Source organism: Triticum urartu, chromosome 3A, assembly GCF_056163025.1.
Source record: "Triticum urartu cultivar PI428250 chromosome 3A, HENAU_Tu73, whole genome shotgun sequence".
Classification (NCBI taxonomy): Eukaryota; Viridiplantae; Streptophyta; class Magnoliopsida; order Poales; family Poaceae; genus Triticum; species Triticum urartu.
The window spans coordinates 733,408,078-733,552,256 of NC_141875.1; the positions used below are offsets into that span (position 1 = coordinate 733,408,078).

Below are 144,179 nucleotides of genomic sequence, written 5' to 3' on the forward strand. Positions count from 1 at the left end.
GCTTGGTGGTAATGACTTCGGAGAAACATCACTATCTTATCTGGAAGATCAACTCCCACTTGATTCAAATGATTGTTGTACTCAGACAATCTGAGCACAAGCTCAACAATTGATCTTTTCTCCCTTAGTTTGCAGGCTAAGAAAATCGTCGGAGGTCTTATACCTCTTGACGTGGGCACGAGCCTGAAATCCCAATTTCAGTCCTCAAAACATCTCATATGTTTTTCGACGTTTCAAAACCGTCTTCGGTGCCTCAACTCTAAACCGTTTAACCAAACTATCACGTAGTTATCAAAATGTGTATGTCAGATGTTCTCAACATCCACAGACAACGTTCGAGGTTCAGCACACTGAGCAGTGCATTAAGGACATAAGCCTTCTAAGAAGCAATGAGGACAATCCTCAGTCTACGGACCTAGTCCGCATAATTGCTACTATCAACTTTCAACCAATTTTCTCTAGGAACATATCTAAACAGTAGAACTATAGCGTGAGCTACGACATAATTTGCAAAATCCTTTTGACTATGTTCAGGATAATTAAGTTCATCTTATGAACTCCCACTCAGATAGACATCCCTCTAGTCATCTAAGTGATTACATGATCCGAGTCAACTAGGCCGTGTCCGATCATCACGTGAGACGGACTAGTCAACTTCGGTGAACATCTTCATGTTGATCGTATCTTCTATACGACTCATGCTCGACCTTTCGGTCTTCTGTGTTCCGAGGCCATGTCTATACATGCTAGGCTCGTCAAGTTAACCCTAAGTGTTTTGCATGTGTTCCGAGGCCATGTCTGTACATGCTAGGCTCGTCAACACCCGTTGTATGCTAACGTAAGGATCCATCACACCCGATCATCATGGCATGCTTAGAAACGACGAACTTTAGGAACCGTGCACAGTTAGGGGAGAACACTTCTTGAAATTGTTATGAGGGATCATCTTATTTACTACCGTCGTTCTAAGCAAATAAGATGTATAATCATGATAAACATCACATGCAATCAAATAGTGACATGATATGGCCAATATCATATTGCTCCTTTTGATCTCCATCTTCGGGGCTCCATGATCATCATCATCACCGGCATGACACCATGATCTCCATCATCATGATCTCCATCATCGTGTCTTCTTGAAGTTGCCACGTCATCTATTACTTCTACTACTACAGCTAACGGTTAGCAATAAAGTAAAGTAATTACATGACGTTTATGTTGACACGCAGGTCATGAATAAATAAAGACAACTCCTATGGCTCCTGCCGGTTGTCATACTCATCGACATGCAAGTCGTGATTCCTATTACAAGAACATGATCAATCTCATACATCACATATATCATTCATCACATCCTTTGGCCATATCACATCACATAGCATACCCTGCAAAAACAAGTTAGACGTCCTCTAATTGTTGTTGCATGTTTTACGTGGCTGCTATGGGTTTCTAGCAAGAACGTTTCTTACCTACGCAAAGACCACAACGTGATATGCCAATTGCTATTTACCCTTCATAAGGACCCTGTTCATCGAATCCGATCCGACTAAAGTGGGAGAGACAGACACCCGCCAGCCACCTTATGCAACTAGTGCATGTTTGTCGGTGGAACCGGTCTCACGTAAGTGTACGTGTAAGGTTGGTCCGGGCCGCTTCATCCCACGATGCTGCCGAATCAAGATAAGACTAGTAACGGCAAGCATATTGAACAAAATCAACGCCCACAACTACTTTGTGTTCTACTCGTGCATAGAATCTACGCAATAGACCTAGCTCATGATGCCACTGTTGGGGAACGTAGCATAAATTCAAAATTTTCCTACGTGTCACCAAGATCTATCTATGGAGAGACTAGCAACGAGGGGAAGGAGAGTGCATCTACATACCCTTGTAGATCGCGCGCGGAAGCGTTCAAGAGAACGGGGTTGATGGAGTCGTACTCGTCGTGATTCAAATCACCGATGATCCTAGCGCCGAACGGACGGCACCTCCGCGTTCAACACACGTACGGAGCAGCGACGTCTCCTCCTTCTTGATCCAGCAAGGGGAGAGGAGAGGTTAATGGAGATCCAACAACACGACGGCGTGGTGGTGGAAGTAGCGGGATTCCAACAGGGCTTCGCTAAGCGCTGCGGGAGGAGGGAGATGTGTCACGGGAGGGAGAGGGAGGCGCCAGGCCTTAGGTTGGTTTGCTCCTCCTTTTTCCCCACTATATATAGGGCCAAGGGAGAGGGGGAGGCGCAGCCCTTGCCCCATCCTCCAAGGAAGGGTGCGGCCAAGGGTGGGGAGGAGTCCATCCTCCCCAAGGCACCTCGGAGGTGCCTTCCCCTTTTAGGACTCTCCACTTTTTCCCATCTCTTGGTGCATGGGCCTCTTGGGGCTGGTGCCCTTGGCCCATATAGGCCAAGGCACACCCCCTACAGCCCATGTGGCCCCCCGGGGCAGGTGGCCCCACCCGGTGGACCCCCGGGACCCTTCCGGTGGTCCCAGTACAATACCGATGACCCCGAAACTTGTCCCGATGGCCGAAATAGCACTTCCTATATATAATTCTTTACCTCCGGACCATTCCGGAACTCCTCGTGATGTCCGGGATCTCATCCGGGACTCCGAACAACTTTCGGGTTACCGCATACTAATATCTCTATAACCCTAGCGTCACCGAACCTTAAGTGTGTAGACCCTACGGGTTCGAGAGACATGCAGACATGACCGAGACGTTCTCCGGTCAATAACCAACAGCGGGATATGGATACCCATGTTGGCTCCCACATGTTCCACGATGATCTCATCGGATGAACCACGATGTCAAGGACTTAATCAATCCCGTATACAATTCCCTTTGTCTAGCGGTACGATACTTGCCCGAGATTCGATCGTCGGTATCCCGATACCTTGTTCAATCTCGTTACCGGCAAGTCTCTTTACTCGTTCCGTAACACATCATCCCGTGATCAACTCCTTGATCACATTGTGCACATTATGATGATGTCCTACCGAGTGGGCCCAGAGATACCTCTCCGCTTACACGGAGTGACAAATCCCAGTCTCGATTCGTGCCAACCCAACAGACACTTTCGGAGATACCCGTAGTGTACCTTTATAGCCACCCAGTTACGTTGTGACGTTTGGCACACCCAAAGCATTCCTACGGTATCCGGGAGTTGCACAATCTCATGGTCTAAGGAAATGATACTTGACATTAGAAAAGCTTTAGCATACGAACTACACGATCTTTGTGCTATGCTTAGGATTGGGTCTTGTCCATCACATCATTCTCCTAATGATGTGATTCCGTTATCAACGACATCCAATGTCCATGGTTAAGAAACCGTAACCATCTATTGATCAACGAGCTAGTCAACTAGAGGCTTACTAGGGACATGGTGTTGTCTATGTATCCACACATGTATCTGAGTTTCCTATCAATACAATTATAGCATGGATAATAAACGATTATCATGAACAAGGAAATATTATAATAACCAATTTATTATTGCCTCTAGGGCATATTTCCAACACGGACCTGCCTCGCCGAAACAACGTTGTACCATCAACGCCACCCGGGCATTATTCCAACCCGTTGGACAACATTGTGGCCGTTGCGTCACTCCTGGCGGCCCTCCCAACCGACGGCGAGTCACCAGTGGTAGTGGAACCACGTCGGGCCAGGGATCTCCTTCAAACAGCACTAAATCAACAACAAGCATATTCACACAGCCGTGAGAGGATTCACTCCACTCCCCGCCCAAGCCGGAGTTATAGCAGACACGTGGAAGACGAACCGGCCGTGTCCAGTAGTGCACGCCGCCGAAATTCGCCACGAGGGAACAACCCGGCTGGGGGAGGTGCTAATGTGCAAGATGTTGTGGATCATGGCCGCGCACGTCGAGAGGCCGAGTTAACAGCTCGACACGAGGCACGACAGCACACTCCGGATCACCCCACTGCCTTCGTGGAGCCAGGGCGATGTTCAGTTCCTTAGGGGTACCGTGTTTATCTCCTGCTTTGCGTAATGCGCGACTACCCAAGGATTTCAAGGGACCTCGTAAGGTACCAAATTATACCGCCGATTTGCAGCGAGAGGCGTGGGTGGAGAGCTATGAGATGGCAATGGATATGTTAGATGTGGACGAGGCGGTGTGTGCTAAATATTTCACCATGATGTTGGAAGGAATAGCTCGCTCTTGGTTGAAGAGCTTGCTGATCAACTCTATTGGATCATGGGCCGAATTGAAGCACCGGTTTATCCAGAACTTCAAGGATACGTGTAAGCAGCCGATGTCAATTGTAGATCTGGCCGCTTGTGTCCAAGAGGAAGGGGAGTCCATGACCCATTGGGTCAAGCGGGTCTCGGCGATTTTGCATTCGTCAGATCGTATCAATGCAGACACCGCAGTGTTAACGTTAGAGGGTAATTGTGGTTTCAAACCGTTGAAACAGAAGTTGGGAAGGCTCAAACGTCACTGCAACGACATGTCAACACTCATGGCTGCTTTGGTTAAATACGCCGATTCAGATAATACCAAGGATCCGGATTCAGAGGAGGACAAACCGGAGAAGGGTAAGAAGACCGGCAATGCCAAAGGCCAACAACACAATCTGGCAGGCCATGGAAACGCTGGTAAGCGCAAGGCCGACAGTGGTTTGGACTTTGTCGCAAATACCAACGCGCAGGAGAATGGCCAGCGCCGTAAAGGCAAGCAGCCCCAGAGGGGTGGAGGTCCAGGCAACAATTTGGAGCGTTTGTTAAATCAGCCCTGTCCAAAGCATGGATCAAAGGATAAACCGGCATCACATCTCTGGAAAGATTGTTATATCATGCGGGATTTCAAGAATTCCAATATGTTCCAATATGACAACGGCCCGCCCGGTGGTTCAGGAGGAGGTTTCCACGGGCCGGGTTACGGAGGCGGTGGTTCCGGTTCAAGGTTTCCAGGCAATCAAACCGAACACGTCAATCAAGGACACCAAGGCAACCAGGGAGGTTACAACCGTCAGGGGAATCAGCAGCAGCAGCAGTCGGGTTATCAGAGCAATCCCAAACAGCTGAACAGCGGGCAATATCATGTCTTCACCACTAGTTTGTGCAAACATGATCAGAAGCTTCACAAAAGGGTAGTCAACTCTGTTGAGCCGGCAGTACCTCAGTATTTACGCTGGTCGGAGCAACCTATTTTGTGGAGCAGAGAGGACCACCCGCCCCAGGTTGATAATCCAGGTCATTTGGCCTTGGTGGTAGCCCCTCAAGTTGGGGATACAAGTTCACTAAAGTGCTCATGGATGGGGGAAGTAGTATCAATATTTTGTATTATGATACATTCCGCCGTATGGGGTTGACAGATAAGGATCTTAAACCGTCGAACACGGTATTTCATGGTGTGGTGCCTGGTAAGTCTGCATATCCTGTTGGTAAGATAGCTTTGGAGGTAGCTTTTGGAGATGACTACGATTCAAGGTCAGAAACAGTGACGTTTGAGGTGGTGAAGATCAAAAGTCCGTATCACACTCTGTTTGGGCGGCCGGTTTATTCTAAGTTTATGGCAAGGCCATGTTATGTTTATCTGCAGCTTAAAATGCCAGGTCATAAGGGGACTATCACAGTACATGGAAGTAGAAAGATTGCTTTGGAGTGTGAAGAAGGTGATGCGGCTTATGCTGAGTCGGTTTGTGCCACGGAGGAGTCAACATTCTATAAGGAGCAAGTTGATCCGGCAGACATGACTTCCTTAAAAAAGCCAACCACGGAACATGATCCAGCATTGAAGTTCAAATCAGTTACAGATACTAAGATGGTTGGCTTTGTCCCTGGCGATTCATCCAAATAGTTCAGCATCAGCGCTAACCTGGATCCCAAATAGGAAAGCGTGCTCATCGAGTTCATCCGTGAGAATCGGGACATCTTTGCATGGAAACCTTCTGACATGCCAAGTGTACCGAGAGAACTCGCTGAGCACACACTCAACATTGATCCGAAATTCAAACCGGTCCAACAGTTCCTCCGCCGCTTCAACGAGGAAACGCGCAAGGCTATAGGTGAAGAGGTCGCTCGTTTGTTGGCTGTTGGGTTTATTGTTGAAGTTTTTCATCCAGAGTGGTTAGCCAATCCGGTGCTGGTTCTTAAGAAAAACGGCACTTGGCGCATGTGTGTGGACTACACAGATTTAAACAAGGCTTGCCCTGCAGACCCCTTTGCTCTCCCTCGCATTGATCAGATAATTGATGCTACGGCGGGTTGTGACCGTTTGTGTTTTTTGGATGCTTACTCTGGTTATCATCAGATCAAAATGGCAGTTAAGGACCAGGAGAAGACAACCTTTATAAGTCCCTTTGGAGCCTTCTGCTATGTTTCCATGCCCTTTGGACTCAAGAGTGCCCAGGCAACTTACCAGCGATGTGTTCAGAATTGCCTTCATAAGAAAATTGGGCGCAATGTCCATGCGTATGTAGATGATATTGTGGTCAAATCCAGAAAGGAGGAGACGTTGATAGATGATCTACGGGAAACTTTTGACAATCTCCGGGTCTACAAGATGATGCTCAATCCGGAGAAGTGTGTTTTCGGTGTCCCGGCAGGCAAGCTCTTATGCTTTCTGGTTTCAAACAGAGGCATTGAGGCTAATCCGGAAAAGATTGCAGCGATTACGTCCTTGGCTAAACCGGCGTGTATTAACGATGTGCAACGTCTGGCCGGCCGGATTACAGCCTTGAGCCGGTTTATCAGCCGCCTTGGAGAGAAGGCCATTCCCTTATATCAGATGCTCAAGAAAACGGATAACTTTGTCTGGAGTGAAGCAGCTGATAAGGCGTTTGAAGATTTGAAGAAACAGCTCGTGCAACCGCCCGTACTGGCAGCACCGATTGATAAAGAGCCCTTATTATTATATGTGGCTGCTAATGCCGGGGCTGTCAGCGTAGCCATTGTGGTAGAGCACAAAGAGCCTGACAAAGAGTATCCGGTTCAACGGCCGGTTTATTATATCAGTGAGGTGTTCATTGAATCAAAGCAGAGGTATCCGCATTGGCAGAAACTGGTGTATGGGGTGTTTATGGCAAGCCGGAAGCTCAAACACTATTTTCAGGGCCATCCTATCACAGTAGTCAATTCAGCTCCTCTGGGTGACATCATTCAAAACAGAGAGGCAACCGGCCGGATTGCTAAGTGGGCCATTGAGCTTGGACCCCACGGGCTCAGATATATACCCCGCACGGCGATCAAGTCCCAGGCACTCATAGATTTCATCAACGATTGGACGGAGCTACAGGCACCTGAGGAGAAACCAGATAATACATATTGGACTATTCATTTTGATGGGTCCAGACAGCTAGAGGGTTCGGGGGCTGGAGTCGTATTAACCTCCCCACAAGGTGACAAGTTTTGTTATGTCCTCCGTTTAATGTTTCCTTGTACTAACAATGCAGCTGAATATGAGGCTTTACTCCACGGTCTTTGGATGGCTAAAGAGATGAATTTGAGCCGGGTTAAGTGCTTTGGCGATTCAGATCTAGTGGCTCAGCAAGTATCTGGCACTTGGGATTCTAAGGACCCGCTCATGGCTGCATATTGGCGAGCAGTGGACACAATGGCTGGTCACTTTAAAGGTTATCTGGTGGACCATATAGACCGGTGGAAGAATGAAGCGGCAGACGCTTTAAGTCGTCTTGGTTCCCAAAGTAAACCGGTTCCGCCCAATGTCTTTCTTGATGTGTTGCACAATCCGTCAGTCAAAATACCAACCGAAGAAGATTTGGATGTTCCTGATCCGGAGGCTCAATTGGTGGCAGCTTTGCATGCCATACCGGATTGGACGATCCCATATCTGGATTACATGAACCGAGGCGAGTTACCAGCTGAGGAAACGTTGGCCCGACAGATAATCCGGCGTTCCAAGTCCATAACCATACTCAATGGGGAGTTACATCGTTACAGTGTTTCAGGAGCGATTCAACGATGCGTTTCTCCTCAAGGAGGTTGTGAGATTTTGCGAGAAATTCATGAAGGGGATTGCGGTCATCACGCCGGTTCAAAGTCGTTGGTTGCTAAAGCTTTTCGCCACGGTTTTTACTGGTTGACGGCGCATGCTGATGCGGAGGATTTGGTCAAAAGATGTGATGGATGTCAGAAGTTTGCCTGCCGTGCGCACGTTCCGGCTCAAGAGTCGCGGATGATTCCAATTACGTGGCCGTTTGCCACTTGGGGGCTGGATATGGTTGGACCCTTCAAGCGCTCCAAGGACAAGAAGACCCATCTGTTAGTAGCAGTTGATAAATTCACTAAATGGGTAGAGGCAGAGCCAGTCAGCAAGTGTGATGCAGCCACAGCGGTTCAATTCATCAAAAAGGTGATATTCTAGTTTGGCTTTCCACATAGCATTATAACAGATAATGGCACTAACTTGTCAAAAGGAGAGATGGAAGAATTCTGTCAACGTGAGAACATCCGGCCTGATCTAGCATCAGTGGCTCACCCCCAATCTAATGGTCAAGCGGAAAGGGCAAATCAAGAAATTCTGCGGGGTATCAAACCAAGGCTTATGGTTCCCTTGAAGCGGATGCCGGGTTGTTGGGTCGAGGAGCTACCTTCTGTGTTATGGAGCATCAATACCACACCCAATAGGTCTACGGGTTACACGCCTTTCTTCATGGTTTATGGAGCAGAGGCGGTTCTTCCTAGTGACATCCGTCACGATTCACCCCGTGTGGTAGCTTATGTTGAAGCTGATAATGAGAAGGCACGTCAGGATTCTCTGGACCTGTTGGATGAAGAGCGGGATCTTGCAGCAGCGCATTCGGCAATTTATCAACAAGATCTTCGGTGTTATCACAGCTGCCGGGTTAAAACTAGAACCTTTCAAGAAGGTGATTTGGTGCTCCGGCTCATCCAGGATCAGACTGATATGCATAAGTTATCCCCCCCTTGGGAAGGAACCTTTGTGGTCAGCAAAAATCTGCACAACGGATCCTACTACCTCATTGATGTTCGAGAGCATGAAGACTCACGTCAATCAGAGGAGGAGACAAAGCGACCATGGAACATAGCTCTCCTTCGGCCTTACTATACTTAAAGCCATAGGCTTTTTCACCTGTACATATTTATGACAGTGTATATACCATATAATAAACCGGAGCCTCCGTTATAAGCGGGGTATCTGTTCTTTCTTATATCATATGTGTGCTTTTACAAGTTAATGGTCAAAGCGGGGTCTTTGTTAAACCGGATTTAGCAACTGCATAAAGATAAAGAAAATCACTAGGGGGCTTGGTCATGTTTGAACCACAGCTACACCTCTTGATAGGCATTTCAGCCACGCAAGGAAAAATTTGTGGAGCCAAAGAGGGTATTGTGCACTGTACAAACTCAAACATAGGCACACGCTGAGCATCGCTCACAAAGTTACTTGGGGGCTCTTTTTTGCAAAGCAACAAAGAGTTTGAAAGGACCCTCGTAATTGGCTATCAAGCCACGGCTTGGAAGCCTGGTGTATTCACCTAAAACCCCGGGTTAACCTGCCTTCATCAAGTAAGCCACTCCTATCCAGGTAATCCTGGCATGACCCATCGAACGCTTGACAAGTCAATCTTTTACAGACCCTGAACTTGTCATAGTTAAAACGGTGATTGGTTAATTGGAGGCCCATCTTAAAAGGCTTTGTTAAATGGTTTAACTCAGAGGCCTGGCAGCCCATGAAAAGCCTCGATTTGGAGCCTGGCAGCTCGTAAAAAGCCTCACATATTTTCCTATTTGAATTTTGTTTGTTGACAATCATAAGTATTTTTTGTTAAACCGGCATCCTTGATCCGGCTTGCTTTCCAACCACCGGCTGTTGGCTCATGATCAGTTATAAACCGGTGGTCACTGACCCGGTATGGTTTGACTAGATCACCAGTATTATGACGAAAATCCGGTAGGTATACCGGTCCAGTTTAATAGATAGACCGGCATTATGAAAGATGAGATTATCAAATGTATCGGGTTGGTGTTAAACACCTTTGCTGTATACACGTTTTCTCACTCAAGGAGGTGTGTTCTGTACATTATTTTTTGTACAAACACTTGATTATTCAGCTCAAGTACTATATACTTCTTGGATATTATGACATGTTTAGCGGTAAACCGCTAGAAACTTTTAAGTTTTTTGTACCCAGGAAGGCAAGTCATCATAGATTATGCATAAAATATATCCTGAAGGGTGGCACAGATTGTCACAAAGGGCTATGAAGCATGCTCGATGGCATGGCAGATAAACAAAATTTCAGCTATCCTATTACATGAAGCTTTAAAGCGGCTCAACAGTGCCATTGTTTTTCACGGTAGCCATATAAACCGGCGACTAGATCAAGACTCTTCCTCACGATGGTTTGACGGTTGCGGATCAGTTGGTGCACACACTTCTTCATCCCTCCCCAGCCGCTGGAAATCAGCCATTGACCAATCGATTCCGGTTAAGGCTCGGAATACTGCTTCTTCATGGATAAGATCAGAAGGGTTAATATCAGGGGCATAAGTGTGCTTACGAATCGGAGGCACAAGTTCTTCGACTTCATGGATCTCGGTCGGCTGTCTTTTCCCTTCTGCATCATAAAACGGTTGAAAATGGGACAAATCAGTGTCTTCAGCTAATTTGCTAGCCGCTGGCCGCATCTGTTTGGTCAACCGCCGAAGATCATCATTGTCAAAGTTTGAACCGTCTTATTTAACGCCTGGATACCCTTTAATGATATCCTCCGCTTCAAGATCTGGAATCGAGGCCTTGGCTCGAATAAGGGCAGTTAATGCTCCGGCTCTTGCAGCGGCTCTCTTCAACTCGGCAATACGCGTCGGTAACATGCCCAGCTTCTCAAGGGTTTCTTTAATTAATGTTGGCGCCGGTTTGTTATAGGTTGTTGTACTAATGGCTCGTGAGATCCAGACTATAGCTGCTCAACCAATGTGTATGCCGCTTTGAGCTTCATCCGCATATCTGCACCAAGATGAGTGATCCGAGTTCCTGCCAAAGATTTTGTCAACATCGTGGTCAGTTTTAAGATTCATTGTCTGATGCAACATACATAAGCGGATACTTACCAAAGATAGCAGAGGTCATAGCGTTGATTTGGCGCTTCAAAACGGCTACTTCTTCAGCCACCGGTTTTAGGGCTTCCTCGGCATCTACGGCTCTTTTGGTCAAACCGGCTTTTTCGGTTTCCCATGCAGCACGCTCTTGATTGAAGGATTCTTTCAATTTTTCCATTCCGGCCAGGGCCTGGGTCAGCTCCTCTTTGGCTTTTGCAGCTTCGGCTTGTTGCGACTTCACATTTTCTTGCAAGTCAGAGTTTTTGGCATCTTTGCTTCTCAGTTCAGCCTGCAACATTGAAGGTATCTTCAACAAAACAACATATATATGCACTAAGTATAAAGCATATAACAAGTTATCCACTTCATACTTGGGGGCTAATGCTTATTTGCTCTCAAATACTACCTTCTATGCAAGTCTCCAGAACAATGCAAGCATTATCCTTGACACTTGGGGGCTAATGTACGTTTGTTGTTAACTGGCGGTATGGATTAAAAACCGGATTAACTTGCCAAGTTAAACTGGCCTTTGGGGGCTATGCTACAGAATGTTATCTCATTTTTCAGACATGAGTTTTATCTATGATTGAAGACACACCTTGGCAATGATTAATGATGGGATGCTTAAAGTGTTACAAAGACCCGGTTTGTGATTGATAATCAGAAAACGGCTCTTAGGGGCTACTTGGAATAGTATTTCAGCTATAAATCAATGTGCAAGGGAGAAGAATTTACCTCATATCGTTCTTTCATCAAATTCACCAAACCGGCTTCATAATCCCGGTTTGAGTGCAGACGGTTCAAGAAGCCGGAATGAAGCTCATCAGCGTTAAGATGAGCATAGTTTGATAAGTCGCTGCTCCATTTACCTTTATCCCTGGCAATTTGCTCTTCTTTGGCACTATGCTGAGCCAAAATGACGGGATGACCAGTTGAACTGTGGCCGGCTCCGGTAATAATAACATGATCGCCTTGGCCTTCAAGATTTTGGGCGGATGATGATGGAATTTCAGTGTCTTTCATTGGATTAGCCCGGTTTGGTTCTGCCGGTTCAGCATCAAGGGCGGCAGGCTCAACATCTGTGGGTTCGTCAGTATGCTGGCCATCAAGGGGCGGATCATCAAAAGTTGTTTCAGGATGGAGGCCTTCTGGTTCACCTGTTTGCTCCGGTTCAACTCTTGGTTCTTCTTCTTCGGCAACAGGGTCTTCTGGCGGATTGGTGACCTGAGCTTTCTTGCTAGGTCTAGCTTTGGCCCTACAAACAGAATAAAAAGGGTTAACATCCTGTTCAAAAGATATAGGGCACATTCAAAGGAAAGGTTTTTCGTAACTCACCCAGCCATAGTTTTGAAAGGGGGGAGTTGAGTTGCTATCGATTCACCAGAAGAAGTAGGAGGTGTCACCTGATAATTTGAATCGGACGGATTAAGAGGCTGTCTGAAATAACCTTTCTTGGGGTAAGAATGGTCAGAAGTAGGAAAGACCTCAGACCGACGCTTCCGAACCGAAGTATCAAGTAAACCGGTAGAGGTGACCTGTTGGCCACTGTGCCGAGTTGTCCGGTGAGCCTCATGCTGTTGAGTCTTCAAAATAAATGTTGGATCCAAGTGAGCAAGAGGATGAGAAAAGCTTACTTTCCGGATTGTTTGGCGAGGTTTTTGTGTTGGCATAGAGTCTGAACCGAAGGAAAGGGTAATTACCTCTACGTCCTCAGCCTGACTAGCTTCGGCCTCCTCCTGAGGAAGATCATTGTTAACAAGATGCATAAAAAGAGAGCCAAGTGAGTCAAGTTCTACCTCAGCTTCTGGGTCATCAGTATCATCATCAAGCTCCATATTAATCTGGTCAGCCGTTTTTCGCTTTGATGTCCGTTTTACGGCTTTGGTCTTCGGGCGGGTTGGCTTGGCCACTTTGTCTCCAGTTGGCTTTGCCGCTTTCTCTATGGATTTCCGTTTCCAGAAGGGGTCATCACCCTATACATATAAAGAAGAAGGATTACAGCTTGTATAAGTCAAAGATATTAGAGATGAAGAGGAAGTGTAATGCTTACAGCAGGCGGTTTGTTCTTAGTGTAGAAGGGACTCAGGCCGGTTTGACTACAGACCAGTTCCGTTTCATTCAGAATCTTCTTTACACCTTCAGTAACTTCTTCCTCAGATAATTGGATGTTGTAGTGGCGTTGAGGATCGTCAACCTCACCGGTATATTCGCACATTAAACCGGGGCGCCGGCTTAGCGGCAAGATACTCCAGGATATCCAACAGCGTACAAAATCCACACCTGTTAAACCGTTTGCCATAAAGGCTCGGAGCTTGGCGATTTGAGGAGCATATTTTGCCCTTTCTGAGGAGCTCAGGCGTTGTGGCATTGGGTGAGTATTGGATAATCTATGATCTTGGAAGCCGGGGAGGGGATTCTCATCCTCAGGCGAAGTGTCTCTGCAATAGAACCATGTTTGGTTCCATTCCTTTGGGTGGCTATGGTGTTTGGCATGAGGAAATTCCACTTCTTTCCGCTTCTGAATCGAAACACCACCAAGCTCTGTATTCGGGCCATTCAAAAACTCTGTGCGTCGGTTTAAGTGAAAGAAATCCCGGAACAATTCAGCAGTTGGTTCTTCCTGTAAATAGGCTTCACAGAAGACTTGGAAATTGCATAAGTTGGAAACAGAATTGGGACCAATATCTTGTGGATGTAGTTGGAAGCTGGCAAGCACATCTCGATAAAATTTTGACCCTGGCGGTTTGAAACCACGGCTTATATGGTCAACAAAGATTACCACTTCGCCTTGTCTTGGGGTTGGAGGATTCTCAGTTCCTGGGGCTCGCCATTTAATCTCAGTTTTCTTAGGCAGAGAGCCGATGCTAACCATCTCATCCAGTTGAGCTTCAGTAACCCGGGAACGAGCCCAGTTGCAGGCAGTGAATTGTTTGGCCATTGCAAAGCGAACAAACTGAAAATAAAAGGCCGGTTTATAAATTATGCATGATCATACACAAGAGACAAGGGAGTAAGAAACGTATTGATATAATAAATGGTACAACCCGGAGACTAGTATAATGAGAAAGAAGATAATGCTAGCGCAGGATTGATCAGACACTGTTGAACCGAAGTATATTTGTGAAGGTAACATGCTCTTCCGGTTTATCAGAGAGCTAATGGCATAGACTATTTATCCAATGTCAAATCGCTTATATTGGCGTGAGGAGAAATAGATCTCATAGTGATGTATAATACTTTCGGATCTAGAGATAAGACAGAAAAGCAAAAATAATTGGATCTTGAAGGGGTACAGAACTGAAGCAGTTTTTGACAGACAGATCAGTTGTTTGCACATAAAGATTTGTGATGATCATGGTAGGTAAGCTACAGTAAGAGATGTATCAAGCATGAAGTGTCCATCTATTAAAGGAAGAACATGGAAGAACAGCACTAATGAACTTCGGAAGAACTGCGAGGAATATCGAAACCCTAGAACAGATCTATGGTGAAAAAAGCAGAGCTTACCGGAGCTAGTGAAGAAGCGGAAGGGCGCCGCAGTTCTCTGGTGCGTTCAGGGCGATGCAGCGGCCGAGGTCGGAGCAAAAACGACGGTCGACGGTGGCGGCGGAGTTCCAGAGGTTGAGCGGTGCGAGGAAGACGATGCGAAGAGGCACGGGGGGGACGGTGAAAATGACCCCTCGGTCCTATTTATAAGGCGAAGTGAAAAATGGCAAGTGTGGGAATCGAGGAGTCCAAAAAATGGATAAGTTAATAAAGGTGTCGCCTCGATAGCTGGATATATATTAAATGAAGGAAATCTCCGATATCAATGGATGGATGATGTTAGGACGGTTTATCGTAATTTTGAAGTATGACGTCACGATGGTTCCACAACTAAGTCCTTTCACGAGGACATCTTCCGTGACAAACCCACGACAGGGCCCGCATGTTCGAGACCTGCTTCGCAAGAAGACGACTAGCGACAGAGCTGCTTCTAGAGAGGAGGCCAAACTGGCGCAACTGGAGGTAGACTCGATGACTCCTTTGTATGATGGTTGCAATAATCCCGAGGTGACCCGCTTGAGTTTCACACTAGAACTTCTAAAGATGAAGGCAAAAAACAAATGGACAGATACAAGCCTGGATGAGCTTCTGAAGTACCTAAAGAAGGTTCTTCCCGCAGGAAGCCTGTGTCCTACTAGTGTCGAGGAGGCAAAGAAAATCGTGTGCCCTCTTGATCTTCCACATATTAGATATCACGCATGCATCAATGATTGCATCATATATCGGAACGAGCACGCTGAAAAAACCATCTGTCCAAAGTGCAATGCTTCACGATATAAAAAGGCCGGAAAGAAAGCTCCACAGAAAGTTGTATGGTACTTTCCAATCACTCCACGTCTACAGCGGTATTTCGTAGATCCTAAGGAAGCAAAGCTTATGCGCTGGCACGCGGAGAGGGTGAAGCCAGATGACGGAGATGAGCCAAAGCTGAGACACCTCGTAGATGCTAGCCAGTGGAGAGCATTAAATGCTGAATTTGATTTTTTCGCAAATGATCCAAGGAACATCGTGCTTGGCGCTAGTAGTGATGGCATGAATCCATTTGGCAACCAGAACACCAATCATAGCACATGGCCCGTGTTTGTATGGATGTATAGCCTCCCCCTGGTTGTGCATGAAGGAAAAATACATACACATGGCTATGCTTATTCAAGGGCCGAGACAACTGGGAAATGATATAAATCTGTATCTCGGGTTACTGAAAGAGGAGTTACAGACCTTATGGACAACGCCGGCCAAGCCATGGGATGCAAGCAAAGGAGAGTATTTCTACATGAGAGCCGCGCTGATCATGACGGTGCAGGACTATCTCGGTTACGGCTATCTCTCCGGCCAGGTGTGCCACGGATATTGCGGATGCATGAGGTGCATGGATGATACAACTTCTCTACAGCTATCGAAAGATGGCGGGTCTTCGAAAATCATGTACATGGGGCATCGAAGATGGCTCGAGAAGGATGACCCATGGAGAAAGCGTGGAGATCTATTCAATGGTAAGGCTGAGCATCGAGGTCCTCCACGTAAGCGTAGCGGTGCAGAAATATATGAGTTATTGAAGAACTGGAAAGAGTGCCCCTCGCCAGGAAAGACGAAGAAAAAGGCGCCGGAGCCCCTGCTGAAGGTATGGAAGATGAGATCTGTTTTCTGGGACTTGGACTACTGGCCCATACTCGACACGCCTCATAGCCTTGATCAAATGCATATCACAAAAAATATCCTTAAGAGTTTGCTTGGAACATTGATGAACATGCCGGAGAGGACCAAGGATGGGCCGAAGGCAAGAAAGGACTTGGAATTTTTGAAAATCAGGAAAGATCTCCAAATGCCCGGTAAAAGGTCGTCAGAGGAGACCGAGACGGAGACGGAGACGGAGACAGAAGATAGGGGCAAAAAAGTAAACAAGAAGGAAGAACAATATTGCCCCCCCCCTCTTGCTTCACCTTAGATCCGAAGGAGGTCGATCAATTGTTCAAGTGCCTTGCCGGAATCAAAGTTAGTTCCGGATACTATGGGAAGATAAGCAGATATCTGGACACTAAGAAAAAAGGTTCAGTGGGATGAAGTCTCACGACTGTCATGTGATGATGACGCAGTTACTCCCGGTTGCACTTAGAGGGATTATGGACACACATGTGCGTGAGATGCTTACTGACCTATGCCACTTTTTGATGCTATCTCTTGAAAGTCGATCAGTGTGAAGCAACTCCATAGGCTACATGAAGAGATCGTTGTCATACTGAATGAGCTAGAGATGTACTTCCCGCCCGCGTTCTTTGATGTCATGGTGCATCTATGTGTCCACATCGTGGACGACATCATCGACCTAGGGCCGACATTCCTGCATAGCATGATGCTGTTCGAGAGTATGAATGGGGTCATCAAAGGATTCGTTCGTAACATGTCCCATCCAGATGGAAGCATAGCCCAGGGATATCTGACCAAAGAGTGCATCTCTTTCTGTGAGAGTTATCTGAGCAAAGACCGTGTTGTTGGTTTGCCCGTCAACAAGCACCGTGGAAGGCTCGAAGGCGAGGGTCACACCAACGGTCATAGGGATTTGAATGTGTTACGCTCGGGCCGACAAAACGACATTGACAGGGAAAACTTAGTAGTGCTACAACACCTAGATGTGCTAGAAGATTTCGTGACACTGCACAAAGAGACCATCGCAAAGAAATACCGTGACCGTGGGGTGCACAGGACGGACGCTAAAGTTATTAGAGAGCACAACTCCACTTTCGTGTGTTGGTTCAAAGAGCGAGTTTTGGCTAATCCCCCAGAAGAGGGTTGTCCGAACGAAACACTCATATACGCCTTAGCACATGGCCCCTCGACCAACCTCGCGACTTATCAAGCATATGATATCAACGGATACACGTTCTACACGGAGGAGAAAGATATAAACAGTGATGACCAAAACTCAGGGGTGACGATGGAAGCCATGACCGGGAATGTAATTGAAAGATATTACGGAAGGGTCGAAGAGATATGGGAGCTTAACTACTCTGGATTGCATAGCGCGATGATGTTCCGTGTCAGATGGGCTAAAAATGTACACAGAGAAAACCGACATTTCACTACCATGTGTATACCCGACTCTGATGATAGCGGTGCCGTCAACGCCATCGCCGAAAATGAGCCATGGGTACACGCTAAACACGTGACACAATGTTTCTTCATAACTGGTCCGATCAATCTCAGTCGTGTTGTCGTGAGGAGAAGCAAAAGGAGCATCGCCGGAATGGATGGAGTCGCCAACGAGGAAGACTATGACCAGTACGGTGATCCGATGAGGGAAGATGATGCTAATGACGACGAAACATATGTCAAAAGAAGAATGAAGACTACATTACTTATGAAAGATCGTAATCCCTGGAGAAGAAAAAGTCACGACCATGGGCTCAATTATTCGACAATGAACAAAAGATGGAAGAAAATCAGTCTAAAGCGTCGTCGTCGCCCAAGCTGACAAACTAATCCCCAAAGTTTTTGTGTGTCTTTTTTGTATACCGGTGTTAGCGGTCAAATCATGTAATATATATTATACTAACTATTATCCGGAGGGTAACAGTGGTATTGCTCTAACGACAGACCAAATTAAAGGAAGGAAAGTGCAAAAGAAAGATAAGAAAAAGAAAAGTGCAAATGAAAGAAAAAGAAGAAGAAGAAGAAAAAGAAAAAGAAAGGAAGTTTTGCAAAATGAAATGAAAAAAAAGAAAAAAGAACTAATAAGTTGTGGAAACTGAAATGAAAGAAAAATAAAAAAGAAAAAGGAAGGAAGTTTGTGGAATATGAAAAAGAAAAACTAAAAGTAAAAGTAAAAGAATAATAAATATAAAAAGAGAAATATAAATAAAATAAAAAGGAAGAAAGTTTGTGGAATATGAAAAATAAAAAGAAAAAAAGAAAAAAATTAGCAGTAGCGCGTTTTGGCCTGGGCAGCGCTATGGCTAAGAAAAAAAATACCAGTAGCATGTTTTGGCTTGGGCAGCGCTATAGCTAACTTAGCTATAGCGCGTTTTGCCAACACGCGCTATAGCTAAGTTGCCTACAGCACCGTCCGCTAGATCCTATCTCTTTCCTCTCTCTCTCACTCTCGCTCGAATCCCCTTTCTCTCGCCAGCGCCGACGCCCGCACCCGCCCAGGCCGCTGATGGCCGCCCGCCCATGCCACCGCCGACGCCCGCAACCGCCCACGCCACCGACGCCCGCAACTGCCCATGCCGCCGTCAACGCGCGCCGCACCCGACCTCGACGCAGGCCACTGGCCACCCTGACGCTCCCTCCCCCCATGTTGCCCCCTGCCCTAGGTGCACCCCTGGCCCGACCTCTCCCCCCGTGCCGCCCCTGCTCTCTCTCTCTCTCTGACCAAATTTGGTCTCTCTGCAGATCGACGAGGAGGAGAAGGACCCCGGCCCCTCTGCCCCTGTGACCCCGGCCCTGATCCCAACCCCGGCCGAGGTGTGCCACCCCCTCTTCCCTCCCTTTTCATATGCTTGTTTTGTTCAAATGCTTGTTGTCCAAATGTTGAATGCTGTTAAAATGCATGTTGTTAGAGTGTTAAATGTCTGTTTGTTAGAGTGTTCAAATGTGTGTTGTTAGAGTGTTCAATTGCTGTTAAAATGCCTATTGTTAGAGTGTTCAAATGCTTGTTGTTAAAATGCATGCTGTTCAAATGCTTTCTGTTAAAATGCCTATTGTTAGAATGCTGTTAATATGCTTGTTTTCGATTTTGTCGCTAGAGTAAATGAAAATGAGTGTTTAGTTTGTTTATAGAGTAAATAAAATGAAAATGAACATTTTATTAGGCAGATTGTAGGTCCACAATTGATCTTGTGTGTCTACAATAATTTATCTTGTGTGTCTATAATAATTTATCTTGTGTGTCTACAATAATTTATCTTGTGAATGCTTGACGCACAGGTAGATCACCGATGTGCTGCTCGACGACGCCGCTCGAAGATCATCGACACCACACCCTCATCCTCGACAGGCAGATAGTGAGCATCCCAAAACCCACACTATATAGAGCTCTATCCATGCAGATGCTAGAGGAGAGTACATGTGCATGTGGTTGTTGTGCAGCTATAGTGAGCATCCTATATTGTTGTGCTGCTGTAGTTCTACCGGACTTTGGTTGTTGATTCATTTCCCGATTGCGAGTGACCTATGTTTTGCCGGAAATGTTGATTCATTTCCATTCCGGCAAATTTCAGGCCCTCTATATGTGCACTTTCTAGCAAAGGTCATGCCGAAATTTTCCATGAATTTCGGCATGACTTGTTCTAGAAAGTTGGACATATCGAGTGCTTGAGATTTGTCGCGACGGGAATGAAACAACATTTCTGGCAAAACAAAGGTCACTTTTTTCATTATTCACTTTATATTAAACCACTACGACATTGAACCCTAGGAAACATGACCGACACCGATGAGGCCGGAGGTTCTCAGTCCCAATTAGGTCAAGCACACGCCTACCTCGACTTTCTGGCGGATCAGGAGGGACAGCAAGCTGGGTGTACGGACCGCCTTGTCATGACGGATGACGATGGTGGTGGCGCCGGCACCGACACTGATGCCACCAACGACACCGGCACTGAGACTGGCGATGATGATGTTCCTAAATGCAGCACGGAAGGTGGGACCTCCCAAGCCAGTGAGGGACAGAAGGAAAAGAGGACACGACGCCCAAATGAGCTCAGCACCGGAAGAATGGTGGTCACGGCGGTGCACCCTGGCGAGTTCGAGCCAATAGAGCCGCGAGAAGTGGCAGCATGTTACGGCAACCAACTAGGATGCATCCTATGGGATACCTCTAACATCAACGACACAAAAATACGGAGGAATGAATATTTGAAGAAGCTGCTTCTAACTAGGTTGCACGCAAGATTCCAGTTCCCCGGTCGGAAAGACGATGTCGACCCATGGGATGATAAGGGCATGAAAAAAAAACAAAGCCCTAGGGAAGTTCAGTAACGCATTGAGCGCTTGGAAAACTAGGGTGAAAAGGGCGATTCAAGAGAATGAAACCTACGCCGAGATTGTTGCAGACAATCCGAAAATTACGATAGAAGACTTTGAAAGGTTCAAGGAGACTTGCAATGAAGAAGCTGCCAAGGCCAGGTCGGAGAGAGGCAAGTAGCTGCAGGCGAAGAACATGGGGAACCACTGCCTTGGAAGTCGTGGTTACACGGGAAAGAGGCCCGTGTGGGCTAAGGAGGACGCAGAACATGAACGTCAGGGGATCCCAGACCCATTGGCTAAGTTCACCGACCAGCAGAAGCACGACTTCATCAGGGCCCGATTCTCGTGGGACCCCAAGAAAAAGATTTTTTTTCATCGACAGGCCGACTAGGCAATTCATGAGATTACTGGTAATTATCCTTTTTACCACCTTACATATTAGGTTTTGATCAACGAAGTCTACTACATTCTAGTCGCATTCGTAAATGATTCACGGTCCATTTTGCAGAGAGAGCAACACAAGCTTGCAGCCGAGAGCGACTCGTCGACTCAGTCGTCGGCGAAGTACAAGTGGGACACTCCTTTCAACCGGGCCATGAACACAATGATGGGACACCCGCCCGGCCAGCGACCGCAATATGGACGTGTGCATGGCGCCGGGGATGGGGCCACTTGGAAGTACTATTATAAAGAGGACCCCGAGGCCAAGAGACAGAGAAAGAAGTTTAGTCAAGTGACTATCGATAAGAAGGTGGCGCGGGTGATGGAGAAAGCAAAAGCTCAGACCAAAGCTGAGATAATCGCTGCCTGTAGAGATGATATGGTGGCTGCCTTTACAAGCTTGATTCCAACAGTGGCCACATGGGTGCAACAAAATCCAAACGCGCCACCAAGTGATTCTCCCATGCCCAGCTTCAGCGGGAGCAACTCAATGAACACCGCACCCATACCCGTACCTAGTATGGCAACCGGCGCACCTCCTCCAGCGGCACCTGCTCCTCCGCCTGGCCAGCTCTCACAGCGGCCCTAGCTCCGTCTCTGGCTTGAATGTCGGGCCGTCGACATTGGCTGAGCTCGACGCCCTCACGGTAAATACGCGTCGTCGCACCTTCATCAACTCAACTAATTAATTAATCTTCAGTTGCCGTTCTTTTTGGATCTCTGACGCCGCACATATATGTCTTTGTAGGCCGACTCCACTCCGTGCACCCTCCTTTACAACATGAAGGGAGGGTTGGTGTATGTGGGGAAGGGTACTATAGTAAAGCCTAAGGATCGATTGTTTCACCGCCGGCAGATGCTTGATAACGCCTTAAGGGTCTCCGTGGCGAGTGTGAAAGCGGGCTACGAGGGTCTCCCTCGTCCGATACAAACCGATGGAGAGGATGACGAGACCCCCACGCAGCTTGGGCAATGCAAAAATTGGTCGATCCCGTGGCCGAAAAATCTTCTTCGTGTCGAGGTGGCCGGGAGCACACCAACGGGACCTCAGAAAGGTATGACCACAACACCACCTACACAAGTACAACCATCGTCTGTGCTGCTTGCTGAGATCGAGAGACATGAGGAAGGAGGGCCTACCGTTCCGCCGGCAAATGATGCCATCTGCCCCATGGAAGAGGATAGGGATCATGACATGGAGGAGGCCGACGATGACCCTAACCAGTATTTCAATACTGCCTTTGGCAACGATGTAACAATGAATCAACCATATGAATATGAGATGCATGTACCAGAGCCGGAACGTCCTCGGGAGTGCAATAAGTCTTTGTTCATGCAATCCTCGCAGGACACGCCTCTAGATGCCGGCTCCACCCAAGCTCAACTGATTAGCCAGAGTCGTCCAAAGCTGAGCCCGACAACACTAGGGCTGGTGCTCAAGGAGGGTCTAACAGACCCACCAACACCTGAGCCCAAGAAGAAGCAGAGGAAGAGACCGGCGGCGAGAAAATCCAATAAAGCTGGCAATGTTGGTTCTAGTAGCCAGCCGCCTTCGACCAAGGTTGACCGTGTACCGATGAAACATGCGCCATTAATCCATGTCGCCGGACAGCTAATGGTACCGGCGAATGCACTAGCTGCCATAGAAGGGGATCTCAGGAGACTCCATGACCATGTGCTTTCGACAGAGAGAAGCCTCCTCGCCTCGGATGATCCAGGATACCCACTTTATACGGTTCATGTGCCAAGCAGTTGCAAGATGTATGTCCACACATGCCCCGCAGACCTCTTCTTCCTGAGGTTTGATTACATCTTCCAGATGTTTCAAATGAGGACACTCGATTTTACCTTCGTCCGCCTGTATGCGATGCACATGAACTACATCGTCAGGAGAGAGCAAGTCACCGGTCTTGCGGTCGCGAACCCATACTACATGCATGAGGGCTTCTTGTCAATCAACGACGCCAACCGTCAATATGTGAGTCAGTACATCGAAGAATTCTTGGTCAGCAATAAGGACAAAGAAACGATTCTCCTACCTTATCATCCCAGGTAAGACATCCGCGGATAGCACACATACATCCTTTCGTGCATTTCAATAGTTACTTTGCACGCATAGAGGCTAAACTTGATCGTGTATTTTGTGCAGTGGGGGGTGTCGTGCTGTTCTCATTGTTCTTTACCCGCGTTACTCCGCGCTCTATATTTGGACTCATCGAAGAACATACAGAAGAAAGATTACACACACATTAAGTATGTTCTGGACAGAGCTATACTGGGCTTCAGCATGCGGGGTGGCTACATCCAATGCAAAAAAACAAATAAGGCTGGGCTTTGTTTCAGCCACAAGACTGACTTCTGTTGCATCCAGCAACCGGCAAGAAGTGAGAATGATGGATTCTACGTCATCCATCTAATGATGGAGTATAGAAGGGATGTGCAATCACTTTGCATGACATCTTCATCCGATACCCATATCCAGAGATGGGTCGAAGCCTTTGGAGCCGTGCCGGATAATTGACTTCGAAATGATTTCTACCGGATCCAACAGGAAATTGCGTCCATCATCATCAAAGATGTCCTCGAAGAGAATGGGATGTTCTACGACGGCCCAATATCGCGAGCTGATGTCCGAACCCGCATTGCCCTACAGCGTCAGGACATGAGGCCTTTCACTAAGCTTGGTGACACCCTTCCGGATATGGACAGATGGGAAGAGTGCACTGCTTAAAAACAATGTGTCTGTTTAGTTACTTGTTACTTTATGTACGACGAAACTTCGAATCTCTCAGTACGACGAAACTATTAGATGTATGGTGCCGCGCTCTAGTTAATTACTTTCGGTACGATGAAATTTGTTAACTATGTTTACTATATATGTTGCTTCTATTTCATAACTGTTTTGTTGAATTCGCTTCATGGTATATACATACATACATATATATATATATATGTGTGTGTGTGTGTGTGTGTGTGTGTGTGTGTGTGTGTGCATCTCTGATAGGTATATAGATCAACAATGGCGAGGAAGTGGTATGCCGTGTATGTAGGGCATGTTCCGGGTGTGTATGATGAGTGGCCAGAGTGTCAGGCCCAAGTCTCTGGCTTCTCCGGCGGAAGCCGGAAAGGGTTTGATAGCAGAGCGGAAGCCGAAGCTAGTTACTTGAGATTCATAGCACAACAGGGGATTCAGAACCAGCGCCGCCGCAAAAACTACTATATCATACCGCTTTTGATCATCGTGATCGCTCTTATCATTTATGTCTTAGTTTAGGTAGATGATGAAACATGTGTCTATGATGACAATGTAAGAGACATGTGATCATTAACTTGTATCGCTATTTTGAGATGATGAGATCGACATCATTTGTGTTGAGACTATGTTGATATGATGAGACTATGTTGTACCACTTCGATGATGATGATGAGACATTCCTTTTTTATATAGTTCCAATGTATGTGTATGTTGTAACTGTATAAAACCTGTAAAAATACGAATACAACAACATAAAAAAAAGAAAATACTAGCAGTAGCATGGGGTATTGGAGTAGTAGCAGCGCTGCTTACCAGTAGCGTTTTTTTGAAGCCCACGCTACTAGTATTAGCAGTAGCGATGGACAGAGGCGCGCTACTGCTAGATACAGATAGCAGTAGCGCTGGTTTAAACAAGCGCTACTGCTACAAAATAGCTGTAGCGCCGCAGCAGTAGCGATGGTGCCCGCGCTACTGGTAGCTCAAAAACCAGCGCTACTGGTAAGGGTTTTCCTAGTAGTGGTAGGAGGTCGTGCAGGCACCTCCCGTCGTCCAGCCCGCCCCCGTCTACCACGCACCGCCGGCCCATCTCTGGACGTCGCCGGCCTACGTGGACCTCGTCAGCGACGACGACGACGCCGGCGGCCACTGAAGACGGCGACGGCGACGACATCGACGGGCACGGGCAGGAACGCGCTGGCGGCGGCCATTTTTTATTTTCTTTTTTATGTTTAATTATGTCGAGTTGGACATGAAACTGGGCCGTTTTGTGGCCATGAACCCTAACTCAAGTTTTAAGTTTTTTAGACTGCATTTATTTACTTTTTAAGTCATTTTATTTAATTTTTTATGTTTTTCTAAACACATCCAACGCGGACAAGATTTGAGGTGCGGCCGCGCGGTGGGCGCATCCATGATCCATCGGACAGACGCGGACATGGGCGAACCCATTGCCGCTTCAAAGGGACAAAATCCGGTCAAACCGAACATCTGTTTGAGGTCGTGCGGTGGAGTTGGCCTGACATCTTGTTGAGTGCAAAAAAGACTTGAGCGCAAAGCTGATGCGCTATGTCACATCACCATGCAGGCATGCACCGCGCGTACGAGCATGTCACGGGTGCCAACGTTCGGTTTCCCACCGTCGGTGTTTGCTTAAGCTGCAATCACATACAGACACATTGATCAAGTAAAAATTCTGAACACCTGCCGATAAACTACATACAGACACATTTCTTGGCTGCTTGCTCCAACTTGGACATGAATCGGAGGTGGGGGTGGAGAGGGCGAGCACCGGCAGGGTGGGCCACCTCCATGGAGCGAGATTACGGGTAGGAGCGAGGCACGAAATCCGGGGACAGGGTGGGTGGCTGCGTGGGGCTGTGAGGTGGAGGAGGAAGAGAAAAGAAGAAGAAGCCTGCTGCCGCGCATTGGGTTGTGCCCCTCATCTTAGGGCCGAGTGTTGACCAAAGCCCATGGTCGAGCGTTGTTGTTGTGCTGCTCGGCCGGCCTGGGACCCTAGGGAACTCCTATGTGCCGCATTCTGCGGCAGAATGTCGAGCTATCGCATAGGTTATTCCCTCAACTGGGCCGGCCCACGAAGGCAACGAGCGGTGCAAAAATGGAACGATTAACACAACAGCGCTTCAACTACGATTCAAACCCGCGACCGCGAGCCTATAGACGGGGGTTGTTAGCCACTGGGCCTGATTCAGTCTGATAGTCAAAGGGCAATGCGAACACTTTAGACCTAGTCACACCGGCAGATAGGATTATTTTTCTTTTTTCCAATCTTCTATTGTAAATTCTGATTACATTTTTACAAGTAGGAACGTTTTTGACAGAACCCACACGAGTTTTAAAAAAATGTTAGCAATTTTTCGAATTTGCAACCAAATTTGAAAAACAGGAACAATTTTGAAGTTGTGGACAAATATTGAAAAACAGGAACATTTTTTTAATTACAATCAATTTTCAGTAAACACAAAAAAGTTTTTCAAAAATGTGAACAAGTTTCTGAATAGTGATTTTTTCAAAAACACGAACATTTTTGAAAGGAGAACAATTTTTGAATTGTGAACAATTTTTTTTGTAAACATGAACTTTTTTGTAAACATAAAGATTTTTAGAATTTTCGATTTTTTTTTGAAATGGGAACAATTTCTAAAATATCGAACAAACTTTGAATTTTTGAACAAATTTCAAAATGGCGAACAATTTTGAAAATCACAAACAAATTTGAAATTTGAACAAAAATTTGAAAAATAAGATTTTTTTGTGAAATTTGTGAACAATTTTTTGAAATCCATGTCATTATTTACATATTTCTCATAAAATGAACAAAAATAATTAGAACAAGTTTTGAAAAAACAGGAACATTTTTTGAAAAATCACAACACAATTTTTGAAACCGGGAACATTTTGTGAATTTGTGAGAAAATTTTGAAAAACATGAACATTTTTGAAATTTGTGAACAAAATCTGAAAATAGGAACATTTTTTTGAAATTTGGAAACAAAATTTGAAATAAAAAACTTGAAAAGAAAAAAAGAAAGAAACAGAAAAAAGAAAAAATGAAAAAGAAGAGAGCTAGAAAAAAGGAAAACGAAAAAGAAACTGAATAAGAAAAGTCTGGTTCAGGAGAAAAACTGGAAAAAAACCGGCTGGAAACATCATAGAAGGTTCCCAAAAACCGGTGTCTGCTGAAATGCTAAAACGGGCCGGCCCACTTGGTCGCTCGCTCGCACCTCCTCCTGTGCGAAGCATTGACACCTTGACGCAACAAGCGGTGAGTAGGATTTTCCTGGACCCTGTCCTCACTTCCTAAAAAAACTTTCTCAATAGAGAAAAAATGGATTCCCACTGTTTTTTACTAGGACTCCTCACTTTGATTCTAGAAAAGAAGAACTTTTGTTCACTAGTTCTGGATGAGGGCAGGCGGAAGGGGAGAAGAAATCCATGGACCGCCGTGGACGTGGAGGAAGAAGAGAGAAGAAAGACCGACTGGTGGCCGCACATTGGGTTGGACCCTCGTCACTACTTGGCCCTGTAGTACCATACTTCGGCCCATGCTTGACCGTCCTTGTTTAGACCACCAGTCTTCGGGCCCATGACCGACCTCGAAAACCATATACATATATTCTGAACCATCGGCGTATTTGATTTTGTTTAACTCGCTCTAGTTTATTTTTGTCTGAACCGATAGCCCAAGGGAAATGTTTATACCCGGCCGACCGACTGAGTTTTGAGCTGGCCGCGCGTTGGTCATTCGTTTCTGATACGATCAACGTCTCATGTTACACCATGTATCGCGCTAACTACAAGCTCCCGCCATGCATGTGTCCATGGGGACCCATCTCGCTCTTACCTCCTTCCCTCAATCTAATGCACCTCCTCTCTGCTCTCTCTCGCATCCAACCATGGCAGTATGGCACGCACCATCGCACGGCGAGGTCGCCACTGCGGGAACAAATTCGAGCCTAGTTGCTGCTAGTACCTCCACCCCTCCCTGCAACTCAGTCGACCCCCCCCCCCCCCCCCCCCTCTCCCTCCTCCAACAAGAGTTGACCCTCCCCTAGCTTCAATTAAATCTCTTGTGTTGCCAGTGGAAGATCTACCCCATCTTCGTTTACCAAACCGCTGGTAGTAGCTTTCCGCTTAAGCGGTGTCATGTTTTTTTTTTTTTGCATCAATTCTAGTTCCAGGTTTTGTTCAAATCGATGGGATTTTGCATCTTGTTCTCGAAATCACTGGTTCCAGCTTCCCAAATCAATGGTTGTAGTTTCTTATTCAATGGGTTGTAACTTTTTTGAATTGCCAATATCAGTTCAAATCAATGGTTGTAGCTTTTTTATCAGCGGTTTGCATCTTTTCTAATCGCCGGTTCCAACTTTTTGAATTGTTGGTTCCACCCTTTGTTCAGCTCGTTCCATCTCTTTTGATCGATGGCAGCAACTTTTCGAATCACCGGGTACAACTTTTGTTTTAGCTAGTTGCATCATTTTAAATCACGGATTCTAGCTTTTGAAAAACCGTCGGTTGCAACTCGCCGGCCACCGTTTTTTCTGCTACACCGGTGACCGCCGGTGCTAGAACAGCATTCCACGTCGGTCCCTTTTTTTGCTGCATCCGCTTTAGTGCTAAGCTACAACCAGCCTACATGGTGATGGGGCTCCGGCGTTGCTTGTTGCCGCCAGCGAAGCGAGCCGCGAGCAACATCGGGGGGCACAGAGCTCGCCGGAGCACACACACAACTATAGGAGGAGGAAGATTGGCTGCGAGGAGGTGGCAAGGGCGTTTTCCCTATAAGCATTGACAAGAGGAAGAAGAATGAGTCGGGTTGGAGATGCCAGATCGGGCGACTGCGAGAGGTCACATCCAACGGCTGGGGGCCGACGGGTGCCTAGCACCGGCCATATAGCCAAATCAATTTCCAATCACCACAATCGTTCGGCGGCGAGCGATCGCGCAATCCCATGGCACATGTAATTGGACCGGACGTTGGGTTTACTTCCAACACCAACATCTGAAACTTTAGCTATATAGCCAACACCACTGCAGGAACACCCTTCTGAGTTGAGGCGACAGTGATGGAAGGGTAGAGCCTGTCACTAATCACTACTGACGAACACCCCAAAAATCGATTTACATGAGTATACGCGCATGCAAAGGGTATATCTAGATGTGTTCTAAGTATTGCATATTTATATTTTATGTCATTGACTTTATGCTAGATCCGTGCAAGCATTTTATTTGGTCTTTTTTCTTTTTTTTTTTTGTTTGAGTCATGTAGATGTGCAATAAGTAGTGAAAGCTTACATTGTTTACAGGGAGTTTGGCTATAAATCGCGGCTAGGCTGCCTATTACATGACGAATTAGTACAGTGTACTAATCCTACACGGTAACTAATTCATGTACCAGTTGGACACGTATACGCACTCCCGCCGAAGGGTTCCACTAGTAGGCAGCTACGAGCAACCGGCGAGGCGACCAGACCACCACCAAACATCGTATTCGTATATGGCGGTGGAGGCGTTGAACTCGGGGCAGCGGAGGGCCGCCGATTGGGCGGGCAGACCCACCCTGGCGGCGGCGGTCGACCTAGTACAAGAGGAAGAAAAGCTGCGGTGGAGAATCAAAGCAACCCTGCTAACCTTCCCCGAGTCGAAGGCGTTGACTGCGGAACAGTTGGAAGTGGCAATCGACAGGATCGTGGAGGAGTCCAAGCCGGAGACGGCATCCGTCGCCGCCCCAGGCATGGTTCGGATGAGCGACTTCAGCATCCGCTTCTTCTTGTCCCTCCCGATGGTTCCCACCGTCGACGAAATCCTCGGCGCCGGCGCCGGCGGGGTGTTCCCTCCAGGGTGGATCCATGGAAGGAAGAAGTTCCTTGATGAGCATTGTCAGGTCAAGAACAGGAGGGATGGAGACAAGATCGGGCTGATGGACAAGATCCGCGTAGATTTGCTCACTAGGGGCTTCGTTGAGGTGCAGAAGGAGTATGTGGAGTTGAGCTCTGATGATGAGAAGGACTCGGACGATGATGATTGTCCCTACGAACCATATGATGAGAACAACCCCGGAGGTGTGGTCCTGCTGATCTGAGATTGAAGCAATATCCACGTATCTAAACAAAGTGGTGAAACTGCATCCAAGAAGTTTGCCGACTATCTGATCAGTTTAAGTTACCGCTACTGTTTTATCTTCGACTCTATTCTAGCTATGTTGATCTGTTTATTGACTTATTGTATGACCGATGGTCGACTCTGTTGTTCGTATGCTGCAACTAATGTTATTGGTTGCTAGGATGTTGGATTTGGACCTCATTTGATTTTAGTCTAGCCAGGACAGTGCCCTGGTATATTTTTTACAATTTCAATTTGGCACTTGCCTACAAATTGGTCATTCGCTCTCTTTTTTTCCCGCACAATGCTTAAATAGTTGCCTTTCGAAACTGAATTTTCGTACCCCAAACTGAATATTTTTTTATTGACAAGAAGCGGCAAGACAACACGATAACATACAAAGGCAACCACTTAATACAAAATGAAATAAAATTCCGGGGGCAAGAATTTAGCTAAGCCTGTTGCTGAATGAAAGAACATGGTGCAGCATGGTTATGGATGCTCAAAATCATTACACGCTAATACAATCGACAACATATCTCATAAACATCTTATCTGCATATGCCAGTAACTAATTCACTCCACATCTCAAAGAAATCACAATAATCAGTTTTCATAAACGAGCACAATGCCAATCAAAAAACTCATGCAATTATCTGCGAATAAAGCTAGTTACAAAACTAACCTATGTAGCATTGTTTCCCTTTAATACATTGGCAGGCGCAGTTTACAAAAGTGGAACCATAGTAATCCATTATTGCATCAGTTTACAGAAGCGAAACAAAATCATCCATTATTATGAGCTCAACATACACATCTAGCGTGGAAGGCTAGCACATGCCATGAACTCTACCTCCAAGCTATAACAGCCTCCTGACTGTACGTTGGCTCCCTCCTCCAATCCCGTCGCAGAAGATTGATGACCAGCCCTAGATCTTTGAGTTAGTGAACTTGGTTGTATTTGCTCTTCATTTCTTAGGTTTGCTTTACATGAGTTCACCCACTTTGTTCGTTGGGTCTGAAGTTCCGTCTCCACTTGTTTCATGGTGGGTCTTTCTTCACCACGCAATCTTAAGCACCGCTCCGCAAAAGAGGCAACAGCGTTGATATCTTCCTCGGTTGCCTCCTCAAGGACCTGGGAACTAACAATACCTGTGATTCTCCCCTCACCGAACTCCTCGAGAAAATAGCTTGCCAAGCCCTTGATTATGCCTGATTCACTTGTAAAGACAGGCTTCATTCTAAGAAGCAGCTGCAACAGCACCACACCAAAACTGTACACGTCACTCTTTTCGTTTAGCTGTCTGGTGTGGAAATACACTGGATCTAAGTGCCCAAATGTACCTTGCACGTTCGTCACAATGTGTGTTTGATCAACTGGAACCAATCTGGATGCACCGAAATCTGATACTTTAGCTGTGTAGTTCCCATCCAAGAGTATATTTGAGGACTTCACGTCACGATGGAAGATTGATATTGAAGCTGAAGAATGGAGATAAGATAGAGCTCCTGCTGCTTCCATGGCAATCTTCAAGTAATCACCCCAAGACAAGGAAAAACCATCACTTGAATTGGCATGAAGAACTTGAGACAGTGAGCCACTGGATACGTAGTCATAGACCAACAGTGGAACCTCAGTTTGGAGACAACATCCGAAGAGCTTCACAATATTTCTATGATTTATCTAAGAGAGGAATGCAACCTCATTGATGAATTGACTGATCTCACACTGCTCAATGATCTTAGACTTTTTTATTGCAACGACACGCTGATCAGATAATATTCCTTTGTAAACCATGCCATGCCCCCCATGGCCGATGATGCGTTTAGGATCAAAGTTGTTTGTTGCCTTCTCCAGCTCTTCTATCGAGAAAATATTGGTATTCTCATTTGCAGTTTCATCGGATGATAACAACGTTTCGAGGATAAGACCTTGGTTCTTCCGGAAATAGCTCTTCGTAGTTTCTTCTGAACATTTCTTTTCCATCTGCGAATGAGAAAGGTTGCACAGAAGCACAAAAGTAGAATGCCGAAACCACAACACAGCCCAATAAGTATACCTGCAGGCAATAAGTTGTTTTAAGTTTCTCTTCTGGCTTGTCCATAGTACAAATGTAACAATGATATAGTCTTACCTAAGAGTAGATGTTGTTTTGTCCTGCCACAACTGAAGCTTCCTTTGGTATTATGGCAGATCCCATTACATATGTTCGGTTGAAGGCATTCATCAACATCTGAAATTAACAAAAATTTAATAAGATGCACCGGCAAAATCTACAACATGGAAGTCGGAAGATTATACATCATTCAATTGGCATGAAACAGTGTGTCGTTTAATTAAATGAAGCTTACATGAATGATAAAACAAACTAGAAGTGGTAACAAAAAATCACTATCTACGAGTAACATGCAACTTTTTAAAATAACACATGCTTCGGGTGTAACAGATAGCTAGTAGTACATTTTTCTACAGCGTGATAGGTAGTTCAGCCAGTTCGTACAGTACAAGTTTTTTGAACATTTCAAGTTTAGAGGGAAGGGAGTTGCATTTGTAATGAAAGGTACCTTGGCAACCATCTTGGATATATGGATTTCCTTGGAAGCCATCTGAGCATTTGCAGCGGCAACCAGCATAGACTCCATCACGAGAATCGAGGTCTTTAACACTTACTTTCACACACTTTCTGTTGATACTGAGGCAAGCATATCCAGACCTGTTATATTGGGCCTCTGCACAACTTAGATTAGCAACAATCCATTCCACAGAGGAGAATGACCCAGTAGCAGGAAAAAGAAAATGTTGAATGTATGTTATATCGCCCTTGTTGGCCAGGATTGCTGACATTAAAGGTCCCTTCGTCAATATTTATGTCGAAGACCTGCTCCCTCCCCAACATGAGGGCAGCTGATGACGTCATATTTGTGCAGTCGAGGTGGAACTGTTTCGTTGCAAAGCAACCGTCTTCTAAGCCGAATGGGAATGGCACACTAGTGTTTCCACACAAACGGGTGCAATCAGCCCTGCTCGGAATTGGATTATATCCTAATTGATCAGTGAGAAGTTAGCATGTATCAATGTCCACAATAGACCTAAAAACAGTTCTACGTTAGTCGCTTGATCAGGGAAAAATGTTATCATTGTTACCGCTTGAGCAGCCATGTGGAAGTTAGGGGTTGCCTGAATAGCCATTGCTGCAAATGCAACTGTAGCCATAGCTTTCGTCAATGCACTCAGCATCTTCGACGTCACAGGAACTGGTTGTAGTGTCGATGCACTCGGCATTCTCGCTGATGCAGGCATAGTCTGCCCTGTTTTGTTTGGCAGCAACGCAGGTGGATTGATCAACTATCTGCCACAATAGCAGAAAGCCACTCGGCCCATCACTAGTAATGGTGATTCTATCCCATAGGTGAGAGCTCCAGTTGGAGCGTGCATCAATGCTGCTTTTGCTGTGGTTGTAGACAAATTTGAGCTGAAAACTCCCGTTACCATCCACATCAACGCGACAACATCCGGAGGTATTTCTACAGTTGTGCATAGCTGCTATCTCTGGGATTTCTAGACCCAAACACACAGTACTGCATATCAACATGGTGGCATAGTTTCCGACAGAGCATATCTCCAGGTCACAGCCAGTAATGTTTAGATTAGTGGAAGCAAGAGAGAAAGATTTCCCAGGCGGTTCCAGAGAAAAGTTGTATATACTGACACCAGTTTGCATGGGGATGGTATGTGAGAAGGATGCAGTGATGAAGTTATTAATATTGAAAACAAGATCATGAATCTGGATCACCTCGGTGTTGCCGTCACGCAAGAACAGTCTGGGGGAATGAGCGGTGTTGTTGCAGGTGAGGTGGAAGTCAGGCCCCCGGGAACACCTAGATCCGATGCCAAAGGGATAGCCGAAGCTCACATTGCGGTGTTTGGAAAAACTCAAAGCAATACTACTCCCCCTCCCCCCCGCGTCGTCTCCTCCGAGGCGACTCGGGGGTTACCCTAGCCGCCGCCGCCGCCCTCCTCCCCCCCTTCCCTACCCTCCGCCGCCACCAGAGGTGTCCTCCGGCTCGCGCGCGCGACACCAATGAAGGTGGCGGCGGGGATCTGGCGGCTCCACCTTGAGTGGAGGGCCTCGGCAGCCGGGGCGCGGCCCTGGGAGGTGTGCGCGGTGTGGCCTCGTCGGCGGGTCACGCCCGCAGGTGCTGGTGAGCCGGCTCCCCTCGGTCGTGTGGGCAACGAGGCGACGACGGCCGTCGGTTGCTAGTGCAGCAGTGTCCCCCGCAGGCCTGCCGGCATCCATGTGAAGCTGCTCCTCCCTCTCGCCCCGATCTGCTCCTTCCCTCGCCGGATTCGGGCTTTGGTGGCGCTAGCCACTGATTCCGGGTGCTGGTTGCGGGATGCTTGTGGGTGTGTGTGGATCTAGGGGAAACCCTTGACCGACGCGGCGGCCACATCAAAGTCGACGCCTTGGGCGCCGATCTCCTCCATGGAGGCTCTGGTGAGGATCCACACCCTCCCATCCCCTCCCCTGCGTCGTGGTGAAAGCCAAGGTCCCCTGTTTCGGGCGGTGACGGCGCAATGTGTCGTGTTCCTTCTTGGAGGCTTCGTCCGGGGATCGCAGGGGTGGCGAGTGAGCGGTGGTGGGTGTGGGGGCGGCGGGCGCCAGCTTGATCTTTCTTGTCGGCATCTTTTCATGGGTTGCTAGTATGGAGGGTCCCTGCCAAGGGCGCCGGTGGATCGACGCCCTCGTTCCTGGGCGAGAGGGGATCAAGTTCCCCTCTGCGGCGACAACGGTACGCCAGTTTGGTGGGAGCTGTGTGCTCCGGCGAGTCCTGCTATTGGCCCCTGTTTGGTGCTATCTCTTATTGCAGGTCCCAAATGCTTCTGCAACTTCGGCCGACAGCTCTCGTCCGAGGGTGTGACTGAGCCGGAGACGACGAGGGTGCTCCTGAGTAGTGTGGTCTGGGCTTGAAGATTCTGTTTCAGTTTCGCCTCATTAGCAACGAGGGTGCCAGCTATCTGGGTTCTAGGGAGAACCGATCTGTCGTCCGCCGGTGCGACACCCTTCAAACCAGGGTGAGAGGGTAGGGGCCTTCTGCGGCGACGGATCCAGATGGTGGTCATGTCCATGTTTGGTCATTCGAGGGTGGTTGCGACATCAATCCAAGCGCGGCGATGCATTCCTCGGTAGTCCTTAGTCTGTTTGCTGGTGTAGATTGTACCATAGGGCGATGGCCATGGCGTAACGATGCTCCTGATCGCTTATGCCAGGGCCTTCGAGCTGTTTCATCTGTGCATCTTGTATCAGCCGTGTGGTTTTTTCTTTTTTTGTTTCGTTCTTGTAAGGCGTTGGCAGTTTGTAATCCTGGCCCGGTTGTTGTCTTTTTATTTTTTTAGAAAAGGAGGATGACCCCCGGCCTCTGTATCTGGAAGATGCATACGGCCATTTTATTGATTATTCTCGAGGACCTTACAAAGTAGTACAACAATATGCCTGAATCCGCCATCTTGGCAACATCTGCCACTACTCCTATCCATAGGATGAAGGGGGTGCAAGCTGGGCCAAATACCCAGACCTCTCACCTAAGCCTAACATCTAAAGCCGGAGGCCCCAACCGAGCCACATACCGGGTCCGGGGCACAATCCGGTCTGACGCACTCACATTTGTCGTCGCCGCCATCTTCCACTAGTCCATCTTCAGAGCAGATTGAGGTGCCAACCTTGGCAGGATCCTCCGCCATCGACGCCATCAAGACGCCAAACGATGACCACCATCTACGCTAGTCCATCTCCAAGCAGAAGGAGCGCTACCACAGGACGAAGACTGGCCGAGAATAGGTGAAACGCTGCACACAATGCCGCCGCCAAACACCTCACACGCACCGCAAAGCGCCCACCATGCTTCCGGGAACCCCAGGCGACGCCTTCAAGAAGGAGCGCGATGAGGGTACGACGCCGTCGCCCGCAAGGGGAACTAGAGCTTTCGCCCAAAGGAAGATCACGATGAAAGACGGGAGAGGACCTCGACAAGGCCTCCAAGAAGGGGACCGACGCCCAGCAAAGACGCCGCCATTGTCGTGGCCTCCGCCGACGGCCAAGGGTTTCCCCCGGTCCCGCCCCCATCCCATCCACCCAGCCAAAGACCTGGCCAGGGGAGCGCACGCAGCCGGAGAAAGCGTTGGACTTCATCGAAGCAGGCACGCCGGGTGACGGGGCACCCCGGCCCACTGTAGTAGACGTCCACCGAGACCTCGCCGCCCGCACGGCCGAAGTCGCGGACCACCAGCACCCACGACCGTCGCCCGCCGAAGAGGCAACGTCGTCCACACCGCCCGAGGCCGCCGCCCCGGCATCCACCCACCGCACACATCCCGTCAAAACATGGGGAACGACCCACACCACCGCTACCAGGGAGCACCACACCGCGAACATCCAAGCCGGGCAGGACGAGGCAAGGCCACGCCAGCCAGATCCGGGCGGATCCGGCGAACCCCGGCCCACCAGCTGCCAGATCGGAGCAAGGCGGCCGGATTTGATGGGCAGAGCTGTCCCCGGCGACAGGCGCGGGGCGACAACACCGGCGGCAGCCGCCGCAGAGGGACGGCCTCGGCGGCCACCAGGGAAAAGCGGGCGGCGGCGCCCGATGCGGGGTGGGGGGCCGGCTCTCCAGAGGTCAAGGCGGGTGCGCGGGGAAGCCCCCGCCGCCGCCTACCGCCGCGCGGGCAAGCCCGGCGACGGCGGGGAAGGAGGAGAAGGGGAGGCGGGGGACCGGCGGCGCCTAGGGTTTCGCCCCCGGGTCGCCCGAGAGCGGACAACGCGGGGGGGGGGGGGGGGGGGGCGTGCCTTGGAGACGAGGTCATTAATTAACCACACACATCCTGGCCGGTTGATGGCTTTGTTAATTCAAAGCCGGGCTCAACTTGAGCCTTCGTTCTAAAAAAAAAAGCTCACATTGCCACAGCTCTTTGGGTAACCATCAAGAATGGCAAGTGATGGATGTTCCCAATTCCCTTTGGGGTTCTGGCTTGTTACAACTCCGGATGATAGCGCAGTTAGCTTTCCTAGTGACTCAAGTACCAACAAAGGGAGTAGCGCATAGATCACCGACAAGATGCCCATGATCTACAGGCAGGCCCTGCACTGCTTCCAACTTCGTTCAAGAAATTCAGGTTAGGCAGCAGTGCAATTTTGCAAGTATATATATGTGCATTTTTCTAGCGGATATTTTCTATCAAGTCATGACAACTTTGATTCTGCATATTAATAGGTGTATACAGTTGCGATGTGAAAGTGAGATCGCCATGGCCACAATAAATTATGCTTCTACTTTTCTTGTGGCTATGCTGCAGCGTGATCTTGTAAGTCAGTCAATAACATTTGGCTTTTGGTGCAGGTAATTCTAACACATCGAAGGGGGTTCGAAGAAGTCTTTGCTAGCTGACTGATAGCTTTCACCGATGCATCATATTACTACATGTTTTTGTAGGATGCTCGAAAACTCATGCCAAATTTGTGCAAATTGATGGGAACAAGTGAATAAGCGAAATTGCAGCATATGAAGGCAGACAAAACTACACCAGAAACTCACCAGCATTGGACATGGCCTTTGTCAAACATTTTTAGCTAATTCATAGTGATCAAAGTGGTGTAATTTACAAATTTGCAGCACGCCATTGGCCACTTGTTACAAGTTTAGATATGAACCAGTCAAGTTTGTGACAGGACTATATATGGGGATTTGACAGTGATACATATGCGGTGACCGTCCCAGCTGGGAGGGCTTCTCTTGTATGTACCACTTTCATGGCTGGTTTGGTGCTGCAAATTAATGGTTACCCTTGACCCATGTAAGTAATAGGACATGGACAAAGAACAAGAAAAGTAAGCACCTGGACTACAGAGGCGCGTTGATGTGGTTGATTTGGCCACATTATAATGCACTGCTACTTTCTTGTGGTCTTGCCGCCGCAAAGCGACCTCTCAAGTCAGTCAACGCCTGCCCATCAAAGGGGGTGTTGACAAGTCTTTGCCAAATGGCTCATTTCAGCTAAGAATAAACCTGTTTGCATTATTAGCTTGTGGTTCGTGCTGAAGAGATAGACATTGAATCCCCTCGACAGTGAGAGCCGGCTGCCAAATCTTCAGTGCCACCTAGTGAAGATAAGCAAACTGGTTGCTTCCATCGGAGCTAGCTACGGTAACTGAACTCCATTCCCAATTTAAGCTGGTGCTTGCTTAAAGCTGCAACTGAAGGCAGAGTAAAGTGAGTGTTCTGCACAGAGTAAATCAACCATGTCCATATATATATGAGAACTGATGGGTACACATGACATGAGCACCCAAAATCACCGCATGATAATCTGCACAGAATCTCAACAGCGGGGTAGCATCAGAAAAATTCAGAACCCTGCTCCAACAACTACGGCCAATCTTCAGTAGCCCCACGTGGTGGAGCTGGAAGATAAGCTAACTGATGGCTTCCAGCTGAGCTAACTAACAGTAAGTGATTGCATCCCCAATTTTATCTGTTAATTGCCGAAGCTGCAACCAAGATCGAGCGCAATGTGATTATTCTGAACACTGGATATGAACTAGAGACACAGAATCAAGGAAATGAGCACCTGTACATGTATTCCACAGGTTTTTGGTGGACAATGGATGGATTCATCGGAAGACCCGGACTGAAGAGAATTAAATGGCTGGAAGAGATTGCTTCGGCGCCGCTCAATCTCTTCTCGGAACAGACGGCCTCCGCTGCCTGGTCCACGGACGTTGGAAGGGGAGCACCGGACCAGTGGCCTGAGCACCCACCAGGGAGGGCGTGCGTCCTCTTCGACGGCATGCGGCGAGCTGGGGTAACCGGAGAAATAGAGGAGGGTTTTCGCTTGCTCCTGTCTGTGAAGTTAGGTCGGGTGGGGGAACAAGGAGGCGGAGGTGTTGGCCGGCGGCGGGCGGAGGGGGAGGAGGAGGCCATGGACCGCCACGTGGAGCAGGAACAAGAAAGAAAGAAAAATTCATGTCTTCGGGCCATGGACCAAAGCTCATACTACAGCCCATGGTTGATCTTCTTTGTGCTGCTCGGTCCATCATGTCCAATGCCCGGCATCTTTCTTTCTACCCTCTCAAAAAAAAAAAAAACTAACTGTATGGTGCAATCGGTACGGTTGTGGATGCCATCCTACTCATCAACAGCGACAAACGGCTGGCGATCTTCAGTCCCATCCGGTGAAAGACAAGCTAACTGACTGAGATCACCAACAGCAACTGAATCCATCCTCAGAAGGCTAACTATTAGGTCAAGATAAAGTGGAGACATCAAAGTAAAAAACCTCACTGCTGGAGATAAAGTAGATTCTTATAGAGAATCAACTAAACTGATAACAGAAATGAGCATCCGTACATTTTTCTGGAACAGATGGGTTTAGGGTTAGAACTGGATATATAGTGCATTCTCCTTCTGTTTCCCAAACATGTATCCGAATGCCTGGCATATTTGCGCCGAGAGAAAAAACTTGAACCATATATTTGTATTAAAAGAAGCGCCCAGAAAACACAGCAATGTACTAATAGTGGCAACGACAAGACAGCATGAGTGCCAAAATCATTGCTAACATAATCCACTACATCTCTTCTAGGGTAACAAAATTCAGTCTACATATATCAGCAAGCATAATTCCAACCGAGAAACTGATACAATCATGATGACTGAAATCATGACTTATTACAGTCCCAACCTAACTAACCTGTAATACAGGTTCTAGCAACAGTTCATAAAAGAGGGAAGCAAATTATCCATTATTATAAGCTCAATAGCCTCATCTAACGTGGTAGGCTAGCAGATGACAAGAACTCTGCTTCCAAGCTATAGCGTCGTTGGCTACCTCTTGGCTGTGTGGACAATTGCCGAGAAGATCTACTCCTTCGAGTCAACGGCCTTGCTTGCATCTGTTCTCCATTTCGCGGATCAGGCTGAGATGAGTTCATCCGTTTTGTCCGTAGAGTCTGCAGTTCCGCCTCCACTTGTTTCATGGTGGGTCTTTCTTCACCACGCAGACTTAAGCACCGCTCTGCAAGAGAGGCGACACCGTTGATCTCTTCCTCAGTTGCCTCCTCTAGGACCTGGGAACTAACAATACCCATGATTCTCCCCTCACTGAACTCCTGGAGAAAATAGCTTGACAAGCCCTTGATGGTGCCTGATTCACTTGTAAAAACAGGCTTCTTTCTGAGAAGCAACTCCACTAGTACCACACCAAAACTGTAGACGTCGCTCTTCCCGTTCAGCTGCCTAGTATGGAAATACTCTGGATCTAAGTACCCAAATGTACCTTGCACATTCGTGACAATGTGTGTCTGATCAATCGGAACCAATCTGGACGCGCCAAAATCTGAAACTTTGGCTGTGTAGTTCACATCTAAGAGTATATTTGAGGACTTCACATCACGATGGAAGATTGATATCGAAGCTGAAGAGTGGAGATAAGATAGAGCTCCTGCTGTTTCGATTGCAATCCTTAAGCAATCGCCCCAGGATAAAGAAAAACCATCACTTGCATCTGCATGAAGAACTCCAGACAGTGAGCCGTTGGATACATAATCATACACCAGTAGTGGAACCTCGGTTTCAAGGCAACATCCAAAGAGCTTCACAATATTTCTGTGATTTATCTGTGAGAGGACTGCGACCTCATTAATGAATTGACTGATCTCACACTGCTCAATTATCTTAGACTTTTTTATTGCAACAACACGCTGATCAGACAATATGCCTTTGTAAACCATGCCATGACCCCCATGGCCGATGATACGTGTAGAATCAAATTTATTTGTTGCCTTCTCCAGCGCTTCTAACGAGAAAATCTTTGTATTCTCATTTGCACTTTCATCCGATGATATTAGTGTTTCTAGGAGAAGACCTTGGTTCTTCCGGAAATAGTTCTTCCGTAGATTCTTTTGAACATTTCTTCTCCACCTACGAGTGATAAGTACTGCACTGAAGCTCAGAAGTAGAATGCCGAAGCCACAGGACAGCCCAATAGTTATACCTGTAGGAATTAAGCTCTTTTATGTTTTTGTTCTATCCTTTCTAACATAAATATGACAATGATTCAGTCTTACCTAAGAGCAAAGGTTGTTGTTTTGTCTTTATACACTGCATCTTCAATGGATCGTACTCAGTATGGTGAGGACATTCACTACAATAGAAACTTCCTACAACGTTATAGCATATCTCTTTACAACCACCCCGTTCACTGCCGCATTCATCGAAATCTAAAATGAAAAAAAATATTAATAAGATGTGTCAACAAAATCTAATTAACATGAAACAATATGTTAGTTAATAAAATGAAGCTTACATGCATGAATGATAAAACAAACTAGAAGTAGCCAAAAAAAATTGTCCAATAGCAACAAGCAACTTTTTAAAATAATCCGTGCTATTTTATACCCCTCCGTTCCTTTATATAAGGTGTATTTATTTTTTCAAAAGTCAAACGAGTGCATGTTTGATCATGTTTTTAGAAAAAAATATACCAGTATCTAAAATATGAAATTTATATCATTTGATCTATCATGAAAAGTAGTTGAGAGAGAGAGAGAGAGAGAGAGAGAGAGAGAGAGAGAGAGAGAGAAGGGAGTGGGGCGGCAGATACCTGCGCAACCATCTAGGATATATGGATTTCCTTCGAAGCCAACATTGCATTTGCAGCGGTAACCAGCATAGACTTTACCAACACTTACGTCTACACACTCACTGTTGATACTTAGACAAGCATATTCACATCTATTCCGTTGGGCGTCTGCACAATTTAGATTAGAAATAACCCATTGCACAGAGGAGATTGGCCCAGAAGGAATAGGAAACATAAAATTTCCAGAAATGACAGATCTCCCTTGTTGGTTGGAATTGGTGACGCTAATGGTCCCTTCTTCAATATATATATCGAAGACCTGGGCATTCCCCAACATGAGAGTAGGTGATGACGTCATATTTGTGCACTTGAGGTGGAACTGTTCGCTTGCAGAGCAACCCTCATTTAAGCCGAATGGGAATGGCACACTAGTGTTACCACACCAACGGGTGCAATTAGCCTTATTCGAAATTGGATTATACCCTAGTTTGATCAGCCAAATAAGTTAGCATGTACCAATGCACATAATAAATACTTAATAGTTGTATATATTTGGTCGCTAGATTATGAAATGGGCAGATACCTCTGTCGTTGGGCTTGGAGCAACCATCTGGAATGTAGGGGTTGCCTGTATAGTCAGTCCTGCACATGCAGCTGTAGCCATGGCTTCCGTCAATGCACGCGGCATGCTCACCGATGCAGGCATAGTCTCTCCTGTTTTGCTTGGCTGCAACACAGCTGGATTGGTCAACCATCTGCCACAATAGCAGAAAGCCACTCGGCCCATCACTAGTGATGTTGATTCTATCCCACAGATGAGAGCTCTGGTTAGAGCGTGCATCAATGTTGCTTTTGCTGTGGTTGTAAACTAATTTGAGCTGAAAACTCCCGTTACTGTCCACATCAACACGGCAGCATCCGGAGGTATTTTTACAGTTGCGCATAGCCCCCATCTCTGGGATTCCATGATCCAAACACACAGTGCTGCATATCAACGTGGTGGCATCGTCTCTGACAGAGTATATCTCCAGATCACAGCCGGTAATGTTTAGAACAGTTGACACAAGAGAGAAGGACCGCCCAGGCGGTTCCAAAGACAAGTTGTAAACACTGACGCCAGACTTCATGGGAATGGTATGCGAGAAGGAGGCCTGGATGACGTTTAAATACGAGAATGGATTATTAAAGCCGATCACCTGGGTGATGCCGTCGTGCAGGAACAGTCTTGGGGGCTGAGAGGTGTCGTTGCAAATGAGGTTGAAGTCTGGATCCCGAGAGCACCTTGATCCAATGCCAAAAGGGTAGTTGAAACTCAGATCGCCACAGCTCTTCGAGCAACCATCGAGCATGGCAACTGATGAATTTTCCCTATTCCCTTCAGGGTTGTGGCTGGTTAACTTTCCTAGTGACCCGAGTACCAACAGAGAAAGTGATAAATATATCATCAGCAAGATGCCCATGATACACACACCTTTTCACAGCTCCCAATTGCACTTGAGAAATTCAGTTCAGGCAGCAGTGCATGTACGTATTTGGGGATTTAACAGTGTTGTGCAGTGAACGTCTCAGCTGGGAGGCCTTCTCTTGTATGTACCAATTTCATGACTAGGCTGATGCTGCAAATTTGTGGTGAGACTTGACACAAGTAAGAAAAAATGTCAGAGAACAAGAAAAGTAAGCACATAGACTCCAGAGGACGTTGATGTGGTTGATTTGGCCGCACTCGACTACTTTCTTGTGGTCCGTGTTGCCGGTCGCACAGCAGCGACCTAACAAGTCAGTCAATGCCCGCCTTCTTGTGCAGGTTTGTCTAGCCCATCAAAGGGGGCATTGACAAGTCTTTGAAAGCCGGCTGATTTCTGTCCAGAAAAAATTGCATCGCATTGTTTGGCTTGTTGTTCGTGCTGTAGAGAGAAAACTATTATCAACATTAATTTCGAAGCAGCCATGTTTTTCAGGTCTACATATCTTCTAGATTAATTTTCAAGTTCAGGGATATGCCTACAGGCCTGTCATGCTAAATTAATGTCTTTGTGGAAAGTCAGAATATGCCCAACAGGTACAAAGTTTTAGAGAGAGAATGTGATATTGCGTATATATGGGTTTCCTTCGAAGCCATCTCAGCATTTGCAGCCGTATCCAACATAACTGTATACAGTGTTTACTGCTACACACTTGCTGTTGATACTCACACAAGCATACCCAGATCTGTTCTTTTGGGCCTCTACGCAACTTAAATTAGTAGCAACTCAGTGCAGAGATTCCTCAAAACCAACAAATAAAGAGGCCTTCTCCTATGAGGTAAGAAGCTCCGTTAATGGTGACCTTTATAGCCCCTTCATCAACATTCATGCCGATTACAGGGGAGATTCCAGTGCATGACTAGTGGGAACAGACATAGTCACACACAATTCTGCTGAGGGAGATGGCACGCGACACGCCCGACGTGCGATGGCACGTCTCCTTCGCCGCCGATCTACAGACGTGTTCTCTCTCGTTCCACGACGGCGTGCTGGTGCTACGGCGAGATGCTCTCCGGATCGTCCTGATCGATGGGCGCGGGATCACGGTCGACGCACGATTCCTGCGCGCGGGGGAGCACATCGACATTGGTGACATCATCTCGCTGCCGTGCCACTTCGCGAAGATTCGGGAGCGGCTACCGGCGACGTGTTCGTCGTCAGCAGCAGCGGCGCACGGTCCGGTGCGAGGCACGGTTCACGGGAGAAGTGCGGTCCACCGGGCGAGCGAGCTAAACCGTGACGGGGCAGATTCGAGCCCCACCCACCGCCCGCCAATGGGGGAAGGGCGGCACGTGAACACCGACTGCCAGGAGGGTCCCAGCCGCGCCCAGGGCGTTGAGTTTTCTAGAGCATGCGAGGAGAGGGGAACCACATCTCCTCCCCCACCTACCGCGGCGAGCGCACGAGACGTACACCTCACCCCTCTTTTCGGGCACTTGTGGGAGAGAGCTAGGGTTTGTCCTCCTATCCATTCCCCACGCTATTCCTTCGGCTGGTGGCGCGGCAAGGTCGACGGCGACGGTCGCTCCTTCGCTCAAGTTGTTGTGGCGGAGCGGGCAGGTGGTACGTCGAGCGCGGCGATGGGAGATCGAGGTGGGGGGAGATCCGGAGGATGGCGCGACAACACGGCGCGAGGTGGCTTCAACGGAGGGCACAAGGCACCGCTGCCAAATCAAACTCGCAATATGGTTTGGCAGCGGCCAGATCCACCATTGGCGGCGTCCGGGGGGCTGAGATCTGGAGGAGGTGAAGTCGGGGACAGATGGGAGGCGGCTGCGCGCGCGATGAGCGGGGCGGCCAAGGAGACGATGGTGACCACCAAAGCGGCGCCGCCACCCCCGCCATCTGCACCAACGTCGACCACCAGCGAGCTCTGCATCAACTGCAACTTCCCAGGTCACTTCGCTCCTCGTTGTCCTACCATTCGGTGCGAAAAATGCAACAAATTAGGTCATATGGCTCAATTATGTCAAACTTTGAGGCCCTGGGAGTGTGTTCCATCTATGTGCGGGTTTCAATCTCCGGGACAGGGCTTTTTCTATATCCCTGACCTGTGTGCATCTAAAAAAAATACTGAGAAAACGAACAATGTGGTGATTACTGTTGTGGAAGGATGTGCTTCTGTAAAAGAGATAGAACAAGAATTTAATGCCATCTTTGCCCGGAAACCTGGAAAGAAAAAATGGCGTTGCACGGCTCGCTCCATTAGCCCTACTCAGTTTGTCATGCGCTTTCCCAATGCTAGCGAAGTGGAGAGAGCTTGCTGCTATGGGAAGCGTATGCCTCTGAAGGAGGGGGTTGTTGTGGTATGCATAACTCCTTGGTCTGCTTCGATAGGGGCCAAAGGGGTTATGGAAAAGGCTTGGGTGAAGATTCGTAACATTCCCATTGAAAAAAGATGTGCTGAACATATTGCCTATGTTGGAGGGCTGGTGGGGATAACATTGGAAGTGGATGAGGCCACAATCCATAAACCTGAATATGCTAGGATCTTGCTTGGGTGCATGGAGGTGAAGAAAATACCTCCCTCAGCTGAAGGGATGTTGGATGAGCAATATTATGACTTCTTTTATGAAGTTGAAAAAATTGTGACAGTGGGGGCCGATAAGAGCCAATCTTCCATTGCTGTAGACAGTAGTGCATCCCCTTCTTTTCCCAAGAAAGCAAGGATAGACCTATATCCTTCTTCTTCTGTTGGGCAAGGAGAAACCAGTGCATCTATGGTTGGTAATTATTCATCTCAAAATTATGAAAAAGGGACACAGCGACTTGCTGTTGTTGCTGAGAGTGAAGAAGAGGAGGACAGTGATGAGGGAAATCACACTGAATTGCTGATTGAGACCATGACTAGAGAGCATGAAGATGGGGAAAAATTAAACTATGGTTCTCAGACTGGCAATACATTCTATGGGGAAAATTTCGAGGTGCTGGAGGTGGAGAGAACGGGTGGGTCTCCCACTTCTGAGAATAACAGTCAGAAAGGTGCATGGGGGATTATTACTCCTATCCCTCCCTCACCATTATACCTCTGTCTTGATGAAAACACTCACGGGAATATGTTTCCTTCCTTGTCAGACTATGTGGTTTGGCCCTCCCTGCCTCATATTGTACCCCTTGAAGAGGGTTCCACAGAAGAGGGAGAGAAATGCAACACCTATACTGTTGAATCTCCATCGGGGTCTCCTATTCATGACACTATGGTCCATGAGGGAAAAGCTCCACGCAGGCAAATGCATAAATTGGGACGAGTGGAGGAAGTGGCTATCAACAGGAAGAAACGAGACTCTGAAGGTATGAAAATACCAAACTCTAAAAACCAATTTTCTGCTCTATCTGATAATGCCATTATTCTACGTGCTGCTCTTATGGGGGTTAAAATTCCTGACGATGATTTCTCTACTATAGATGTTCTTCGAGAGCTAGAACATTCTAGAAATCTGTTAAATGATAAAAACAATGATGCAAAAAAATACTAGTATCACTATTAATGACGGTTTGGGTAATGATATCCCTCTATCTCTAACCTGGGATGATGATAATAAAAATGAGGAGGAACCATTTATCCTTGTTCAATCAAAACAAAGGAAAAAGAAAGAAAAGCGCAGACGATCAGGGGTAATTATATCCCCAAAAAGATCTGCTAGACCTATGACAAGAAGTCAAAAGAAAATGGGAGAGGGCACGGCTGCTATGGACCCTGGCAGACCCCCCTGAGTGAAAAATAAGCCTGAACGATATAAATGAAAGGCATCTTTTGGAATTGTAGGGGGGCAGGTAAGAAAGGCATGTCTACTTGCCTCACGGATATGATTTGTGCCAATGAGGTAGATTTTATTGGTCTACAAGAAACTATGAAGGGATCTTATAAACATTCCTTTTTTAGGAAGATAGACCCATATCAGAAATTCCATTGGAATGGGTTCCCTCGAGGGGGAAGTCGGAAGGTATTCTTTGTGGCCTCAATAAAGATAAATTTGATGTTCTCGGCTCTAAACAGGGAAAATATATCCTGCAAATGGACTTGTTTGATAAAAACAAGAATTGTAGTTGGTCTCTCCTTATCGTATATGGTGCTGCTCACGATGAGCATAAGCCTGAATTCATCGCAGAATTATCTTCCGTGTGTCATAGTATCAAGAGGCCATATTTGGTGGTGGTGGGGGGGGGACTTCAATATTATTCGCCACAATGGTGAGAAAAACAAAAAAACACCCCTATCTCATTTTTCAGTGGTCTTTAACTCTGTTATCCACCTGCTTGGTTTAAGAGAGATTCATATGACTGGGGGATGCTATACGTGGTCCAATAAGCAGGAAAACCCAACCCTTGAAAAATTGGATAGAGTGCTGATGTCTCTTGAGTGGGAAGACTTATTTCCCCTCGTTTTGGTGAGCAAGCTGGTTAAAGAATTATCAGACCACAATCCTCTACTATTGGATGGTGGGGTCGCCTCATCTAGAGCACCAGGGAATAGGTGCTTTAAATTTGATAATGCTTGGCTTAATAATCCAGAGTTTCTTCCCTTAGTGGCTGATATTTGGTCAAGGCCAGTATATACTATTAACCCCATTGATATCCTAAACATTAAACTGAAGAGGTGTAAGAAATTCTTCAAAGGTTGGGGGTCCAATGTGTTTGGGCATAATAAGATTAAGAAGAGACTTATCAAACTTGAGTTACAGGAGTTGGAGACGATTGAGGAGTCCACTGGGCTTTGCGGGGAGGCTTATACTAGGAAGCTCGATATCCTAGTAGAGCTCAATAATATGTATACAGAAGAAGAGCTTCATTGGCACCAGTTCTCTAACGAGAGGTGGTTGTTGAAAGGAGATAATAACACTGACTTCTTTCATAAAGTAGCTAATGGGCGTCGCAGGAAAAACTCCATGCAATCCCTTGAGTACGGATCTGTGACTATGGAAGGGACCAAAAACTTGCTATCTCATGCCACAGAATATTATAGAAACCTTTTTGGGCCGGCTCTGGGTAACCTTTGCCATATTGATGCAGACTTGTGGTCTCAGGAGGAGAGAATTACTCATGCTGATAATGAAGACTTAACTCGACCTTTTTCTCTCGAGGAGATTAAAAAATCTCTTTTTGATATTAAATCCGACCCTGCTCCTGGTCCGGATGACATCCCTGTTGAGTTCTATCAACATTGCTGGGAGGTGGTTGCCCATGACCTTTTCTGTCTATTTGAGTGGTTCTATGAAGGCAAGTTGGACGTACAACGTCTAAACTATGGCATTATAACTCTTTTGCCCAAATCTGCAGATGCTACAAAAATCCAGCAATATAGACCCATTTGCTTGCTTTGTTGTCCCTATAAACTTATGACCAAAGCTATGGATATTAGAGTGAGCAAATACGCCCATAAGCTGTTTAGTGTCCAGCAAAATGCTTTTATTAAGGGGAGACATATTGTTGATGGTATTCTCTCCTTGCAAGAAGTGTTGCATTATACCCATATCAAAAAGCAAGTGGGGGTGATCCTTAAACTTGATTTTGAAAAAGCCTGCGACAAAGTTAATTGGGAATTTTTTCTTGACTGCCATGAGAAACGTGGGTTTAAATCTAAGTGGTGTGGGTGGGTATCTCAAATCCTAAAGAATGGCACGGTAAGTGTCAAGATTAACGATGAGATTGACCCTTATATACAAAGTGCTAAGGGCGTGCGGCAGGGTGACCCTCATCCCCCCTTTCTATTTAACATTGCAGCAGAATGCCTGACTAAAATGGTGCTTTCTGTTGGGTAACGTAGCAATAATTCAAAATTTTCCTAGGTGTCACCAAGATCAATCTATGGAGTCAACTAGCAACGAGGGAGGAGTGGATCTACATACCCTTGTAGATCGCGCGCGGAAGCATTCAAGAGAACGGGGTTGATGGAGTCGTACTCGTCGTGATCCAAATCACCGATGATCCTAGCGCCGAACGGACGGCACCTCCGCGTTCAACACACGTACGGAGCAGCGACGTCTCCTTCTTCTTGATCCAGCAAGGGGGGAGGAGAGGTTGATGGAGATCCAGCAGCACGACGGCGTGGTGGTGGAAGTAGCGGGACTCCAACAGGGCTTCGCCAAGCGCTGCGGGAGGAGGGAGATGTGTCACGGGAGGGAGAGGGAGGCGCCAGGGCTTAGATGGGGCTGCCCTCCCTTTCCCCCACTATATATAGGGCCAAGGGAGAGGGGGGGGTGCAGCCTTGGCCCTTCCTCCAAGGAAGGGTGCGGCTAGGGAGGAGTCCCTCCTCCCCAAGGCACCTAGGAGGTGCCTTCCCCCTTTAGGACTCTTCCTTTCCTTATCTCTTGGCGCATGGGCCTCTTGGGGCTAGTGCCCTTGGCCCATATAGGCCAAGGCGCACACCCCTACAGCCCATGTGCCCCCCCGGGGCAGGTGGCCCCACCCGGTGGACCCCCGTGACCCTTCCGGTGGTCCCGGTACAATACCGGTGACCCCGAAACTTATCCCGATGGCCGAAATAGCACTTCCTATATATAATTCTTTACCTCCGGACCATTCCGGAACTCCTCGTGACGTCCGGGATCTCATCTGGGACTCCGAACAACATTCGTGTTACCGCATACTAATATCTCTATAACCCTAGCGTCACTGAACCTTAAGTGTGTAGACCCTACGGGTTCGGGAAGCATGCAGACATGACCGAGACGTTCTCCGGTCAATAACCAACAGCGGGATCTGGATACCCATGTTGGTTCCCACATGTTCCACGATGATCTCATCGGATGAACCATGATGTCGAGGATTCGATCAATCCCGTATACAATTCCCTTTGTCTATCGGTACGATACTTGCCCGAGATTCGATCGTCGGTATCCCGATACCTTGTTCAATCTCGTTACCGGCAAGTCTCTTTACTCGTTCCGTAACACATCATCCCGTGATCAACTCCTTGGTCACATTGTGCACATTATGATGATGTCCTACTGAGTGGGCCCAGAGATACCTCTCCGTTTACACGGAGTGACAAATCCCAGTCTCGATTCGTGCCAACCCAACAGACACTTTCGGAGATACCTGTAGTGTACCTTTATAGCCACCCAGTTACGTTGTGACGTTTGGCACACCCAAAGTATTCCTACGGTATCCGGGAGTTGCACAATCTCATGGTCTAAGGAAATGATACTTGACATTAGAAAAGCTTTAGCATACGAACTACATGATCTTGTGCGAGGCTTAGGATTGGGTCTTGTCCATCACATCATTCTCCTAATGATATGATCTCGTTATCAACGACATCCAATGTCCATGGTCAGGAAACCGTGACCATCTATTGATCAACGATCTAGTCAACTAGAGGCTTACTAGGGACATGGTGTTGTCTATGTATCCACACATGTATCTGAGTTTCCTATCAATACAATTCTAGCATGGGTAATAAACGATTATCATGAACAAGGAAATATAATAATAACCAATTTATTATTGCCTCTAGGGCATATTTCCAACAGTCTCCCACTTGCACTAGAGTCAATAATCTAGTTCACATCGCCATGTGATTAACACTCACAGGTCACATCCCCATGTGACTAATACCCAAAGAGTTCTGGGTTTGATCATGTTATGCTTGTGAGAGAGGTTATAGTCAACGGGTCTGAAACATTTAGATCCGTATGTACTTCGCAAATTTCTATGTCATCTTGTAAATGCAACTACTACGCTACATTTGGAGCTATTCCAAATAACTATTCTACTATACGAATCCAGTTTATTACTCAGAATAATCTGGATTAGTGTCAAGTTTGCATCGGCGTAACCCTTTACGACGAACTCTTTTACCACCTCCATAATCGAGAAAATTCCTTAGTCCACTAGTTACTAAGGATAACTTTGACCGCTGTCCTGTGATCCATTCTTGGATCACTCTTGTACCCCTTGACTGACTCATGGCAAGGCACACTTCAGGTGCGGTACACAGCATAGCATACTGTAGAGCCTATGTCTTAAGCATAGGGGACGACCTTCGTCTTTTCTCTCTATTCTGCCGTGGTCGAGCTTTAAGTCTTAACTTCATACCTTACAACTCAGGCAAGAACTCCTTCTTTGACTGATCCATCTTGAACACCTTCAAGATCACGTCAAGGTATGTGCTCATTTGAAAGTACCATTAAGCGTTTTGATCTATCCTTATAGATCTTGATGCTCAATGTTCAAGTAGCTTAATCCAGGATTTCCATTGAAAAACACTTTCCAAATAACCCTATATGCTTTCCAGAAATTCTACGTCATTTCTGATCAACAATATGTCAACAACATATATTCATCAGAAATTCTATAGTGCTCCCACTCACTTCTTTGGAAATACAAGTTTCTAATAAACTTTTATAAACCCAAAATCTTTGATCATCTCATCAAAGCGTACATTCCAACTCCGAGATGCTTACTCCAGTCCTTAGAAGGATCGCTGGAGCTTTGCATACTTATTAGCATCTTTCAGGATTGACAAAACCTTCCGGTTGTATCACATACAACCTTCCCTCAAAAAATCATCAAGGAAACAATGTTTTGACATCCTATCTGCAAGATTTCATAAATAATGCAGTAATCGCTAATATAATTCCAACAGACTCTTAGCATCGCTACGAGTGAGAAAGTCTCATCGTAGTCAACTTCTTGAACTTGTCGGGAAACATCTTAACGACAAGTCGAGCTTTCTTAATGGTGATACTTGCCATCATTGTCCGTCTTCCTTTTAAAATCCATCTGTACTCAACAGCCTTACGACCGTCGAGCCGTTCTACCAAAGTCTACACTTTGTTTTCAAATATGGATCCTTTCTCGGATTATATGGCCTCGAGCCATTTTGGAATCTAGGCCCACCATCGCTTCTCCATAGCTCGTAGGTTCATTGTTGTCTAGAAACATGACTTCCAAGACAGGATTACGTACCACTCTGAAGTAGTACGGACCCTTGTCATCCCACAAGGTTTGGGAGTGACTTGATCCGAAGTCTCATGATCACTATCATAAGCTTCCACTTCAATTGGTGTAGGTGCCACAGGAACAACTTCCTGTGCCCTGCCACACACTAGTTGAAGAGACGGTTTAATAACCTCATCAAGTCTCCACCATCCTCCCACTCAATTCTTTCGAGAGAAACTTTTCCTCGAGAAAGGACCCGATTCTAGAAACAATCCCTTATTGCTTTCGGATCTGAGACAGGAGGTATACCCAACTGTTTTGGGTGTCCTATGAAGATGCATTTATCCGCTTTGGGTTCGAGCTTATCAGCCTGAAACTTTTCCACATAAGCGTCGCAGCCCCAAACTTTTAAGAAATGACAGCTTAGGTTTCTCTAAACCATAGTTCATACGGTGTCATCTCATCGGAATTACGTGGTGCCCTATTTAAAGTGAATGTGGTTGTCTCTAATGCCTAACCCATAAACTATCGTGGTAATTCGATAAGAGACATCATGGTATGCATTATATCCAATAGGGTGCAGTTATGATGTTCGGACACACCATCACACTATGGTGTTCCAGGCTGTATTAGTTGTGAAACAATTTCCACAATGTCTTAATTTTGTGCCGAACTCGTAATTCAGATATTCATCTCTATGATCATATCATAGATCTTTTTATCCTCTTGTCACGACGATATTTCAACTTCACCCTGAAATTACTTGAACCTTTCAATAATTCAGACTCATGATTCATCAAGTAAATATACTCAACATCTACTCAAATCATCTGTGAAGTAAGAACATAACGATATCCACTACACGCCTCAGCACTCATTGGACTGCACACATCAAAATGTATTACTTCCAGCAAGTTGCTTTCTAGTTTCATTTTACTGAAAACGAGGCTTTCAGTCATCTTGCCCATGTGGTAAGATTTGCATATCTCAAGTGATTCAAAATCAAGTGAGTCCAAACGATCCATCTGCATGGAGTTTCTTCATGCATATACACCAATAGACACGGTTCACATGTCTCAAACTTTTCAAAAATGAGTGAGTCCAAAGATCCATCAACATGGAGCCTCTTCATGCGTTTTATACCGATATGACTTACGTGGCAGTGCCACAAGTAGGTGGTACTATCTGTCGGTGTACTAGAGTAGGGGTACCCTAGTATCCCGAACTTGTGCACGGGCAGTCGCAGCATCCCGCGGCAAGGCTTGCCGGGTGACCGCCAAGGTCCTCCGTGGTTCCTTTGGAGCCGTTCAAGAACAAAGTATCCAAGTCAAGACCCCGGCAAGAGGAGCTTTCCGGGAAGGCCAACTAAGGCACCTCAAGACCCCGGCAAGAGGAGCTTGCCGGGAAGGCCGCCCAAGGCATCTTAAGGAACTTGCTGTGGCGCGCCATGCGTCCCGGCAAGGCCCGGTGAGCGACAAGCTCCCGGACGCGACAAGACAACGACCGCGGCAAGGCGCTTGCTGCGGGCAAGCCACCACTCCGTGCCCGCGCTCCAGCACATCCACCAACGTGTCGCTCTGGGACCCTTCCCAGCGTACGTGGCGGGAGGCTGTGCAGCCAGCGGTGAGCGGTGGCAAGCGGCGCTGACAAGATTGCCGCCGTGGCGAGCGGTGGCGTCCCTGACGGTCCCTTTTACACTGTTTAGGCGACGCAGACGGGCATTTAAGGCCCTTGTCCCCTGCCGTCAGGGTTAGGTATGATACGCTGTAGCAGGTAGCTGTACCAACCGCAGCACCTTTCCCTTTTTTGCCCTTTTCTACGTTGCCACCTGTCGGTGACCCCTTGAGCATATAAAAGGAGGCCCATGCGCAACATAGGAGGGGGTTAGCTGGTTGGAACACTCACGCTCGGTCTCGTTAGCTGCTGGTGTGTACTGTAGCACTCCGCGCTCCCGAGCAAGAAATCAATACAAACCACAAAGCAGGAGTAGGGTTTTACGCATCCGTGCGGCCCGAACCTGGGTAAACTGCTCGTGTGCTTCGCCTCGATCTGCTCTTTGCACGACCTCCGCCCCCGCTGAACCGAAAGGGACTCGGCCCGCCGGTCCCATAGGTGCCCGTGGATCAGTACCCCAGCATCTTTGGCGCGCCAGGTAGGGGGCGTCGAGGTTGTGTGAACCAGATCCGGCGTGCATGCGAGCTAGATCTCCATCATCTTCATCGACATGCCGCCGAAGAAGAAGGCTTCGGAGGCGGCTGCTCCGTCCGCCCCGCTACCACCGGAGCAAACGGCTGATGGGGCGGACGCCGGCGGAAGAACGGGCATCGACGAGGGAGCTCACGGTGCTGCCAGGTCCAAGGACAAGGCTGCGCTGCCCATCGGCGGCGTAGCCGGCTCCCACAATGACCGGGCGCACTCCAAGACCTCGGCGTCCGTATATGCACCACGCCCACCTCATGAGGCGCGGGACCGGCAGCGTCACGGTGCTCATAGTACCATGCGTTTGCTGGACCAAGATCGAGCTGGTGGGTCTCGGAGTGCTCCAGACCAGCATGCACACCAACATGCTGGCACGAGCGAGGCACGGTCGCCTGGACGAGATACTGCTCCTTCTAACATAGTTAGAAGTCCGAGCATATCCCGCTCCTCGCACCGTTCGCCACCACCACCCGCCACTCCAGCAGAAGCTTTGGCGCGAGCACAACTGCTCCTAGACTACCCTCCAACAGTAGACAAGATCGACGACTGGAGGGCTACCATCCAGAGTCTCATCGGCTTCACCAACGGCGACACTCAGCAGCAGCCGAGCACATCGCAGCCGCGGCAAGTTAGCCAGGCACGAGCCGGTGGCGACAAGACCGGTGGGGGTGCAACCTCTGTGCACTCTCCGCCCCGAAGGCCAAGATCGCCGACTCGCCGGATCCACCTCGACAGCGACTCCACCGCGTCATCAGATCCGCGAGCTCGCCGCGATCAGCGCCAAGTTCTTCACGAACGACAGCAAGAAGACGCTCGTACTCGCATCGAGCGCCGAAGAGAAGCGCGACGTCAATCAGACCAGCGCGCTGGGCCCTCTGTCGACATGCATGCGCCAGGGGAACCAGGCGACTTGCCGTACGCGGTAGGTTGCCCTGCGTTCACCCGTGAGCTGCGGCAAGTCCAGTGGCCCAGTATGAAGAATTTTAAACCAGACGTACCGGAGAAGTACGACGGCAAGTCGCATCCGTCAGAGTTCCTCAGCATCTACACCATCGCGGTGCATGCTGCCGGGGGACGGGACGACAAGATCCTTGCCAACAACGTCCCGCTGGTGCTCAAACCCAACGTCAGGTCCTGGCTCATGCACTTGTCGGACAACTCCATATCCTCCTGGGCAGACCCATGCCATCAGTTTGTCAGCGCCTTTACAGGCGGCCAGAAACCTCATGGCCAAGAGAGCGACCTTCATCTGTTAGCCCAGAAGGAAGGAGAGCCCCTGCGCAAGTACATTCAGAGATTCAGCCGTGTACAGCACAACATCCCAGATGTCCACCCTGCCGCGGTCATCAGCGCGTTCCATCAGAACGTGCGTAACCGCAGGATGCGGGAGGAGATGGCGATGTGCAAGATCAGAGACGTTAGTGAGCTGTATGCCCTGGCCGACAAGTGTGCACGTGCTGAAGAAGGGAGGAAACTCCCCGGAGAGAATATAGGAGCAGGAGGATCTGACAGTGAGGATGCTGCCCCGGCAAAGAAAAACCGACGGCGGAACAGGAAGAAGAAAGGTAAAGATGTGCTAGTCATTGAGCAGTCCGGCAACGAAGGTGGCGCCAAGAAAGCCAAAGTTGGTAGCTCCGGCAAGGAGATTGCCGCATGCACCAACTGCCAGGCTGTGGCGGTCGCCGACAAGCAGGACGGCACCGACAAGCAGTACTGCAAGATTCACCGCACCAAGGGCCACGACCTCCAGAGCTGCAAGAAGGTCGAGCAGCTTGTCCAGCAGCAAAAGGCTGAATACGAGTGACGCAACAAGGAGAGGGCCCAAGGAGGCGCTGGAGAATCTGGCAAGAAGCGCGCCGGCCGGGGAGGACGCCGCGGCAAGGCCAAGCAGCGGCAAGGAGACAGACCTCCCCGCGGCCGCGACAAGGATGAAGACGACGACGACGAAGACATGGATGATGTTGAGACCAGTGAGCAGGAGTTCCAGAAAGCCACAGATGTTTTGTGTGTTGACGGCGGTGCTTCTCTGCATACTTCGCACCGCCAACTCAAGCAGTGGGTGCGGGAAGTCAATGCAGCAGAACCACTTGTCGAGTCACGCAAGCTTCTGAAATGGTCCAGCACGCCTATCATCTTTGATATTGAGGACCACCCTGACCGCACAACTGCGGTCGGGTGCTTGCCGATGTTGGTTTCACCAACTATCCGCAACCTCAAGGTCACTAAGATGTTAGTTGACGGCGGGGCCGGCTTGAACCTGATCTCCTCCGCTGTACTCCAGAAACTCCAGATCCCTGACAGCGAGCTTGAAGAGACCGGCACATTCCAAGGAATTAACCCGGGAAGGAGCAAGCCGAAGGGGAAGGTCACGTTGCTAGTAACATTTGGCAGCGAGCTGAACTTCAGGACTGAGAGGGTCACTTTTGACGTTGCCGATATTCCATTGCCTTACAATGGGATACTTGGGCGTCCAGCATTCGCCAAGTTCATGGCAGCCTCTCACTACGCATACAACATGCTGAAGATGCCAGGTCCGATAAGCGTCATCTCTGTCCCTGGCGACAAGAAGGATGCTCTTATCTGCGCCGACAAGATCTACCGGGAAGCCGCAGCCGCAACGGACCGCAAGTCACTTGCCGCTGAAGCTCCCGGGGAGAAGAAGACCAAGTCCGGCGAGAGTTCTGATGCCCACTCCGGCAAGCGCACCTCCTCGGAGTGCTGCACTGCCGTCGAGGAGGCACCATCAAGCTCCACTGGCAAGTGTAAGAAGGCAATGGCAGCTCCACCAGAGACGAAGAAGGTGTCCGCCAAGGAGGACGGCACTGGTGGTACTTTCACCATCAGTGCCACTCTCGACCCTAAATAGGAAAACGCGCTCATTGCTTTCCTGTGGGCGAATGTCGAGGTGTTTGCATGGCAACCGTCTGACATCCCCGGTGTTCCCAGGAAAGTAATTGAGCACCACCTTGCCGTTTGTCCTCATGCGCGGCCCGTCAAGCAGAAGGTCAGGAAGCAAGCAGTGGAGAGCCAAGAATTTATTGAAGAAGAGATCAAGAAGTTGGAAGCAGCAGGCCTTGTCAGAGGAGTGCTCCATCCTACGTGGTTGGCCAATCCTGTAGTCGTGCGCAAGGCAAACGGGAAATGGAGACTTTGTATCGATTTTACCGATGTTAACAAAGCTTGTCCCAAAGACCCATTTCCTTTGTCGCGCATTGACCAGATTGTTGACTCCACGGCCGGATGTGACTTGCTTTCATTTCTTGACGCATACTCAGGATACCATCAGATCTTCATGGCAGAAGAGGATGAGGAGAAGACCGCATTCATTACTCCATGTGGCACGTACTGTTTCATACGGATGCCTTTCGGATTAAAAAATGCTGGCTCAACATTTGCAAGAGTAGTCCATGTCGCTCTGGAGCCACAAATACACAGAAATGTGGAAGCCTACATGGATGACATAGTGGTCAAGAGCAAGGACAAGGCGACTCTTTTAGACGAAACCTTTGCAAATCTGCGCAAGATTAGCCTCAAGCTCAACCCCGAGAAGTGCGTGTTTGGAGTCCCCTCCGGCAAGCTTCTCGGGTTCTTTGTGTCTCAACGGGGAATTGAAGCCAATCCCGACAAGATCAAGGCCATTGAGCAGATTGAAGCACCAAAGCGCGTCAAGGATGTACAAAGACTTGCCGGTTGCGTGGCTGCTCTCAGTAGGTTTATCTCTAGGTCTGCTGAGCGCGCCCTGCCATTTTTCAAATTATTGAAAAAGGAAGGTCCAATGAAATGGACTCCGGAAGCGGAGGCTGCGCTGCAAGACTTAAAGAGATACCTGTCCTCCCCTCCAATACTTGTCGCACCTAAGCCACAAGAGAAGTTGCTGCTGTACATAGCGGCAACCAATCAAGTGGTTAGTGTTGCGTTAGTAGTAGAGAGGGAGGCAGATGATGAGCCAGCAACCATGGCAAGTGCATCCAGCGACAAGCAAGGGGCTTCCCCGGCAAGCTCTGGTCCCGACAAAGATGGATCTGCGCAGATGCACGAGGAGACACAGAAGAAAATGGTGCAGCGCCCAGTTTACTTTGTTAGTTCCCTTCTGCAGGGGGCTAGGTCAAGGTACTCTGGCGTGCAGAAATTGCTTTTCGGCCTTCTCATGGCCTCGAGAAAGCTGCGCCATTACTTCCAAGCACATGAGATCACAGTTGTCACTCGCTTTCCGCTGAAGAGGATACTGCAGAATCCAGAAGCGACAGGCAGGATTGTTGAGTGGGCACTGGAACTGTCAAGCTTTGGCCTCAAGTTTGAGAGTACTTCAACTATCCAGAGCAGAGTTGGCAGAATTCATAGCAGAATGGACGCCAACACCAGATGAAGAAATTCCAGAAACGAGCATCCCCATCGACGAAGCAAGCAAAGAGTGGCTGATGTACTTTGATGGTGCCTTTTCGCTGCAAGGCGCCGGCGCTGGCGTTCTGCTTGTCGCACCCACCGGAGAGCACCTCAAGTACGTAGTCCAGATGCACTTTCCCAAGGAGCAAGCAACAAACAATACTGCAGAGTATGAAGGCTTGCTTGCCGGTCTCAGGATCGCGGCAGACCTTGGGATCAAGAAGCTCATTGTCAGGGGTGATTCACAGCTTGTCGTCTGCCAAGTGAACAAGAGCTATCAGAGTCCATTGATGGAAGCCTACGTCGACGAAGTGAGAAAGCTAGAAGAGCACTTTGACGGCCCACAAATGGAGCATGTTCCAAGAGCTCAGAACGCCATTGCCGACGGCCTGTCAAAGTGCGCCGCACTTAAGTTACCTGTGGAACCAGGGATCTTTGTGCTCAAGCTGACTCAACCGTCCGTAACGCCATCAACTGGACAGAGCAAGAAGAGGAAGTTGATTTCTGGTGACTATTTTCCGGCAGAGCTTCCCGAAGCCACCGCCAAGAAGGTCCCCAAGATCAACGCCAAGAGTGCTGAGGAGCAGTCTGCTCCGGCAAGCCCTAGGGCTTGTTCCATTGAAGCAGAAGCTCCCGATAAGTTTTGCTCCGGCAAGCTTGTCGGGGAACGTCAAGCTCCGGCAGAGCCGCAGGTTCTCGCCGTAGAAGCGGATGTTCCCGCAGCAGCTAGGATCAACGCCAAGAGTGCTGAGGAGCAATATGCTCCGGCAAGCCCTAGGGTTTGTTCCGTTGAAGCAGAAACTCCCGACAAGTTTTGCTCCGGCAAGCTTGCCGGGGAACGTCAAGCTCTGGCAGAGTCGCAAGTTCTCACCATAGAAGCAGATGTTCCCGCAGCAGCAGATTTGCCTTTAGTCCTTGTTGTCGAGCCACAAGCTCCAGCATGGGCGCAGCAGATTGTCCGTTTCCTTCAGATAGGAGAACTTCCCGAAGAGCAAGAAGAAGCGGAAAGAGTAGCCCGGCAGTCAAGTATGTACCAGTTTGTCGACAAGACACTATACAGAAGAAGACTCAACGGTGTGAAATTGAAGTGTATTCACCGGGAAGACGGACAAAAGCTGTTGGCAGAGATACATGGAGGCATATGTGGTCACCACATTGGCGCAAGAGCACTTGTCGGCAAAGCGTTTCGGCAAGGTTTCTTTTGGCCGACAGCCCTCTAGGATGCAACTGCACAAGTAACCAAGTGTGAAGCGTGCCAGTTCCATTCCAAGCAGATACACCAACCAGCTCAAGCTCTCCAGACGATCCCTTTATCCTGGCCATTTTCGGTCTGGGGGCTCGACATCCTCGGCCCCTTTCCCCGAGTAGTCGGGGGCTTTGAGTACTTGTACGTTGCAATCGACAAGTTCACAAAGTGGCCGGAAGTGGAACCAGTGAGGAAGGTGACAGCACAGTCAGCAGTCAAGTTCTTCAGGTCGATTGTTTGCCGCTTCGGGATCCCTAACAGGATAATCACCGACAACGGTACACAATTCACGAGTCGCACCTTCATGCAGTACGTCCAAGATCTTGGCGCCAAGGTCTGCTTCGCTTCTGTTGCTCACCCGAGAAGCAACGGTCAAGCGGAGAGGGCAAATGCTGAAGTGCTGCGCGGGCTCAAGACCAGGACTTTCGACAGGCTGCACAAGTGCGGAAGAAACTGGATCGAGGAGCTGCCGGTGGTTCTTTGGTCGATCAGAACGACGCCAAATCGAGCCACTGGACAGACACCTTTCGCTCTAGTCTATGGAGCAGAGGCAGTTATCCCCACGGAACTCGTATACGGGTCACCTCGAGTGCTCGCTTATGATGAGCTCGAGCAAGAGCATATGCGACAAGATGACGCGCTGCTCCTTGAGGAAGACCGTCTTCAGGCTGTTGTGCGAGCTGCTCGCTACCAGCAAGCTTTGCGCCGCTACCATAGCCGCAAAGTTAACGCCAGAAGTCTCGAGGAAGGTGACCTTGTTCTTCGGCGTGTTCAGTCCGCCAAGAATTCCAACAAGTTGACGCCGAAGTGGGAAGGCCCTTACCGGGTGAAACGAGTCACTAGGCCTGGCGCTGTCCACCTTGAGACCGAAGATGTCATTCCGGTGAGCAACTCCTGGAATATTGAGCATCTTCGTAAGTTTTACCTGTAAGGCGCGGTTGCCGGAACCTGTTCCAGCAACCACCTTTTGTACAAGTCTTGCCGCTGTTGCATGTAATCCTTTGTACAAAGCCGGGCGCAGACCCCGTGCATAAGTAAAGCTCATGTGCTCCGCACATCTTGTCAATTTCATGCTTTCTATTTTTTGCATGTGTTATCTGACACTTTGTGCAGCACCTACTCCCCGGTAAGCAATAACGAGCCGCAAGGCTCCATATCTTTATTTTCTCTTCTTTCTTTTTTCGCAATGAAAGGAAGGTTCCCTCGCCCACAAGTTTGCCGGGGGAAAGGAGAAGATAATGGTATGGACCAGGCGTCGTTCAAGAAAATTTCGCCTTGCCGGGAAGCCAACAACAGAAAAGCTAAGTTGCCAAAGTTTGAGCAATCAGTTTTTTTAAATTTTAAGTTATCTCCCTTGAACGACCGCACTTTGTATGGAAAACCTGTGCGCGGAGGAACCAACTCGTAGCTAGTTGCGCCCTTACTTTGTTTCGAGTCCGCTCAACAACTTAAGTGAGCTGCAACTAGTTGCGACAAGGTTTCTTGTCGGTAGCGGCACCGCCAGCAGGCTGCTGACGTTCCGCACTCAGCGCTCGCGGCTCAGGTGCCTGCACCGGCAAGTTCCCTAAAAGCGTAGGGCGAAGACATACAAAGGGAGGAATCAAGTAAAGGGAATAACATTGCAATCATTACCCAGAATAAAAGTTATATTACAAAGATAGCTTGTCGCAGCTCTAACAGATTGTTTTCATAACATGACAAACAGCGACAAGGAAAGAAGAAATGGGCGGCCTAATCTACGCGATCGCCTTCGATCCTCTTGATCCCGCTCACCTTGTCCACAATGGGTGCGACAAGGGCCTTGAGCGCCTCCAGATCAGCATCCGGAGGCAGGGTCTTGAGGACGTTGGTGAGGTTGAGGCCCGGATTGCGGAAGGCCACCTTCACCAACACTTTCTGAAGAGCTCCCGCGCAGATCTTGCGCGACTCGTCGGCCAGCTGCTTCAGGATCCTCTCCCGGAGTCGCTGGAGGGCCGTCGCCACGCGCTTGAAGAACAAGACGAGCTTGGCGCCGGGTTGGAGGTTCTCGTCGGAGGGATACCCGAGATCTTCCATCCCCAGCTGCGCCAGCTCCCTGTCAATATCTGTGGCGGCAACCACAAGACTCTCCGTCCAATGCTCCACAGTCTCCCTGAAGGCGTTTTGGGTGGCGGCAACACTCTCTAGCAGCGCCTTGTCGGCCTTGATCTCCTCCTTCAAGGCCGCCTCCTGCTTCTTGGAGCCATCCAGCGTCCTGGTCAAAGTGGTCAGCTTCGACTCAAGATCCGCGTTGGAGTCCTTGGCGGCGCTAAGCTCTTTGCCCTTCTCGGCAAGATCGGCTTCTAGCTGCGCCACCTTCGTTTCCAGCTCCTTCTTGGCGGCCTCGGCAGCGGCGGCAGCGTCCTCTGCTTGCTTGAGGGCTCCGCCAAGTCTTTCCTCACGCGCGGCAAGCTCCTCCTCGTGGGCATCAAGATTGACCTTTCGCTGCGCCAGCTCGCCCTCCTCCGCGGCTAGCTTCACAGCAGCAAGTCGCTGCCGCTCTTCGACTTCAGCCTTCTCGAGGAGGAAAGCCTTCTACGCTTCAGCGAGCTGCTCCCGCTCCTCCGCCAGGGACCGGAGGGCTTCCCGATGGAAACCCCAGAGCTCTTCCGCGTGCTTCTCGATATCTGCTCCCGCCTTCGCGACTAGCGCCTCGCGGGATTCCAGCTTGGCTTGCCGCGCGCGGTAGAGCGACATCAACTTCTGCGGCAGCCGCTCTTCTTCGGGCTCGTTGCTGCTGCTGCTTGGCGCGTCAACCAGCGTCAGCCCGGCGGAGGTGAGCACTTCCCCGTCGAAGATCTCTCCCTCGACTAGCGCCATAGAGCTCGACGCCCAGGGGAGGTTTATGAAGACGCCTTCACCGGCCTTCAAGTATACGCCTGGCTGGGGCTCTTCAGAGCCTGGCGCTGCGGCAGCGGCGGACGGGTCGGCGGTCGGTGCAGCGCCTGGCGCTCCTGCGGCCTCAGGGCCGTCAGTGCGATCGCTAGATCCCTCGCAAGTTGCCACGGCGGCAGCCTTGGCGGCCTCTGCGCCGGCGGCATTGCCACCACCGGCTGCTTCGTCGACGGCGACCTCGGTCTCCATCTGCTCTGCAGCGGATGGGTCTGACAGCCGGAAAGGGGAGAAGAGTCAAGCGAAACCCAAGAAGATCAAGAGAAGAAAAACCCAAGGGAAGTTTTGAAGCAAGAGGAGTACCTGTGCCGGGGTCTGCAGTCATGGTCTCCACCGTTGGGGGGCCGCTGGCGCTCTCCCTTGCCGGAGACTTCTCCCTTACCGGGAAGCTCTCCCTTGCCGGAGAATTCTCCCTTGTCGGGGGATTCTCCCTTGGCTCCTGGTGGGGCTGCTCTGCTCCTACACAAATCAGCAATCAAATATCAGCAAAAACAGAGTATCCATGCGCACCTCACAAGCGGAAAGTAAACCATATACTTACGCTGGGGGCTGCTCTGGAAAAAGTTGCCGGGTCCGGCAAGGTTGTCTCGGGCGCACCTCCTGCTGTCGCAGTAGGTTCGTCCTCGATGACAATCACCGGGACCTTGGCCCTCTTTGCTGCTCTCTGGGCCAGAGTCCTAAAGAGGAACAAGTTCAGAGTAAAGCAAATGAGATACAAGACAAACGGCAAGAATTGAAGAACAGCAAGTATAGCAAGAGAAGCTTACTCTTCTTCTTCTTCCTTGTCGGAGCTGAACGCGAAGAAGTCGAAGTCCGGCGCGCGCCCGGCGCGAGGAGGCGGAGGAGAAGCTTCCCTTGGCCGCTTGGCAGGAGCAGTGGCGGCGGTCTGAGACGACCCCGCTCCAGCTGTCGTCGCGGCATGAGAAGCGGCAGGAGCAGAAGCGGTGGTCCGGGAGGACCCCGCTCCAGTTGTCGTCGCAGCATGAGGCGCTCCCGCGGCAACGGTGTTTGCCGCGGTGGAGCGTGTCACGCGGCGCGGCGACTGTTGACCCGCTTGCCGCTCCACTACGTCACCGGCCTTGCGGAGATGCCTTCTTGGTGGGGATGGAGGCTCTGCTTGCGGCGAGCTGCCCGAAGACGAAGTGGAAGACGAGTTGATCTCCAGCGAGCCGCTCGTATCCTTGGCGGGCTCGCTCGGCTCAACGTTCTGCTTGGCAAGCTCTTTCTCGCCGGCAGGCTCCCTTCGCTCGGCACGGCTTGCCGCCTCTGCTGCATCTGCCTCCTCCACGGTGAATCCAAACTCGCCCGCGGCTGCGGCTGCCGCCGCCTCTTCCAGCCTGGTGGCGATGAGTGCCATCTCCGCATCGGTGGTGTCGCGGGTGAGGTCGTCCTTCTCGTCGGCGCGGATCGCCACTTCTACCAAGTCATCAAAGAACTGCTGCACGACGTCGTCCGCAGGCTCCTGCCAAGTTGGCACAATTCCATGCGAGTCGCACTCCGGCATCATTGCACGGATGCGGTCGAGCGAGGAGTTGTTGCACAACGGAACGACGCCCCCCGGCAACCTGAACACTTCGGGATGTTGGGGGTCATACTTGAAGAGCTCCTGGAGCATCGCGTTGAGCTCCAGAACTGTGAAGTTGTAGTTGAGGCCCGGCCGCAGTCTCATGATATCCGCCGCATTCTTGAACTCCCAAGTGGGTCTCCCCCGTTCCTGCAGGGGGGCGATGCGGCGGTGAAGAAAATCTGCGCCAACGGCGCCTACAGTGAGCCCGGCAAGCCTGAGGCGCAAGATCCGGGTGACAGCAATCTTCAGCCTGTCGTCTTCCGGGGCCACGTCACTCCAATCACTTCCGCGTGCTACTGGGGTTTGGCGCCGGGCGGTGAATGGCTGCGGGTTCTCCTCATCAATCCAGCACCAATCTGCCCTCCACTCCTCCCACTTGCCGCAGAATTCTCCCTCCAGATAGGTTTCCTTCTTGCCAGCCCTTGAGATCCAGGCGATTCCGCCGGATAGAGGCTCTCCTCTCTCTACTCGGGGTATGAAGAAGTGGCGAAAGAGGGCTACGTTGGGATGGACTCCGACAAAGTTTTCGCAGAGATGTGCGAAAACTGCCATGGTCAGAACGGCATTGGGGGTGAAGTCAAGGAGGTGGAATCCATAGGTATTCATGATGTCGCAGAAGAATTCAGAGAAAGGCGGGCAGAGCCCGCAGTAGAAGAACAGAGCGAAGAAGGGGTATCCATTTGGGGCCTTCTTCCAAGCGGCAGCGGGGAGTACCTTCGTGCGCGGATGCGCTCGTGTCTCCGCCGACCAGAAGAGGTAGTAGTTCTCCCTCAGCTCCTTTGCGGCAAGCTTTGGGGGAAAAACTGTGCGCTCCTTCTGCAGCACCGCGAGCCGCTGCGCCTCGGTCGACTTCACGACCTTCCCCTTGTCGGCTTTTGGAGCCATGGCGGAAGTAGTGGAGGAGATTGATGGCGTTGGTGGCGCTGGTGGCGATGGGGGGCGGAGCGCTGCTCTCTTTCGGCTTTGGGAAGACAAGGGAGTGGCGGAGATTTCTGAGATTGGAAGCAGCAACGGGCGAATGTGCGAACTGCCCCTGTTTCCCCTGCTTATAAAGAGGGAGGGGGCGGACGTTCCGCATTTCCGAATAAAATAACCACCCACGATCTCTCCCACGACGCCGCATTCAACGCGTGCCGTTCGGGGAGGGCGCGGTGGATACGGAGAAAGATACGGCGTAACCTAGGCCGCGCGTGCCCGTGCCCTGTTTTGGGCCTGGCCCAACAGCGCTCGGCACCGTGTATGGCCCAGGCCCGGGGGCTCCTGTCGGTGTACTAGAGTAGGGGTACCCTAGTATCCCGAACTTGTGCACGGGCAGTCGCAGCATCCCGCGGCAAGGCTTGCCGGGTGACCACCAAGGTCCTCCGTGGTTCCTTTGGAGCCGTTCAAGAACAAAGTATCCAAGTCAAGACCCCGGCAAGAGGAGCTTGCCGGGAAGGCCAACTAAGGCACCTCAAGACCCCAGCAAGAGGAGCTTGCCGGGAAGGCCGCTCAAGGCATCTTAAGGAACTTGCTGTGGCGCGCCATGCGTCCCGGCAAGGCCCGGTGAGCGACAAGCTCCCGGACGCGACAAGACAACGACCGCGGAAAGGCGCTTGCCGCGGGCAAGCCACCACTCCGTGCCCGCGCTCCAGCACATCCACCAACGTGTCGCTCTGGGACCCTTCCCAGCGTACGTGGCGGGAGGCTGTGCAGCCAGCGGTGAGCGGTGGCAAGCGGCGCTGACAAGATTGCCGCCGTGGCGAGCGGTGGCGTCCCTGACGGTCCCTTTTACACTGTTTAGGCGACGCAGACGGGCATTTAAGGCCCTTGTCCCCTGCCGTCAGGGTTAGGTATGATACGCTGTAGCAGGTAGCTGTACCAACCGCAACACCTTTCCCTTTTTTGCCCTTTTCTACGTTGCCACCTGTCGGTGACCCCTTGAGCATATAAAAGGAGGCCCATGCGCAACATAGGAGGGGGTTAGCTGGTTGGAACACTCACGCTCGGTCTCGTTAGTTGCTGGTGTGTACTGTAGCACTCCGCGCTCCCGAGCAAGAAATCAATACAAACCACAAAGCAGGAGTAGGGTTTTACGCATCCGTGCGGCCCGAACCTGGGTAAACTGCTCGTGTGCTTCGCCTCGATCCGCTCTTTGCACGACCTCCGCCCCCGCCGAACCGAAAGGGACTCGGCCCGCCGGTCCCATAGGTGCCCGTGGATCAGTACCCCGGCACTACCATTACTATCTTTTGGCATGAACATGTGTATCACTACGATCGAGATTCAACAAACAATTCATTTTAGGTGTAAGACCATTGAAGGTATTATTCAAATAAACAGAGTAACCATTATTCTCCTTAAATGAATAACCGTATTGCGATAGACATAATCCAATCATGTCTATGCTCAACGCAAACACCAATCTCGATGGTAGAGGGAGCTTGCGATGCTTGATCATATCAACCTTGGAAACACTTCCAACACATATCGTCAGCTCACCTTTAGCTAGTCTCCGTTTATTCCGTAGCTTTTATTTCGAGTTACTAACACTTAGCAACTGAACCGGTATCTAATACCCATCAACACAATGTATATCCAACATACTTCTATCGACCTTGCCCGCCTTCTCATCTACCAAGTATCTAGGGTAATTCTGCTCCAGTGGCTGTTCCCCTTATTACAGAAGCACTTAGTCTCGGGTTTGGGTTCAACCTTGGGTTTCTTCACTAGAGCAGCAGCTGAATTGCCGTTTCATGAAGTATCCCTTCTTTCCCTTGCCCTTCTTGAAACTAGTGGTTATACCAACCATCAAGAATTGATGCTCCTTCTTGATTTCTACTTTTGTGGTGTCAAACATCGCGAATATCTCAAGGATCATCATATATGTCCCTGATATATTATAGTTCATCACGAAGCTCTAGCAGCTTGGTGGTAATGACTTTGGAGAAACATCACTATCTCATCTGGAAGATCAACTCCCACTCGATTCAAATGATTGTTGTACTCAGACAATCTAAGCACAAGCTCAACAATTGAGCTTTTCTCCCTTAGTTTGTAGGCTAAGAAAATCGTCGGAGGTCTTATACCTCTTGACGTGGGCACGAGCCTGAAATCCCGATTTCAGCCCTCAAAACATCTCATATGTTTCGCGACGTTTCAAAACGTCTTTGGTGCCTCAATCTAAACCATTTAGCATTACGCACTGAACTATCATGTAGTCATCAAAACGTGTATGTCAGATGTTCGAAACATCCACAGACGACGTTCGAGGTTCAGCACACTGAGTTGTGCATTAAGGACATAAGCCTTCTACTGTCTGCATAATTGCTACTATCAACTTTCAACTAATTTTTTCTCTAGGAACATATCTAAACAGTAGAACTAAAGCGCGAGCTACGACATAATTTGCGAAGACATTTTGACTATGTTCAGGATAATTAAGTTCATCTTATGAACTCCCACTCAAATAGACATCCCTCCAGTCATCTAAGTGATTACATGATCCGAGTCGACTAGGCCGTGTCCGATCATCACGTGAGACAGACTAGTCAACATCGGTGAACATCTTCATGTTGATCGTATCTACCATACGACTCATGCTCGACCTTTCGGTCTCTTGTGTTCCGAGGCCATGTCTGTACATGCTAGGCTCGTCAAGTCAACCTAAGTGTTTCGCGTGTGTTCCGAGGCCATGTCTGTACATGCTAGGCTCGTCAACACCCGTTGAATTGAACGTAAGAATCTATCACACCCGATCATCACGTGGTGCTTCGAAACAACGAATTGTCGCAACGGTGCACGGTTAGGGGGAACACTTTCTTGAAATTATTATGAGGGATCATCTTATTTACTACCGTCGTTCTAAGAAAATAAGATGTATAAACATGATAAACATCACATGCAATCAAATAGTGACATGATATGGCCAATATCATATTGCTCCTTTTGATCTCCATCTTCGGGGCTCCATGATCATCATCGTCACCGGCATGACACCATGATCTCCATCATCATGATCTCCATCATTGTGTCTCCATGAAGTTGTCTCGCCAACTTATTACTTCTACTACTATCGCTACCGGTTAGCAATAAAGTAAAGTAATTACATGGCATTGTTCAATGACAGCAGGTCATACAATAAATAAAGACAACTCCTATGGCTCCTGCCGGTTGTCATACTCATCGACATGCAAGTCATGATTCCTATTACAAGAACATGATCATCTCATACATCACATATATCATTCATCACATCCTTTGGCCATATCACATAACATAGCATACCCTGCAAAAACAAGTTAGACGTCCTCTAATTGTTGTTTGCATGTTTTACGTGGCTGCTATGGGTTTCTAGCAAGAACATTTCTTACCTACGCAAAGACCACAACGTGATATGCCAATTGCTATTTACCCTTCATAAGGACCCTGTTCATCGAATCTGATCCGACTAAAGTGGGAGAGACAGGCACCCGCTAGCCACCTTATGCAACTAGTGCATGTCAGTCGGTGGAACCAGTCTCACGTAAGAGTACGTGTAAGGCGGTCCGGGCCGCTTCATCCCACGATGCCGCCGAATCAAGATTGGACTAGTAACGGTAAGCATATTGAACAAAATCAACGCCCACAACTACTTTGTGTTCTACTCGTGCATAGAAACTACGCATAGACCTAGCTCATGATGCCACTGTTGGTTAACGTAGCAATAATTCAAAATTTTCCTACATGTCACCAAGATCAATCTATGGAGTCAACTAGCAACGAGGGAGGAGTGGATCTACATACCCTTGTAGATCGCGCGCGGAAGCATTCAAGAGAACGGGGTTGATGGAGTCGTACTCGTCGTGATCCAAATCACCGATGATCCTAGCACCGAACGGACGGCACCTCCGCGTTCAACACACGTACGGAGCAGCGACGTCTCATCCTTCTTGATCCAGCAAGGGGGGAGGAGAGGTTGATGGAGACCCAGCAGCACGACGGCGTGGTGGTGGAAGTAGCGGGACTCCAACAGGGCTTCACCAAGCGCTGCGGGAGGAGGGAGATGTGTCACGGGAGGGAGAGGGAGGCGCCAGGGCTTAGATGGGTCTGCCCTCCCTTTCCCCCACTATATATAGGGCCAAGGGAGAGGGGGGGGCGCAGCCTTGGCCCTTCCTCCAAGGAAGGGTGCGGCTAGGGAGGAGTCCCTCCTCCCCAAGGCACCTAGGAGGTGCCTTCCCCCTTTAGGACTCTTCCTTTCCTTATCTCTTGGCGCAAGGGCCTCTTGGGGCTGGTGCCCTTGGCCCATATAGGCCAAGGCGCACACCCCTACAGCCCATGTGGCCCCCCGGGGCAGGTGGCCCCACCCGGTGGACCCCCGGGACCCTTCCGGTGGTCCCGGTACAATACCGGTGACCCCGAAACTTGTCCCGATGGCCGAAATAGCACTTCCTATATATAATTCTTTACCTCTGGACCATTCCGGAACTCCTCGTGACGTCCGGGATCTCATCTAGGACTCCGAACAACATTCGGGTTACCGCATACTAATATCTCTATAACCCTAGCGTCACCGAACCTTAAGTGTGTAGACCCTACGGGTTCGGGAAGCATGCAGACATGACCGAGACGTTCTCCGGTCAATAACCAACAGCGGGATCTGGATACCCATGTTGGTTCCCACATGTTCCACGATGATCTCATCGGATGAACCACGATGTCAAGGATTTGATCAATCCCGTATACAATTCCCTTTGTCTATCGGTACGATACTTGCCCGAGATTCGATCGTCGGTATCCCGATACCTTGTTCAATCTCGTTACCGGCAAGTCTCTTTACTCGTTCCGTAACACATCATCCCGTGATCAACTCCTTGGTCACATTGTGCACATTATGATGATGTCCTACTGAGTGGGCCCAGAGATACCTCTCCGTTTACACGGAGTGACAAATCCCAGTCTCGATTTGTGCCAACCCAACAGACACTTTCGGAGATACCTGTAGTGTACCTTTATAGCTACCCAGTTACGTTGTGACGTTTGGCACACCCAAAGTATTCCTACGGTATCCGGGAGTTGCACAATCTCATGGTCTAAGGAAATGATACTTGACATTAGAAAAGCTTTAGCATACGAACTACATGATCTTGTGCTAGGCTTAGGATTGGGTCTTGTCCATCACATCATTCTCCTAATGATGTGATCTCGTTATCAATGACATCCAATGTCCATGGTTAGGAAACCGTGACCATCTATTGATCAACGAGCTAGTCAACTAGAGGCTTACTAGGGACATGGTGTTGTCTATGTATCCACACATGTATCTGAGTTTCCTATCAATACAATTCTAGCATGGATAATAAACGATTATCATGAACAAGGAAATATAATAATAACCAATTTATTATTGCCTCTAGGGAATATTTCCAACACTTTCAGCACAAAAAAACGGTCTCATTAAAGGTTTAGCTGTTGATCTTATTAAAGGAGGAGTTGGTATCCTCCAATATGCGGATGATACGGTTGTATGTTTTGAACACGATATTGATAAAGCTATCAATGTCAAACTTTTTGCTTTACCTCTTTGAACTCGTGTTAGGATTGAAAATCAATTTTGACAAAAGTGAGGTTTTCACTATCGGAGGGGATAACGAAGCTGACTTAGTATATGCGGACATGTTTAACTGTCAAGTGGGCACCCTGCCCATGAGATATTTGGGTGTTCCTGTTACATACTCTACTCTTAAAAACTGTAAGTGCATCTAGTGCCCCTTAGTGATTCTGGTGTATTGAAGACTTATAGGTTAAGGAACTAATGTGTTTATGTGTGTACACAGGTTTATAAGTCTATGAGGAGTTTGATATTTACAGAGAAAGTCGACCCCTAAAAATTAAGTTCTTCGACTGAAGACTTTGGTATTCTGAAGACTTTGAAAGTGAAGAAATTGGTGTAACCTTGAAGACTTGGTATTCATTCGAGGAACATGAAGCGTGAAGACTTTTGTTTTCGTAGTTTCATTTTCTCTTTCTTGAGTCATAGGAAACACCGTACTGTTAAAGGGGGTTGAGGAAATACTAAGGAAAAATTTCCATGTGATGCTCAACTCAAAATCCTACACCTACCAATCCCTTCGAGTGAAGCCATTGGAAATCTCATACAGTTCAGTCATATTCTTCAGTGACAGAGACGAAGTTCTTCTGGTCTCTGAGGAATTTGTTCTAACTGAGGAGTTAGGAATTCGCCAGTGCGGATTGCCTACACAGCGAGGAACATGATAGCCCTAAGGAATTTGTACCTCACATTTCCGACCGTTGCTGTGTTATGCGCCAACTGTCCCAAAATATCTTATCCACCTAACGGTCATATCATTGAAGGGCATTTATGTCTTATCATGTAGGGCTGCTCCGAGAGAAACTGACACTTGTCAATTGAGAGCATCCCATCCTCCGAGGACTTTGAGCAAAAATCATCGAGTGAGGAAAACCCAAACCCAAACACCTACAAACCCAAAGTGATTGAGCATCACTGAAGAGATTGATCCTGCGTGGATCCGACGCTTGTTACCTTTGAAGACTGTGCTTCTTCCAGATGATTAGGCGTCATGGTCTAGAGCATCCAATAGGAATTGTGGATCGCCAAGTGACCGAGTTTGTGAAGGTTCAGAAGTCACCTGAAGACTTACCACGAGTGATTGGGCGAGGACTGTGTGTCCTTAGCTCAAGGAGAATACAGTGAGGATTGTGTGTCCTCGGGTTTTAAATACCTAGCCGCTCCAACCAGATGTACAACTGAGACAGCAGTTGGAACTGGTCTACCAAATCATTGTCTTCACCAAGCCAACTGGTTCTATTTCCTCAACACTTTCATTTCCTCATCACTGTGTTGTGTGTTTATTCATATCTGTGTTTGAAGACTTTGACTGAAGACTTTCTCAATTTCCTCAGTTCAATTTCTTTAGTCTGTTTTTCTTCATCTTGTGCCATCCTGTGATTACGCTTTCTGTACTCTGTACTTGTCTTCATTTCATCATGGTGACTATGCTTGTCTTATGTTATGTTTACTTCTGAGTACTTATGCCGCTGCAAGTAGTTCTTCGCTGAGGAATTTCCTCACTAGCAAATTCCTCAGTGAAGAATTTCATAAAAATCGCCTATTCACCCCCCCTCTAGTTGATATAACGCACTTTCAATTGGTATCACAACAAGGTACTCCCTTGTTCTGTGTGATTTTGGTTTAACCGCCTGGAGTTTTAGTTATGTCGACCGCAGGTATGATCAAGGTCTCTGCTGGGTGTCCTACCTTTGACGGGATAGACTACCCCTACTGGAAGAACAAGATGCCAATGCATCTTGAGGCAATTGATAACGATCTCTGGTATGTTGTGGAAAATGGAGTTCCCTCTGTCTCACCCTCACTGAATGCTACCGATGTGAAGAGATTCAAGCAACTCGATTCTCAAGAAAAGAATATCATATGTGGCCATCTGAGCAAAGGACATTATGGAAGAGTGAGTGCTTTGGAAACAGCTAAGCTTATCTGGGATAGGCTGTCCAAAGTGAATGAAGGAGTCTCAACTCAGCATGACTCTCGAGTTGATGTTCTTCGCAATCTCTTCAACCGCTTCAAAAGACTCGACAATGAAAATGTTCAACAAACCTTCAATCACCTCACTGACATCTCAAACAAGCTTCAAGCGCTTGGTGCCACTGACATCACTGATCATGAGGTGGTGAAGAAATTGTTGAGATAGCTTGATTCCTCATTTGATACTCTGGCTTTGATGATACAAGAACGTGCTGATTACAAGTCACTTGACCCCGCTGATATCCTCGAGAGGCTAAACACTCATGAGTTCCAGCTTGCTGAAAAGAAAGATCTCTATGGTTTGAGATATGGCAGATCACGTGCACTGAAGGCCAAGGTAGTATCTGAGTCAGAAGATGAAGACTCTGGTAGCAGCTTGGGTGACCCTGAAGAACTGAGTCATGAGGTAGCACTGCTCGTGAAGAAATTCCAGAAGTTCTCAAGACGTGGTCGCTTTGGAAAACCCTCAAGGAGCAATGATTCCTCATCCAGTGACTACAAGAAGAGGCTTTGTCACAAGTGCAAGAAACCTGGACACTACATTCAAGATTGTCCTCAATGGGAAAAGGAATCAAAGAAGAAGAAATACAAGGATTACAGTTCTGATGATGCGAAGAAAAAGAAGAAATCCTCAAAATCTTCATCATCAAAATCCTCAAAGTCTTCATCTCACAAGAAGAGCAGCTCCAAGAAGGCTCGGGCATTCATTGGCAAGGAAATGGACTCTGAAGCTGAATCTGAGGAACAAGAGGAAGAGAAGGCATCTGAGAACTCCGAGTCTGGTGTGGCGAGCCTAGCCCTCGCTACTGCATTCGTCAGCAAGTCTATCTTCAACTTTGAAGAAAATGACCTCACCAACAAGGCTGATGAATGCAATGATGACTACGCTCCCACCTATTGCTTCATGGCAAAGGGTGCCAAGGTACTTAAATATACGTCCTTTAAATCTAGTGAAGATGAATCTGATGAAAATCTTAAGCCCAACTACTGTAAACTTGCTAAAATTGCTGCAAAACAACAAAGGGCTTTTGAAAAGGTTTAAAACATGCTATACAAAAGTGATGATATGTTGGGTGAAGAAATGGATCACGCTAAACCTTGACTGAAAATCTTCAGAGACTTCAGACCAGGTTTGACAACCTTCAAGGTCATCATAACACTCTCTTATCTGATCATGAGAAGCTTTCTTATGAATTTCTTCAAAGAAAGCAAGATCTTGAGAAGCTAAGAGTGAGTTATGAAGATCTTCAGAAGGAGTGTGATTCATTACTTGCTCAACAAATCAGCGCTGCTCAGGAAGAATTTGTTCCTCCATGTTTGAAATCCATTGAACGTGAATCTGCTAATTCTTCACCTGAATGTTCAAATGCTTCTAATGTTACAAATTCTTCACCTGCCTCTGCTATCACTAATTCCTCATCTGAGAACATTGCTAGTATCACTGATGATGCAGGGCTGAAAGAATTGTACATGACAGGCATGTACAAAAGCCTCAAAGGGCATCAGACTCTTTGTGATGTGCTTAAAAAGCAGATCCTCAACAAGAACCCTAGGAAAGAGGGTATTGCCTTTGAGAGGGAACTCAATGCTGATGGTACATATTGGAAGCCTGAGCAGTACCCCAAAACCTCATGGATTGCTGCAAAGGGACCTCCAGTTGATCCATCTAATTTATCTGGCTTTACCTGTGAATCTTCTCATTCTTCTGATGAGTCATTTGACTCCAACTATAAACTGTTCAAAAATCAGAATGGTGAAGTATTTGCTAGATATGTTGGCACTAACTGCAGGAACGGTTCCCCTATGAAGAAAATCTGGGTTCCCAAAAGGTGCCTTGAAAGTCTTCAAGTGAATGTCCTCATGACACTACCTATGAAGAATAGGAACCCCAGATCAAATTCTTCATATGGATCCAAATTCTTCATATGGATCCAAGTCCTCATACGGACCAAATTCCTCACGTGGATCAAATTCCTCAAAAGGATCAAAGTCCTCATATGAACATCATCGTGCTAACAACTCTGTTTCGCAGGGAAGAGCCAAGGGCTATGAATATGAGCATTATTCTTCTAATCATTATGTTCATAAGTCCTCGAATAATTTCTCTGCTTATTCATATGCTTACCCTAACTCCTCTTATATGAAACGAAATGGATTGGCCTCTATGCCACCACTCTCATATGGAGCTCGCAGAGTGATGAATTCTTTGCCACCCCTTCAGATCTGGCTGGTGGAGAAAAAGAACTAATCTCTTATGTAGGGTTAGGTCTCCAGACGTGCTCAAACGTCTGAAGAATTTGCCGGAGACCTGAAAAGTGCCTGAAAGGGCGCAAGCTAATCATTAAGAAATGAACTTTCATTTCTCACGTCCTCACACTGCTTTATTCGTCTTACTGCTTGATGAAATTCATCTGATGAATTTGATATCATATTCTTCACTGATGAAGTATATGAGTTCGTAAGCTGCACTAATTCATCTGCAGGATGATCAACCCAAAGCAACTAAGTGGGTCCTCGATAGTGGATGTACAAATCACATGACTGGTGACAAGAATCTATTGATGGATGCTCCCTTATCACCATCGCATCTGAAGCATATCATCTTCGCTAAGAAAGGCAAAAGTCAGGTATTGGGTCTAGGTAAGGTTGCGATCACAAAGGATCGACACATGGACAAAGTCATGCTTGTTGAGTCCTTAGGATACAACCTTATGTCTGTCTCAATGCTTTGTGATCTTGATATGGTTGTTGTCTTTGGCAAGTATCGTTGTGTTGTGGATATGGAAGCTGACAATTCCAAAGTCTTCAAAGGCTTTAGGAGAGGAGACTTGTATATTGTTGATTTCTCTACAGGACCTCAACCATCCATGTGCCTACTTGCAAAAGCTTCAGAAGGCTGGCTATGGCATCGATGACTTGGTCACGCAGGCATGAGGAATTTGCACACGCTGGCGAAGAAGAAGCATGTCATTGGCATTGAGAATGTCAAATTCCTCAAGGATCACTTATGCGGAGCTTGTGAAGCTGGAAAGATGACCAAGGCCAAGCATCCTGCGAAGACTATCATGACCACTACTCGTCCATTTGAATTGCTTCACATGGATCTCTTCGGTCCTAATCATTATTCTTCTGTTTCAAATGAAGCATCTCAATATGGCTTTGTTATTGTTGATGATTACTCTCGTTACACATGGGTACACCTTGTTACTTACAAACACAAAGTGTAGGAAGTCTTCAAACAATTTTCCTCGAGGGCTTCAACCAACTTTGGTGTGAAGATCAGGCACATCAGAAGTGACAATGGCACTGAGTTCAAGAATTCTAGTCTTTATGACTATCTTGATGAACTTGGTATTTGTCGGTTTCAAAACCGGCGGATCTCGGGTAGGGGGTCCCGAACTGTGCGTCAAGGCCGGATGGTAACAGGAGACAAGGGACACGATGTTTTTACCCAGGTTCGGGCCCTCTCAATGGAGGTAATACCCTACTCCTGCTTGATTAATATTGATGATATGGGTAGTACAAGAGTAGATCTACCACGAGATCAAGGAGGCTAAACCCTAGAAGCTAGCCTATGGTATGATTGTTGTGTATGGAGATGATTGTCCTACGGACTACAACCCTCCGGTTTATATAGACACCGGATAGGGTTAGGGTTACACAGAGTCAGTTACAATGGTAGGAGATCTTGAATATCTGCACCGCCAAGCTTGCCTTCCACGCCAAGGAAAGTCCCATCCGGACACAGGACGAAGTCTTCAATCTTGTATCTTCATAGTCCAGGAGTCCGGCGAAGGTATAGTCCGGCTACCCGACCACCCCCTAATCCAGGACTCCCTCAGTAGCCCCTGAACCATGCTTCAATGACGATGAGTCCGGTGCGCAGATTGTCTTCAGCATTGCAAGGCGGGTTCCTCCTCCAAGTCCTTCATAGAAGATGGTAAACACCAAGAATAGTGTCCGGTTCTGCAATATAAGTTTCCACATATTGCCATAGAGAGAATAATATTAACACAAATCAAATCTGCTGACGTATTCCGCAGTGCGTCATCACACCACGGCCAAGTTCTTTTACGAATCGTTTTTATTTTTCCACCTCAGCACGTTTTGCGAGGCGGTTTCCTTGGCACGTCCTGTCAAAGCAGAGATCGTGTCCCCCTTTTTACGGGATTCTCATCAATACGGACGTGGGTAACCCAATCGTGCCCGTTAGCACGTTTCCTCGATTAAAGGCGAGTCCAAAACGGTTACGGGGAGGGCTCTTGGTATTCGACCTCTTATAAAGAGACCAAGGCCTCGCTTCTTTTCTCAATCTTAAACGAGTTCGCCCGTCGCCTCGAGTTCCAACACCCCAGGCTCCAGATTCCGGGTGCTTCGGACCTTAGACAATGTCCGGTTCTGACCTTCAAGGCCAATGGACGCCCTCCTCCGTCACGGAGGAGGACGTACTAAGGTTGAGGGAGGCTAAGTTCCTGACCGGCGAGATTTTGCATAGGTTGCCTGCTCAAGGGCAGGTCATTCCCAGTCCCCAGCCCGGTGAGAGCATGGTGTTCATGTCTCACTTCCTTCGGGGGTTAGGCTTCCCAATGGACCCCTTTGTGAGGGGACTGCTATTTTATTACGGGCTAGAATTCCATGACTTAGCTCCGGAGTCTATCCTCCATATCTCCTCGTTTATTGTCGTGTGTGAAGCGTTCCTCCGTGTTACCCCTCACTTCGAATTATGGCTCAAGACCTTCAAAGTGGAGCCGAAGATGATCAAGGGTCGGCACGCGGAGTGCGGAGGCGCTGTCATAAGCAAAAATGCTGATGCTCCATGGCCCGAAGGCTCTTTCCAAGAGGAGCTAGGTTTGTGGCAACGAGAGTGGTTTTATATCACCGCTCCCCGGGGCACCAAGTGGGTGGCGCCTCCTGCCTTTCGCTCGGGTCCCCCACCACGGCTAGCGTCATGGGTCAACAGAGGGTTAGATTGGGGTCTGCCCAAAGACGTGCCTTTGCTGCAGGGCCGCATTAAGGATCTCTTGAAAGGAGACCTCGGCCTGGTCAAGGTGACTCAGGTCATGCTGATTCGTTGAATACTGCCCGGCAAACGCCGCTCCCTTCGCCTGTGGGAATTTAATCCAGAGGGACAATGAGCTCAACGGAATTTTATGGGCGCAACGCCCGCGGAGATGTATAAACTGTTCTTCGGATCACAAGAGATGTGTCCGGATTTGACCGAGGACGCAGGCCTAAGCTGCAATCGCCCGGATACTCAAGTAAGTAACCTTGTGCCCGGACCTCCTATCCCTATAATTGTCATAAACTTGCCCCTAAAAGAGCCGTCCTTTTAAATAGGAGTGGATAGCGAAGGCAAAGCTGATCAGGTGTCCGGCTCCCCTTCCCGAAACCAGGCCGGATCCCGTGCTGGTCAGGATGCTGGCGACAGTGCCTTTGGAGGGAAACAAGGGGGAGGACAAGGAAACTATGGCCTCCTCGAAGGAGGCTACTCCGAAGGGAGGAACCGACAATTCCTCTCCTAAGGGGAAGAAGAGGGCCACCTCTGACGACCCGGAGACCATGGCCTCGAAGCGGGGGAAGAGATCCTCGTCAGAGGGTCCGGCGCCGGGGAGTTCCCCGGCCGAACTACGACCTCAAAGGGATAAGCCCTCTAGCGAGCCGTACATAGAGAAAAGATTTTCTTTTGAGGGATGAGAGAAATCCTTGATTTTATATCTAAGAAGATTAATCGAATTTTTACCTTGTAGCTCGGACCTCAGCCCTTCTCGGCAGAGTTCGTCTTCGGGGGATCTTCTTCCAGAGATGATGGAGAGCGGGACGCCTCCCCCTGCCGTGCCGCCTAGTGAGGCGGGCGATCCTGAGGTGTCGTCGCGGAGGGCTTCTCCGAATCCGGTAGGGGCGGAAGATAGCTATATGGCCCCCCGAGGTTCTCCGCGTCCGGCCTTCGAAAGAGGTCATGGGACAAGTCCGGCACCGTCTGGCGCTCGGTCGGAGGAGCTAAAGATTCTGCTGGGGCAAGCTTCTATTTCGGAGGAGCACCATGCACTGATGGGCACGGTGATTGAAAGGATCTCATCTGCAGAGAGCGGATTGCATGAGGCCGTCAAGAGTTTACTGACGGGTTTTGAGGTACATTAGATAATGTACGCTTTTGTCAGTTGCGCATAAATAAGATGCGCCCTGTGTAGATAGTAGCCCCTGAGACTCTGCGCGTCGTCAAGAAATGACGGCACACAGAGTATCATAGTCCCAGGTCTAAGATGTCGCCTTTGAATGCAGGCGGTGGGGTGTCCGGAATCAAGCCGGACTAAGGATTTTGCCAAACTAAAGCGGCAACTAGACGTGGCAGATGCCGACATCGCGTTGGTCAACAAGCGGCTTCATGAGGCTCAGGGTATGTAATTCCTCGGGCGACATTAGGTAAGAAGAGCATTATGCCAGTGTCTTACGATGTATGTGCTTGAAATAGATGGTGCGGCCGCCGTGGAGAGTCTTAGGGCAGAACTTGCCCGAGCTAAGGAACAAGCGAGAAGAAGCGATGCGGCTGCCGAGAAAGCCCGTGAAGAGCTGAAAGCCGAACAGGCTGCTCACTGCCGAAGCAGGGAGGAGATGGCCGTGAAGTTAAAGGGCGCTGCTGAACGTTGCGAGCTTCTTGAAGAAGAAGACCGGGCGAGGCGGGCAGACTTAGATAAGGCCATTACGGATGCCAAAGACGCTCGCTCTGCGATGAGAGCTGCGAAGGAGGAGCTGCGCCAAGCCGGACAGATTGCGGCTGGAAGGCCGTTTATGCTGCGGAGGAAGTTTTGCGATCCAAGGTTTGCTCCGTTGGACCAGATGTGGAGTGTGGAGGACACCTATCTGGATTTGGCAGCTAGTGCTGCTGATGCGACCGAACACTTTCGAGATCAAAAAGATGACGAAGTGGAAAAGCTTTTCTGGTCGCAGTTTCACAATCCAGAGCGTCCACTTGCGGTGGACGATCGTTTGGCCCAATGGGCCGAACTGAATAGGTTGTCCGGACTCGCCATGAAGTACATCATGGGTTATCTGTGGCCGGGGAGATCGGGACCGAAGAGTTATTTCAGCTTGGTGCAGCAATTCCTTGATGCGGTGCCGCGTATTCATGCAATGAAGAGATCAGCTTGCATAGAGGGCGCAAGGATGGCTCTTGCCCGTGTCAAGACATACTGGGCAGAGATGGAGGCCACCGTTGTTGCGTCCCAAGATTCGGATAAAAGCCGAGTACCCTCCGAGCACTACTTTCAGGAAGTCCTTGAAGGCGCTCGTATAATAGAGACGCAGTGCTCGAAAGATGCTATGTTATGATAGCATATGTAATTATAAAGTAATATTTTGATAAACTATAGTGGCCTTTTTATACTTGTGCCTTCAAGTATTAAGAACACCTCCTGTGCAGCCGTTTTAAGATATATATATACAAAATCTGAAAGATGGCAGTCGTTGGCTTCAGCCCCCACGCACATAGTGCGAGGGTGCTCGCAGAAGACGCATGTTCACACTTAAACCAACGTCTTGGTCCTACAAAGGAGGTGATAGCTCAGCGGGCCAGGCAACCGGACTATAATGCTTTAACACTTTCACTTAGCCATAGGAGCTTGACAGTGGGACTATTTAGGTAGCCTCTTGGTGGCGACTGCGCTCGCCCGAGTTCGGGGCGCGTATGTGCCTGACCAGGAAGCGGCCCTTCGTTAAAGCGGAGGAATCTGATAGATTCCAATAGGTCATCGAGTGGCTGACCAGTCTCACGCTACATCATGACAGTCAGTTTTCGGCTTTCTCTACTGAGGTGCTCGCCCGGCCGAACCGGGGCACAATCGCAGTAGTTCTCCTGGTGCTACCTTAGCCGATAGAGCGGAACGTAAGGTAGCCGAACTCAGGAGCCGGGCAACCCAACATTTGACCAAAGACATGATTCGGAGCTGATGCATATAATGCCAAAACTCGCGATGCCGAGCACTCCCTAAGGTGTTCGGTCTTTATAAGTGCGGGCAAAACAACACTTTTCATCAAAAAGAAAGCCCCTAGTGTCCAGGTACGTGCAAGAATTCTGACGTGGCCACATGCCAAGACGCCAGCCTCCTCCTTGGTTATATCAGAAAAAACGAGGGGATGTGTATCAACAAGAGACAGTAAAAAAGGTTTACGCAGGGTCTTAATCTAAAAAGAATCCTTTATCACGGGTCCCTACTGCACGTCTCTGCCTGTGTCTCCGTTGTGCCGTATCCTGGACGGGCGCCGCACGACGTTCATCTGTAAAGGAGAGGAACTGAGTTGAAAACGGGTCGTGCCAAACAAAAGTTTAAAATGGACAAAATATAAAGTAAATTATATGAAATTGAGCTTTATTGTCTCTGCATGTAGCCCCTAGTACGTGGGTATATGGCCACTAAGCCTGCATTAATGATGAATTTGTACCGAACTCGTCTATCCGCGTTCGTGGTCTTTAATGACCTATGTTGAAATTTTTTGGCCGGTGAGGCCATTTTATTGTGCGGCTGTCAGAGCGGCCGCACAGTCCTCCGCTTAGGGGAGGCACACTTTAGTGCTTCCCCTTCAAAGAGATGATGCCTCGTGGACCGGGCATCTTAAGTGTGAGGGATGCATAGTGCGGAATTGCATTAAAGCGAGCGAAAGCTTCGCGTCCCAGTAGTGCTTGATAGCGACTTGAGAACGGGACGATATGGAAGGTCAGCTTTTCACTGCGGAAGTTATCGGCAGAGCCGAATATAACTTCGAGTCGGAGAAAACCCATACAGTGGGTGTCCGGACCAGGTGTTACCCCTTGAAAGGAGGTTTTGCTGCGGCGGATTCGTGCTGGGTTTATTCCCATGTGATGGATTGTATCCTGATATATCAGGTTTAGTCCACTGCCGCCGTCCATAAGGACATTTGAAAACCGGAGTCCGCCAATTATTGGATTGAGTATCAAGGTAGTCCAGCCTGCATTCTTGACATTTCTAGAATAATCTAGCTGATCGAAGATGATTGGTTTTAACAACCAGTGGCGGGACCCTTTGGGGATAGGTCGTGTGGTGCGTGCCTTTATGGGCGCCACACGTTTTGTTATGTGAAGTAAGTTCACTGTTTTTACTTCTTGTGGGAAGTTCTTTTGTTTCCTGGTGCTCTGCTTCTGGGGTTCGTCCTCATCTTCGCTTGGTGTGTTGAGCCCCTTGTGTTCGGCGTTGAGTCTGCCGGATTGTTTGAAAACCCAACAATCTATGCGGGTATGGTTAGCAGGCTTCCCAGGAGTACTATGTATCTGACATATCCTGTCCAGGATTTTATTTAAGTGGGACGGATCATCCCTGTTGTCCTGGAGGGGTGGTTTTGTCTGATTTTGTCGTGAGCCTTTGAATCCAGCATTAACTGCCGTGCTCTTCGGAGTTTTTTCTTTAGTCTGGCGACGATCCTTGTTGCGTCGCGGTTTTCCGTTTCCATCCCTAGTTTCGGATGTACTTGGGTCGCTGGGGCTGCACCTTGCCAACCAGCTGTCCTCTCCTGCGCAAAAGCGGGTCACGAGGCTTGTTAGAGCGGCCATTGTTCTTGGCTTTTCCTGGCTGAGGTGTCTGGCGAGCCATTCGTCTCGGACATTATGCCTGAAAGCTGCTAAGGCTTCGGCGTCCGGACAGTCGACTATGTGATTCTTTTTAGTGAGGAATCTATTCCAGAACTGCCGAGCTGATTCTCCGGGCTGTTGGGTTATGTGACTAAGATCGTCTGCATCTGGAGGGCGGACATAGGTCCCTTGAAAATTTGCTCGGAAAGCATCCTCGAGCTCTTCCAACTTCCAATTGTGTTTTCGGGAAGGCTCTTAAGCCAATGTCGGGCTGGCCCTTTGAGCTTGAGGGGTAAATATTTAATGGCGTGGAGATCATCTCCTCTGGCCATATGTATGTGGAGGATATAGTCCTCGATCCAGACTCTGGGGTCTGTTGTTCATATGCCTCTATGTTGACGGGTTTGAATCCCTCTGGAAATTCATAGTCCAGAACCTCATCGGTGAAACATAGGGGATGTGCGGCGCCCCTGTATTTGGGTGTGCCGGATTCTGATGATGGCTGTTTTGCATTGCTGACGAGAGCTTGCTTTCTTGGCCCATAAATGGACCTAGCTGGGCATTGCTGACGAGAGCCTTTGAATCCTTAGGTGGGTCGCGTGCCGTTTTGAGTGAGGCGCCACTTGCCGTTTTGTGGGGTCGTCTATCCGACCGTGTGGCTTTCTTATTTTTTGAATGCGAGGGCTCTAGGGCCTCTTCGTCGAATTCAGGCAGTAGCTTTCTTTTCGGATAGCTTTTAGTGCGGCGACTGTCGCCGTACTTATCGGCGGTATTGATTACTTTGCTCCATCTAATCCGGAGTGCATCTTCCGCTGTTTTTAGCTTCCGCTTCTGCTTTTTCAGGCAGCGGACAGTTGCAACGAGCCTCTTGTGGAGACTCTTCTGCTCTATGGGTTTATCCGGCGTAAGGTCGTCCGGAATGCCGTTTTCGCCGGTGGAGGGATGTTCGGTTTCTCTATCCGTGTTACCCTGTTCGGACGGCTGCTCTGAGGCCTGCTCGTCGTCTACCGGCTCGTCCTGCTCTATGGCTGGGTTTTTATCGAGGCGGGGCTTGGGTCGGCGTTTACGTCGACGCTTTGATTGCTTTCCGGGGGGTCGATCTCCCGTTCCATCCCCTTTTTCCTCGTTGTCGCTTCCTTTAGGGGTATCCACCATGTACACATCGTGAGATGAGGTGGCTGTCCAATGCCCTATGGGCGTTGGTTCATCGGTATCTCCTGCATCGTCATCCATGCTGTCGATGTCTGCGGAGTCGAAGTTGAGCACGTCGTTTAAATTGTCGACAGTGGCTACAAAGTGGGTGGTGGGTGGGCTTTGAATTTCTTCATCGTCCGTATCCCATCCTCGCTGACCGTAATCCGGCCAGGGCTCTCCTGATAAAGAGAGAGACTTGAGAGAGTTCAGGATGTCGCCGAAAGGCGAGTGCTAAAAGACGTCTGCGGCGGTGAACTCCATTATCGGCGCCCAATCAGATTCGATTGGCAGGGGCGCGGGGGTTTCGGAGTTCGGGGAGGAGTCCGGACCCTCGGAGTCATGGGTCATGCGGAGTGCGGGGCTGGCGTTCGGCTCGATCGCCTCTGAGATCGCCGCCCCCGAGGTGACGCCCAACCGCTCATCCTCGATTGGTGCAATAGGCTCCGAGTTAAGGGTCGGAACCGGTGCGTGTGCGGCCTCCAGGACACTGTTCGGAGGCAGAGCTAGATCATGCCCCTCGAGGTAGTGCGGCGCGCTTGGCTGTGGCTCGAACCCGTCAAAGATCAAGTCTCCGCGGATATTAGCCGTGTAGTTTAAGCTTCCAAACCTGACTTGATGGCCAGGGGCGTAGCTTTCGATCTGCTCTAGGTGACCAAGCGAATTTGCCCGCAGAGCGAAGCCGCCGAAGACGAAGATCTATCCGGGGAGAAAAGTCTCACCCTGGACCTCATCGTTGTTGATGATCAAAGGAACCATCGGACCCAAACGGCGACGGCACAGAGGTACTCTCAATGAAAGCACCAATGTCGGTGTCAAAACCGGCGGATCTCGGGTAGGGGGTCCCGAACTGTGCGTCAAGGCTGGATGGTAACAGGAGACAAGGGACACGATGTTTTTACCCAGGTTCGGGCCCTCTCGATGGAGGTAATACCCTACTCCTGCTTGATTAATATTGATGATATGGGTAGTACAAGAGTAGATCTACCACGAGATCAAGGAGGCTAAACCCTAGAAGCTAGCCTATGGTATGATTGTTGTGTATGGAGATGATTGTCCTACGGACTACAACCCTCCGGTTTATATAGACACCGGATAGGGTTAGGGTTACACGGAGTTGGTTACAATGGTAGGATATCTTGAATATCCGCACCACCAAGCTTGCCTTCCACGCCAAGGAAAGTCCCATCCGAACACGGGACGAAGTCTTCAATCTTGTATCTTCATAGTCCAGGAGTCCGGCGAAGGTATAGTCCGGCTACCCGAACACCCCCTAATCCAGGACTCCCTCAGTATTACTCATGAGTTATCTGATCCTTATACTCCTCAACAGAATGGCGTCGTGGAGCGCAAGAACAGGACTCTTGCTGAGATAGCTCGCACTATGCTTGATGAATACAAAACGCCTCGTCGTTTTTGGATTGATGCAATTGATACTGCGTGCCACATCATCAATAGAGTATATCTTCACAAATTCTTCAAGAAGACTGCTTATGAACTCCTCACTGACAAGAAACCCAATGTGAGTTATTTCAAAGTCTTCGGTGCTAAATGCTGGATTAGAGATCCTCATCACAACTCTAAATTTGCACCGAAAGCACATGAAGGTTTTATGCTTGGTTACGGAAAGGACTCGCACACCTACAGAGTCTTCAACAACGTTCTTCACAAGGTTGTTGAAACTGTAGATGTGCGGTTCGATGAAACTAATGGCTCGCAAAGAGAGCACCTACCTTCTATGATAGATGAACCAGCACCTGAGGATTCTATCAAGTTCAAGGCTACTGAGGATGTCATTCCTATTGAAGAATCTGCTGAAGAATTCATTCCAGAACGTGAAGAACGTCGAGCTGATGCACCTGAGGAAAATGCTGAAGAAAATGGTGCTGAAGAAAATGCGGAGCAAATTCCTCAACGACAACCAGCTCATCCTCGCGTTGCAAAAGAAGTGCAAGTGGAGAAGATCATCGATGACATTAGAGCACCAGGTTCTCTCACACGCTCAAAAGCTTCACACTTATATAACTTTTGTGGGAACTATGCTTTTGTCTCTATCACAGAGCCCACTAAGGTAGATGAAGCATTTCTGGAGCCTGAGTGGATTCAGGCCATGCAAGAAGAATTACATCAATTCGAGCTCAACAACGTCTGGGAACTGGTCAAACGTCCAGATCCTCGCAAGCATAATATCATTGGCACAAAATGGATCTACCACAACAAGCAAGATGAAAATGGCCTTGTGGTGAGGAATAAGGCACGACTTGTAGCTCAAGGCAACACACAGGTTGAAGGAATTGATTTCGATGAAACTTTTGCACCTGTTGCTAGACTTGAGGCTATTCGCATATTACTTGCTTATGCTAACCATCATAATATCATCTTATATCAAATGGATGTGAAAAGTGCATTCCTCAATGGTAAGCTTGAGGAAGAAGTATATGTTGCTCAACCCCCAGGTTTTGAAGATCCAAAGAATCCCGACAAAGTCTTCAGACTCAATAAGGCCCTCTATGGCCTCAAGCAGGCCCCTCGGGCGTGGTATGATACTTTGAAGGAATTCCTCATGAAGAATGGCTTCACACCCGGTTCACTCGACCCTACTCTCTTTACTAAATCTTATGATGGTGAACTATTTGTGTGCCAAATATATGTTGATGATATTATCTTCGGCTGTACTGACCAACGTTATAGTAATGAATTTGCTTATATGATGAGTGAAGAATATCAAATGTCTATGCTGGGAGAGTTGAAATTCTTCTTAGGTCTTCAAATTCGTCAACAGCGCAATGGCATATTCATATCTCAGGAGAAATACCTCAAGGATGTACTGAGGAAATTCGGCATGCAAGATTGCAAAGGCATCAAAATTCCTATGCCCACAAATGGCCATCTATGCACTGATGAAAATGGTATTGACTTTGACCACAAGGTATACTCCATGATTGGTTCTTTATTGTACTTATGTGCATCTAGGCTAGATATAATGCTTAGTGTTTGCATGTGTGCCCGATTTCAAGCTGCACCGAGGGAATCACACCATAAGGCTGTGAAGCATATTCTTCGATATCTAGCTCACACACCAACACTAGGATTATGGTATCCCAAGGGCTCGGATTTTGATCTCATTGGATATTCTGACTCTGACTATGCTGGTGATCGTGTGGACTGCAAGTCAACATCTGGTACATGTCATTTCCTCGGACGATCTTTGGTCTGTTGGTCCTCGAAGAAATAGAACTGCGTATCACTGTCTACTGCTGAAGCTGAGTACATTGCTGCTGGTTCTTGCTGTGCTCAACTGCTATGGATGAAGCAAACTCTCAAGTACTATGGCGTCAACGTGAAGAATGTGCCTCTCCTCTGTGACAATGAGAGTGCCATCAAGATTGCTCACAACCTAGTTCAGCAATTGAAGACAAAGCACATTCAAATTCGTCATCATTTTCTTCGTGATCATGTGTTGAAGGGCGACATTTCTATTGAGCATGTGAAGACTGAAGAACAGCTAGCCAATATCTTCACAAAGCCCTTGGATGAGAAGAGATTTAGCAAGTTGCGGTGTGAGCTAAATATCTTAGAGTCTTCGAATGTACTTTGAAAAGGACACTCATCCTAACACTTATGCAAAATTGATGACTTAGATGTGCAACAGATGAAGAAACGTTTTTCTTCAATCAATGAAGAATAACACTCTAAGTGTGAAGAAATTAATGAAGCATTTGATTCTCAGAACCCTACGACAATTGTACGCGGTGTCTGAAATCATCATTCTTATACGGTGGGTCACGCCACCACAAAAAGTTGAAAACCTTCAATTTCAGTTTTTCCTCAGTTTTTGAAATTCCTCAGTTGTTCAAAATTTTCAAATTTTCAAAATCTTCACTGTTTCCGTCGTCTTTCTTCATTGGCTATATATATATATATATATATATATATATATATATATATATATGAGTTTATGTCCTCTGCAACATTCACTTATGGCTATTTCTTCAAGTTGGTTTTTCTGCTAAGTGAATGTGATCGGACCCTTCCCCCTCTATGCTATACTCAATCCAATCTATTCACAAATTCTTCATGTGCATTCTATTTGAAACTTGTTCGAAATCTTCACTGTGTCCTTGTCAGGTGAAGAAATTGCGAACGAAACTTTAAAACTAATCTTATCCAAATTTTCGGTTTTGCCGCTCAAACCGTTCCGCATCCCACGATGCATTTTTCTATTCACCCACGATCTAACACGATCTCCACCTCTCAGTACGTGGGTGACACATGTCATTCAAATGTGAAGGGTCAGGGGCACGTTCGTCCCAAATCTTCGGGCGAACAGTTTTTCACCGTGGCTATAAATACCCCCGTCCCCTTCCTCACTTCCTTTACTCCGCTCGAACTCTCTCTCCCGCTCGAGCTTCCCAAACCCTAGCGCCGTCGCTACTCCATCATCGCCGGTGAGGAAGAGCTTCACTGCCTCGACCTCGTCGTCGTCGTACTCGCGCCGGCCACGGAAATCTTCACTCCATCTCCGCCGTAGCCGTCTTCCTCCGCCGAGTTAGGGCGTGGAAGATCTACACCGACGAACTTCACTTCTCCACCTCACTGTTCGTCGTGTTCTTCATTCAGGATAATTAAAAGTTACTTTTACTGCCCTCCTTGTTTCGAAAGTTTTCTACAAAATCTTCAAAGGTGTTTTTCTTCAAATCCTCACACACTAAAACACCTCACAAGCCATCTGTTCTTGATTCGTTTCTCTAAGCATCATTTTTCTTCAAGATTCCTCAATTGTGTGGATCTTTGATCTATACAACTCTGTTACCTAAGACAAAGAACGCTTACTGAAATTCTTGAAGACTCATCTGGTCAAATTCCTCAAACTTGTTTTATTTAAAACCTTCTAAGAACGCATATGACCTCTCCAAATTCCTCGCAACTATACTCTGTTCACAGGTACTCATGTCTGCTGCTGAATCACTAGGTTCTCATCAACTTAACTCATTTGCATCGTTCCTCGAAGAAAAATTGCATACTTCTTCAGAAAATTCGATTGTTCAAATTCCTCAACTGAAGAATATGGCAGAGGGAAAGAAGCCGCAGAAAGGAGGAAAGAGGCATGAGGTCATGACTGCTTTTGAAATCCTTGAGGACATTTACAAAGAATACTGCACACCTGATGAGGCCAAGTTTGGCAAAGAAAACAAAAATCAGCGCAAGGTGCGCATACAGAGGATTGAAAGGAGATGGGCACGAGAATGGAGGGAATACAGATATGTAACTCCAAAGTATATGAAGAAATTCACACTCAATCCTCCATGCCCAAGAGCCCCATTGGCACCTGGCCAAGTGGTAGATCCCACTAGCATCAAACGCGGTGAGGACTTTCCTGAAGAATGGGCCAAGCGCCAAGCCAAGTTGGCCAAGCAAGCAAAAGAAGCTGTGAGGAAATTCAACGAAGACTCTACTGCTGCTACTGCCACTGAGGCCTCTGTCAAGCCAAAGAGATCTATGGCAAAGAAGCCTGCGCGCAAGCCAAGTGCTTCACCAACAGTGCCCTCACGGCCAAGTTCCTCAGGTGTGCCCTCATGGCCAGAATCTTCAAAGTCCTCAAGACCAATTCCTCATGCTGCTCCTGCTCCTCCAAAATCCTCAGCTCCTCCTCCAAAGTCCTCAGCTGCTCCGGCAAAGTCCTCAGCACCTGTGCATCTGGCCACGTGCCAAAGGACTGTAGGCATCTCCATTGCCTCTGGTGTCTCAGCAAGTTCCTCAACTGCACCAAATTCTTCATCAGGCCCCACTCTGCTGAAGACCAAGGCAACTGCTGGACGAGGTCCTCGCCCAAGTCCTAAGAAGAAGCAAGTCACCTTCCAAATGCCGACTGAAGAAGATGAAGCTGATGATGATGAACTTGCAGAAATCATCAGAGACAGGCAAGTTAGGGCCGCTAGAGCCAAAGGCACATCTGTGCCACTGCTTTTGGATCCAAGGGCGATCCTAGATTACATTGATGTTGGAAATATGCCCTAGAGGCAATAATAAATAAGTTATTATTATATTTCCTTGTTCATGATAATCGTTTATTATCCATGCTATAATTGTATTGATAGGAAACTCAGATACATGTGTGGATACATAGACAACACCATGTCCCTAGTAAGCCTCTAGTTGACTAGCTCGTTGATCAATAGATGGTCACGGTTTCCTGACCATGGACATTGGATGTCGTTGATAATGAGATCACATCATTAGGAGAATGATGTGATGGACAAGACCCAATCCTAAGCATAGCACTAGATCGTGTAGTTCGTATGCTAAAGCTTTTCTAATGTCAAGTATCATTTCCTTAGACCATGAGATTGTGCAACTCCCGGATACTGTAGGAATACTTTGGGTGTGCCAAACGTCACAACGTAACTGGGTGGCTATAAAGGTACACTACAAGTATCTCCGAAAGTGTCTGTTGGGTTGGCACGAATCGAGACTGGGATTTGTCACTCCGTGTGACGGAGAGGTATCTCTGGGCCCACTCGGTAGGACATCATCATAATGTGCACAATGTGATCAAGGAGTTGATCACGGGATGATGTGTTACGGAACGAGTAAAGAGACTTGCCGGTAACGAGATTGAACAAGGTATCGGGATACCGACGATCGAATCTCGGGCAAGTATCGTACCGATAGACAAAGGGAATTGTATACGGGATTGATCGAATCCTCGACATCATGGTTCATCCGATGAGATCATCGTGGAACATGTGGGAACCAACATGGGTATCCAGATCCCGCTATTGGTTATTGACCGGAGAACGTCTCGGTCATGTCTGCATGGTTCCCGAACCCGTAGGGTCTACACACTTAAGGTTCGGTGACGCTAGGGTTATAGAGATATTAGTATGCGGTAACACGAATGTTGTTCGGAGTCCCGGATGAGATCCCGGACGTCACGAGGAGTTCCGGAATGGTCCGGAGGTAAAGAATTATATAGAGGAAGTGCTATTTCGGCCATCGGGACAAGTTTCGGGGTCACCGGTATTGTACCGGGACCACCGGAAGGGTCCCGGGGGTCCACCGGGTGGGGCCACCTGCCCCGGGGGGCCACATGGGCTGTAGGGGTGTGCGCCTTGGCCTATATGGGCCAAGGGCACCAGCCCCAAGAGGCCCATGCGCCAAGGGATAAGGAAAGGAAGAGTCCTAAAGGGGGAAGGCACCTCCTAGGTGCCTTGGGGAGGAGGGACTCCTCCCTAGCCGCACCCTTCCTTGGAGGAAGGGCCAAGGCTGCGCCCCCCCTCTCCCTTGGCCCTATATATAGTGGGGGGAAGGGAGGGAAGCCACATCTAAGCCCTGGCGCCTCCCTCTCCCTCCCGTGACACATCTCCCTCCTCCCGCAGCGCTTGGCGAAGCCCTGTTGGAATCCCGCTACTTCCACCACCACGCCGTCGTGCTGCTGGATCTCCATCAACCTCTCCTTCCCCCTTGCTGGATCAAGAAGGAGGAGACGTCGCTGCTCTGTACGTGTGTTGAACGCGGAGGTGCCGTCCGTTCGGCGCTAGGATCATCGGTGATTTGGATCACGACGAGTACGACTCCATCAACCCCGTTCTCTTGAACGCTTCCGCGCGCGATCTACAAGGGTATGTAGATCCACTCCTCCCTCGTTGCTAGATGACTCCATAGATTGATCTTGGTGACACGTAGGAAAATTTTGAATTATTGCTACGTTCCCCAACAATTGATTTCTGGCACAAGGACCCAAACACTCCTATGTCTGACTTCAAGTTGACACCTGGTCAAAATCATATGCTGACTCATTTCATCCAAGAAGAGAAATGGAAGTATGAGCAGGCCAGGTAGATCAAGAAGGCCCAGTACAAGAAGGAGAAGTATCTGAAGACCAACGTTGTCAGAATGACAACTGATGAACTTATCAACATCCATTCTGAAATCAAAACCCTCAGCGACAACTTCAACGCCTACTATGCTGATTGGCAGGGAGCCAAAGTCAGGTTTGTCAAACTGACTGAGAAGTTCACCAATGTTGCAGTCCCATCGCAACAAGAAGTTCCTCAAGCTGAAGCTTCTGCTCAGCCAACTGAAGAACATGCCAGCACTGCTGATGACTTTAAGACTGCTGAAGAAAATGCTAGTTCCAGGGCTGATGACTCCATTCCAGCCGCTGAAGAAATTTCCAGGGCATCCACTAGCGGTGCGCCTGAAGAAACTGAAGAAGTCAGGGCAACTGCATCAGCTGGGCCTGAAGAAAATCAAACAGATTCCTCAGCTCCTCCCGCGCCTACACCAACTCCTATCCTTCCATCTGCATCAGATGTGAAGAAGACCAATGCTGCAGAGCGAGCTGCAGTGAAGAAAAGGAAAGCATCAGCTGCTTCAGAATCTTCAGCTCCAAAGAAGATGAAGCCTATGACCAGTTCATTTGCAAACCCAATTGATGCTGTTCCAATCTCAACCAAGCCATCAAAGGACCTTGTTCCTTTTGGTGAACAATATGAGATCCCTAGCGGATCGGATGAAGAAGATCATTCTGCTGCTTCGTCAGAGCAGATTGATGAAGAAATTGAAGTGGATACAATCCCTTCAACTCCTGTTGTTTCCTCGCCAAATGCCTCAGTTCACAGCTGAAGAGGCTGGCGTTGAAGAATTGGAAGATGAAGACGTGGATATTGGGTGTACTACACCTGTGATGAATGATGACTTTTGGGAAAGTCAGCACCCCAACTCTCCACTCTTCACCCCTTTACAACAAATACCTCAGTCCCCTGCACCAACAGGTCAAATGGGCTCTGAAGAAACTCAACCCACCTCGTATGTCCGTGAAGAAATTCCAGCCACTAGTGCTGAAGAAACTGCTGCTGCTGATCATGTGACAACGCAGACTGCAACTGAAGAGGAACCAGAAATTCCTCAGCCTGAAGAACCTGAGATTGTGATTCCTGAGGTAGTGATGCAACTCACTGACACTCCTCTGCCAAAACCAAAGGATCCATTTTCGCGCAAGCAAAAGTTCAAGGCTGAAGACTTCTTTGGCGAGCATGTGTTCTTCACTGATTACAACCCGTATGATTCTGCTCGCATAAGGAAGAGGCGTTTCTGGACTGCTAGTCAAGCCAATTTCTATTCATCAGTGCTATTCAACAAAGACAAAGTCTTCGATCATGCACATATTCCTCACGTGGACATGGAATCTCTGCCATGCTTCGAGCCAGTCCTCAGTGTTCTTCACGACGCTGGGCTACTAAACTTCTGCACTGATATCTGTGATTGGAATGAAGAACTCATTCTTCAATTCTATGCGACGCTGCACATCGCAGGCGATTCTGAAGATGTGAATTCATGGGTGCTAGACTGGATGTCAGAAAATACTCACTACAAGGCACCAGCAACTGAATTGCTTAGTGCCCTATCACTCAGTCCTCCCCTTGAAGGTGCTCGTTGCGTCTACAGTGAGCCTGAGCTTACAAACTATTACATGCAAGTTCTGATGAAGCCTTTGAAGCCAGGGCAGGCCCCTCGAACCAAATTCCTCGTCAAGGAATTACTCTATGTGCCTCGGACTGTCTATTGTATCTTGACGAAGACATTGAGTCCAATCAAGGGCCACAGCTCAAATGAAGAAGAAGTCGTTGGCATCATGAAGAATCTGCTTTTCAATATCATTCATGGCGTTCCTGTCAACTTCCATGATTTCTTCATGAGGACTCTGGCCAATGTCGCTATGTCACCTTTTGAGCTGAAGACTTATGCACCTTGGATCATGAGATTCATCAGAACAAGGTCTTCACTCAATTACAAAGCTGACACTCTAAACCTCTGCAGCTACTTGCCTCCAATTGAAGTCCTCAAACGGACTTATTCCTCAGCTGATGACAAAGGCAAGGCCGCCGCTGTGATAGATGAAGGCATTCGTCCATTGGATGGTCAATTTCGCTAAGCTGCATCCTACTCCACCAATGATGACTCTGCCACACATGACTCTGCCGCCAACACTCACTACTAGGAAAAAGGCTACTAGCAGCGCGGGTAAAATGGCTACTAGCAGCGCGGGTACCCGCGCTACTAGTATCGCGCTACAGCTAATAGTTAGTAGTAGCGCGGGTGAAACCCACGCTACTACTAACATTTTAGTAGTAGCGCGGGCGCAACCCGCGCTACTAGTAATGAAATAGTAGTAGCGCCTCAGATGTTTTCCCACCCTACTACTAACTAATTACGATTTGAAAAAATAAAATCCACCAATTCCATTCTATACATACAATTCCAACTAAAACAAACACATTAAGGACAGTATAACCGCATCTAAACCGAGCCCTTACAGCGATTTGTGTTTTCGGCCGTCCGTTTTTCGATCTGAGACTTCCTGGCCGTTTGATTTCGTGCGTGTGGCGATCTATGCTAACTGGCCTGGCTGTCTTTTGGGCTGCTGCTCCAGAGCCCGAAACCAAGGCTTCTCGTGCATTGGGCCGTCGAGCCATCGGCCCATTAAGGACAGTAAAAACTGAGGTCCACTGCTGGGCTTGGGGCATACGAGCGACCGCGTGAGCTCCATCCTCTCGACCCTGAACCCTCCTAATCCGATCCCGATCGAGGCGCAGCGGAGCGAATCCATCCACTCCTGAAGTCCCGATTCGAGCCGCAGATAGGAGCGACCGCTGCTGCCGATTCCTTCCAGTGAAGATGGCCGGTGTGCGTCGGTCCATAGATCCCTCGATGCGACCGACGCGGGGATCGACTGAGAGGGATCAGATCCGGCCGACGCGGGAAACACGGGAGGAGCGGGAATCGCTTGATGGCGAGCGACCGGTCTGCGAGGAGGAAAGAGGGGATCCAGCCGACGCCTCACCTTACGGAAACTGCTCTGCTCAAGTTTGAAGGGCACAATTATTCTTCAGTTTCTGCCCATGGATTCATGGCGGGTAATGTGCCCGTCCTTCCGGCTGCCTCGGATACGTGTACGTGTATATATTCTTTCTCCCTGCAATTCTTTACTCAACCTTTCCACCCGGCGGCACAATATCCATCACCATGATACTCTGCTAGGTTTGGCTATATTTTTCTCAGTTTATGAATGGCTCATTCTTCCAGCAAGCAATTACATTGTCCTGACGTCCTTTCATTCCAAGAAATGCATGTAGGTGATGTTCATGTTGGCTATGATCGACTGATTACTTCCATTTGTTCTATAAATGCCTTTTGTTGAGTATTTTCTCCATTCATGTCATGCTGCACGGATCATCCTCACTGGCGATTTATCTTTCAGCATCATACTGCTATCCGCTAGGGGTGCCTTTAGTTCACTTTTGTGTTACCGTGTTCAAGTGCCTACAGGTTTGACAGATTTTCATGTTTTGTTATTTCCATTGTGTTTGCAGAGTCCCTTCGATCACCTTAAATAAGTCGAAGTGCCCCAGCAAGTTCAGTGGTTTGGATCATTTTCGATTGGTTGCATGTGTAGTTCTTGCTTGCTTCTTGGTACACCTCTACTTTGCCAGAAATTTGGTACGATTCTCCTGATGCGCATTTACTTTAACGTATCCTAGAATAGCCATTTTTAAGAAGATTTTTTATTATATTTCTATGCATATCACAAGCTTGTGACCATGAACAGTGGGAGTTTTAGATTGTTGATCCAACTATACGTATAATCATGGGTTTCATATGAGCATATATATTGTTATGCAGACTGCTTTTACTCAAAGTTGCTCATGTAATGCTTGATTTGACTTTATGTCTAGGCAAAACCATATAGTATAACAGAGTATTTTTATTTTGTACTCAAGATCACATTTTGGAGATAGCAGCATGGGAAGAAGAATCCTATCTTTCATATTTGTGCACTTCAGAAAAGAAATACTATTCAATCCATGAAATGAATGCCAGTTTATCATTTTCCATGTGTTTTTAGCAGGTGAAGCAGCAGCCCATCTCTAGCTTTAGCATACCATCAGGGATGTGCAACTTTATTATCTTTTGAGTGATGTCCCAACTTTTTTTTCAAACAATGGCATGGCTCAAATCCTACTTGTTTAATTTAGAGAAACATGGGAGCTATGTTTGAGAAATGCTTTCAGCCCTTGCTTGCTACTGTAAGGAGGGTATCTTGTCACTTTTTTGTTACATCAAAAAGATTCAAGGATGATGAGGTGGGGTTGAGACATGTCCTCTACACTCCCCTATCATATTCCTAATCTTTGTTCATCTTATCTTTGATTCAGATTGCTTCTTTTAAAAGAAAATCTAATTATATTGCAGTTTACAAATAGAGATTGACAAGATTATAAGCTTATGGAACAATCTGCCAACCGCCAAGCCCCTCTGGGACAGATCTATTCCTGTAACACTGTATGAGGAATTATTTCTATCTCACAACTGATGATGAATACTAGATTAGTGAGGCTTTGTGATGCATTTTGCCATGACAGTTTTGGGTAGAATTGAATAAATAGAAATATTCTCACTCATCCAATTTAGATGGGTATGGTTGATGTTCATTGCCATTCACTAATAGTGTACTAATTCTTGAGAACACTAATGATTGTTATGTCTACCGCATCTTAGATGGTCAACACAGATGCACTTTCAAATCACTACTTGCATTGTGGAGTTCTCAGTTTTCCTTCAGTTACCAAATAATGCTTGGATGTGACGAATAACAGCATGTGTTTTGCAGTGCAATTTAGCTCACTTTCTAGATGTCCATTGGATGAGGAAAATAAGAAATGTAAACAAATTAGATGCTTCCATCTAGATCTGCTTTACAGTATAATCATTAATTGATATTTTATTATACAATGAGATGATTTCATATAAATTGTATCTCTTAAGTGAAATATATCAACCGAACTATGTCTAAGTTATCTAACTATATATTTATCAACGTCTAATTGAATATTTAATTTGTTCCTTTGAATTGACAAACCGTGCAGCTAGCTGCGTGGCTCTATCTCTATTTCTCCCTATAGAAAAAATGCATCTATTGTTTACCATGGTGTGCCACATCGTTGTAGAGCTTCTACAAGTGCTCTCAGAAATGCTCATTCTCTGCTGAAGTATGTCTGGTGCACAATTATTTGTTGCAACAAAACCAGGGCTTCTAGGTCAAAATTGTCGCAAGTGAACGCAATTCAATTCATTCTTGGAACATATGACTACTATAACTTGTATCCTTTTCCGTGTCATTTTATTATGAACCAGGATGAGAAAAGGCAGGATGCTGTTCTTTGTGTAGTGTGACCGGGCTGTTAGATGGAGTATCACAACTTTGCTTTTTGCGGCATCCAAAAAAACAGAAGGAATGGTCAATTTCAAATCAAGGCACCAAGCATGACCAGTTAACCTTGTGTAGTTACTGTTAACTTATTTGTTAGTTGCAGCAATATGGAGGGTATTTTCTTCTGTTATGGTATACTGTTAGCATATTTACATCTTGAGCCAATTTTAAATTTTAAAAGAAAAATGTTGTGCAACTTATAAATTCTATATCAATTTGTACATGTTTGAGGCAACCTCGTCTCGACTCAATAAAAAGCTACCGATTTATGTTTATCTACTAAAATTATGTTTATCATTGTTCTAAAAAAAATCATAGTTTTAAATAGCCGGCTATAGCCCTGCTATAGCTGTTTGAGCATGTTGCCGCTAAATGATTTCATGTACAATTTGCCGACATAGCCGTGCTATAGCCCGCTATAGCCTAGCTATAGCTGTTTTTAAGAATCGCCGCTATATGCCATAGCCCGCTATTTAAAACATTGCAAAAAATAGACGGGCGATTGAGACACAAACTCAAACTAAGTACAAGTCCATTAGGCCTAAGAAAAAACCTGCTCGACGCTCTACTTTCTTACAATCAAATTATATTCCTCTCTTCAATTATGTGCCAATAGTTTGAATATCAGAGACAAGCATAAACACAAGAAAGCACAATATTAAAAAGCTGTAAACAAACTATCAAATTACTTAATTCCCATAATAATTATTAGAGCCAAAATAGACGGGCGCGGCAACGCGCGCCTTCAACGATCTAGTTTAGGACAGTATAACTGAGCCTAATCCCAGCCCTCTCACGCCTTCTTCATTTCTGGCCGTCGGATCTCACACCAGAGTCAGTTTTGGTCGTTGGATTGTGCTGTTATTCCACGTTTTACTGCTAAATGGGCCGACTGTCCTGAAGGGCATCTACTCCGGTGGAAAAATCGCTGCATTCTGGTTAACTGGGCCGGCCACCAGGCGAAACCCACGTACCCCTTCGACCCATCTCTCACGGTGCCTCGTCAACCCTAATGGAAAAGGCACCCACGCAGTCTACCGAGGGGATGGCAAAAGCGCATGGCGCGGCGGCGGCCTTATCCCCCGACGGCGGGTACACGTCGGACACGCACGACGAGGGCCGACCGCAAGAAGAAGGAGATGGTGGACGATTCGCCGCCACCTACCCAGGTCCCAAATCAGTTGGTCGCCACAACTCCCTGAGCGACCGCATCAGCGAGTGGGTTAGTAGCATCGACGGCGAGAGCCTCTGCATCGCCGAGGACGAGGACGTCGCTGTCGACGACCAGCGCAAGGACCTCACCGACTACCTGCCCACCCAAGCTCCATCGAGGCCGGGGAGGCGTCAGGTAATAAGGGCCAGGGAGTACAGAAAAGGGCGAGCGGCCATGTCGGTCATGCCAAGAAGCGAGAGGCCATGCAGGTACGATGATTCACTACTCCTATTCTTCTGCAACTCGCTAACTTGCAATTCCTGATTCCTTTGTCCGTTGCCTCTGAATCTGATGTGCCGATTGGATTGCCGCAGGAGGCCAGGAAGGCCACAAGTGAGACATCCAGGTTGACTTCGCCATGCGGGTCGCGCTGCATATTCGTCCCATTGCCGGCAAATCATTCGTCAGCTGGGAAGGTCAGCAACCAGGTAATGCCTTATGCTTTCTGTTGTTCATTTTCCATTTCATTTCTTGATCAGCGTTCGCGTCACCACTTCAGAATGCTGTTCTCTGAAGCTTATCTTGTCTTCTTTGTACTCAAATATTTTTTTTGAGTATGCCACTATATTATTTCTTAGATGTTTGATCGACCGAGTAGATACTTTTGGAGAAAAAACTGACTCGTCCGAGACTTATTATCTCCCCGGTGTACTTAAATTTTGGTAACATGTGCACTTCACAATTATATTAGTAGAAGCATCGCTCATATTAGTACTTTATAAGTACATACTCTCCAATTCACCACGCCTGAACATTTTGATCGGTGTATCCTGATAATTTCTTAGCTTTGTGATCGATCAACATATAGTTTAGAAGCCAAATGTACTGTTATCTGAAGCTTATTATCTCATTGGTGTAATTAGCATGCTGATGATTGTACTCTCCAGCTCTCCAGGCTTGAACATTTTGGTCAGTGTAACCTGATCATTTCTTAGCTTCTTCATAGTTGATTAGACCATCAGATGCTACATCACCGATTTTCATCAATGGTTTGATCGGAGCTAAAATGGTTTGCTTTTTTGTTCCCAGGTTCAACAGCTCGATGGTCAATGCCGATCATTGGGATTCCATGGATGCCATGCAATACATGTACATATTTGATCATATCTCCTGGAACTGATCAACCTCCGTAGAAGAAGCCAACAATGTGGAGCAGTGCCCCTGTAGCCAGTACGGTAATTAGCCAAATACACTCGAATATAAATCCTAAAACACATGGTAAAATACTTAGCAAACAAAGTTATTTATTTTTCCGGTAAACTACTACAGTGTCATTTTCCAATTTCAGGTATGAATATTGTATTATTGCATGAAATCAATGAGAAGCGATTAAATTTCACAAATAATCCCAAATATGATTAAATTTCACAAAATAATCCCACATATGATTAAATTTGACAATTTGTGCTTACCCCTTTGTTGGGGCTTGTAGGATTATTGTGATAGACTAAATGTAGAATTCTCTTGCGGGTGAAAATATGTGTTGTACAAATGTTATCAAGTATTTGTAGTGCCTATTTTTATTGTTTGAAATATATTATTTTTTCCACGATATTTCTATTTTTGAGATTTTGTGACAGGGGCCTTTGCGAGAGAACTTCTTCTAGGAACCAAAAATGGTCACGATCAATCACAACATGTATCCAACTATCCATCAACCAGCCTAGAGACTCGTGCACTTGAGACCCAAACATGAACCAGCTACAGGTCCATCAGACCTAAGAAAAAAGATCAACACACTGCTTTCTTGCAATCCAATAGGATTCCTCTCTTCAATTACATACCATGATATGTAAAATGAAGGAAACAAGCACAAGAGGCAAGAAAGCACAACACCACTCCAAAACATTGTACACAATTATATACTACATATTACTTCTATACCTGAAAATTATAGAGCCAAATTAGACGGGCGCCACAACGCGCGCCATCAATGATCTAGTATTTGCAATAAACCAGCAGCATTACACATCATTACTAATCCAAGAATTATAATAAACCAGCGGCATTAGAGCACATCCTGTAAGAGCATACATATTGTCATGGCTTTTCATGCCTTCAATTAAAACACCTACACTTCTTGCCAAGTCACTTACTCCCAGCTAGTGCAAACACATTTACAAGCAAACCAAAATGCATAAAAACACCAAACAGTTGCATCCTATCTCTCCATAAAAACACCAATCAACGCTACCTCCAATCCTCAGCTCACCGGCCCGGCCTCCAGCATCTGCAGCTATGTGCTCTTCAGCTCGCAGTGCCTCCATGCCTTGGTCCAGCATCTCCTTGGCACCTTCCTGAGTGCCTGCAAATTTATCAAAATTATGCATATTCAGATCATAGATATTCAGGAAATTGGGAGCGAATAGGAACATATAAATGACATACGCATTACTATTGGAGAAGACTTGGTAAACTGCTTATACAAGAAATGACATTCATATAATTTTGACCTCAATAAAATTTGAGACATGTAACAACTCAGACTCAGTTTTATGTGTTTACAGTGTACTTTGCAATACAAGTTGGAAACCTGGAATACATAGCCAGAAAAAGATTGGTACACATAAGAAATTGATCTTAAAAGAATTTAAGAACCACAGGGTTCTACAGGTTTACTTAGCCTACAAGTTTACCTAGCTAGTTTAACGGATTTCTAACTTAAGAAACACAGGGGTCTCAGTAGCAGCGTTCAACAAACCGATTGCTTTGCATTTGGCATGCAGAGTGAGATAGAGGTGGATAATAAGTTCAAAATGTCTAAAAAGCATGGTTGTTCTGCCTCTAATTTATCTTCAGAAGATCAAATCAAAGAGTTTATGAGCACAAACTATTCTTGCTACTTAAGTCCTCCGTCCAACAATATAGGATCGTTTTGCAAGATAAACACTGAGGGAGTATATGGCAACTCCATTAAGGAATTTTTTGGTGAATACTCCCTTGAGAAATTAATCAAGATCACTCAATTTTGCTTTTCTGATTACCACTTCAAAATGGCAACGAAAACAGACAAACAAATGAATCATTGTTATGTTCTTGAGCTTGGTTAGCTTCGCCATGAGCACATAAAAAGTAGCAACTACAAAATAGTGTAACAACAACTACCAATCAAAATAATGAACTAGTCCCTCCGTATCAAAATATACGACGTTTTTTAGGCTAAACTAGCCTACAAAAATGTCTTATATTTTGGTACAGAGGTAGTATCTAGCATGAGACAAGCAGTGTGATAATTATGAAAGCTGGGAGATAACTAGGACGCAACAGAAAGTTTGCCACTTGATACCGTCGGCGTAGATAACAACGATGGTGGGAAGTTGCTATATGCGTGAGTACAATCGACACCGTGTTGAAATGTTCACTCCCTCAAACTGGAATCTCTGGAGGTCCAGGGTGAAATAGCCTGCATCATGACAGCCTCCATACTTATATAGGAGCAAGTACCTCCCTGTTGAACCAATGAAGAAGTATTGATAGTCCAGTAAAATTCTCTTCTCTCTCTGCCACTGGCTGGAACTCCCTCCACTGTTTTCCCTAATGGTATATTTGATGTAAGATGTGTTAAATGCACGCACAAACATCCCAGGCCTGCCTTCCCCTCCCTCCACAATGGCTAGTCTGAAGGCACATATAAGAACAAACAAATTTGTATGACGAAATGATGCAGTGGATTACAGAACTCCTCACTTGTCCACTAGCACATATAAAAAATTAACTTCCTACTTACAGTGGCGAGAAAATCTTATATGAATGTGTTATAATAAATAATGCTAACCATGAAGTCTTCTTCCATATAACAAAGGAGTGACGAAGACAAAAAAACCTGTAATTCAAGTACGACATGCAGTTAGTTAATTATTTGCATGTCAACAGTTCTAATGTCTAGCTACAAATCTTCAAAGTAAAGATTGTGAACTCTATTAGACATGATTATATCAATTAGACCAAATAGAAAATAATTCAATATGTTGTATATCCATTAAACGAAGTTCAATCTATCTTCTGATTATTAGTGTTTCAGTTAGGTGATTAGTCCTTCTACGGCCGCCGGTTAATAGGTGAGCCATGACTTTTTATAGTAAAAAATCCAAAGGAAATAACAGGTTACTCCATTGATCTAACTAGTAGTGAATGAGCTAGTGTAGGTTACTCCATTGAATGAACCCAGCTGGTGTATATATATGGACGCAGCCACCACCAGTGGATACAGGTTCTAGTCAAATCAGACTCAACTATTAACCGACTTGGACTACAAATTCCTAATCCTGGTATTATACTCCTACCAACGCAGCTAGATAGCTAGGACAAGTCCTAGTCGGACTCAAGTTAGTATTTTTCCTAATCTAATTATACGGCCACGTTGATCACACCTTACTAATTCTGGCCGGACACTAGTAACACAAGAAAAGCAAATCGACTCAAGCTAGTTTTCCTAGACTACTACACCGATGTAGATTTGTAGACTAATAAGTTTGGATTAAGCTAACAATGTTTATTGCTACTGTACACAGCCAGGGTAATGACCAGACTTCATGCATGAGTACTTCACAAATAAGCAAGCAAGCATATGTGTACATAGACACAGAACAGGAGTAACCACCACTTGATTTGCTGATCCATTACCAACAGTTAGTTTACTCTGTTCTGTCAGGTGAGGCTCCTGGTTGCAGATGTATTATTGCTCTAGTACTAAACTACTAATCAGCAGCAGCAGCAATAGACAAATCAAGCATGTTTGTGTCAAATTTTGCAGGTTGACATGTTATTACATAAAAAAACTCTGAAACTTTTATAGCATACCACATCACATCCATGACCTCTTCTAAGAAGTTCATATTTTTCAAAACAGAATGACAACATATATATGATCCTAGGAGCAAACAATAATATGATTTGGAGCTATTAATATCAACATAATACAACAAATCACTATGCAGGCAGAGTATTAGGGCATGTCCAGCCGCGCCCCCAACAGGCCCCCCCCCCCCCCCAGGCCACTTTTTCGGCGCCGGCGCCGAAAAAACGGCCCAGTCGCGCCCCCAGGACGCCGAAAATCGCCGGTTCGGACCTTTTTTCCGCCCGGCGGTCACAGGCCGAACCCGGCGCGCTGGGGAGCCGTTGGGGGCTCCGGCGCTAGGGAAAAGCACGCCTGGCCCACACCGACAGGGGAAAAGTCAAGGTTTTCTTCCCCCGACTCGCCTCGCACCCCCCGCGCCCTCGGCCACCACTAGCTATATCCCGGCGATGGCCGCCGCCCTACTCCGCTAGATAGCCATTCCCCGCCAGAAAATAGTAGCACTTCGCCGCGGCAGCCCCTCCCGTAGCAGCTGGGCGTTTCCGGCCGCGGAGGCGCGGTTTAACGGCGGGTACACACCCACCGAGCGCAAGGTGTTCGGCGTTTTGCCTGCCTCGGCGATGGACTCGGACGAGGAGGAAGAGCTCGCCGCGCTGCTGGAGGAGGAAGCCGCGGCCGACGTCCAGGAAGAAGAGCATCTCATGGTGCTCGCCGCCCTCGCCCAGCTGCTGGCGAGCAGTGAAAAGCCGCGGCGAGGTGGCTCGGCGCCGGGGCGGGTGAAAGCAAAGAACCGGCATCGTCTGCAAGGCTACTGCATGCTCTACTCCGACTACTTCGCCGATGCTCCACTTCATGGCGAGAGAACATTTCGGCGCCGTTATCGGATGAGCCGAAAGCTCTTCCTCAGGATTGTGAATTCCATCCGGGAGTTCGACAACTACTTCAAGTGCAAGATGGATTGCACTGGCGCTCTTGGATTCACCTCCATCCAGAAGTGCACGACAGCGATGAGGATGCTTGCATATGGAGCTCCAAGTGATTCACTCGACGACTATGGGCGCATGGCCGAGTCCACCAGCATAGAGTGTTTCTACAAGTTCTGTCGGGCAGTGGTGGCAGTGTTTGGGCCACAATACTTGAGAACACCCAATGCGGAAGACACTGCTCGGATCCTAGCCCAGAATGCAGCAAGAGGATTTCCTGGGATGCTTGGAAGCATCGACTGCATGCATTGGAAATGGAAGAACTGCCCATTTGGTTGGCAGGGGATGTACAAAGGCGCCAAAGGCGGTTGCAGTGTGGTGCTTTAGGCGGTAGCCACACAGGACCTCTGGATTTGGCACTCCTTCTTTGGTATGCCAGGAACTCACAATGACATCAACGTGCTGCAGTGCTCTCCTGTTTTTGCCAAGCTCGTTGAGGGCCATTCTCCTCCGGTGAACTTCGAGATCAATGGGCACCAATACAACAAGGGGTACTATCTAGCTGACGGCATCTATCCGAGATGGTCGACATTTGTGAAGACGATCTCAAACCCTGTGCCAGGAGGCAAGAACGCCTGGTTTGCGAAAGTTCAGGAGGCTTGCCGGAAGGATGTCGAGCGGGCATTTGGTGTGCTCCAATCTCGATTCGCTATTGTTCGGTACCCCGCTCAGACCTGGTCGAAAGATCAAATGTGGGAGATCATGACTTGCTGTGTCATCTTGCACAACATGATCATCGAGAGCAAGCAAGAAGACCCAGTGATTGACACTGAACCATACTACAGGCAGGGTCCTCTAGCCGAAGTTGATCACCAGCTACCGGCAACTTGGACTGCCTATCTCAGTATGCGTCAGGAGATCCGAGACCCACAGGTGCATAATCAACTGCAGAAAGATCTGATTGAGCACCTATGGAGGCTCAAGGGGGACGCCTTGTGATGAAATACGAGTTTTTATTTGTTGAACAATATAATTTGTATTGAATTATTTGTTGTTGTAGTATTTTGTTGAAGTATTTGATTTTTCTGTGATGAAATATGTGATAAGAAATAATTGTGTTGATAATTGAACGCCTAGACACGGCGAAACCACGCCGAATATGGGCCTATTCTCGCCCATATGGGCCGTTTATTCGTCGAAATTGGGATGCAAAGTGGGCCAATTTTGGCGCCTGGGGGCGAGCTGGGGGCGACGACTGGGCGCAAACCCGCCCCCAGCGCCGAGTGCATCGCCGGCTCGCCCCCAGGGGGCGATTTTTATGCGTCCCGGGGGGGCCAACGGCTGGAGATGCCCTTAGTCACGCTTTTCTGTGATGCGTGAGTGTTCCTACTACTAGCAGCAATGGAGGCCGGAGCTTATGCAACAGCGGAGACAAGGATGAAGCCACAGGGAAGGAAGGAACCAAGTAAGTAGCAGCAGCATAGTGCAGATTGGAGTACTAGAGTTGACACTAGAGTTGACTTCCTTATATATCACCAGGACCCAATTTTTTTTCTGAGTTGACAGCTTTAATTTAACATGGCTTGGCAGAGTTCACAAACAATCTCACATGGATGTTTTCGTCGTCGCGTTTGACAATGGTTGTCCTGAAGCTATCCAACGACAGCCCGGTCTTCTCGGCCTCGGCGACCAATGCCCCCCGACCTGCAGTTATCTGAAAACCTCAACAACTGTATCTGATTCTGAAGGTTTTGCGTATCATTTGGAACATCGCTAACACTGATAAATACATGTACTGTTGTGGACATTTGTTGGAGAACTTGCAGCTCACCTGATCGAGCCGCCGACACCGGCAGGAATGTATGCCTCGCACTTATCCCGGTAGAAATAAGAAACCTGGTACATTGACCACAAGTATCTCCTGGTAAACTGAAGACTGAAGCAACAAAAGCAACACATACAAGTTACAAACATGGTCCATGGAAAATTCAGGTTTGGACGGCGAGCCGGACGCCCCGGCGCTCTGCGGCCTTGCGGAGGAAGGAGAGCCACGGCGGCAGCCGGGCGCCATGGCATCCCTCGAAGCCGCCGCCCATGAAATATAAGGCACTCATCATGCATCCAAGGTGCTCCTGCTCCTCAAAACTAACGCCATTCCCAATCCATACAGGTTCTACCGAAACAAACTGAGCCCCAAGCACGGCCGCACTAGCTGGCTCATGAATAACGGCAGCATCCCCCACCCAAATCCACAAAATCGAGCCAACTAACGGATCCACGTCCCACCAAGCTAGCTACCCGTCCGAGATCGATCGTGGTCCGTCTAGCACGGCGTTGTTGCAGACAGGCCCCATGAAATGGAATCCAGAGAGGGAGGGAGGGAGTGGAACCTGGCGAGGGGTCGAGGCCGCCTCTCGCGGCGGCTTGCGTGGGGAGGGAGGCGAGGGCGCGGAGGAGGACGGTGAGGAGGAGGGGGAGGGGAAGGATGCGCAGGCGCGAGATCGCCATGGCCGCCTACAGCCCGGAGCCGTAGGCGGCGGTGGCGCTGGGGGGCGGGCCCTGCGCGGGCGGCTCCCCCTCCATGGCGGGTTGGGACTTGGGAGAGGAGGTGGGAGCGGAGACGTGATTGAGGATCTGGATCGGGCGTTGAGTGTTTTTTTTGGAGACACGGCGTGGGATGGTTGGTGGGGTGGGAGCAGATGCAGGTGGTAGCGTGGGGTTTATAACCCGCGCTACTACTATCGACTTAGTAGTAGCGTGGGTTATAAACCCACGCTACTACTACGGCTGGTCCCGGGAGGCACGGTGGAAATCACTTAGTAGTAGCGAGGGGTAAAAACCTGCGCTGCTACTATCGGGTTATTAGTAGCGTGGTTTCCTCAAGCTCGCTACTGCTAATTAGCAGTAGCGTTTGTTTTTAAACCGCGCTGCTGCTAAGATTCTGTGTATAAGGTTTTCCCTAGTAGTGACTGCCAAGAAAAATCCTCAAGCCACAGCACCCAGGGTGATGACTGATCGTGAACTTCTCCTCAGTCTTCATCAGAAGGTTGATCGCAATCACAAATGGGTCAAGCGTCAGTTTGGTTCAATTCTTCACAACATGACCTCAACCCACAATGCAGTGAAGAAAAACCAGTACTACCTCCATGAAACCTTCAACCGTACCTGAGCTGTTCTGTCTCATGTCTACAGTGCTGAAGGTCTGTAAAAAATGGGTCTCAAGGAAGAATTTGACTGGTCTGCACCTCCTCCGAAGAAATACAAGAAGGTCAAGGTTCCTTCTTTGGTGGCCAGCTCCTATTCTTCATCGCGTGACACTGATGAAAATGAAGACTTGGACGACACTGCGGCAGGCCCTACTTCAACAACCAACCCCGACAACGCTCGTGCTCCTTCATCAACTTGATTATCTTCAGGGGCGTTAGTCCTCAGTTTCGATCCTTTTTTTCATTCGATGACAAAGGGGGAGAAATTTGAGTTAGTCTTCAAGCGGGTCTATTATATGGGCGTTTTTTTGCTAAGTTACAACTCTCGTTCTTCTGAAACTTTATTGGATCGAGTTGTAAACTTAAACCCGATGGTGGTCTGATACTTCTGCTACGTTATTCTGCATGCTTATTCCTCGTTAATATTATTGCATGCATGCTGAATTACATCAGTCACCATATTTCATCATGCATTTCAAATTCTTCATATTATATGTCAAATGCGTGTATGAATTACAAAATATAGGGGGAGATCTCCATGATTCAACTCTTCAAGTGTGCATTGCTTCAAAAGCAAATTCCTCACTATGCCCATCTTCAGGGGGAGTTCTTCTATATCTTGCAATCAAATTCCTCAATATCAGTATTTACACTTCATATGTTTATCCTCGTTGAAAACTTAACCTATATTGTCATCAATCACCAAAAAGGGAGAGATTGTAAGTGCATCTAGTGCCCCTTAGTGATTTTGGTATATTGAAGACTTATAGGTTAAGGAACTAATGTGTTTATGAGTGTACACAGGTCTATAAGTCTATGAGGAGTTTGATATTTACAGAGAAAGTCGACCCCTAAAAATGAAGTTCTTCGACTGAAGACTTTGGTATTCTGAAGACATTCTGAAGACTTTCAAAGTGAAGAAATTGGTGTAACCTTGAAGACTTGGTATTCATTCGAGGAACATGAAGCGTGAAGACTTTTGTTTTCGTAGTTTCATTTTCTCTTTCTTGAGTCATAGGAAACACCGTACTGTTAAACGGGGTCGAGGAAATACTAAGGAAAAATTTCCATGTGATGCTCAACTCAAAATCCTACACCTACCAATCCCTTCGAGTGAAGCCATTGGAAATCTCATACAGTTCAGTCATATTCTTCAGTGACAGAGACGAAGTTCTTCTGGTCTCTGAGGAATTTGTTCTGACTGAGGAGTTAGGAATTCGCCAGTGCAGATTGCCTACACTGTGAGGAACATGATAGCCCTAAGGAATTTGTACCTCACATTTCCGACCGTTGTTGTGCTATGCGCCAGCTGTCCCAAAATATCTTATCCACCTAATGGTCATATCATTGAAGGGCATTTATGTCTTATCATGTCGGGCTGCTCCGAGAGAAACTGACAATTGAGAGCATCCCATCCTCCGAGGACTTTGAGCAAAAATCATCGAGTGAGGGAAACCCAAACCCAAACACCTACAAACCCAAAGTGATTGAGCATCACTGAAGAGATTGATCCTGCGTGGATCCGACGCTTGTTACCTTTGAAGACTATGCTTCTTCCAGACGGTTAGGCGTCATGGTCTAGAGCATCCAAGAGGAATTGTGGATCACCGAGTGACTGAGTTTGTGAAGGTTCGGAAGTCACCTGAAGACTTACCACGAGTGATTGGGCGAGGACTGTGTGTCCTTAGCTCAAGGAGAATACGGTGAGGACTGTGTGTCCTCAGGTTTTAATACCTAGCCGCTCCAACCAGATGTACAACTGAGACAACAGTTGGAACTGGTCTACCAAATCATTGTCTTCGCCAAGCCAACTGGTTCTATTTCCTCAACACTTTCATTTCCTCATCACCGTGTTGTGTGTTTGTTCATATCTGTGTTTCAAGACTTTGACTAAAGACTTTCTCAATTTCCTCAGTTCAATTTCTTCAGTCTGTTTGTCTTCATCTTGTGCTGTCATGTGATTACGCTTTCTGTACTCTGTGCTTGTCTTCATTTCATCATGATGACTATGCTTGTCTTCTGTTATGTTTACTTCTGAGTACTTATTCCGCTGCAAGTAGTTCTTCGTTGAGGAATTTCCTCACTAGCAAATTCCCCAGTGAAGAATTTCATAAAAATTGCCTATTCACCCCCCCTCTAGTCGATATAACGCACTTTCAAAAAATGTAGGATCTCTCAGTGGATAGGATATAACGCACTTTCAACAACGCACAGTTTGGGGCGTGCTAGGAATGACGGGTGGAGCATCTTGGTGTCCTCGATCGCTTTGGCAAAGTTGGGCGTGGTTGTATAGGTTTTTTCCAGGAGGGGAACACTTTTATATGATGATTATCGCTGCTATTTGCTGGGGGATCTGGAACCTCCGAAATAAAGTCACTTTTGATAAACATATTGCTCGCACTCCGCTGGAGGCTGTTTTCACTGCATGTTCTTTTATGTTATATTGGGGCAGGTTTGCTTAAAGAAGATGACAAGGTGAATTTCCAGACTGGTGTGAAGAGATTGGCTGACGCGGCTGCTGCATTGGCGGATAGATCCTTTCCCCATGGCAGACTCCTCCTCGGCGACAATGATGGGATCCAGATCGGCTAGCTGAGCTCCGCTGGTGTTTTCTGATCTTGCCTTCCACTGGGTTCTGATGCCTGCTGGTTCTGGCTTCTTTTGGTAGTATTTTGCCGCGGCAAACCCTGTTATCAGTAGTCTTATCGTTGAACTCCTCTTAGTTGGGCAGTTGCTTGTTAGTGTCATCAGGTTTTCGCCCCACGGCGGATGGTCCGCTCTAGGATCATCATGCAGTGGGTTTCCTGATGGTGCGCCAGCTCGCTCCTCCCCTTTCAGTCTCCTTTTGCTTATCTCATTTTGGTCTAGTTTTCCTCTGTTGGTAGTTGGTTGGATGACAAAGAACTTGGATACTGACTGATGTATTTCCGTTGATTGCAAAATTAATGGAAAGGGGTGAGAGCCCGGTTGGAAAAAAATGCCGATTAGAGGGAAACCGTTCAACTGTGCACAACATCTGACGCCGTTACAATTGTGCCTAGCCACCAGCTCTGTGATTCCTTGCTTCAGGGACACAGTTCCGCAGACCCATGTGGTTCTGCTAGTGTTGTTGTTGATCCAGTACACATCCAGATCGCAACCACTGATGTTCAGAATTGTTTCCCCAAGGTACTTGAAGGACCTCCCAGGCATTTTTATTGACAGGTTGTACATGTGGACACCAGATTTCATGGGGATGGTATGCCGGATGGTAGTGAGGATGTTGTAAGACCCGTAGAGAGCTCCATCACTACTAACGTCGATGTTCTCGATCACTTCGGTGATTCTGTCGCACAAGAACAGCCTGGGGGCTGAGTGGTGTGACTTCTCTTGTATGTACCACTTTCATGACTGGCCTTCTCTTGGTGCTGCAATTTTATGGAGACACTAGACCCAAGTAAAAAGACATGGTGAAGAATAGGAAAATTAAGCACCTCTATTCTAGGGGATGCTGTTGTGGTTGATTTGGCTACATCATAATGCACCACTACTTTATTGTGGTGTTGCTGCCACAGAGCGACCTCTCAAGTCAGTCCATGCCTGCTTTCTTATGCAGGATATTCTAGCCCATCGAAGGGGGCGTAGACAAGTCTTTGCCAAATGGCGCATTTCAGTTCAGAATAAACCCCATTGCATTATTGGCTTGTGGTTCGTGATGCAGAGATAGACAGCGAACGCTGTCCTGCTCACCGACAGTGACAGCTATCTCCCAGTCTTCACTCTTCAGTGCCACCCAGTGAAGATAAGCTAATTGATCGCTTCCAACCGATCTGGCTACAGTAACTGGGCCCCATCTCCTTTTCCAAAAAAAACTGAACTCCATCCCGAATTGTAGGTGGTGACTTGGTGTTTCTTTAAGCTGCAACCGAGGGCACACTAGTAAAGTGACCATTCTACTGAGAGTAAATCAACCATAACCATATAGTTCCTAGAGAAAGCTAAGTTGAAAAATGATGGTAGCAAGTACACGGACTGGGTCCGTAACTTGAGGATTATCCTCATTACTGCACAGAAGAATTACGTCCTGGAAGCACCGCTAGGTGCCAAACCCACTGCAGGAGCAACTCTAGATGTTATGAACGTCTGGCTGAGCAAAGCTGATGACTACTCGATAGTTCAGTGTGCCATGCTTTACGACTTAGAACCGGGACTTCAACGATGTTTTGAACGCCATGGAGCATATGAGATGTTCTAGGAGTTGAAGTTAATATTTCAAGCAAATGCCCGGACTGAGAGATATGAAGTCTCCGATAAGTTCTACAACTGCAAAATGGAGGAGAATAGTTCTGTCAGTGAACATATACTCAGAATGTCTGGGTACCACAGTCACTTGACTCAGCTGGGAGTTAATCTTTCGGTTGATAGTGTCATTGACAGGGTTCCGCAATCACTGCCACCAAGCTACAAAAGCTTCGTGATGAACTATAATATGCAAGGGATGGATAAGACAATTCCCGAGCTCTTCGCGATGCTAAAGGCTGTGGGAGGTAGAAATCAAGAAGGAGCATCAAGTGTTGATGGTCAACAAGACCACTGATGTCTACTACACGACCTTCTTCTTGTAGACGTTGTTGGGCCTCCAAGTGCAGAGGTTTGTAGGACAGTAGCAAATTTCCCTCAAGTGGATGACCTAAGGTTTATCAATTCGTGGGAGGCGTAGGATGAAGATGGTCTTTCTCAAGCAACCCTGCAACCAAATAACAAAGAGTCTCTTGTGTCCCCAACACACCCAATACAATGGTAAATTGTATAGGTGCACTAGTTCGGCGAAGAGATGGTGATACAAGTGCAATATGGATGGTAGATATAGGTTTTTGTAATCTGAAAATATAAAAACAGCAAGGTAGCAAGTGGTAAAAGTGAGCGTAAACGGTATTGCAATGCTAGGAAACAAGGCCTAGGGTTCATACTTTCACTAGTGCAACTTCTCTCAACAATAATAACATACTTGGATCATATAACTATCCCTCAACATGCAACAAAGAGTCACTCCAAAGTCACTAATAGTGGAGAACAAACGAAGAGATTATGGTAGGGTACGAAACCACCTCAAAGTTATTCTTTCCAATCAATCCATTGGGCTATTCCAATAAGTGTCACAAACAGCCCTAGAGTTCGTACTTGAATAACACCTTAAGACACACATCAACCAAAACCCTAATGTCACCTAGATACTCCAATGTCACATCAAGTATCCGTGGGTATGATTATACGATATGCATCACACAATCTCAGATTCATTTATTCAATCCAACACAAAGTACTTCAAAGAGTGCCCCAAAGTTTCTACCGTAGAGTCAAGACGAAAACATGTGCCAACCCCTGTGCATAGGTTCATGGGCGGAACCTGTTGGGGAACGTAGTAGAAATTCAAAATTTTCCTACATGTCACCAAGATCTATCTATGGAGAGACCAGCAACGAGGGGAAGGAGAGTGCATCTAGATACCCTTGTAGATCGCTAAGCGGAAGCGTTCAAGAGAACGGGGTTGATGGAGTCGTACTCGTCGTGATCCAAATCACCGGAGATCCTAGTGCCGAACGGACGGCACCTCCGCGTTCAACACACGTACAGCACGGTGACGTCTCACATGCCTTGATCCAGCAAGGAGAGAGGGAGAGGTTGAGGAAGACTCCATCCAGCAGCAGCACAACGGCGTGGTGGTGATGGAGGAGCGTGGCAATCCTGCAGGGCTTCGCCAAGCACCGCAGAAGAGGAGGAAGAAAGAGGGAGGCTGCACCAAGAGGGAGAGATCAGATCGCGCGTCTTGGGCAGCCCCAGGCCTCACTATATATAGGGGAGAGGGAGGAGGGTGCGCCCCCTCTAGGGTTCCCACCCCTAGGGGGGCGGCAGCCCTAGATGGGATAGGGGAGGCGGCCAAGAGGGGGAGAGAGGGGGGCGCCCCCTAGGGTGGGCCTAAGGCCCATCTAAGCATAGGGTTTCCCCTCTCTCCTCCTTTGCTGCGCCTTGGGCCTTGTGGGAGGCGCACCAGCCCACTTAGGGGCTGGTCCCTCACCACCCTTGGCCCATGCAAGCCTCCGGGGCAGGTGGCCCCACTTGGTGGACCCCCGGGACCCTCCCGGTGGTCCCAGTACGTTACCGATAAACCCCGAAACTCTTCCGGTGACCAAAACAGGACTTCCCATATATAAATCTTTACCTCCGGACCATTCCGGAGCTCCTCGTGACGTCCGGGATCTCATCCTGGACTTCGAACAACATTCGGTAACCACATACAAACTTCCTTTATAACCCTAGCGTCATCGAACCTTAAGTGTGTAGACCCTACGGGTTCGGGAGACATGCAGACATGACCGAGACGTTCTCCAGTCAATAACCAACAGCGGGATCTGGATACCCATGTTGGCTCGCACATGTTCCACAATGATCTCATCGTATGAACCACGATGTCAAGGACTTAATCAATCCCGTATACAATTCCCTTTGTCTAGCGGTATTATACTTGCCCAAGATTCGATCGTCGATATACCGATACCTTGTTCAATCTCGTTACCGGCAAGTCTCTTACTCATTCCGTAACACATCATCCCGTGATCACCTCCTTGATCACATTGTGCACATTATGATGATGTCCTACCGAGTGGGCCCAGAGATACCTCTCCGTCACACGGAGTGACAAATCCCAGTCTTGATTCGTGCCAACCCAACAGACACTTTCGGAGATACCTGTAGTGCACCTTTATAGTCACCCAGTTACGTTGTGACATTTGGTACACCCAAAGCATTCCTACGGTATCCGGGAGTTGCACAATCTCATGGTCTAAGGAAATGATACTTGACATTAGAAAAGCTCTAGCATACGAACTACACGATCTTTGTGCTAGGCTTAGGATTGGGTCTTGTCCATCACATCATTCTCCTAATGATGTGATCCCATTATCAATGACATCCAATGTCCATGGTCAGGAAACCGTAACCATCTATTGATCAACGAGCTAGTCAACTAGAGGCTTACTAGGGACATGGTGTTGTCTATGTATCCACACATGTATCTGAGTTTCCTATCAATACAATTATAGCATGGATAATAAACGATTATCATGAACAAGGAAATATAATAATAACTAATTTATTATTGCCTCTAGGGCATATTTCCAACAGTCTCCCACTTGCACTAGAGTCAATAATCTAGTTCACATCGCCATGTGATTAACACTCACAGGTCACATCGCCATGTGACCAACATCCAAAGAGTTTACTAGAGTCAATAATCTAGTTCACATCACTATGTGATTAACACTCAATGAGTTTTGGGTTTGATCATGTTGCTTGTGAGAGAGGTTTTAGTCAACGGGTCTGCAACATTCAGATTCGTGTGTACTTCACAAATCTCTATGTCATCTCCTAGATGTAGCTACCACGTTCTATTTGGAGCTATTCTAAATAACTGTTCTACTTGGAGCTATTCTAAATTGTTGCTCCATTATACATATCCGGTATCTCTACTCAGAGCTATCCGGATAGGTGTTAAGCTTGCATCGACGTAACCCTTTACGACGAACTCTTTTACCACCTCCATAATCGAGAAAATTCCTTAGTCCACTAGTTACTAAGGATAACTTTGACCGCTGTCCTGTGATCCATTCTTGGATCACTCTTGTACCCCTTGACTGACTCATGGCAAGGCACACTTCAGGTGCGGTACACAGCATAGCATACTGTAGAGCCTATGTCTTAAGCATAGGGGACGACCTTCGTCCTTTCTCTCTATTCTGCCGTGGTCGAGCTTTAAGTCTTAACTTCACACCTTACAACTCCGGCAAGAACTCCTTCTTTGACTGATCCATCTTGAACACCTTCAAGATCATGTCAAGGTATGTGCTCATCTGAAAGTACCATTAAACGTTTTGATCTATCCTTATAGATCTTGATGCTCAATGTTCAAGTAGCTTAATCCAGGCTTTCCATTGAAAAACACTTTCCAAATAACCCTATATGCTTTCCAGAAATTCTACATCATTTCTGATCAACAATATGTCAACAACATATACTTATCAGAAATTCTATAGTGCTCCCACTCACTTCTTTGGAAATAGAAGTTTCTCATAAACTTTGTATACACCCAAAATCTTTGATCATCTTATCAAAGCATACATTCCAACTCCGAGATGCTTACTCCAGTCCTCAGAAGGATTACTGGGGCTTTGCATACTTATTAGCATCTTTCAGGATTGACAAAAACTTTCGGTTGTATTACATACAACCTTTCCTCAAGAAAAACGTCGAGGAAACAATGTTTTGACATCCTATCTGCAGGATTTCATAAATAATGCAGTAATCTCTAATATAATTCCAACAGACTCTTAGCATCGCTACGAGTGAGAAAGTCTCACCGTAGTCAACTCCTTGAACTTGTCAGAAAACATCTTAACGACAAGTCGAGCTTTCTTAATGGTGACACTTACCATCATTGTCCGTCTTCCTTTTAAAATCCATATGTACCTAACAGCCTTACGACCATCAAGTAGTTCTTCCAAAGTCTACACTTTGTTTTCATACATGGATCCTTCTCTCGGATTATATGGCCTCGAGCCATATATCGGAATCCAGGCCCACCATCGCTTCTCCATAGCTCGTAGGTTCATTGTTGTCTAGCAACATGACCTCCAAGACAGGATTGCGTACCACTCTGAAGCAGTACGCATCCTCGTCGACCTACGAGGTTTGGCAGTGACTTGATCCGAGGTTTCATGATCAATATCATAAGCTTCCACTTCAATTGGTGTAGGTGCCACAGGAACAACTTCCTGTGCCCTGCTACACACTAGTTGAAGAGACGGTTCAACAACCTCATCAAGTCTCCACCATCCTCCCACTCAATTCTTTCGAGAGAAACTTTTCCTTGAGAAAGGACCCGATTCTAGAAACAATCCCTTATTGCTTTTGGATCTGAGACAGGAGGTATACCCAACTGTTTTGGGTGTCCTATGAAGATGCATTTATCTGCTTTGGGTTCGAGCTTATCAGCCTGAAACTTTTTCACATAAGCGTCGCAGACCCAAACTTTTAAGTAATGACAGCTCAGGTTTCTCTAAACCATAGTTCATACGGTGTGATCTCATCGGAGTTACGTGGTGCCCTATTTAAAGTGAATGTGGTTGTCTCTAATGCCTAACCCATAAATTATTGTGGTAATTCGATAAGAGACATCATGGTATGCATCATATCCAATAGGGTGCAGTTATGATGTTCGGGCACACCATCACACTATGGTGTTCCAGGCTGTATTAGTTGTGAAACAATTTCCACAATGTCTTAATTCTGTGCCAAACTCGTAATTCAGATATTCATCTCTATGATCATATCATAGATCTTTTATCCTCTTGTCACGATGATCTTTCAACTTCACCCTAAAATTACTTGAACCTTTCAATAATTCAGACTCGTGATTCATCAAGTAAATATACTCAACATCTACTCAAATCATGTGTGAAGTAAGAACATAACGATATCCACTACACGCCTCAGCACTCATTGGACTGCACACATCAAAATGTATTACTTCCAACAAGTTGCTTTCTAGTTCCATTTTACTGAAATCGAGGCTTTCAGTCATCTTGCCCATGTGGTATGATTTGCATGTCTCAAGTGATTCAAAATCAAGTGAGTCCAAACGGTCCACTTGCATGGAGTTTCTTCATGCATATACACCAATAGACATGGTTCGCATGTCTCAAACTTTTCAAAAACGAGTGAGCCCAAAGATCCATCAACATGGAGCTTCTTCATGCGTTTTATACCGATATGACTTACGTGGCAGTGCCACAAGTAGGTGGTACTATCATTACTATCTTTTGGCATGAACATGTGTATCACTACGATCGAGATTCAATAAACCATTCATTTTAGGCGTAAGACCATTGAAGGTATTATTCAAATAAACAGAGTAACCATTATTCTCCTTAAATGAATAACCGTATTGCGATAGACATAATCCAATCATGTCTATGCTCAACGCAAACACCAAATAACAATTATTTAGGTTTAACACCAATCTCGATGGTAGAGGGAGTGTGCGATGCTTGATCATATCAACATTGGAAACACTTCCAACACATATCGTCAGCTCACCTTTAGCTAGTCTCCGTTTATTCCGTAGCTTTTATTTCGAGTTACTAACACTTAGCAACCGAACCGGTATCTAATACCCTGGTGCTACCAGGAGTACTAGTAAAGTACACATCAACACAATGTATATCCAATATACTTCTATCGACCTTGCCAGCCTTCTAATCTACCAAGTATCTAGGGTAATTCTGCTCCAGTGGCTGTTCCCCTTATCACAGAAGCACTTAGTCTCGGGTTTGGGTTCAACCTTGGGTTTCTTCACTAGAGCAGCAGCTGAATTGCCATTTCATGAAGTATCCCTTCTTGCCCTTGCCCATCTTGAAACTAGTGGTTTCACCAACCATCAACAATTGATGCTCCTTCTTGATTTCTACTTTTGTGGTGTCAAACATCACGAATATCTCAAAGATCATCATATATGTCCTCGATATGTTATAGTTCATCACGAAGCTCTAGCAGCTTGGTGGTAATGACTTCAGAGAACTATCACTATTTCATCTGGAAGATCAACTCCCACTCGATTCAAGCGATTGTTGTACTCATACAATCTGAGCACATGCTCAACGATTGAGCTTTTCTCCTTAGTTTGCAGGCTTAGGAAACTTGTCAGAGGTCTCATACCTCTTGACGTGGGCACTAATTTGAAATCCCAATTTCAGTCCTCGAAACATCTCATATGTTCCGCGACGTTTCGAAATCGTCTATGGTGCCTCAACTCTAAACCGTTTAACTAAACTATCATGTAGTTATCAAAACGTGTATGTCAGATGTTCGCAACATCCACAGATGACGTTCGAGGTTCAGCACACTGAGCGGTGCATAAAGGACATAAGCCTTCTATAAGCAATGAGGACAATCCTCAGTTTACGGACCTAGTCCGCATAATTGCTACTATCAACTTTCAACTAAATTTTCTCTAGGAACATAACTAAACAGTAGAACTATAGCGTGAGCTACGACATAATTTGCAAAATCCTTTTGACTATGTTCAGGATAGTTAAGTTCATCTTATGAACTCCCACTCAGATAGACATCCCTCTAGTCATCTAAGTGATTACATGATCCGAGTCAACTAGGCCGTGTCCGATCATCACGTGAGACGGACTAGTCAACGTTGGTGAACATCTTCATGTTGATCGTATCTTCTATACGACTCATGCTCGACCTTTCGGTCTTCTGTGTTCCGAGGCCATGTCTGTACATGCTAGGCTCGTCAAGTCAACCTAAGTGTTTGCATGTGTAAATCTGTCTTACACCCGTTGTATGTGAACGTTTGAATCAAACACCCGATCATCACGTGGTGCATTGAAACGACGAACTGTCGCAACGGTGCACAGTTAGGGGGAACACTTTCTTGAAATTTTAATGAGGGATCATCTTATTTACTACCGTCGTTCTAAGTAAACAAGATGTATAAACATGATAAACATCACATGCAATCAAATAGTGACATGATATGGCCAATATCATATTGCTCCTTTTGATCTCCATCTTCGGGGCTCCATGATCATCATCGTCACCGGCATGACACCATGATCTCCATCATCATGATCTCCATCATCGTGTCTTCTTGAAGTTGTCACGTCATCTATTACTTCTACTACTACAGCTAACGGTTAGCAATAAAGTAAAGTAATTACATGACGTTTATGTTGACATGCAGGTCATAAATAAATTAAGACAACTCCTATGGCTCTTGCCGGTTGTCATACTCATCGACATGCAAGTCGTGATTCCTATTACAAGAACATGATCAATCTCATACATCACATATATCATTCATCACATCCTTTTGGCCATATCACATCACATAGCATACCCTGCAAAAACAAGTTAGACGTCCTCTAATTGTTGTTTGCATGTTTTACGTGGCTGCTATGGGTTTCTAGCAAGAACGTTTCTTACCTACGCAAAGACCACAACGTGATATGCCAATTGCTATTTACCCTTCATAAGGACCCTTTTCATCGAACCCGATCCGACTAAACTGGGAGAGACAGAGACCCGCCAGCCACCTTATGCAACTAGTGCATGTTTGTCGGTGGAACCGGTCTCACGTAAGAGTACGTGTAAGGTTGGTCCGGGCCGCTTCATCCCACAATGCCGCCGAATCAAGATTGTACTAGTAATGGTAAGCATATTGAACAAAATCAACGCCCACAACTAATTTGTGTTCTAATCGTGCATAGAATCTACGCAATAGACCTAGCTCATGATGCCACTGTTGGGGAACGTAGTAGAAATTCAAAATTTTCCTACGTGTCACCAAGATCTATCTATGGAGAGACCAGCAACGAGGTGAAGGAGAGTGCATCTACATACCCTTGTAGATCGCTAAGCGGAAGCGTTCAAGAGAACGGGGTTGATGGAGTCGTACTCGTCGTGATCCAAATCACCGGAGATCCTAGTGCCGAACGGACGACACCTCCGCGTTCAACACACGTACAGCCCGGTGACGTCTCCCATGCCTTGATCCAGCAAGGAGAGAGGGAGAGGTTGAGGAAGACTCCATCCAGCAGCAGCACAACGGCGTGGTGGTGATGGAGGAGCGTGGCAATCCTGCAGGGCTTCGCCAAGTACCGCAGAAGAGGAGGAAGAGAGAGGGAGGGCTGCACCAAGAGGGAGAGATCTGATCGCGCGTCTTGGGCAGCCCCAGGCCTCACTATATATAGGGGAGAGGGAGGAGGGTGCGCCCCCTCTAGGGTTCCCACCCCTAGGGGGGCGGCAGCCCTAGATGGGAAAGGGGAGGCGGCCAAGAGGGGGAGAGAGGGGGGCGCCCCCTAGGGTGGGCCTAAGGCCCATCTAAGCCTAGGGTTTCCCCTCTCTCCTCCTTTGCTGCGCCTTGGGCCTTGTGGGAGGCGCACCAGCCCACTTAGGGGCTGGTCCCTCACCACCCTTGGCCCATGCAAGCCTCTGGGGCAGGTGGCCCCACTTGGTGGACCCCCGGGACCCTCCCGGTGGTCCCGGTACGTTACCGATAAACCCCGAAACTCTTCCGGTGACCAAAACAGGACTTCCCATATATAAATCTTTACCTCCGGACCATTCCGGAGCTCCTCGTGACGTCCGGGATCTCATCCTGGACTCCGAACAACATTCGGTAACCACATACAAACTTCCTTTATAACCCTAGCGTCATCGAACCTTAAGTGTGTAGACCCTACGGGTTCGGGAGACATGCAGACATGACCGAGACGTTCTCCGGTCAATAACCAACAGCGGGATCTGGATACCCATGTTGGCTCCCACATGTTCCACGATGATCTCATCGGATGAACCACGATGTCAAGGACTTAATCAATCCCGTATACAATTCCCTTTGTCTAGCGGTATTATACTTGCCCGAGATTCGATCGTCTATATACCGATACCTTGTTCAATCTCGTTACCGGCAAGTCTCTTTACTCGTTCCATAACACATCATCCCGTGATCAACTCTTTGATCACATTGTGCACATTATGATGATGTCCTACCGAGTGGGCCCAGAGATACCTCTCCGTCACACGGAGTGACAAATCCCAGTCTCGATTCGTGCCAACCCAACAGACACTTTCGGAGATACCTGTAGTGCACCTTTATAGTCACCCAGTTACGTTGTGACGTTTGGTACACCCAAAGCATTCCTACGGTATCCGGGAGTTGCACAATCTCATGGTCTAAGGAAATGATACTTGACATTAGAAAAGCTTTAGCATACGAACTACACGATCTTTGTGCTAGGCTTAGGATTGGGTCTTGTCCATCACATCATTCTCCTAATGATGTGATCCCGTTATCAATGACATCCAATGTCCATGGTCAGGAAACCGTAACCATCTATTGATCAACGAGCTAGTCAACTAGAGGCTTACTAGGGACATGGTGTTGTCTATGTATCCACACATGTATCTGAGTTTCCTATCAATACAATTATAGCATGGATAATAAACGATTATCATGAACAAGGAAATATAATAATAACTAATTTATTATTGCCTCTAGGGCATTTTTCCAACAGAACCCGCAAGTTGATCACCAAAACATACATCAAGTGAATCACGTGATATCCCATTGTCACCACAGATACGCACGGCAAGACATACATCAAGTGTTTTCAGGTCATTAAAGACTTAATCCGATAAGATTACTTCAAAGGGAAAACCCAATCCATTACAAGAGAGTAGAGGGGGGAGAAGCAACATAAGATCCAAATATAATAGCAAAGCTCGCGATACATCAAGATCGTGCCAAATCAAGAACACGAGAGAGAGAGAGAGATCAAACACATAGTACTGGTACATACCCTCAGCCCCGAGGGTGAACTACTCCCTCCTCATCATGGAGAGCGCCGGGATGATGAAGATGGCCACCGGTGAGGGATCCCCCCCCCTCCGGCAGGGTGCCGGAACAGGGTCCTGATTGGTTTTTGGTGGCTACGGAGTCTTGCGGCGGCGGAACTCCCAATCTATTCTGTTCCTCGAAGTTTTTAGGGTATATGGGTATATATAGGAGGAAGAAGTACGTCAGGGGAGCCACGAGGGGCCCATGAGGGTGGAGGGCGCGCCCTGGGGGGTGGGGGTGGGCGCGCCCCCCTACCTCGTGGCTTCCTCGTTTCTTTCTTGACGTGGACTCCAAGTCTCCCGGGTTGCTTTCCTTCTAAAAATAACTTCTCCAGAAGGTTTCATTCCGTTTCGACTCCGTTTGATATTCCTTTTCTTCAAAACACTGAAATAGGCAAAAAAAACAGCAATTCTGGGCTGGGCCTCCGATTAATAGGTTAGCCCAAAAATAATATAAAAGTGGATAATAAAGCCCAATATTGTCTAAAACAGTAGATAATATAGCATGGACCAATCAAAAATTATAGATACATTGGAGACGTATCAAGCATCCCCAAACTTAATTCCTGCTCGTCCTCGAGTAGGTAAATGATAAAAGAAAGAATTTTTGATGTGGAATGCTAGTTGGCATAATTTCATTGTAATTATTTTTAATTGTGGTATGAATATTCAGATCCGAAAGATTCAATATAAAAGTTCATATTGGCATAAAAATAATAATACTTCAAGCATACTAACAAAGCAATTATGTCTTCTCAAAATAACATGGCCAAAGAAAGTTATCCCTACAAAATCATATAGTCTCGCTATGCTCTATCTTCATCACACAAAATATTTAAATCATGCACAACCCCGATGACAAGCCAAGAAATTGTTTCATATTTTTGATGTTCTCAAACTTTTTCAATCTTCACGCAATACATGAGCGTGAGCCATGGACATAGCACTATAGGTGGAATAGAATGGTGGTTGTGGAGAAGACAAAAAAGGAGAAGATAGTCTCACATCAACTAGGCGTATCAACGGGCTATATGGAGATGTCCATCAATAGATATCATTGTGAGTGAGTAGGGATTGTCATGCAATGGATGCACTAGAGCTATAAGTATATGAAAGCTCAACAAAAGAAACTAAGTGGGTGTGCATCCAACTCGCTTGCTCACGAAGACCTAGCGCAATTTGAGGAAGCCCATCATTGGAATATACAAGCCAAGTTCTATAATGAAAGATTCCCACTAGTATATGAAAGTGACAACATAGGAGACTCTCTATCATGAAGATCATGGTGCTACTTTGAAGCACGAGTGTGGTAAAAGGATAGTAGCATTGTCCCTTCTCTCTTTTCTCTTATTTTTTTGGGCCTTCTCTTTTTTATGACCTTTCTTTTTTTTGGGCCTTCTCTTTTTTATGGCCTTTCTCTTTTTGTATATATATTTTTTGTCCGGAGTCTCATCCCGACTTGTGGGGGAATCATAGTCTCCATCATCCTTTCCTCACCGGGACAATGCTCTAATAATGATGATCATCACACTTTTATTTACTTACAACTCAAGAATTACAACTCGATACTTAGAACAGAATATGACTCTATATGAATGCCTCCGGCGGTGTACCGGGATGTGCAATGACTCATGAGTGACATGTATGAAAGAATTATGAACGGTGGCTTTGCCACAAATACGATGTCAACTACATGATCATGCAAAGCAATATGACAATGATGGAGCATGTCATAATAAACGGAACGGTGGAAAGTTGCATGGCAATATATCTCGGAATGGCTATGGAAATGCCATGATAGGTAGGTATGGTGGCTATTTTGAGGAAGGTATATGGAGGGTGTATGATACCGGTGAAAGGTGTGCGGTATTAGAGAGGCTAGCAATGGTGGAAGGATGAGAGTGCGTATAATCCATGGACTCAACATTAGTCATAAAGAACTCACATACTTATTGCAAAAATCTATTAGTTATCGAAGCAAAGTATTACGCGCATGCTCCTAGGGGGATAGATTGGTAGGAAAAGACCATCACTCGTCCCCGACCGCCACTCATAAGGTAGACAATTAATAAATAAATCATGCTCCGACTTCATCACATAACGGTTCACCATACGTGCATGCTACGGGAATCACAAACTTTAGCACAAGTATCTCTCAAATTCACAACTACTCAACCAGCATGACTCTAATATCACCATCTTCATATCTCAAAACAATCATAATGAATCAAACTTCTCATAGTATTCAATGCACTTTATATGAAAGTTTTTATTATATCCCTCTTGGATGCCCTATCATATTAGGACTAAATTCATAACCCAAGCAAATTACCATGCTGTTCTAAAGACTCTCAAAATAATATAAGTGAAGCATGAGAGTTCATCTATTTCTTCAAAATAAAACTACCGCCATTCTCTAAGAAGATATAAGAGAAGCACTAGAGCAAATGACAAACTACTCCGAAAGATATAAGTGAAGATCAATGAGTAGTCGAATAATTATGCAACTATGTGAAGACTCTCTAACATTTAAGAATTTCAGATCTTGGTATTTTATTCAAACAGCAAGCAAAGCTAAAGAAAATAAAATGACGCTCCAAGCAAAACACATATCATGTGGTGAATAAAAATATAGCTCCAAGTAAAGTTACCGATGAACGAAGACGAAAGAGGGGATGCCTTTCGAGGCATCCCCAAGCTTAGGCTCTTGGTTATCCTTGAATATTACCTTGGGTGCCTTGGCATCCCCACACTACTAGGAAAAACCTTATACACAGAAGTTTATCAGTAGCGTGGTCTAAAAAGAGGCGCTACTGCTAATTAGTAGTAGTGACACTAGTGCAGAACCGGGCAATAGCACCGGTTCGTAAGGCCCTTTAGTGCCGGTTTAGGAACCGGCACTAAATTTTCGGCACTAAAGGCCCCCCCCTTTAGTACCGGTTCAGCACGAACCGGTGCTAAAGGGAAACCACCTGGCACGAGCCAGCTCCGGGGGCCGGGAGCCCTTTAGTACCGGTTGGTAACACCAACCGGTACTAAAATGTTTGGGAGTTTTTTGGTTTTATGATTTCTTTTTCATTTAATTTTGTGTTTTCCATTTTAATTCTTTTTCGTTTGCTGGTATTTTACGGTACTACACATTGTACACGTTATGCATATATATATATATATATATAAATAGAATTTCTAGTAGAACCAATCATATATATATCATCAATGTCTCACAAACCATATTAATTCACACATACACACATGTATAGCTATATACAATTTCTCCTACATATGCATGTTGCCTTCGGAGCCAGTGGCATTAGCCTAATTGGTGCCTTCAGAGCACGATGACAATTGGAAGTGGTTCATGACCTGGTCGATGGGGGCGGTAGCGGGTAATAGTATTCTCCCTTCGGATTTATGATCTGGTCGAGCAAAAATCCCGCTATTTCCTCTTGAAGTGCTTCTACGCGCTCCGTTTCTAGGAGCTTGTCCCGCACCTCTTTGAACTGTTAAGAAGGAGATCAATATGCATGTGTGTTAGTTGTGTGACTAGATATCGATAATGGTGTAAAAATTGTGAATAGTGTTCTGACAAGCGTACCCATTCCTGTCTTTGAGATCTGCTCCTTTCGGACGCCATCATGCGAATGTTCTCGCAAACGCAGAATGCACACAGATCAGTCCCCTGCGCCTGCTTCAGGGCCTTTATTACGAGAATGGAATTTAATTTGATCAGATAATAATTAATCAAGCATGATAATTAAAGAGATGGCAGCTAGCTAGCTAGCTAGTACTACTTAATTACTTACCTTGGGTCGAAACCATTTCAGCTGTGGTTTCCATTCGCCTTCCGTGACGCTGATGAACCTTGCCCAAGCCCTGCCCGCCGACAAAGAAAATGAATAAAGGGGTTATTAAATAGGCCGAGTATATAGTTAATAATGATTGAAATTACCTGTTGACTATCTCAAACAAGATGTTATAGTCACTATTTGCTTTGAGTAGCGAGTCCAGTATTTCAACTGTTCCGGCGTCAACTTTAATGATACACAAGATCCAGTGAAATCTGCATGCACACACGTTTGCATGTCTTAATTAAGCGGGCATATGTAAGCAAAAACATGTAGCTAGCAAGTAGGCAAAAACAGAGAATTTGTAGTACAAGAAAGTGTGACTCACTGGAAGTTGTAAGGAAGTAGTATATCTTCATTGTATTTGAGGCGCTTTAAGAACTCTAGCATGCTGTCCTCTACCTGTTTTTCATGATGCTTGTTTATTTTCCATGTGTATTCATTAACGGTGTTTGGGTCAATGAACCCAATGCCATAGCGTCCACCTTTTCTCATTTCATACATCTTCATCCTGCATAATACCACAGAAAAGAATATAGTGAGGATAATTACAGGTAATGATTGATCAAAAGGATCACTACAGCTAGCTTGAGACTTAAATTACAGAAAGAAATCACTTACAGACAATAGCAACTGATGATAGATTTGTCGAGTGCGTCTTGATTGTATAACTGAAACAGTTCAGAATACTCAACGGCCACAGCTTTCTCATGGTAGTAATCATCCTTCTTGACATACACCATGAGGGACTCTCGATCGGATCTCTTGGTAATGTCCATGTACCATTGATGCAATTCATACATTCTCGTTGGGAGCTTGTTGACATCTTCTGGCTCGACCGAAGGTTGGCCCCGGACATATTTCCGTTTTATTTCCTCCTCTGTAATCCCAGGCATGTCCTCGATCTCGAGGAGTTGTCCAACAGTGATCTTGAGTTCTTCAGCCTGCATTATATGCTCTTGGGTTATTACCACATCGCCCACCTCGGGAACGTAAACTGTTTGGCTACAATAATATTGGGTGCGCGTACTGTCACGTGTTGTTGGCGGCACAACAAGCGGGGGGATCGATTGCGCCGCCTGTTTTCCCAGTTGGGCAACGGTTTTCCCGCATTTTTTGACAGCTGCTTGTTGTTTGCTCGAGCTTGAGCTCGCCTCCTTCTGTAGACGTTGTTGATGTAACTTCCTGATGTGGCGCTCATAGTCTGTGTCAACAGGCTTAGGAGCTGGTGGTTGAGCCATACGAATGAAGTGGTCAACTACTTCCACAGGCACTTTCTCCCTTGGCGGCGGTGGCGGTTTCGGTCCAAAATGGGCGTCGAGTTCTGCCCGCACTATGGCATTGGTTTGCTCCTCGGTCCTGTCGTAAGCCCTCACAGGAAGAGGAGTAGTGAGGTTTGGACCATATTTATATCGCTTGCCTCCGCCTGTACTTCCTGTACTATGACCTCGACTCGTACCGCTACGCACCATAGCTGCGGGGTGTCTCTTCTGCGATTGCTGAGGCGGCGGAGGCGGCTGACGGGGCTGAGTTGGATGAGGAGTGGCCTGAAGCTGTGCCGGACTTGCAGTGGCCTGAGGTTGTGCCGGACTTCGAGGAGGAGTGGACGTCTGACGCTGTGTCGGACTTGGAGGAGGAGTGGCCTGACACTTTGCCGGACTTGGAGGAGGAGGAGTGGCCTCATGCGTTGGTGGACTTGGAGGAGCGGGAGTCTGCTGACTCGGTGGCGGACTTCGACGAGGAGTCGGGTGACGCGGTGTCGGTGGCCTTCGAAAGATGATGCAATCCTTTCTCCATAGGACGACATGATGTATGGCCTCTCCCAATGTGTGCTCGTCGTCACCTCCAGGAATGTCAAGCTGTAGCTCCGAATATGGGTCCACCACCTCATCAACCAAGACACGAGCATAGCCCGCTGGAATCGGGTTGCAATGGAAGGTTGCCTCGGGGGAATTTGAAAAAGCAACGGCGTCCGCCACCTTCATGGATATGTTCTTCATTTTGAAGTGTAGCTCGCAGTTAGTGTTCTTCGTGATGTCATCCACGGGGTATCTATCCAGCACTGCGTTGCCCGGGGCGGAACCCACGCTGCTTCTCGGCATGGATGGGGCGGTGCTATCCAATGCTGGATCATCCGGTAGCTGCTGCAGATGTTGAGACCCCCTTTGCTGGCTAAGTGAGTCGATCTGCTCCTGCTGCCGCTGGAATTTAACTGCCAATTCCGCTTGACTTGCTTCTAGGCCTTGAAGGCGTTCATAGTCCCGCTTCCTCTGCTCCTCCTCCATCTTCCTCTTCTTCTCCTCCGCAATCTTCTTTCTCGCACGGGTTCTGTAGTCGGCGTTCCAGTCCGAAAACCCCTCATACCACGGAATAGCGCCCTTGCCTCGTGTTCTTCCCGGGTGTTCAGGATTTCCCAGGGCACGCGTAAGCTCGTCGTTCTCTCTGTTGGGCTGGAACACCCCCGATCGAGCCTCTTCTATTGCAACAAGTAGCGCATTGTCGGCTCCGTTCAGACATGCCTTCGTCGAAACATTGCCTGTCTTCGGGTCCAACTCCCCCCCATGCGCATAGAACCAAGTCCTGCACCTGGGGGGCCAGCTCTTAGTAACCGGAGTGACACTTGCATCCTCCATCTCTTTCTCAGACTTATCCCACTTAGGCATTGCCACCGCGTAGCCACCTGGCCCCAGCTTATGGAACTTATCCTTTTTTTCGGCATTCTTCTTGTTTATTCTCGACCGTTCCTTAGCTAATTCCGAATCCTTGAATTTCACGAAATCGTCCCAATGAGCACTTTGTTTCTCTAGTATCCCCTCGAATACTGGAGTCTTCCTTCCTCCCTTGACGTACTTCTCCCACGTCGTTCTCTTGTGGTTCTTGAATGCAACCGCCATCTTCCTAAAAGTAGCGTCCTTGACTTTCCGCACCTCTGCTTCTGTGAAATGATCTGGTAGGGTGAAATGTTCCATGAGAGTATCCCAAAGCAGTTTTTTTTATTCTCGTCGACAAAAGTAACATTTGGACGTGGCTTTGCTGGCTTTCTCCATTCTTGAAGGGAGATCGGGAGTTGGTCCTTCACAAGAACTCCGCACTAACGAACGAACTTGTCCGCAATCTTCTTAGGCGCTAATGGTTCGCCATTAGGTTTGAATGCCTCGATATTGTACTTTACGCCCTCCTTCAACTTTTTGTTCGGGCCTTGTTTCGTCCTTTTGCCTGAAGGTTTGCTCGATCCGGATGGCTGAAAGAAGAAAGATCGATTCGTTAATATATCTTCAACTCATTTAAAACATGCGATGATCACCAGATTCCTGCTTATATAAATATATATACCTCGCCGGTTTTTGTTGTTTCAGGATCAACATGTTCTTCGTCGTAGTTCATGACTTCATCTTCTCGGTCGTCACAATCGAATATCATATCACCCTCTCCGGTGTTGTTTAGAAATTCGGAGCCGTCAAAATCTTCTTCATTCTGATCATCATCTGGCCCGCGTATGATATCGAACATGGTCTGTTCTCTCTCTCTGTCGGTATTGTCCGCCATAGATTTTATTTAACTATGCCAAAAGAAATATAAAACAATTTAGTATAATCTCGAATAATAGATATAATCTCGAATACATCGTCTCGAATAATAGATATAATCTCGAATACATCGTCTCAAATAATAGATTTAATCTTGAATACATTGTCTCGAATAATAGATTTAATCTCGAATACATCATCTTGAATAATATATAATATTGAATAGTACATCACTGGCTAGGCGGTGGACACCCAAAGAGAAGGAACCCTCACAGGATCATAGCTGAAGTGAGATCCTTGAAGAAACTGCCAGGTATTGGAGAACCTGCCGCCCTCTAACGCAACCATGTAGCGATGGACGTGCTCGTCCTCCTCCCTGACACGACAACGTACCATCTCCGGCGGGGCCGGCTCCCTCCGCACCGAAACTGACCCACGCGAACGCCACCAAACGAGATCAGGGTCGACGACGGGACCCGGGGCCGGGTTCCTCATCAAGCGGCGCGCCCCTCCAGGCAGCACCTCCCAGTGCCAGCCCGGCGGAGCCCAGTCCCGGACATGGGTCAGCTAGACGTCGTCGCGGACGTGTCGACGGCGAGGATGCGGGCCGGGCATCGTCGACAACAAATACTAGCTATATGCCCGCAAAAAGTAACATTTTTTCAATGATTGGATTTTGATAACTAAAATTTCTAACATTTCTATATAACACTAATTATGCTATCATTGCATATGTCAAAATTCTATATGCTATTTCATACTAATTAAGCATCTAACACTAAAAACAGAAAACATATACATCCATTAAAAAACTGAAAAACAACATTATATAAAAAAAATTCCATACTAATTAAACACTAATTATATCCATCTAACATGCATTCATACATATATACTAGTGAAAAAATAATAATCTAAAAAAATCTAAACTAATTAAACATACAAAATACGTATATACTAATATATACATGCATTAATTCATACATATGTACGTGTGTGTGTGTGTGTTCATCATGCTTGTGTGTGTGTGTATGGGCTCGGGGAGGGGCGGCGCCCATGGTGGCCGCCGGGGGCGAGGGAGAGGGGTTAGAGGGGGGAGAGCTCACAGCGGGGTGACGGCGACGGGCCGGGGCGTGACGCGGGGGCGGCGACGCGGGGACGGGCCCGGGGCGGCGACGGGGACGGGGGCGGCGACGGGGACGGGGCGGCGACGGCGACGGCGTTGATCGATCGGGGCGCGCGGGCGGTGCTTCAATGGGGAAACAGAGGAAGAAACAGAGAGAGAATGAAATTTTCGTAAGTGTTGTATATATAGAAGACACCTTTAGTACCGGTTGGAGCCTACTGGGCCCATATATGAGCCAGGTTGGCCCATGTATAGCGTGCCTGGCTATTCCTGGCTTTTGTCCGATTCTGATTCAAATCGGAATAGATTACTTGTTTACGTGATGGAACACTGTACGCATTGTAGGTGGCCTTCTCCCAAACGTTTGTGGTTCCACTTTTTTTTATAATGGAACATGTACGTGACAGGATTAATACGTGCAAAATAATACATGCATATAATATTTGTATGTAACGTTACATCTTTAAATTTGAGCCGCTTATATATAATCTTAACGGTTCTTATAATTTAATCTATGTGGACAAACGTGATGGCTTGTTTGCCTATTGTTTTAAGTATATAATAGATACCGTCAAAAAAAAGTATATAATAGATAGATAGATGCTGAGCCATGTTCCACTTTTACTGCTCTACATTATATTTTCATTGCCTGAAGGGGTTAGTATGCTCCTATTGTCTTTTTCATTGACATGCACCGCATTATTTTTCCGTGTCATTCTTCTGAAGAATCTGAAGTTTCTGGACTTCTGTTGGTAATGCTGCAGGGTTCTGGTGGCCATGCCGACGGTCGTCGAGAGGTTCGTGGACTGGACGGTGTCGTGGCTGCCAATGTACGGAGAGGCGAAGCTGCTGCTCGTCATCTACCTCTGGCACCCCAGCACGTGTACGGAGAGGCGAAGCTACTGCCAATGTAATGGTGTTCGGATTTCAGGGTGCGGGGCACGTGTACGATGGCTTCCTCCATCCGCTACTGCAGGCCGCGAGATCAGGCCGGGAAGGCGCCACGCATTGACGAGTGAGCCAATTTTTGGATCGGACCATAACAACGTGTCTCAGTCTCTGACGTCTAGAAGTAGTGGTAAAGTTTTGAATTTGCATGGCAAGAACCACTTACATAGGTAGCTGACACGCACAAACTTTGTGTTTACATGTTTACTTATGTAAAAGATATGAATTATACACGAGTTGCCTCTACAATGATGAACTGTGATAGTAGATACGGCAATTGTGTGATAGAATGGAATTGATTGATTTTTATTTTTTTAATTTCTAATAAGTTAGTAGTAGTGTGGGAAAAAACTGCTCGCTACTAGTATTTAGGATACTAGTAGCGTTGGTACTATGGACACGCTACTACTATTTAGTTAGTAGTAGCGCGGGTATGAAATAGCAGTAGCGTGGGGTGGCACACGCTACTACTAACAAAGTTAGTAGTAGCGCGGGTTTAACCAATGCTACTACTAACTATTAGCTGTAGCGCCTTATTGGTAGCGCGGGGTGCCCGCGCTGCTGATAGGCCTAAAACCCGCGCTGCTGCTAGGCTTTTCCCTAGAGGTGCCAAGTTTAGGCTTTTGCCACTCATTATTCCGTAGTCCATCGAATCTTTATCCAAAACTTGAAAACTTCACAACATAAAACTTAACAAAAAATCTCGTGAGCTCCTTTAGCGAAAGAAAACAAAACACCACTTCAAGATACTGTAATGAACTCATTCTTTATATATATTTGTGTTAAACCTACTGTATTCCGACTTATCTATGGTTTATAAACTATTTTACTAGCCATAGATTCATCAAAATAAGCAAGCAACACAATGAAAACAGAATCTGTCAAAAACAGAACAGTCTGTAGTAATCTGTATCAAACGTATACTTCTGTAACTCCAAAAATTCTAAAATAAATTGGTCGACCTGAGGAATTTGTCTAGTAATCATATGCAAAAAGAATCAACTAAATAGCACTCTCCAGTAAAAAGGTTTAGCTAATCTCGTGAGCGCTAAAGTTTCTGTTTTTTACAACATGATCATAAAGACTTCACCCAAGTCTTCCCAAAGGTTCTGCTTGGCACAAACACTAATTAAAACATAAAACCACATCTAAACAGAAGCTAGATGGATTATTTATTCCTAAACAGAACCAAAAAGCACGAAACTAAAATAAAATTGGGTTGCCTCCCAACAAGAGCTAACGTTTAACGCCCCTAGCTAGGCATGATGATTTCAATGATGCCCGCATAAAAGATAAGAATTGAAACATAAAGAGAGCATCATGAAGAATATGACTAGCACATTTAAGTCTAACCCACTTCCTATGCATAGGGATTTTGTGAGCAAACAACTTATGGGAACCATAATCAACTAGCATAGGAAGGCAAAACAAAGCATAACTTCAAAACTTTAAGCACATAGAGAGGAAACTTGATATTATTGCAATTACTACAAGCATATATTCCTCTCTCATAATAATTTTCAGTAGCATCATGAATGAATTCAACAATATAACCAGCACCTAAAGCATTCTTTTCATGATCTACTTGCATAGAAAATTTACTACTCTCCACATAAGAAAAATTCTTCTCATTCGGAATAGTGGGAGTATCATAAGAGACTTGAATACTATAAATTGTTTCCACATTAAAAGAGTAATGTTCAGAAAAAGGGTAATCACAATCATGACAAGTTTTATAAATATAATCATCACTACTTTTTATAGCATAAGTTTCATCACAATAATCATCATAAGTAGCAACTTTGTTCTCATCATAATCGATTGAAACCTCCTCCAAGATAGTGCATACATCACTAAATAAAGTCATGACCTCTCCAAATCCACTTTCATAAATATTATAAGATTCAACATCTTCAAAAATAATGGGATCATTACTTCCTAAAGTTGACACTCTTCCAAACCCACTTTCATCAATATAATCATCATAAGTAGGAGGCATGCTATCATCCTTATAAATTTGCATATCAAAACTTGAGAGACTAAAAATATTATCTTCATTAAACGTAGCATCCCCAAGCTTGGGACAAACATTAATTGCAGCAAAAATATTCTCAAAAACATCATCTTCATCAAACATAGCTTCCCCAAGCCTGGGCCTTTTCATATCATAAGCATAATCACTCTCATCATTAATAGTATGGATAGCACCAATAGTATAGCAAACATTATTATCATATTCTTCCAAGCAAGTGCCAAAAAGATTTTCAAAATTATAAGAAGTATCATTATCTTCCCAATCATAATCATCACAACAAGCAATAGGCATAACGAGATCATCATCAAGTGCATCATCTTCCATAATTATTTTCGATTCATTTTCATGAGGCACAACAATAATAGGAGCAACATTATTTGGGAGAGATATCTTTTTACCTCTCTTCCTTTTTATTTTCTTCTTATTCACCACATCATGTGTCGGTTCAATCCACTTTTTGGAGCTCCTTATTAATGAGATTGGTTGAATAGAAGGCTCCTCCTCGTTACCTGATTCATCATAAGAAATAATAGGAGAATATTGGGAAGTCTCTTCCCTTTCGTTAGCATTCTCTTCATCTTCTATTTGTTTTCTTTTTTTTATGTAATTGGCAATATAAGGATTTTCAATGCAATTCACCGCACAATACATATAAATCTTTTCTAGATCAAAATCAAGAAATCTATCAAGATTAAACTTTGGAATACCCTCAGTTATATGTTTCATTTCTTCATAACCCAAAAGAAGACTAAGCTCTTTATGATGCTCAAGAGTAATCAAGTTATCACAATTTTTGGACACGACTTGATCATGAAACAAATAGCATTGGAGCTTTAAATGACCATGTTCATTGCAAAGTTCACAAGGGGCGCGATAAATATTGAATCTTTCAGCGCAATCATCTAGCCTCTCTTGCAACAATTTAGTTTCCAAGTACTTATGCCTCTTGCAGTATCTATCTTCCCTAATTGGTGTGTACTTGCAAACCCAATGCACTCCACAAAAATTGACATGTTTATAGGAGACATTTTCATCATAACTAGTGCAATCATCATTAGTATCATGGATATTCAAGGAATTCATACTAACAACATTGCAATCATGCTCATCATTCAAAGATTTAGTGTCAAACATTTTAATGCATTCTTCTTCCAACACTTTGGCACAATTTTCCTTTCCATCATACTCAAGAAAGATATTAAAAAGATGAAGCGTATGAGATAAACTCAATTCCATTTTTTTGTAGTTTTCTTTTATAAACTAAACTAGTGCTAAAATAAGAAACAAAAAGATTCGATTGCAAGATCTAAAGATATACCTTCAAGCACTCACCTCCCCGGCAACGGCGCCAGAAAAGAGCTTAGTTGACGGGGTGTGAGTGCCGCTTACCTAGCCTTCCCGGCAACGGCGCCCGAAAAGATCTTGATGTCTACTACACAACCTTCTTCTTGTAGACATTGTTGGGCCTCCAAGTGCAGAGGTTTGTAGGACAGTAGCAAATTTCCCTCAAGTGGATGACCTAAGGTTTATCAATCTGTGGGAGGCGTAGGATGAAGATGGTCTCTCTCAAGCAACCCTGCAACCAAATAACAAAGAGTCTCTTGTGTCCCCAACACACCCAATACAATGGTAAATTGTATAGGTGCACTAGTTCAGCGAAGAGATGGTGATACAAGTGCAATATGGATGGTAGGTATAGGTTTTTGTAATCTGAAAATATAAAAACAGCAAGGTAGCAAGTGGTAAAAGTGAGCGTAAACGGTATTGTAATGCTAGGGGTTCATACTTTCACTAGTGCAAGTTCTCTCAACAATAATAACATACTTGGATCATATAACTATCCCTCAACATGCAACAAAGAGTCACTCCAAAGTCACTAATAGTGGAGAACAAACGAAGAGATTATGGTAGGGTACGAGACCACCCCAAAGTTATTCTTTCCAATCAATCCGTTGGGCTATTCCTATAAGTGTCACAAACAGCCCTAGAGTTCGTACTAGAATAACACCTTAAGACACACATCAACCAAAACCCTAATGTCACCTAGATACTCCAATGTCACCTCAAGTATCTGTGGGTATGATTATATGATATGCATCACACAATCTCAGATTCATCTATTCAATCCAACACAAAGTACTTCAAAGAGTGCCCCAAAGTTTCTACCGGAGAGTCAAGACGAAAACGTGTGCCAACCCCTATGCATAGGTTCATGGGCGGAACCCGCAAGTTGATCACCAAAACATACATCAAGTGAATCACGTGATATCCCATTGTCACCACAGATACGCACGGCAAGACATACATCAAGTGTTCTCAAGTCATTAAAGACTCAATCCGATAAGATTACTTCAAAGGGAAAACTCAATACATTACAAGAGAGTAGAGGGGGGAGAAGCAACATAAGATCCAAATATAATAGCAAAGCTCGCGATACATCAAGATCGTGCCAAATCAAGAACACGAGAGAGAGAGAGAGAGAGAGATCAAACACATAGCTACTGGTACATACCCTCAGCCCCGAGGGTGAACTACTCCCTCCTCGTCATGGAGAGCGCCGGGATGATGAAGATGGCCACCGGTGAGGGATCCCCCCCTTCGGCAGGGTGCTGGAACAGGGTCCCGATTGGTTTTTGGTGGCTACAGAGGCTTGCGGCGGCGGAACTCCCGATCTATTCTGTTCCCCGAAGTTTTTAGGGTATATGGGTATATATAGGAGGAAGAAGTACATCAGGGGAGCCACGAGGGGCCCACGAGGGTGGAGGGCGCGCCCTGGGGGGTGGGCGCGCCCCCCTACCTCGTGGCTTCCTCGTTTCTTTCTTAACGTGGACTCCAAGTCTCCCGGGTTGCTTTCCTTCTAAAAATAACTTCTGAAGAAGGTTTCATTCTGTTTCGACTCTGTTTGATATTCCTTTTTTTCAAAACACTGAAATAGGCAAAAAAAACAGCAATTCTAGGCTGGGCCTCCGGTTAATAGGTTAGTCCCAAAAATAATACAAAGGTGGATAATAAAGCCCAATATTGTCCAAAACAGTAGATAATATAGCATGGAGCAATTAAAAATTATAGAAACGTTGGAGACGTATCAACCACTAGTTTCAAGAAGAAGTGCAAAGGGAAGAAGGGGAACTTCAAGAAGAACGGCAAGCAAGTTAATGCTCAAGTGAAGAAACCCAAGTCTGGACCTAAGCCTGAGACTGAGTGCTTCTACTGCAAAGGGACTGGTCACTGGAAGCGGAACTGCCCCAAGTATTTGGCGGATAAGAAGGATGGCAAAGTGAAAGGTATATTTGATATACATGTTATTGATGTGTACCTTACTAATGCTCGTAGTAGCGCCTGGATATTTCATACTGGTTTTGTTGCTCATATTTGCAACTCAAAACAGGGGCTACGGATTAAGCGAAGATTGGCTAAGGACGAGGTGACCATGTGCGTGGGAAATGGTTCCAAAGTCGATGTGATCGCCGTAGGCACGCTACCTCTACATCTAACTTCAGGATTAGTTTTAGACCTGAATAATTGTTATTTGGTGCCAGCGTTAAGTATGAACATTATATCTGTATCTTGTTTGATGTGAGATGGTTATTCATTTAAATCAGAGAATAATGGTTGTTCTATTTATATGAGTAATATCTTTTATGGTCATGCCCCCTTGATGAGTGGTCTATTCTTATTGAATCTCGATAGTAGTGATACACATATTCACAGTATTGAAGCCAAAAGATATAAGTTTAATAATGATAGTGCAACTTCTTTGTGGCACTGCCGTTTAGGTCATATTGGTGTAAAGCGCATGAAGAAACTCCATGCTGATGGGCTTTTCGAATCACTTGATTATGAATCACTTGATGCTTGCGAACCATGCCTCATGGGCAAGATGACTAAAACTCCGTTCTCCAGAACAATGTAGCGAGCAACGGACTTATTGGAAATAATACATACTGATGTATGCGGTCCGACGAGTGTTGATACTCGTGGCGGGTGTTGGTGTCAAAATCGGCGGATCTCGGGTAGGGGGTCCCGAACTGTGCGTCTAAGATCGATATAACAGGAGACAGGGGACACGATGTTTACCCAGGTTCGGGCCCTCTCTATGGAGGTAATAGCCTACTTCGTGCTTGATTGATCTTGATGAGTATGAGTATTACAAGAGTTGATCTACCACGAGATCATAATGGCTAAAACCCTAGAAGTGTAGCCTGTATGATTATGATTGCCTCTACGGACTAACCCCTCCGGTTTATATAGACACCGGAGGGGACTAGGGTTGTACAAAGTCGGTTACAGAGAAAGGAATCTTCATATCACAACGCCTGGCTTGCCATCCACGCCAAGGAGAGTCCCATCCAGACACGGGAAAGAATCTTCTGTCTGTCTGGTATCTTCACAGCCCATCAGTCCGGCCCATGTCCAACAGGTCGGATGCCCGAGGACCCCGTCATCCAGGACTCCCTCAGTAGCCCCTAAACCAGGCTTCAATGACGAGGTGCCCGACGCGCAGATTGTCTTCAGCATTGCAAGGCGGGTTCCTCCTCCGATCACTTCAAAGTACCTGACTCAGAGAGCTGTATTCGGCCTTCCATTTAATGTCGCACACATCGGCTTATGCGCCTCCACACCTTATTCTTCCACGTGTCGAGCGAATACGAGAGATCGGGGTATTTTTTGCACATAACCCCCCAGCCACGCAAGAAATGCCTCTATTTAAAGGGATTGGATCTCCATTCCACATCCAGCGGAAAATCCTTAGAGTCTTGCCAGGGAAACCATTCAACATGACTAGCCTCCCCAGTTCTTCCTCCCTCCCTCATGGCTCCAAAAAAGGCGACTGGGAGAGTTGTTCATGATCCCGCGAGCAGTTGGTTAAGCTCCAAACACAGGGATTCCTGATACGTCTCCAACGTATCTCTAATTTTTTATTGTTCCATGCTGTTATATTATCTGTTTTGGATGTTTAATGGGCTTTGCTATGCACTTTTATATTATTTTTGGGACTAACCTATTAACCGAAGGCCCAGTGCAAATTGCTGTTTTTTCCCTATTTCAGTGTTTCGCAGAAAAGGAATATCAAAGGGAATCCAAACGGAATGAAACCTTCGGGAGAGTTATTTTTTGGAACAAACGCAATCCAGGAGACTTGGAGTGGACGTCAAGGAAGCAACAAGGAAGGGAGGCGCGCCCCCACCCTCGTGGGCCCCTCATGGATCCACCGACCTACTTCTTTCGCCTATATATATACTCATGTACCCTGAAAACATCCGAGAGCACCACGAAACCCTATTTCCACCGCCGCAACCTTCTGTACCTGTGAGACCCCATCTTGGGGCCTTTTTTGGTGCTCCGCCGGAGGGGGAATCGATCACGGAGGGCTTCTACATCAACACCGTAGCCTCTCCGATGATGTGTGAGTAGTTTACCACAGACCTTCGGGTCCATAGTTATTAGCTAGATGGCTTCTTCTCTCTCTTTGGATCTCAATACAAACTTCTCCTCGATTCTCTTGGAGATCTATTCGATGTAATTCTTTTTGCGGTGTGTTTGTCGAGATCCGATGAATTGTGGGTTTATGATCAAGATTATCTATGAACATTATTTGGTTCTTCTCTGAATTCCTATATATATAATTTGTTATCTTTGCAAGTCTCTTCGAATTATCAGTTTGGTTTGGCCTACTAGATTGATCTTTCTTGCCATGGGAGAAGTGCTTAGCTTTGGGTTCATCTTGCGGTGTCCTTTCCCAATGACAGCAGGGGCAGCACGGCACGTATTGTATTGTATTGTTGCCATCGAGGATAAAAGGATGGGGTTTATATCATATTGCTTGAGTTTATCCCTCTACATCATGTCATCTTGCCTAATGCGTTACTCTGTTCTTATGAACTTAATACTATAGATGCATGCTGAATAGCGGTCGATGTGTGGAGTAATAGTAGTAGATGCAGAATCGTTTCGGTCTACTTGTCGCGGACGTGATGCCTATATACATGATCATGCCTAGATATTCTCATAACTATGCGCTTTTCTATCAATTGCTCGACAGTAATTTGTTCACCCACCGTAAATTATGCTATCTTGAGAGAAGCCACTAGTGAAACCTATGGCCCCCGGGTCTATCTTCCGTCATATTATTTTCCTATCAATTTACTATTTCTTCCGTCTTTTATTTTGCAATCTCTACTTTCCAATCTATATCATAAAAGTACCAAAAATATTTATCTTATTATCTCTATCAGATCTCATTTTTGCAAGTGGCCGTGAAGGGATTGACAACCCCTTTATCGCGTTGGTTGCAAGGTTCTTATTTGTTTGTGTAGGTACAAGGCGACTTGCGTGTAACCTCCTACTGGATTGATACCTTGGTTCTAAAAAACTGAGGGAAATACTTACGCTACTTTGCTGCATCACCCTTTCCTCTTCAAGGGAAAACCAACGCATGCTCAAAAGGTAGCAAGAAGAATTTTCCAATATTGAGCATTCTTCTCTCAAACGCGCAGCTACTATCTTTTTGGCACATGAGTTCAGATTTATTATGAAAGAAGCCGAGGAAATTTTTGCGCACTATAGGGTGGATGCTGGCCGTCCACCCATAGAGGCTATCCTTCTTAATCAAGAAGATATAATGCATTTACAATCTTTAGATCATGTTGCTTATAATGAAAACCTTAGAAAGAAGGTTCCTACCGACATTCTAGTTGATAGAATATCTGAACTTAATGATGATTTCACTATTTAGAACAATGGGTTAGGTTTTTCTCTTGAACAAAGACTCATAACTTTTTGCCAAAAGAATGCTTATAATGATGAATTGGTTGTGCAATATAAGGGGCCAAAGGAGAAACCCATACCTCCCGAGCTTGATCTTTGGGACTTTTGTCCCATTAAATTTAGCCCTTTTGATTATTTTTACTTGCCTCAAAGAAAACTTGCTGCTGAACGTAGGGAATACGAGATGAGTTTTCACGATTTGCCTTACCATTATTATGATAATACCTAGATCTATTCTTGCTCTTATGCCTAGCTAGGGGCGTTAAACGATAGCGCTTGTTGGGAGGCAACTCAATTTTATTTTTCCTTTTTGCTTTTTGTTTCTGTTTGGTAATAAATAATTCATCTAGCTTCTGTTTAGATGTGGTTTTATGTTTTAAATTAGTGTTTGTGCCAAGTAGAACCTTTGGGAAGACTTGGGTGAAGTCTTTATGATCTTGCTGTGAAAAACAGAAACTTTAGCGCTCACGAGATTAGCTGCCATTTTTTACTGAAGAGTGATATTAGGTTCATTATTTTTGCAGATGATTAATAGATAAATTCCTCACGTCCATCAATTTATTTCAGAATTTTTGGAGTTACAGAAGTATACGTTTGACATATTCTGTTTTTCGTGTGTTGTTTGGTTATTTTGATGAATCTATGGCTATTATCGGGGGTATGAACCATAGAGAAGTTGGAATACAGTAGTTTTAACACCAATATAAATAAAGAATGAGTTCATTACAGTACCTTAAAGTGGTGATTTGTTTTCTTATACTAACGGAGCTCATGAGATTTTCTGTTGAGTTTTGTGTTGTGAAGTTTTCAAGTTTTGGATAAAGATTTGATGGATTATTGAATAAAGAGTGGCAAGAGCCTAATCTTGGGAAGCCCAAGGCACCCCAAGGTAAAATTCAAGGACAACAAAAAGCCTAAGCTTGGGGATGCCCCGGAAGGCATCCCCTCTTTCGTCTTCATCTATCGGTAACTTTACTTGAGGCTATACTTTTATTCACCACATGATATGTGTTTTGCTTGGAGCGTCTTTATGATTTGAGTCTTTGCCTTTTAGTTTACCACGATAATCCTTGTTGTACACACCTTTTGGAGAGACACACATGAATCGGAATTTATTAGAATACTCTATGTGCTTCACTTATATCTTTTGAGCTAAATAATTTTGCTCTAGTGCTTCACTTATATCTTTTAGAGCACGGTGATGGTTTTATTTTATAGAAATTATTGATCTCTCATGCTTCACTTATATTTTTTTTGCTTTGTTGTTTCTTTTTTATTTTCTTCTATTTTCATTTTTCTAATATTATTTTTTCTTTTTTAAATGTTCGTAAATCAAAAAAATTATGTATTTCAAATTGTATCCACAAATTTTTAAAAAGGTTAGACATTCAAAAAAATTGTCCGCTTCTTTAAAAAAAATTGATACATACCAAAAATAGAGTTTTATAAAGTTCATGGATTTCAAGAATTATTCATGAATTTGTAAAAAAATATTTCAAGATTTTGAATGTCCGTGGACTTTAGAAATGATCATTATTACAAAAAAATTAAAATTTTAAAACATGTTCACGAATTCAAAAGTGTTTCACAAATTGAAAAAACAAAGAATAAAAAATAAAAAGGAAAAATAGAAAACAAAACAAAAAGAGTAAAGAGAAACGAGAAAAAACTCGCGTCCACATGGGTCGGCCAGGGGAGCTGGGGGTGCGGGGGGGGGGGGGGGGGGGGGGGGAGGGGTGTGTGCGCGCCGCTAGAGGGGCCGTTTCTTATTCGGCGTTTCAGGCGCCCGTTAAAGGCCATTTTGCTAACGGGCGCCTGAAGCACACACACAATCCAGCGAGCTGGGCCGGCCTGTCAAGCTTTTTCTTTCGTTCTATTTTCCAAAACTCAAAAACACCCACTAGTGCTGGGAATCGAACCGCGAGCTTCCCGGGAATCTAGATACTCCCATCTTCTTCCCTTCTTATCTTTCATTTTTATTTCCTGATTTTTCGTTTTTCTTTTCTCGGTTTTCTGTTTTTCTTTTTTATTTTTCTGTTTTCGCTTTTTCTTTATATTTCCTCTTCCTGGTTTGATGAACTATTTTTCAAATTTTTAATTTTTGAAATTTGATGATTGTATTGCAAATTTGACGAACTTTTGTTTTTCATATTCAATGAAACTTTTTTTGAAACCGGTGAACTTTTATTTCAAGTTCATGAATTTTTTTTCAATATTGATGATTTTTTTTTTCAAATTTGATTACTTTTTCTGTATGGATGACCTTTTTCCAATATGGATGAATTTTTCTTTCAAATTCGGGTGAACTTTTCAGTTTATTTACATACTGTTATTTGATTCTGTGTCTTTATGTAATTTATCTGCAGGTGTTCGGAATTTTTACCCTGGCTGTGCTCCATGGTTGCAGCCTGAGCAAACGACGATGGTGGGGAACCAAACGTTGGCACAGATACATGCTCGCACCCCGGCCCGGTGAACATTGGTGTGACACGCCGGATCAGCTTTGCGCTCAAGTCTTTTTTGCACTCAACATGTCACACACCGCATCAGCTTTGCACTCAAGATTCTTTCTTACGTACTTCAGATGTGTGACCCTTTTCCACACTGGAACACTGCCCGCACAAGGTACCAGACCCACCAGATTCTTGGAAATTCTCCAAAATAATCATTGCAAGCATCAGTCATGTACATGATCATTTGTCTCTGGTTTATCTCCAGCAATCAGAATGTTTACCCTCTGCTTTTGGTTGCAGCTTGAGCAAGCAACAGCTAAATTGGAGACGGACAGTTACTGTTACTTAGTTGAGCTAGCTTATCTGAGACTTGTGTTACTCCTCTGAAAAATGTGTTACTGCATTGCTAGCTTCTGAGTCTATAACTTCATCTCCAGTGGTTCAAGTTTTTTACCTCGTGATTCCCTCGGTTGCAGGTTCAGGCGGCCACCAGCTAATGTTGGTGATGGATTCAGTTACTGTCAGTACTTAGCTCGGTTGGAAGCTACTGTATTAGTTAGATTGTCTCCACCAGAAGGGGACTGAAGAAGATTGCTGTCCGGCTTCCGCTGTTGATGACCACGATGGCATTCACAACAGGTTGCATGGTACGATTCAACGTCCTCCTAATGCCCAACCTAGCTACTGCTGAGGAGTTTCTTGTGTGGTGACTGTCACCTAGCTCGGTTGGTAGCCATATCAGTTAGGTTGCCTCCACTAGGTGGCGACTGAAGATTGCTAGTCGGCCTCCGTTGGTGACGAGCAGGATGACAATCACAACAGGTTGAATGGTACGATCCCGCGTTCTCCTGATGCCCTGTCCTACTGCTGGTGAGTTTCTTGTGTGGTTCCCCCCATTTTCTTGCTGTAATTTTTGCGTGCTCATTTGGTTCCTCTCACATTTGGTTTCCTCCGTACGTGGTGTCTCAGAAACAGATTTTAGACCGGCCCCTTTAATGGACCGACTTGATGAGGTCTTCCTGCGGCACGGCGTACGAGGTCATGGACTCATGGTCATGCCCATCTCCTTCGCATTGTATTGAGCACACGACTGCCATATCCACATGGGCATGCACGAGGGTCATCAGGCCAACTCCACCGCACGACCTCATCCTGTCCGGGTATGTCCGTTTAGGGTAAAACGGACAAAAGACGGTACCCACCCGCAGACCCAGTCTGATTTTTCTGTCCGTTTTCTGTCCGTTCGACCTCATTCGCGGCCCAAATTTAGTCTGGCTTTGGGGTGAAAGCGGACACGAAACGGACATTTCTGTGGCGTCCTCGTCCGCTGCATGTCCCCCTGGGCCCATGTGTCATCCTCACCTCTCTCTCCTCCTTTTTTCTCTCCGCCCGTGAATGAGCACCGACAGCTCCGGCGATGCAGCGAGCGGGGCGAGGCGAGGCTTGGACGGCGGCAAGGCAGGCGGGGTGAGGGCGAGGCGGGGCGAGGCGCGGCCGGCGGCGTGGCGGGCGCGAGCGCGACGACCCGGGGCGGGCGGGGCGAGGCGGGCACGGGCGGGGCGGGGCGAGGTCGGCGGCGTGACGGGCGCGAGTGCGGCGAGGCGGGGGCGGGCGGGGCGAGGCGGGCGCAGGCAGGGCGGGGCGAGCCGTGGCTGGCGGGCGCGAGTGCTGCGAGGTGGGGGCGAGCCAGGCGCGGGCGGGGCGAGGCGCGGCCGGTGGCGCGGGGTGCCCGAGCACGGCGAGGCGGGCACGGGCGGGGTGGGCGCGTGGCGCGGCAGGCTCGAGCGGGGCGCGGCGAGGCGAGCAGGGCGGGCACGGGCGGGGTGGGCGAGCGCGGCGAGGCGGGCACGGGCAGGGCGGGCGCGCGACGCGGCAGGCGCGAGCGGGGCGTGAAGGAAATATGCCCTAGAGGCAATAATAAAGTTATTATTTATTTCCTCATATCATGATAAATGTTTAATATTCATGCTAGAATTGTATTAACCGGAAACATGATACATGTGTGAATACATAGACAAACAGAGTGTCACTAGTATGCCTCTACTTGAATAGCTCGTTAATCAAAGATGGTTATGTTTCCTAGCCCT

The 144,179-nt window shown here is 46.8% G+C and overlaps 4 protein-coding genes and 1 pseudogene across 4 annotated transcripts; 3 read left to right on the forward strand and 2 right to left on the reverse strand.

The window, feature by feature from the left end:
- Positions 1–30,699: 30,699 nt before the first annotated feature.
- On the reverse strand, positions 30,700–37,000 carry LOC125547370 (wall-associated receptor kinase 5-like; annotated as a pseudogene).
- Positions 37,001–39,523: 2,523 nt separating this feature from the next.
- Positions 39,524–43,087, reverse strand: LOC125549523 (wall-associated receptor kinase 2-like). Its single transcript, XM_048712921.2, has 4 exons — positions 42,098–43,087; positions 41,536–41,997; positions 41,000–41,152; positions 39,524–40,926 (listed from the first exon to the last, which is right to left on the reverse strand). Exons 1-4 carry the CDS (start codon positions 42,972–42,974, stop codon positions 39,701–39,703), a joined length of 2,718 nt encoding a protein of 905 aa, XP_048568878.2. The 5' UTR covers positions 42,975–43,087; the 3' UTR covers positions 39,524–39,700.
- A 2,490-nt stretch (positions 43,088–45,577) lies between these two features.
- Positions 45,578–109,534, forward strand: LOC147982395 (uncharacterized). The gene is made up of 3 exons (XM_087514378.1): positions 45,578–46,019; positions 46,113–46,328; positions 109,395–109,534. Exons 1-3 carry the CDS (start codon positions 45,578–45,580, stop codon positions 109,532–109,534), a joined length of 798 nt encoding a protein of 265 aa, XP_087370504.1.
- Positions 72,436–73,806, forward strand: LOC147982396 (uncharacterized). The gene has a single exon (XM_087514377.1). It carries the CDS (start codon positions 72,961–72,963, stop codon positions 73,804–73,806), a length of 846 nt encoding a protein of 281 aa, XP_087370503.1. The 5' UTR covers positions 72,436–72,960.
- LOC147982397 (uncharacterized) lies at positions 97,818–98,369 on the forward strand. Its single transcript, XM_087514379.1, has 2 exons — positions 97,818–98,227; positions 98,333–98,369. The coding sequence occupies exons 1-2, from the start codon at positions 97,818–97,820 to the stop codon at positions 98,367–98,369; spliced, it is 447 nt and encodes a 148-aa protein (XP_087370505.1).
- Positions 109,535–144,179: the final 34,645 nt, after the last annotated feature.

Bases quoted from the DNA above. Each gene is read 5' to 3' on its own strand.
- LOC125549523 (XM_048712921.2), bottom strand. From the start codon at position 42,974: ATGGGCATCTTGCTGATGATATATTTATCACTTTCTCTGTTGGTACTC. The intron at 41,153-41,535 runs GTATCTGCCGCC...TTTTCATTTTAG, and splicing joins TATCCTAGATGGTTGCGCAG to ATTTCGATGAATGCGGCAGT. The intron at 40,927-40,999 runs GTAAGACTGAAT...TAATTCCTACAG, and splicing joins ACAACAACCTTTGCTCTTAG to GTATAACTATTGGGCTGTCC.
- LOC147982395 (XM_087514378.1), top strand. From the start codon at position 45,578: ATGTTGGATGAGCAATATTATGACTTCTTTTATGAAGTTGAAAAAATT. The intron at 46,020-46,112 runs GTGCATGGGGGA...CTTCCTTGTCAG, and splicing joins TGAGAATAACAGTCAGAAAG to ACTATGTGGTTTGGCCCTCC. The intron at 46,329-109,394 runs GTATGAAAATAC...ATATTGGGGCAG, and splicing joins GAAGAAACGAGACTCTGAAG to GTTTGCTTAAAGAAGATGAC.
- LOC147982396 (XM_087514377.1), top strand. From the start codon at position 72,961: ATGATACAAGAACGTGCTGATTACAAGTCACTTGACCCCGCTGATATC.
- LOC147982397 (XM_087514379.1), top strand. From the start codon at position 97,818: ATGGAAAAGGCACCCACGCAGTCTACCGAGGGGATGGCAAAAGCGCAT. The intron at 98,228-98,332 runs GTACGATGATTC...GGATTGCCGCAG, and splicing joins AGAAGCGAGAGGCCATGCAG to GAGGCCAGGAAGGCCACAAG.